The sequence below is a fragment of the Budorcas taxicolor genome, chromosome 15, assembly GCF_023091745.1.
Source record: "Budorcas taxicolor isolate Tak-1 chromosome 15, Takin1.1, whole genome shotgun sequence".
Lineage (NCBI taxonomy): Eukaryota > Metazoa > Chordata > Mammalia > Artiodactyla > Bovidae > Budorcas > Budorcas taxicolor.
The window spans coordinates 61,959,790-62,103,968 of NC_068924.1; the positions used below are offsets into that span (position 1 = coordinate 61,959,790).

The 144,179-nt window shown below is 40.1% G+C and overlaps 1 protein-coding gene across 2 annotated transcripts; it reads left to right on the forward strand.

The window, feature by feature from the left end:
• Positions 1-2,710: 2,710 nt before the first annotated feature.
• On the forward strand, positions 2,711-83,147 carry HIPK3 (homeodomain interacting protein kinase 3). 2 transcript variants are annotated; one of them, XM_052652327.1, is made up of 16 exons: positions 2,711-2,833; positions 27,641-28,739; positions 59,856-59,979; positions 68,022-68,141; positions 68,745-68,831; positions 69,321-69,505; positions 70,258-70,417; positions 70,822-70,945; positions 76,767-76,888; positions 77,124-77,251; positions 77,343-77,504; positions 78,022-78,321; positions 78,782-78,922; positions 80,565-80,800; positions 81,083-81,210; positions 81,563-83,147. In XM_052652327.1, the coding sequence occupies exons 2-16, from the start codon at positions 27,643-27,645 to the stop codon at positions 82,037-82,039; spliced, it is 3,591 nt and encodes a 1,196-aa protein (XP_052508287.1). In that variant the 5' UTR covers positions 2,711-2,833; positions 27,641-27,642; the 3' UTR covers positions 82,040-83,147. The 2 variants fall into 2 exon arrangements, with proteins under 2 accessions (XP_052508287.1, XP_052508288.1); XM_052652328.1 differs by having other exon boundaries at positions 77,127-77,251.
• The last annotated feature ends 61,032 nt before the right edge of the window (positions 83,148-144,179 follow it).

Here is a 144,179-nt window from a genome sequence, read left to right on the forward strand (position 1 = left end):
TTTTCTATTATTGTAACTTTCTCCTTTGAGTCATGCTTTTATCCTTTTTTGGTTCTTTTGACTACTGCTTTTTTAAAAAAATCAAAAGTAACTAAATACTAAGTAAAAAGGAATGGCTAATATGCTGCTATCTGAGAGACGGTCAGTGTTTTGTTTTTCTATTTTGGAAACCTTTGCAACGGGTTATCCTCCCTAACTTGAAAAATGTTTCCAAAACGTTATTTCCTACCGCCTCAGGGCATACTATCCTTTTCTCTTTTAAAGGCATCCTTCAAAATACTCTTCTCCCAGATGGAAAAGCAGCAGGGAGTCAAGGTGTGGAATTAAGTCAGGCTGCAAGTTGCCACTCCCCTTGCCCTGCCTCAGTTACTGCAAGAGCATACATCTGGGGATAAATCCTTATGTGGTAGAGTCAATCCTCCTAGTGATTATGAAGGGAACAAAGAGAGGGCCCTTCCACGCTTCAGAGAAAGGTGTTCTCATAAACACTAATTCAGGATAAAAAGAAACAGAGGAAATGAACATTTAAAAAGATTAACTCTGAATGATACCTATAAGGTCAGTTGTTCAATAAGGAAAAGCAGCGAGGGAGTACAGACCAGGACTCGGCTGGATAATCTTGGGTAGGTCACTTAAACTTCTTTGAATCCCTGCCCTACTTAAAAAGAGTTTGGACCAAGGATCTCTTAAGGTTCTTTCATCTATAAAATTCTATGGTTCTAGGATGGAACCATCCTAGAAGGGCCATTCTGTTGATTTCCTAGTCTCCAAGAGGGAGATAACTAGTTTCTGGGAGAGGAACTGACTGCCTTGATGGAGAATTATCAACGCAGAGGTGGGTGAACTTCTTATTTACGGGGGTTCGGACCGTAGCGATGCTTTTGGAGAATTTCCACGAGGGCCTTTTCCTCGTTGTTTAACCTGATTTTACAATTCTCTTGACGCTTTGGGATGGCGGAGCGGGAAGAACCTATTCAGACTGGGATTGTTCACTTCAAGCATTTCCCCTTTCCTTATTAGATCTTAAAAAAAAAAAAAAAAAAAAACCCGCCAAGAAACAGATCCGAAAGGGGTGGCAGGAGAAACTATGATTACGGGATCTCGAAAGGCCTGTAAAATGCGCTTCCGCATCTTCATCTTTTATTTGGCATTAGGACCTTTTAAAAAATAGATTTTTGGCGGAGTGGGCCCAAGAATGAGGCTCAGAACAGTAGAGGGGGTGCTGGCGTCGGGCAGCTCCGGATCGGGCTCTAACCGGCCGCCAGGCGGGCTAGGAACTACAAGGGCGCGGCTGCGGGCGGGCGGGCCCCGGGGAGGGGCTTTGCGGAGGCGCCGCGGCCCGACCCGAGCAGGGCCGCCGGGGCTCGGCGCGCAGAGCTGCCGGGCGGGCGGTGGCGCTGCGGAGGCGGCGACCGAGGCCGGCGGGCGCGGAGGAGGGGCCCGAGACTGGGGCGGCCGGCGGCAGCCGCCTCGGTGACGACTCCCGGCAGCGCGGCGACCAGAGGAGGCCGAGCCCCGGGCCCCGCCGTCGCCGCCGCCTCGGGCTGTCTTCCTTCTCCTCCAGTCTCGGCGGGGGCGTCAGGAATGGGCCCCAACCGCCGCGGGCCCCGCACGCTGCGCCGTCCGTAGGCCCCCCAGCAATCGGAGGCCGGCCGGCCGGCCTCTCACCAACCCTCACCCCAGCCGAACCGTCCCCACCCCAAATCCCCGGGAAGGAAGATGAGGGAAACGGGCCCGGCGCTCAGCAGCCAGAGCAGCAGCAGCAGCAGCAGTGGTCGGGGGAGGGTGTTTCGCCGTTTCCTCTCAGCCGCCAGGACAAGATGGCAGCGTCCGCGGAGAGGGGCTGAGCCCGGGCTGGGTGGTGCCGCCTGCTGAAGCGCTTGGCTCCCTGTCCCCGGCACGGCCCCGCACCCACCCCGGACATGCTCAGGGCTGCGGCCGCCCGAAGAGGGGAGAGCGCAGGCCTCTAGGAAGGTAAGGGACTAGGGTAAGGGGGCGCCCCCACCCCGGGGCGGGGGTTGGCGGTGGCGGGGGGAACGGCTCCACCAGCCGCGCCTGCGTTCGGAGGGCCAGCGGGCCCCTCCTCCAGACCCTCCCTGGGCCCGACGCCCCCTGAGCGGTCCGCACCCGTCGCGCGTTCCGCACCCGGATCCGCATCTCCTGTGCGCTCGTGCTCCGCGTTTCCGCCAGGCCCCCTTGGGGTGGCGGAGCCAGGCGTCTCCCTCGAGGCCGAGGCGCCCCAGGCCCGAGGCCGCCGGACGCGCGGGGCCGCGCGTGGTTCCTGCGCGCGGTGGCGCAGCCTCCGGGAAGCCGCGCTGGGGCTGGGCCCGGCGGCCCCCGCCGCCCCCTGCCAGGGTTGCGCAACGGCTCTTCCCAGCAACCGAAGTTTTGTTTAGTCCCACTGGTGGCGGGGGTGGGGGGGGCTCTTCCCTCCCCGCAGCCTGGGCCGTCACTACGGAGACCTCTTGTCTTTCATTAAGGGGAACAAACACAAACACACGCACGCACGCAACTTGAGCGCCGCGGCCGATGGCTGCGTCCCTGGCTTTGTGGCCCAGTCCCCAGCGTCGTCGGGCGGCGGGTCCGGAGGGTGTCAACTCGAGGGACGTGAGTGCGTGTGATTGTTGGGGAGGAGAAATGTGATCCGCCGCTCCGCGTCCCCCGCCGCGGCCGGAGGAAGGCGTGGCGGCCGCGCGGCAGGTCTGTTGCCGGCGTCTCTCGTTACGGTGGCGGCCGCCCGCTTCCCTTCGCGGCGCTGGGAGAACTCGCGGAAAGACTTCGGAGGAGAGAATGTCTGTTTTCCTGTCGAGAGGGAGACGGCTGTTTTAACATGGTATGTAGCTCTCGGCGAAGCCTGCTGTTTCCCAATCTTATCTCTGCTTGAGGAATTACGCTGAAGGGTGTGTGCGTAAATTACCTTGGACCTGTTACAGAGCAGTCACAACACGTTCAGTCCTTGAACCGTGTTTTCACAACCTCTTGCTGCCCTGTTAGAATGTATTTTTCCACCTGTCAGTCGCTGCTTCTCATGAAAAGGAGCTTCTGTTAGCAACAGAGAAGTTTTTCAGATTATCGTCCAGTTTACAGGCAAAGCTCATGGTTGATTCCATTGTCAACTTTGATGTCTCTCTGGTCTAGGGCCAGAAAAGTTAGCTGGTAAACCAGCCTGTGCCTCTGTTTAGTAGTTTTGTGATTATTATTATTATTTTCTATTTTAGGTATTTGCTTGTTAGCTGTAGCTTCTGAAGATGAAGGATTTATATTTAAACCGTTTCCGTTTATTTCCAAGTTTTAATTACTGGGCGCTTTAAAATTTTAAGAGGTTCTCTTAATCAAATTTTTGATGAGAACTTTTAAGCAGGATCGGTGAGTTTTGTTACCCAACTAAAAACATTTTAATCCTGCATTCTCAATTTTTCAGAAGATAGGCAAGCCTCACCATATGTTTGATAAGTCTAAATTCTGCTTATGCTTGCAAGTGCGGTGCTAATTTTATACAATGAGCCATGATAAGATTTTGATAGGTCATGATTAAACTTAGGATTTAAGTAAACAAAATAAGACTGACCCTTTTTGTTTTCTTAAAAAAAATGGTTTTTATAGTTTTGTTGGTTACCTCATGCCTTCATGCCACTTAAGAGTAATTGAGATGTACCAACCAGGTAAATTTCCATGCTTTTTAATCAACAAGCTGTTTCTTGGTATAGTTACGGGTGTATTCGTGAAGTATAGGGTACTCTTGTTTGTGAAATACGATGGTTGAGGTTTATTTTTTTTTCATATTTTTGAAACGTTTTTAACTTGTGTAAAGGTAAAGATGTGCTGATACATTTGACATTTTGGATATTTCATTGTGTGCGTTTCTTTTTTGGGAAAAATTGAATAATTTAATTTGTTCCTTAATTTTTTATACTCTAGGGATTATATTTAAAAATTTTTTGTGGAGAGCCTTAGCTTAAAACTATGTTTTAGAAAGATAAAATGAGCTTGAACTCTAGAACAGAGCCAGCCATTAAATGTTTCAGATTTATATTTGGACACTGCTGACTATAGTAGCTAAACATACATTTTAGGCAAGCAGATCATAACCTGGTGAGCCAGTCTTAGTTTATTGTCATAATACCTTTTCCATTGAACTTGTCATTATCTTGCTTATAAACCAGTCATTGGCTTCTGGGCATGCAGTTTTAGAGTCACATAAAAGTGGATGATTTTTATGGAATAATTCTTCTTGTAAACATGCTTGAAAAGAAGCTTCAGATCATACTATTTTAATTTTTTGGATGTTCTGTCATGGGTATCATAAAACAAGGTGCAAATTACAGAGGTGGGTTTCTGTAGCTAGTAAGGCAGGGCACATAAGTATTTGTTGAATGCAGATTATTGAAAGCCCCACCCCCCTTTTTTTTTCTTGCACCTTAAAATAGCAGCAGCTGTCAAGTGAACTTTTTCATTGAGCTTTGTTTTAAATATTTGATATATCAGCATTGAGGGCATCTCTATGGAAGGACAGATGAAGAAAATGTAAATTTCAGAGTGCTAAAATGCTGTTTCCCAATCCTGTTTCACATCCATTGAATGTAATACTTGTTTGAGTGTTTCCATTTGAATGTTAGAATGATTATTCTGGTAACTTTTGACGTTAATTTTCTTAATATGATGATATGGTAGATTAGAATTGCATTATTGGTGGTTAGATAATTCAGAGTCTTTAAAAATATATAGTTTCCATTGTAACTTTACTTATGTTTGAATTTGGAGATGAAAATATCATGGCAATATTTAGATTTAAGGGTGTTTTAAGGACCTTTGAATTTTTCCACATTTAAAGTATCTGTCCAGAATTATTTTTGCTTCTTAACTATTAAAGGACATAAGATGCTTTACTGCATGATTATATTGTTGGTACCAAAAGAAATCTATGTGAAATTTCTGTGTTTGCAGCTGTCCTAGTTTCCTAATGTCTGAAGTTGAGACTCCCAATGTGATATGTTTAACTTGGAAGTTACTTTTGATGACAAACCCTAGAACTTTGTAAAAATCAAGGAACCTATCAGTGTATTTTACTTTAAAAGAGCCCCCCCCTTCTCCTTCGTGTCCGCCCCCCCCACCTCCCCCACTTGCTGAAAGCTTTGTGGTGGGTATAACCTTTTCTGTGTAATTCGAATGTAAGTCTAAATGAGTTATTTGAAATGTCCTTTCTGATTCTGGATTCAGCTGCTTAAAAAGTTTATATATACACACACATGCATATATATATATATATTTGTCTAATACGTTAAAGCATACAATTTAAGTTGAATATAGGGCTATAGATTTGGAATAGAAGTTTTAAATTAGTGGAGGATTTTAGGATTAGCCAAAGTCCACTCCTTTTAGTTGGATTGGTATAATTAAGAGTGATTTGGGGGAAGAACAGTTTAATATTAGTGTGCTGCTTCTGTAGCTTTGTCACAGCTGTCCTTTTTTAAAAATCTTAATCACTGTCAAGACAGAACAGATATTTGGAGGATGTATGTTACACATTTTACCTGAATATTTGTCGAATTAGACCTTGACCAATTTGGCGGATCAGGCTGTTCTCCACAGTTGCTACTTGGGCCATGTGTGACTACACAAAGGCAACATGTTGTCTCGGTTCTGAAGCACACCACTGAGTGCTAGGGCGCTAGAGCTGATCTCACCACTGCTGTGGGAATTAAGAGAACTGGATGAGTATTGGAAATACTGTATTTTTAGGGTGGCATTTATAGTTTGTGGACAGTTACGACACTAAGCTGATTTACTTTGTCTTTCTTATTTAGTAGTTAATGGCAAGAAAGCTGTCTTTTTTTTCTTTGAAAGCTGTCTTTTTCTAATGCAAAAGTCTTGGAATGAAACAAACCAAGATAATATTTTTTTAACTTAAGTGCATTTTATTTTGATCCAAACAATTTATCTAATTTTCTGAGTGAGCATTTTTCACTCCTTAGGGAGACTGAGGGGAAGGGAAGGTAGAGAGAGGGGAGATGCTTCAGAGGAAGCTGGGCTGTGGTGGGGGTGATGGTGAGGCGTGGGTTTCATTGGATTTGAGAGACATAAGAAATCTGTTTTAAATGTTCAAGTTGCTACAAACCAGAGTTCTCTTAGTTGTAAAGGCAATGAAATATTGTGGTAGCTTGGAGGAAAGATTATGAATATGGCATTGGCACCTGCCGAATGATCATTCTTGTGAAATAATATGTTTATCATCCTTGACCAGTTTTTAAATCCTCCCCAGCCCCCAATTTATTTTCCTTAAAGTATAATTTAGGGAAGATAAACTTTGTATACAATTAAAAAAAAAGAACATGTTACAGGCCTATCTTGAAATTAGAGGTGTGACCAGAACAGAACATATTGCCATTATGATGAGTTTGATTTATAAGAATAACATTTTTAGCTTTTGGAGACCCTTAAAAATAAAACTGAAGTGCACTTAATACGCGAATTTAGGTTTTTCGAAACACAGGCTTCTTTGTTACACGGTTCATTTTTACATTCTAAGAGGAACATCTCTTTTAAAGATTAGATTTCCAGATACTTTTTGGTGTTGCATTTTCTTTCTTGCTTTGTCTTTTTTTGTGTGTGTGTTTTTTTAAATGAAAAGGTGGTTACACCTAAAAGAAGTAGAGGTTTGTGGAATAGGGAAAAATAGTACTTGGCTCCTCTGAACTGTACCTTTTCCTTGATATAAGTGCAGTAAAGTTGCTCAGTTGTGTCCGATTCTGCGACCTCATGAACTGTACTCTGCCAGTCTCCTCCATCCATTGGACTTTCCAGGCAAGAATACTGGAGTGGGTTGCCATTTCCTTCTCCAGGGGGAATCGAACCTGGGTCTCCCGCAATGCAGGCAGTCTCTTTACAGTCTGAGCCACTAGGGAAGTGAGGGTCTAAGTTGTGAAAAACTGGTTATTTAGTATAACTCTTTGGTCACATTGAAAATAAGAGGTTGCCAGGGGTGGTCAGATTTAGTTCTTTTTCATGTATTTTAGTTCTTATTAATGCTGGAGTACCTTTTGTAATTGGAAAAAAATTGTTTTAAGTTTGATAGATACTGAAATAATCAAATCAGCAGACTATGAATCACTCTCTCCCTCCTTTAAAATTTTGTAATCATTTATTATAAATTATATTTGATTACACATGGATTACCAAGGAAATTGTCTTTAGGATTTGATAGAAAATATAAAGCTTGGCTAATTAATTGGCTAGTATTTGACTAGCCAATTAATCCATTTTAGAAATTTTAAAAAGTATTTAATTTACTAAAAAAGCATTTATATTAACTTCAAACTCTTCAACTTCTTCCTGCTTTGTTGCATATTGTTCATAAATAAAATGTTACAGTTTTTGAAAAACAGAAGGTAAACTTTGCAGAAAATAACTTGTTTAAAAATGTTTCCTCCCCTATAAAGCAATTATTTTAAAGGCGTAAAAATTTCATTACCGTATATATGGACTGTGTGTTATCTGTTTAATAATACATCAAGAGTCTTGTAGGTCTGGTAAACTATACTACTTTAGATAAATAATGCTCAGTCTTACATAGTTAATAAGTTAGATGGACTGATAACATTGAAAATTGAACCTGACTTTCTAGAGACATTTTTTTTTAGAGTATAATACTTCTGAGGACTTTAAATCTGTAATTTATTGTAACTTTTAATGAGATTAAATAGGGTACAGTGACATAAAACCATAATGAAAATTAGAGGTTATGTGCTGGATAGCCTATAGTTATGATGCTGTGTTTCACTACATTCTCAAAACAAAACATGTTTTGGGCCAGTCTCAGTGGAGACAATACAGGTATCTCTATAGTATATTAATTATAGTTTTGTATTTTAAGTTAGATAAGAATAGTATTGGGTTTAAAAGTATTGGGTTTTTAATCCAGTTAGTATGCTTTAAATATTTTTTTGTAGCTGGATCATTGACTCTGATCACAAATAAATGAAATTTTATTATGATAGGTAAAACAATGATAAATAAGTATATGAAAGTTATCTAGTACATGTTTGAGTGCCCATTAACTGCAAATTACTGTCTATGGATGAAGAGTAAGACATGATAATCTCTGCTTTGAGGAAGTATATGCTATGAATTTTATTTTTGTGATAATCTTTCCATCAAGTCTAGCCAATTTAGTATTGTAATAGCCTTATATTGCCTAATAGAGATGTGTTGTGTTATTTAGTCGCTAAGTCGTGTCCAACTATTTTGTGACCTGTGAACTGTAGCCTACCAGGTTTCTCTCTCCATGGGATTTTCCAGGCAGGAATACAGGAGTGGGTTGTCGTTTCCTTATGCAGGGAATCTTCCCAACCTAAGTATTAAATCTGCATCTCCTGCATTGGCAGGCGGATTGTTTATCATTGAGCCACCAGGGAAGCGGTTGAGTAGTGTAATTGCCTTTATTGCCTTATGGAGACATACATATGTTAATTTAAGTGAAGGAGAGGGTCATTTCTCAAATACGGTTAATTTCATTCTCTTATTCTCTAGTGGTTCCTTCTGGACTTGCCCAATTCTTGTATTGCCTGAGAAAATTATTATAGGATTGCCTCTTCTAATTATATTATTACTTTCTCAGTTTGGAGTATGGCTCTCCATGTTTCATTCTTATGCCATCTGTGGGAAGAAAACAGGTGAAAACTGGGTATAGATAGAACTTCATTTTAAGGTACTTTTAAAAATATTGAAATTTCTGGCTATAACTCATTTTAAAACCACTCTTCAGGAGGGATATTATTTGTGTACTTAATTTGTGTAAATCAAGTCTGTCTTATGTTGAAGTCCTTTTAACAGTCATGCAAAAGGCAAGTGTTGTATTGTGTTTCTGCTGTTACAGTAACGTATGATAAATTCTTAATGAACTTTGACAATTTGGTAACATTTTGATATCTTATACATGTGTATTTAAAATGGAATTCTTTTTCTTTTTGGCCACACTGTACATCTTGCAGGATCTTAGTTCCCCTACCAAGGATTGAACCCAGGCCCCCACAGTGAAAGTTGTGAGTCCTAACCCCTGGACCACCAGGGAATTCTCTAAAATTGTTTTCTGTATGAGAACCTACTCAGAGTGTTAGGGACTATAACATAATTGGTTTCCTAATAGCTTTTGAGTAGAAAATAGTTGGAATGCTTGCCTTGTCAGTTGCCCTAAGCCTAGTGTGACAGTGCTGGAAGTATTTCTAGTGGCTACTTTGAAACTTGCAAAATCACTTTCAAAATATCTCATACCTGAAGTTATATCTAGCTTGAAATTGTTTCCTGTTAATCTGATTGGAAGAAAATAAAATATCTCAATTTCTAACCTATTTTTATAAAATAATATATTCCATTGTAGGGGAAAGGTTACATTAAAAAAATATAAAATCATATCTAAACTGTTCTTTGGTCAGAGACCATGTCTCAAAGGTTTTTATATCTCCTCAACTGCCTGCTTGACATTGGGAAATCAAATATAATTATCATTGATAGTGTGATAGTGAAGTCGCTCAATTGTCTCCGACTTTTGCGACCCTATGGACTGTAGCCTACCAGGCTTCTCTGTCCGTGGGATTTTTCTAGCCTAGAGTACTGGAATGGATTGCCATTTCCTTCTCTAATAAAAGTAGTCATAAATCATAAAAGTAGTCAAATACTGGCATACTTTATTGAGTAGCTTGACTGGTACTTGACCAAGCAATTGTGAATGTATCAAAGACCCATTTGACTTCTCAAAACACTATTTTTCCCGTCACCTCCTCAATTCTAGCAAATGAGTTTGTTTCTTAGGTAGAGGTCAACAGACATCAACTTCTCCAGATTTCCAACCCTTTGCTTCTGAGTATAACTTCTACTGTCACCCATTTTGTTTTTCCACTACTCTCTCAAGAAAAGAAATACCTCTTTTCCTCCAAGACTACTCCCTATTCTCTTTTGTGGATTTCATCCTAAAATGTTTTTCAGCATCTTGAACCTATCCAGTAACTTCAGTTTCCCTCTTTTTCTTGACCCCTTTTCTTCAATCTTAAACAGGCATCTTTTAATTGTGCCTCTGAAGGTCTGCGGACCTATCTTCCCTACTCTATTTCTTCCACATTTCTTAATGTGTACTCTAGCCTCTACTTGCAGTCCATGGGGTTGATAGGAGTCGGACGCGACTGAGCGACTTCACTTTCACTTCTCACTTTCATGCATTGGAGAAGGAACTGGCAACCCACTCCAGTGTTCTTGCCTGGAGAATCCCAAGGATGAGGGAGCCTGGTGGGCTGCCGTCCGTGGGGTTGCACGGAGTCGGACACGACTGAAGCAACTTAGCAGCAGCAGCAGCAGCAGTCTCTACTTGACAATGTAGCTCTCTGTCCATGCCACTCTGGTGAAGTTACTCCCGCTAAGCTCTCCAGTAGTTTTCTTTTATTTGTGGTTTGTGTATTTCTCCAGATGATTGCATCCAGTCACTATTCAGTTCTCAGCTTCTTGTAGCTCATCTTCTGAATTGTCTCCTGAACTCCCTGTTTTTCCTGTACAGGTAGCTCAAACTGAATTAATAATCTTACTTCCAAATTTGTTCCTTTTTCTGTATTTCCTTCTTGGTATTCATATTTATTTTCTGTTGTGGTTTTAATGTTTGAAACTTTAAGTCTTAAACTACTTTTTTTTCTGATGAGTGTATTAAAAAAATAAATACTAAATACTAAAAACAAGACAAACAGCCATAACTGCTTTGCAAAACAACATCTTTCAGTTTTTATCAAGTCTACTTTTTGGAAATCCATATTAAGAAAATAAAGTATGTTTAAAAACTATATGAAAATATTATTTACAACTTTATAAATGTGAAAAAACTGGGAAAAAAGCAGTCTAGCAACTTACGCTATGCATATGTGGTAGAATATTATGCTGCTGTTTAAAATAAGAGTAAAGAGAACAAATTGACATCAGGTTATACATGTATTACGATTATAAGCATGTAATAAAACATACATTAGAATGACTGAAGGAAATGTTTTTATGCAAAATGTTAAATTTCACAGATTAGTCCACTCATTCTAGCCATCTGATTTCGAGTAACGATAAGGCTTAGTGATAATTTTTACTCTGAATTTGCAAGACTTCTATGAATAAATAACATTTAAGTCATAACATTGTGATATGACCATTTTGGCATAGTCATCATGTATAGTTAATATGGAATCATTAGTTTTACATGCCTGAAAAATGGCATGAGGTCAGTTTTGGCCAATAAGAAATTTTTAGTTATTATCTGGAGGATAAATTTCTCATCAGTAAGCTATAACTACTTTGTGGCCATTTTTAAATGATTTAGTGTGTTTTTGTTTTATGCCATGGAATCAGTAGCTAGCCTTAATTTTGAATTAAAAATTAGGGGGCTTTCCTGGTGGCTCAGTGGTAAAGAATCCGTGCACCTATTCAGGAGACTCAAGTTTGATCCCTGATCCAGGAAGATCCCACATGCAGCGGAGCAACTCAGCACCTTGGCCACAGCTATTAAGCCTGTGCTCTAGAGCTTGGGAAATGCAACTTTTGAGCCCACGTGCTGCAACCATGGAAGCCAGCTTTCCTCAAACCTGTACTCTACAACAAAAGCCACTGCAAATAAGAAGCTTGCCCAGTGCAAAGGAGAGTAGCCCCTGCTCACTTCAGCACGGCCAAAAATAAATAAAATAAATTATTTAGGAAAAAATGTGTTAGATATTACAGGCAACTTCAATCTCAATTACTTTCTTTTTTAAAAAATTTATTGAAGTATAGTTGATTAACAGTGTTGTGTTAATTTCTGATGTATAGCAAAATGATTTGTTTATACATATATATACACATATGTATATTGTTTTTCATATTTTCCATTATGATTTATTATAGGATATTGAATATAGATATTGAGTATACTGTATGCCCTGTGGTATATAGTAGGACCTTTCTGTTTACCAGTTCTATGTATAATAGTTTGCACTGCAGTCCCCACTCTCAATTCATTGCCCCTGCCCACTTAACAGTCACAAGTCTGTTATATTTGTGAGTCTGTTTCTTTGAATTAAAATGTTTTTGAGTTAAACTTTCTTAATCATGTTTTTATCTTTTAATGCATTAGTGTTGTTAAGAAAACTCTTTAGCCAGATAAATCTTGAGTTTTTCTTATCATTATAATTCTGATACATATAATTGTATGGTATCCTATATGACAGTGTGGCTTTTTACACTGATACAACAAATTTTTTTCAATGTTTCTGTGAGCTTGTTGTGGAAGAAATAAATGTTTATGTGATCCTTGCTAAATGGATATAAATCTGCAGTTTTAGTTCACAGCTTATTACATGCAACCCAACAATGTGTCACTTTAAGAAGTTAATGGTTAGAGGTAGTCAGAGCCAAACAGAAGCAGTTGTAATAGTTTCTAAGAATTCAGCAGTCCTCTAAGAGTACTTATGAGAGGCTGATTGTTTTTCCTCTGTAGGGCTTTATGAATTGCTTTGTTCTTTAGTTTTTTTTCTGGCTTTCTTAAGGATATCCATTGTAAATTTCTGCCCTGTCCTCTTCCTCAAATTTGTCATGAGAATAAGAGTGAGATCTTTGTTTTTCTTAACATAGTCTCATTTCTGTTCCTTCCATTGTTTCTCGCTTGATACCATAGAGGTTCCAGAAGCGCAGGATTTCCGGATGCCATTGTGAAAGATCATCTTCACAAGAGGTATATGACATTTAAAATTTGAAAGTAAAGTTTCTTTACTTAAGAAAGGTTTTTGAAGGTACTTCACTAAATTTCCTCAAAAAGGACTTTTCTATAAAATGGCTTATCTGGCAACCAGCTATGAAGAGAGAGAACATAATTGAAGGGAGAAAAAAAACTATGAATTTAGCAGTGTAGATCACATCAGGAACGTACAGGGTCTTAACATAATTTGGAAAGAACAAGGAATTGACGTTTTTGTTCCAGTTTATTTTTTCAAGTCCTAAAATGTCTTTCATAAAGATTTTTCAAAACCAAAGTACTAAAATCAAGCTTATGCAACTGTAAGTATTTGTCTCTTCAGCTCTTAGAAATGCAAAACTGTTATTAGTGGTGCATGGTGGTGGGCAGCTACTGTTCTCACTTCACACTAGTTTTTAGACTTTCAACTCTTGTAGTATATATAACTCTTGAGTGATAGTACTCTTAGTTATGTATGAAGAACACTATATAGAAGGAGAATCTTAAAATTGTTTATTTAGCATAGCCCATAATTTAAAAATTTTTTGTAGAACTTGACCTTTAATTCTATAAATGTTCATTTAGAACTTTGAACTCTTATCTCTTTTAAAAATCTTAACTTGTCAGCAGCATTTTTTTTTCCTTATATTGCGTGATCAGCAGTGGATGTTTGATCAAATTATTAATCTATGATTCAGCTTCCTCTGAATTGTTTCAGAGGTGTTTTAGGTTAGGAGATATTCATGCTTTAACAGTTGGTTACATGGATTTTTGTTTTAATAAGAAATAAAAATTTTGTAGTGATTCTTTTGGGACAGACTTTCCTACAAAGTAGAAGACAATTCATTTGGCTTTCTAGAAGGGAGTTATTCGTAACCTAAAGATGTAAGGCTGTTTAATTTTTCTAATAATCCACTGGTAGGTACTGGCATTGGTAGATATTGTGTGATGAATTTAAGGAAATTTTCTTTTGTATTTGTTTTATAAACTAGATTTGAATTATGAATCTTAAAGTTTATTTCAATAAAAAGAGTTCTTCACAGGAACTTTTCATTTTTAGTCAACTTTTCTGTCAATATTTCCATTTCTGAGTTTTGATTTTTACATAGCTTCAAAAAAATCTAGAGAATTACATGCTTTAGAAAATGTAGTTCTTAAATACTGTTTTTCATTAACTCTCTTCTAGCCTTTCTAAAGACTTGTATTGGCAGGGTGAATTCTAGCAGCTTTGAAATGTCCAACGGATCACTTTCTGTTCCAAAAGTTGGAATGTTTTGCTAAGTCAGATGAAGCTTGTTATTTAACATGCTGATTTGTGTTATAGTCAACACATTCCCTAGATGCTTTGTTCACAATACTGCTGGAAAATACCCAAGACTTTAGTGTTTTCAAATAAATGTTTTGTAGGTACCTGAGACAGCAGGTTTATTTTATGAAGCTTTACAGTTTGAAGTGGTTCATGTATATGTGGTTTCTTACATGAAATATTTTAGTATCAGTAAAGTCCTGGATATAATAGATACAGTGACCTGTTTAATAATATAGATATTAAAAATGCCCAGTGAAGAGTTAAACTTACTATTCACACTAAAAACTTATTTTCTGGTATACCCTGTCTTTTATTTCTAAGAAGACTTGCTGTTTTGTTTTTTATAAATATGTACTTTAAACAAAATAATTGAAAAAGGAAAGCGTGACTAGATACTGCTTTTTATCGACTAAATATTGCCAGTCATATAGTTTCATTTTCTAATTCCTGTTGTAGAACCTTGTTTAGGCTAGTACTGTGGTTGTCGGTCTTTCAAGAATAAAAAGACTCTTTTATTGTCAATTTATTGGACCATATAGTGAAATACTAGTTTCAGTCTCTATTGATTGAAGAAATTACATAATGACCCAAAGCTTCAAAAGCAAGTGCGAATTAAGTAATATATTTTAATGAAAAGATTTCCTGTCACTGCTTATGAATATTATTAACGGGGGCACATGATCCCAGGGACTTGCTCTGTGCCTGACATTCTAGGTGATCTAGGCCATACGCTAATAAAGTAATGCCCCAAATTCTCCAAGCCAGGCTTCAGCAATACGTGAACTGTGAACTTGCAGATGTTCAAGCTGATTTTAGAAAAGGCAGAGGAACCAGAGATCAAATAGCCAACATCCGGTGAATCATCAAAAAAGCAAGAGAGTTCCAGAAAAACATCTATTTCTGCTTTATTGACTATGCCAAAGCCTTTGACTGTGTGAATCACAACAAACTGTGGAAAATTCTGAAAGAGATGGGAATATAAGACCACCTAATCTGCCTCTTGAGAAATCTGTATGCAGGTCAGGAAGCAACAGTTAGAACTGGACATGGAACAACAGACTAATTCCAAATAGGAAAAGGAGTACGTCAAGGCTGTATATTGTCACCCTGCTTATTTAACGTCTATGCAGAATACATCATGAAAAATGCTGGGCTGGAAGAAGCACGAGCTGGAATCAAGATTGCCGGGAGAAATATCAATCACCTCAGATATGCAGATGACACCACCCTTATGGCAGAAAGTGAAGAGGAACTAAAAAGCCCCTTGATGAAAGTGAAAGAGGAGAGTGAAAAAGTTGGCTTAAAGCTCAACATTCAGAAAACTAAGACCATGGCGTCCAGTCCTGTCACATCATGGGAAATAGATGGGGAAACCATGGAAACAGTGTCAGACTTTATTTTTTTGGGCTCCAAAATCACTGCAGATGGTGATTGCAGCCATGAAATTAAAAGATGCTTACTCCTTGGAAGGAAAGTTATGAGCAACCCAGATAGTATATTGAAAAGCAGAGACATTACTTTGCCGACTAAGGTCCGTCTAGTCAAGGCTATGGTTTTTCCACTGGTCATGTTTGGCTGTGAGAGTTGGACTGTGAAGAAAGCTGAGCACCGAAGAATGGTTGCTTTTGAACTGTGGTGTTGGAGAAGACTCTTGAGAGTCCCGTGGACTGCAAGGAGATCCAACCAGTCCATCCTAAAGGAGATCAGTCCTGGGTGTTCATTGGAAGGAATGATGCTGAAGCTGAAGCTCCAATACTTTGGCCACCTCATGCGAAGAGTTGACTGATTGGAAAAGACTCTGATGCTGGGAGGGATTAGGGGCAGGAGGAGAAGGGGACGACAGAGGATGAGATGGCTGGATGGCATTACTGACTTGATGGACATGAGTCTGGGTAAACTTGGGGAGTTGGTGATGGACAGGGAGGCCTGGAGTGCTGCGATTCATGGGGTCACAAAGAGTCGGACACGACTGAGCGACTGAACTGAACTGAGGCCATACCTAGGATATTCAGCAGTTCATTTTCAAATGAGTAATGCTTGAAGAGCAGCCTTGTGCAAGAAAAACATTGTCACTTGACAAAAATTCAGACCTACAGAAAATTTGCAAGAGTAGTACAAAGAATTCCTGTGTATTTTTTCAGCTGGATGCTTCAGATGTTAACACTTTTACCCCATTTGCATTTACCTTTTCCTCTCTATATCTGTGTGTTTTTTCCCCTGAACACTTTGAGAGTATGTTGCAGACTTGATGTCCGTATACCCCTAATTTCTCTTCGATAAAAGCAAAGGCTGTTTTGTTTTATGTTTATTTTCTGTAATCTGGAAAGTTTCTCAGGCTTTGTGTTGTTTCCTGATATTGACATTTTGAAGAATACTGGTAGTTATTTTGTAGAATGGCCATCAGCTTGGATGTTCATTCTTGTGCTTAGAAGTAGCACAGTGAAATGTATTCCTCTCAATACATCATACCAGGAGTCATGTGATGGCAATATATCCCATTACTAGAGATTTTAGCATTGATCACCCGGTTAATGTGACATCTGCCTGTTTGTTCTTTTTGATTATTATGCATCTTGTGGGAATGTACTTTTAAAATGTGTGATTGTCAAGAACTATGAAAGGTCTTGCAAACTAACAGATTAGGAATGGCTGCTGCAGAAGACAAACTCTGAAGTAAGAGATAAAGGACTTTCTTATTTCTTACTGAGCAATAGTAGTAGTCAGCGGGTCAGTATTTCCTCTGTTTCCCCAGCTCAGTTCCCACAGGGTGATGCAAACAGGGCCAGGTGACTCAGGCACAGGAGTAGTTGTGCTGCAAGAGTGGCACCCCAGGTTTGGAAAACTCAAATCTTTTGTAAGGGGCAGTGAACCCCCCTGACATGCGCGCAGGAGGGAGTCATCTTGGCATGAAGCAACCTGACCTTTGCTCAGGAAGACACTATCTCTACCTTGCAAGGCTGTTCAGTATACAAATATCCTTGAGAAGAGACTCCAAAACAAAGGCATTCAGTGTCTCTGCTTACAAGACACGGAGAAGCATGAGAGATCCATGGTGAATTGTCTCCCAAGAATAATATCCTGTTATTCTTGAAACTTTCACCATTTTTTTTTAAAATTTTATTGGAGAATAGTTGATTTACAGCATTGTGTTAGTTTAAGGTGTACAGCAAAGTGATTCAGTTATACATATATTCATTCTTTTTCTTACCCACTAGTTTTTGCATAATTGATAATTGATAATTATTGTTTGAATCAATTATTATGGTTGTTGCCAAGTAGTTAATTTTTAATTCCATCATTCCTTTACATTTATTGCTTTCCCTCTTTCCTGACTAATTATCCTGTGTCGCTTACTTGTGCCCCATGGGATAGCTTCCTAAGTAAACTACTCAAATGAATGGAGGCCTTTTTGTAAGAATCTGCATTTAATTGGGCTCAGTGATAAGATACCTCAAACTCAGCAGATCTAAAACTGAATTCAGTTTTTCCTCTCTCATTTCTCCTTTAAAAGAATTTTTTTGCTCACATTTGGTTATCATTTTTTCAAGTCAGAAGCATGATGGTGACACTTCCTTCATTCCTCACCAAGTTCTGTGGCTTTTATCTCCTAGTCACCTATCACTGTTGGTAATCGGTACTCTCTCATTCCATTACTTCTGCCTTTGCTCAGACTCTGATCAGCTATTATCTGGATTATTAGGGTAGTCTTTCAACTGTTATTTCCACTACCGTCTCTTTCCAGTTTATTGTTCACAAATTTTCCTGAGTTATCTTGCTAAAATACAAATAAGATTTTTAAAAATGCAAATATGATTATATTGATTTCCTATTTAAAACATTTCAGAGACACCTCATCACCCATAGCTTCTTAGTATGGAAGATGAAGTTCTTGTGATTTTTCTTTTTAAAGTTGTCTTTCTTCTTCTCAAGAGAATCTTTTTCTCCAGCTGCCCCTGGCAGCAAGTATATTCTAGAGCAGAGGTTGGCAAATTTCTTAAAGGGCTTGATGGGAAATATTTTAGGCTTTGCAAGTGGCATATGATCTCGGTTGTGTGCGTTTTTTCTTTTTTTCTTAAACCTTTAAAAATACAAAAGACATTCTTAGCTTGTGGGCCATACAAAAATAGTCTGGGTTGAATTTGGCTAACTGTAATTTGTGGGCCCCCGTTCTAGCCACACAAAGCCAATGTGTCATATTTTTCATTAGTCTCTTCTCTTATATGTGCTATTGGTTTGTGCTGTGGGAATATCCTTCCTAAGTAGCAGACTTCTTTCCATCATCCTTCAAAACTTAGCTCAGTTAACTTCTTAGGGAATCCTGTGTTCTTTCAGGTGTATGTTAAATCATCCCCCTTTTTTTGCTACCTGTGTGCACCATATATCTTTGTTACTGCCCTCGTTAGTAATATAGTTATATGTATACATGTGTTTGCCTTTTCCTAGAAGGAGCTCATTGATGAAAAAACATGCTTCATTGTTAAATCTTCCTCCTCCTAAATATTTTTACTTGATTTGAATTGAAAGAAAAATTTAAAAATTGAAAGAATAGGATGAAATACTATATGGCTGACTGAATAAGCTAATAAAATATATCTAAAATGGTTATATTTTTCTAGCTCTTAAAGAGGATATCCTCTTGTCTGGTATATTTTTTTCCTTCTATATTTAAAAATTAATGTAAATGTAGGCTATGAAAGTATAGAGAGTAAGAGAACCAGTTCCTTTGCCGCTGCCACCTGGGTACAAAATAGTTCCTGCAGTTGAAGTCTCTCCTTTACCCTTTCTTCTTGGCTTGTTTATAATTTCTGTGCATGATTTTATACTTTTGCCACATACTTAATATATCTAAAAACACAATATAGGTTTGTTTGCTATTGACTTTAAATAAATAATACATATGCTTCTGCAACTTGTTTCTTGTTTTACATTGTTCTGAGATTTATCCATGTTGATATGTGTAATTTATATTAGTTGACTTTGCTGCATGTCTTTAATTCTAACAAGCACAATTTTCCGCACGTTTTAACATCTTTGAAATTGGGATAATATCTTAATTAGTGTCTTAACCTTATACTTGTTTTCTTTTTGCAGTATAGAAATACACGATGATTGTGCTATAAGCCATAGTTGTGTGTTGCATGAAAAAGTCAAAACAACTATATCCATTCCTTTTCTGACAGTTAGGTTGCTTCAAAATTTTGTTCCTGTGCAGCAGAGAACATTATTTTACCTGTTTTTGTTTGTTTCATTAGTGCTTTTACCTTATTGTTTTAAAACACCAAAAATATTTTGTATTGGGGTATAGCCAATTAACAATATTGTGATAGTTTCAGGTGAACAGTGAAGGGTCTCAGCCACACATAGTTGTGTATCCATTCTCCCCCAGACTCCTTCCCATCCAGGCTGGCACATAACATTGAGCAGAGTTCCATGTGCTAAACAATAGGTTTTTGTTGGTTATCTACTTTAAATATAGCAGTGTGTACATGACCTTCCCAGAGTCCCTAACTGTCCCTTCCCCTTGGCAACCATGAGTTAGTTTTCTGTGAGTCTCTTTCTGTTTTGTAAGTAGGTTCATTTGTATCATTTCTTTTTAGATTCCACATATAAGGGATGAGATGTGATGTTTTTCCTTCTCTGTATGATTTACTTGACTCAGTGTGACACTCTCTGGATCCATCTATGTTGCTGCAAACGGCCTTATTTCATTCTTTTTACTGACTGAGTAGTATTCCGTTGTGTGTGTGTGTGTGTGTGTGTGTGATTACTTGACTCAGTATGACACTCTCTGGATCCATCTATGTTGCTGCTAACGGCCTTATTTCATTCTTTTACTGACTGAGTAGTATTCCGTGGTGTGTGTGTGTGTGTGTGTGTGTGTGTGTGTGTGTGTGTGTGTGTGTGATTTACTTGACTCAGTATGACACTCTCTGGATCCATCTATGTTGCTGCAAATGGCCTTATTTCATTCTTTTTACTGACTGAGTAGTATTCTGTTGTGTGTGTGTGTGTGCGCATATGTGTAGTATTCCATTGCTTGCGTGTGTGTGTGTGCATATGTGTATATACGCCACGTCCTCTTTATCCTTTCCTGTAGATGGACATTTAGGTTGTTTCCGTGTCTTGGCCATTGTAAACAGTGCTGCAGTGCACACCGGGGTGCGTGTATCTTTTTGGGCCATGTTTTTCTCTGGATACATGTGAATTAATTAATCTCTGTGAGTTTTTTAGACATTAAAATACTCTCATAGATTATTAACTCATTTATCATTTGAAATATATGTTGACAATTAGGTCAGTTAACAGGAATTCAGACTTCCGCCCAAATAATACAGTGTTTGGAAAGGTTTTCATTTGTGGTATCATCATAATTATTTCAGGGGGTGATGTTTTAGAAAATCTATATAATAAACTAATATTAATTTTAAAGTTATATTTATGAGCTAATCCAAGATAAAATGGTTAAAGTGGCATTACAATAATAAATAGTTGTGCAGTTAATAGCTTTTTTCAGTCACTGTAAGTCAAGTCATGTGATACTTGTTTTTAGCATTCTTCTCTATGTTTGATATCTTGTCCTTCAACTTTAAAGCTCTTAAGAAGAATGTCCTTTTATCCCTCAATAAAATGTTGACAAATTCTCAGTTGAAATGGAAATGAAGTTCTGTTATTGATTACATGGTGTCCAGTTACAAATATCATAAAAATGATTCTGAATGAAACTTTATTGATGTCTTAATATTTTTATGCCCCCAAATATTCATGTACCTGAAAATATTTTAAAAATGGGAAAAAAATGGAAACCTTTTCTAAGTATATTTATGAAAACAAAGCTTTTAAGTCTGTGGATAAACCAAACTGGAACAATTTATTATTTACATGAAACTAGATTAGAGACAGTATTGTTACCTTAAAGCCTTTTGTCTCCTTTGATCTCTTTGTCAGACCTTATGAATCAGACAGTCGTTAGTACAAAAATTAGAGTTGTGATAAAACTAGTGTTTGCAATATCATATAAAAAAATAAGTGAAAATATTTGAAACTGTAGAACACCTTGAGTCTTTATTCGTTTAACTCTGTGCTAGACTTTGTGAAGAATGCAGAAGTAGTATAAGACTTTGATAACAAAGTCGTGCAGAGAAGTTTGTACATTCATGTTCACAGCAGCATTATTCACAGTAGTTGAAAGGTAGAAGCAGCCCATGTATCTTTAGATGACTGAATGGATAAAAATATGACATAGACATTCAGTGGGATATTACTTGGCTTTAAAAAGAAAATTCTGACACATGCTGCAACATGGATGAACCTTGAAGACATTATGCTAAGTGGAATAAACCAGTCATAAAAGGATAAATGTATAACTAAACTCATATGAGGTACTTAGGGTAGTCATAGTTGTAGATGTAGAGAATAGAATGCTGGTTGCCAGGGGCTAGTGAGAGGGGACAATGGACAGTTGTTTAATGGGTAGAATTTTAGTTCGGAAGAGGGAAAAAAGTTCTGGATATGGATGATGGTGATGGTTGCACAATAGTGGGGATAACTTTAATGCCACTGAGCTGTACACTTAAAAATGGTAAATTTTATGCTATATCTGTATTTTACCACAGTTTAAGGGAAAAAAATGAAGTTTGAACAAGTAGAAGAAGAAAGTTGAGTAAGGAGAATGCAAGGCATCGTTATCTTTATTAAATATATTTTTGATAGAATATTTTAAATAAAAACCTGATTACATAGTACCATGTTTAAGTTTGGCAGAAAATGACCCAGAATTTTCATATTGGCTCAGTGGGTAAAGATCCACCTGCAATGCAGGAGACTCGGGAGACGCGGGTTTGATTCCTGGGTCAGGAAGATCCCCTGGAGTAGGACATGGCAACCCACTCTGGTATTCTTGACTGGAGAATCCCATGGTCGGAGGAGCCTAAGGGGTACAGTCTGTTGAGTTGTGAAGAGTCAGACATGACTGAAGTGACATGAGCATGCAAGATAGTCAGAGTATTTCTATCTCTGCTCCCTCCCTCCCTTTTCAGAAGATCTGATATTATATAAGAATATTATTATATTATAATGTATTATTATAAGAAAAACTGTCTCTTTATGGTTAGTGGTGGTTTGGTTATCACCATTGGTTACATTGCTGTTTCGGTAATTGTAAAAGGATGTGAAGAATTTAGATAGATATCAGATGAGTCTTAAAATTTTTTTTAGAGGAGTGGGAAAATAAAGGCCTATTAAAGTACCTGAGGTTATTAAACCTGAGGAATGGAAGCTTAATGGTTGCTCTACCAGGAGGCTTGACTGTCCTTAGGGTGCCTGTACAGGTAGCTTCAGCTTTCAAAAGGGTAGTGTTTAAAAACTTCGATTTCTTAGTCAGATGGTAAGAACAAATGACAGAGTTTATGAAATGCAGCTGCAGAGGTGTAACAGTATGTATCGCAATGAAAAATAATAGGAAATAGTAGTGAACTAAATCAGTGTTTGGAACTTAAGCAGCTTCTGGGAGTAACAACTATACTCAGTAAAATTCATGAACACCAAGGATGAGAGACTCCTTCCTCTCAGGTTATGAGTTAATGTGATGGTGGGTGGGAGAAGGGAAATAATTAATACTTGTGGTCAGTTTGATTAGTCAGTTTGATTAGTAATTTAGAGTTCTTTTCTTGTGGTCTAGTATAAGAACTATCTCCAGCATTGCCCCCTCCCCCCTTTTTCTTATGTGCTGTGTAAATTATGTGACACTTCTACCTTGTGTTTTAGAAAGAATTTCCTAAAATTCTCTTTGAGATTGGTACCCCAGAGCACAGTGGTTGGTGAGAGGTAATTACTTTTTCTAAGCTTCCTTTAGTTGGCCCTTGGATTAAGCTGATTGTTTGCCTTCTGGTTTGGCATGTTGGAAAAGTAAAAGTAGTGACAGCTGGATTTAGAAATTGCATTAGTTTCTTTAATATCTCTAGGTAAATTATCTGGCTTTCAGCTGTTGTCCATGTTCAGTTCAGTTTAGTCACTCAGTTGTGTCCATCTCTTTGCAAGCCCATGGATTGCAGCATGCCAGGCTTCCCTGCTTCCCTGTGCATCACCAGCTCCTGGAGCCTGCTCAAACTCGTGTCCATCGAGTTGGTGATGCCATCCAACCATCTCATCCTCTGTTGTTCCCTTCTCCTCCTGCCTTCAATTTTTCCCAGCATCAGGGTCTTTTCCAACGAGTCAGTTCTTCATATCAGGTGGCCAAAGTATTGGAGTTTTAGCTTCATCATCAGTCCTTCCAGTGAGTATTCAGGACTGATTTCTTTTAGGATTGCCTAGTTTGATCTTCTTGCGGTCCAAGGGACTCTCGAGTCTTCTCCAACACCACAGTTCAAAAGCATCAGTTCCTTGGCGCTCAGCTTTTTTTTATAGTCTACCTCACATCCATACATGACTACTAGAAAAATCACAACTTTGACTAGACGGACCATTGTTGGCAAAGTAATGTCTCTGCTTTTTCATATGCTGTCCAGGTTGGTCAGTAACTTTTCTTCCAAGGAGCAAGCGTCTTTTAATTTCATGGCTGCAGTCACCATCTGCAGTGATTTTGGAGCCCCCCAAAATAAAATCTCTCACTGTTGCCATTGTTTTCCCATCTATTTGCCATGAAGTGATGGGACCGGATGCCATGATCGTAGTTTTCTGAATGTTGAGCTTTAAGCCAACTTTTTCATTCTCTTTCACTTTCATCAAGAGACTCTTTGGTTCTTCTTGGCTTTGCTCATCTCACACGCTAGCAAAGTAATGCTCAAAATTCTCCAAGTCAGGCTTCAACAGTACGTGAACCGTGAACTTCCAGATGTTCAAGCTGGATTTAGAAAAGCCAGAGAAACCAGAGATGAAATTGCCAACATCCGGTTGGATCATAGAAAAAGCAAGAGAGTTCCAGAAAAACATCTACTACTGCTTTATTAACTATGTCAAAGCCTTTGACTGTGTGCTGCTGCTGCTGCTGCTAAGTCGCTTCAGTCGTGTTCGACTCTGTGCGACCCCATAGACGGCAGCCCACCAGGCTCCCCCGTCCCTTGCATTCTCCAGGCAAGACCACTGGAGTGGGCTGCCGTTTCCTTCTCCAATGCATGAAAGTGAAAAGTGAAAGTGAAGTCACTGAGTCATGTCCGACTCTCAGCGACCCCATGGACTGCAGCCCACCAGGCTCCTCCATCCGTGGGATTTTCCAGGCAAGAGTACTGGAGTGGGGTGCCATTGACTGTGTGGATCACAACAAACTGTGGAAAATTCTTGGGAAGATGGGAATACCAGACCACTTGACCTGCATCCTGAGAAATCTGTATGCAGGTCAAGAAGCAACAGTTAGAACCAGACATGGAACAACAGACTGGTTCCAAATTGGGAAAGGAGTACGTTGAGGCTGTATATTGTCATCCTGCTTATTTAACTTATATGCAGAGTACATCATGTGAAATGCTGCGCTGGATGAAGCACAAGCTGGCATCAGGATTGCTGGGAGAAATATCAATAACCTCAGATATGCAGATGATACCATCCTTATGGCATAAAGTTGTCCATGTAACACCTTGGTTTAACATGGCATGGATTGGCCTAGGAGGGTATGTCTTTTATTCTGTAGAACTTCAGCCTGATATTTCAGACTGAGGGCCCTGAATTGGTCAGACTGGAATTTGCCTAGGGTTTTGTACAGACTAGATCATTGATTCTCAGATGTTAGTGTGAATCTAAATGGCCTTGGGAACTTGTACACATATAGATACTTGAACCTCATTGCAAACTTACTGAACCAGAATCTTTCTGGAATTTTAAATCTATTTTTACTGAACTTCATATTAAGGAAAAATGTAAGCATTCAAAAGGAGACAGGATAGTATGATGACCCCTTTTTACTTACAGTCGAGCTCCTATGATAATTTATGGCTAATCTCATTTTATCTATATTCCCATCCACTTTCTCTTCTCTTTTATTTTGAAGCATATCCCAGGTATATTATTTCATGTTGAAATTTTTTATGTGTACGTTTTACTAGGTTTCCAGATGATTAAAAAACTTTTGAACAGTTAATATATGTACAAAGTAAAATATAAGGTGGTTAAAAGAACATATAAAGTAAGTCTTTCTCATTGCCCCCAGTAGTCTTACTATTCTTTAAGGCAAAGCAGCCTATAACTTATTTATGTTTGTATAGATACTAATATATGTGCAAAAATATAGATATATAATTCCCCCTTTAATTAAACATATATGGTAATATCTATTGTATGCATTTTCCTAAATTTTGCCTTTTTCATATTACAGTATTGGGAATCAGGTTGTAGCAGGTTAAATAGGTTGTTTTCATTCTTTTTCAAAAAGATTCTAGTTGGTCTGTGTATCAAAGTGTATCTAACTTATGCCTTTTGCATGGATGTCTAGGTTTCCAGTGTTGTATCCCTTTGCACATGGTGCTCCATGAATACCTTGTACCATATCTGAATTGTATGATTCTTGATCAGAGAACATGCATGCACGTGTGCTAAATCACTTCAGTCATGTCAGAGTCTTTGTGACCCAGTGGACTGTAGCCCACCAGGCTCCTCTATCCATGGGATTATCCAGGCTCACTAGTTCCATTTAAAAAATTATCTTCATGTCTCTCCTGTTTATGTTCATGCTTTTCTCTAAATCTATTAGTATATTTACAATTGCTATTTTAGGAATTTTGTTTATTGACTGTCATTCTGTGTGTTTCTCTGATTGTGGGTTACAGAAGGGATTTGAAATAAGAAGAATGGGCATGTTAAGTTATTGAAGATGAGGGTGGGGAGCTTCGCAGTGTCAAGTGAGCTTGATATATTCAGAAGGAGTTATTGATGTGGCTTTGCATCATTAAAAAGATGATAAATTGGTGGAGTCTCAAAAGCTCGCCTGAGTAACAGCATAGAACAGATGCCAATAAGAATTTAAGAAAATGGATGAAAAGGTTTAGATCCAGGACTTCAATTTACAATTTCTCATATATGTTGAACCACAAATCTTAATTTGCGTAATAAGTTTTTGTAGTTGATTTCTTACTAAAGCCAGGTCAACTTAGGAAAGTGGTAGTTAGCAACAAGAATTGTTTAGGAAGTGGAAAGAGGCATAAATTTATGCCTTTTACCTGAAGGGGCAGTGCATCTTCCTGTTCATTTTACTTCACCTTAGGTATATGACCTTGAACCAGTTAACCACCCTTTGGACTTCCCAGGTGGCGATAGTGGTAAAGAACCTGCCTGCTGATGCAGGAGACATAAGAGATGCAGGTTTGATCCCTATGTTGGAAAGATCTCCTGGAGGAGGGCATGGCAACCCACTCCAGTATTTTTGCCTGGAGAATCCTATGGATAGAGGAGCTTGGTGGGCTGCAGTCTGTAGGGTCGCAGAGAGTTGGGCATGACTGAAGCAACTTAGCATGCATGCATTGAGCTTTAATTTTCTTAACAGCAAACTTGGACTACATAAAATACTGCAAATAAGGCATTTGTCAAACTGTTGCATAGTAGGTGGTAGCTCTTATTATCTTAAGTGTTGCATATATTACATATTGTAATGGCAATCTGTTGGTTATTTTATTTATTTATTTGACTGTTCTGGGTCTTAGTTGCTACATACGGGATTTAGTTTCCCAACCAGGAACCAAACCCACATCCCCTGCATTGGAAGCAAGGAGTCTTAATCACTGGACCACCAGGAAAGTCCCATTTTTTAGAAGAGTGGAAATATTTTGAAATCAATTCCCAAACAACATTTATTAAAAACCAACTTTATATTCTGAGTACTTTGTTTTAGATCTAGTGAGAAAGACTGTTTTATACACTAACAATTATAACATAATGTCCGTCATGTCATATCATGCCTGGAGAGTGAGCGGTGAGTGTATGTGTTCTAGGAAAGGCTTCATCAGGAAGGTATTGTATTAGGAATTCCCTGGTGATCCAGTGGTTAGGACTCAGTGCTTTCACTGCCGAGGACTGGACCAAAAAAAAAAAGGACAACCACTGTATCACTTTGATTTGAATGTCAAGGAATTTACTGTTAATACGTGTTCAGGGATGATGTGAAAAGGACTTTAAAGATAAATCATGAAAATGACTCACATACTTATTTTTACAATTGATTTTTTTTTTCCCCAAGGTAGTTCTTGAGCTTTAAGGAATATGACAACATTTGTGTAATATATATTTTCTGGTTTGATCATTGGTTCATAAATGATATTATTGGTAATAGAATGCTTACTTTTGCTAGATGTATACAGCTTAAGGATCTGTACATTTTCTTTTGGAGGAAAAATAGTTGGTACAGTTTCTTGGGCATATCTTAGCCATTGTAGCTTGTCAATAAATATTGATTGATTGAATGAAGTTTCTCAACTATTTAGTCCCAACCTTTCATGCAATGCACAAAATATCTGAAACACTAATTAACTAAAATGGAGACAGTGAAAATGTTTATTTTCTCCAAGGTGAAGAAAATCTTCATGGAACTTAACTGTTTTTATAAATTATGGACTTGACTCGTTAAAAGTTCATGAGAGTTAAAATATTGAACTTTTGTAGCTAATGTGACCCTTTTTTGTTTGTTTTTGTAGGTATGGCCTCACAAGTCTTGGTCTACCCACCATATATTTATCAAACTCAGTCAAGTGCCTTTTGTAGTGTGAAGAAACTCAAAGTAGAGCCAAGCAGTTGTGTATTCCAGGAAAGAAACTATCCGCGGACCTATGTGAATGGTAGAAACGTTGGAAATTCTCATCCTCCCACGAAGGGTAGTGCTTTTCAGACAAAGATACCATTTAACAGACCTCGGGGACACAACCTTTCATTGCAGACAAGTGCTGTTGTTATAAAAAACACTGCGGGTGCTACAAAGGTTATAGCAGCTCAGGCGCCGCAAACTCAAGTGGAGGCACCTCAGGTTGGGGCGTGGCGGCACAGGTTCAGTTTCCTGGAAGGCCCCCAGCGATGTGGATTGAAGCGCAAGAGTGAGGAGTTGGATAATCATAGCAGCGCAATGCAGATTGTCGATGAGGTGTCCATACTTCCTGCAATGTTGCAAACCAACATGGGGAATCCAGTGACAGTTGTGACAGCTGCCACAGGAACCAAACAGAATTGCACCACTGGAGACGGCGACTATCAGTTAGTACAGCATGAAGTCTTATGCTCCATGAAAAATACTTACGAAGTCCTTGATTTCCTTGGTCGAGGCACTTTTGGCCAGGTAGTCAAATGCTGGAAAAGAGGGACAAATGAAATTGTAGCAATCAAAATTTTGAAGAACCACCCTTCGTATGCACGTCAGGGTCAGATAGAAGTGAGCATATTAGCAAGGCTCAGTACTGAAAATGCTGATGAATATAACTTTGTACGAGCTTACGAATGCTTTCAGCACCGTAACCATACTTGTTTAGTCTTTGAGATGCTGGAACAAAATTTGTATGACTTTCTGAAACAAAATAAGTTCAGTCCCCTGCCACTAAAAGTCATTCGACCCATTCTTCAGCAAGTGGCTACTGCACTGAAAAAACTGAAAAGTCTTGGATTAATTCATGCAGACCTCAAACCAGAGAATATTATGTTGGTGGATCCTGTTCGACAGCCATACAGGGTTAAAGTAATAGACTTTGGGTCAGCCAGTCACGTGTCAAAGACTGTTTGTTCAACATATCTGCAATCTCGGTACTACAGGTAGGTGATAATTATTTTTTGGTTATTTGGTAAGTGTTGAATTTTTGCAGAATGAAATAATTTTGTGTGTGTATGTGGTGAGAAAGACTGCTTTGAATACATAGAGATCAAAATAAGTTCAGTTTAGGTTTGAGGCTTTAAAAATTTAGGCATAAAAATCTGCTCAAGCAGAATAGAAATTTCTACTGCAAATTTCTGTGCTAAAGACATCTGGTTATTTTTATTGTTAATAGAAGACCTGAAGGATTGATAGGTGGTTAATGATGATTGAACAGAAGTCTAAATATTGAGAAAGGCTTTATAGTAAATTTTGTACATTTCTTTGGAGAAGGAAATGGCAACCCACTCCAGTAATCCTGCCCGGAGAATTCCATGGACAGAGGAGCCTGGTAGGCTGCAGTCCATGGGGTTGCAGAGTCAGGCATGACTGAGCAGCAGTCATTTACTTGGGCATTTTTCAGTGCTTAAGAAAACTAGCTTTTTAAAGACACATCTGATATAACTGAACATTTAGAAAAGTTTTAAAAAGACGGAAAGTCACTTTGATTAGTAATTTTAAGATTTAAACTCACTTCCATTGCTACCACAAATGTTCAAGCTGCTCTTTTGTAAGAAGTTTGGTTATGTTCTTTACACATATGTTTTAGGTGATGCTATTTTGATGTTCGTACTATGGGTGGAATTTAAAGAAGAAAATAATTTCCATGTACTGCAATGCCATGATTAATATAATGCTAGCCTGGAGTACAGTAAATGGTCTTGAGGGTAGCTAATCATTACCAAGATTGAGAGTATCTTAAGTTTGTAAATGTTTTTAAATTCATAGTTATATAATTTTGAGAAATTCTTTTCATTTCAGCTTAAATGAGTTTTATGGTCTTGGTGTATTCTGGAGCCCCACAAGACCCAACTCAGCAGGCAAATAAAAGATCTGACAATATTGGCCATTATTAATAAGTTTGTAAATAGAAACATGAAGTTTATTGTTGGAAACTGTTAGAATAGGAGAAAGGAAGCCCACATTTATGTCACTTGGTTGATAATTAAGTTTACTAAAATATATATTAGAAATTAGAAGCATAGCCTAAATTACCCTTTATATACCTAATGTTATAATTTTTAGTCTGCGAGTACTAGGTACTGTTCTTAAAACTTTTTAGATGGTTTAAAAGGTATTGTAGTTGTAACAGTGTTATGAGTCTTAATTGATATTTCCTATAATTGGATTTATTTGACCCTCTGTGCTCCTGACCAAAAACAAAATTTTTCCCCCAATTTAATGCAACACAAGGTTAACTTTTAGTCAATTTTTCTCTGGAAAAATTACTTTAATATCTGATTTAACAGCATGAGAGGAATAGTGTTTCCCCTTTCCCTTGTGTTCTGTGGATTCTTTTTATGAGTTTTGAACAGTCAGCTAGCATATTATATAAACCCCCAGGCTCCAGCTGCTTGGGCTCTATATTTAGTTCACTTGTTAGTAAATGACTTCATTATATTTGGGTCCTGCATTATTCGGCATATCAGATTTAGTTATGTGTAATACCTTGATTCCTTTTCTTTATTTGAAATCTTTTCTTTTGGATGAGAGTAAAAAAAGAGCTTTGTTTTTATACTTGAGATGATCGGTTTATTAAATGTTTCAAGAGAGTAAAAGAAATCCTTTAAAAAGCAGTCTAAAATACTAAATATTTTATGATATTGGTTTTTAACCTTAGGCTTTTGCACAAATAGCTTCTTTTGGGAATGGAAAAATAAGGTATGAATAATTGCTGAGTACAGCTAGTAGTTTCTAATTTGTTTTTATACATAAATTTCTAGTAAATAATTTACCTGAATTTCAGAAGCTATATAGGTGCTGGACTTATAATGTTTAGAGTTTAAACAAAAAAAGTTTCTTAATTATAAAAAGATGTGTTACTTAGCATTTTGGTTGCTGTTGCGTGGATAACAAGAATTTTAAAATGGCGTTTCTGTCAGTTGGATTCAAGGTTAAAAGAGTTCGGAAATATGGTAAATTAGGGAAAATGTAATGTAGTCTTTAATCAGGTACTGTTTTAATGTTTTGTATAATTTTGCATAAAAATAGCAGGTAACCATTATTTTCCAGCATTGGTGTGTACTTTATCAGTTCTACCTTGGTTTGACTGAGTTTACTTACAAACCTGATGAGGCAAGAAGCAAAAGTATCTCATACTTGATTTTTTACTCTTTGTTTAAAATATATTGTACTTAAAAAACGAAAGCAGGAAGTGGCAACTTACCAAATTAAATATTTTTGAACTAATCACAGTGGGAACATGTAGCCCAAGTTCCAAAGTAAACGATTTGTGTTTAAACACAGGTTCATGTGTTACTGTTTCTTTGAACCATGCAGCACAGAAACATAGTAGGGATATCTTAAAATAGACAGAGGATGGTGGCCAGAAATTGTTGACTGCTATAGATGGTGAGGCTGTCTAGCTCTTGTAGTGATATAAGCCAGAAGTACATGCTAAGGGCATTGATTTGCTCAAGGTCAGCATGTTCTAAATTCAGCTGCTTGAGTATGGTTTCTGTCAAGAACACGTAGGGCTCCTCAATGCATAAAAGGTTTTAGCAGCAGAAGGGGCTGTATTTATGAGGTGTGGTGGCAACATTCAGGTCATAAATATCTTTTTCTTCTTTTTTTAAATATAGAATTTTAGCCTGTGGTTCTGAGTCATTTCAGAACATAGAGACAGGAAAGTGGGCTGGAAAGTAACCTGTATAGCGGTTGTATTCTTTGCTACTTGACTGAATAATTTAGTCAACAACCATTAGTGGTTGTTGAAGTAAATGCTGCTCTTTTTTGCATATAATAGTTGACAAAGAGATATGGTAAGGTAAAAAAACAATTCAGGCTTAACAGCTTTTGTTTAGATCATTCCCAACCCCTCATGCCTTTTTTAAACCCTGAGTATCAAAGTTTCTGTAACAAAATTAAGACACACAGGATGACCTATTAATAAAATAACCAGTATTTTATATAGGGAACTTTTCTCAAGTGCTTTTACATAAAATTCCTAGTTTGTTTTTCCTATCTCAATTTCTGTGTTCTTAGATAAAACACTTGGTGGAATTCCTGTTTAAAAAGTAGAAAACACGCTTATTAGACAAGTCAGACAGGTCCAAGTTTACAGTGCAAGTTTATCACAATTTTTGTTGAGCCTTTTCTATATGCTGTGCTAGATGCTAGGGATTCAGAGGTGATAAAAACAGTTTCCTCATTTAATGGAGGAGAAAAATAGTTTGTCTCAAGAAGTTCTAGGGCAGAACCCTGTGTAGGGTGCTTTGCGAACCCAGAGGAGAGCACTGAGCCTAATCAGAGGGTTTAGGGAGGGGTCTGGGGAAAGATGACTCTTGACTTGAATGAGCCTTGAAAGGAGAGAAGGGGTTGTAGTCAATTAGTCTTTTTTTCTTTTTGGCTTGTGGAATTTTAGTAACGTGACCAGGGAATGAACCTGGGCCATAGCAGTGAAAGCGCTGAGTCTTAACCATTGGACCTCCAGGGAATCCCAAGGATGGACTAGTCTTAAGGAGTGTTCTCTGTCCCACAGCCACCCTTACCTAAAAGCTCAATATTGGCTGAAATTGCTGGTAGCTTCTTGTCTGAATCAAAGAACTTGTTTTTGTTTGGGAATCTTTATTAGACAAATATAAAGTTGTCAGTTAGGTTTAGTTTTAACAGACGTTTTAATAGACGATTCCAAAAGTCTATAATGTGATTTTCAATGCCATAGATTGTGGTCATAGACATAAATTACTCCATATATCAGGCCTTCAAATAAAAAATTTGAAAGAATTCTTAAAAGTTTTTTCTTTAACAGCTTTATTGAGCTATAATTCACATACTATGAATTTTATCCTTTTAAAGTGTACATTCATCGTCCTTTAGTATATTCATAGTCGTGCATCATCACCACAATTTTAGAACATTTTCTTTACCCCCTAAGAACCCCCACTCCTGCTCCCTAGCATGCTTTAGGCATCTTTCCCCGATCTTCCCACCCCTCTAGCCCTGCTGCTGCTGCTAAGTCGCTTCAGTCGTGCCCAACTCTGTGTGACCCCAGAGACGGCAGCCCACCAGGCTCCCCTGTCCCTGGGATTCTCCAGGCAAGGATACTGGAGTGTGTTGCCATTGCCTTCTCCTCCTCTAGCCCTAGCAACCGAAAATCTACTTTCTGTCTCTACAGATTTGCATATTCCAAACATCTCATATGAATGTCATCATACATGTTGTTCTTTTTAACTGGCTTTTCCCCCCCCCACTTAGCATAATGTTTTCAAGATTCATCTATATTGTAGCAGGTATCAGCGCTTCATTTTTTTGTTGTTGACAAATAATTCCATTTATAGATATATCACATTTTATATATCCATCAGTTGATGGAGACCTCAGTGAAAAGATAATGTGAATAGAAAACTCTAATCTGGCCCATGTTTTAAGTCTTTCATTCAAAATACTTTGTGCCTATAAAGTGTGAATATTGTGCTGGGTGCTGGTTATTCATTGAGGAGCAAAAATAAAGACCCTACTGTTATGATGCTTACAATCTAATGTGTAGATAACCAGAAAAGTAAATATTCTAACGGGAAAAGAACAGGGAGAGAGACTTAACAAGATAAACTTATTTTTTTGTTTTGTCTTAATTATTTTAGGCAATAAAAAGTTGCAGAAATAGTGAGAAGAATTTTTTTATGCCCTTGACCTAGATTCTCTAAGTTTCAAATTTACCACCCCAGTTTCATCCTCATTCTTTTTCTATGTGCGTCATACACAGATACACATGTACATTTGTTGTTACAGTGTTTAAGAGCAAATTTTAGATGTAAAACCCCTTTATCTCTAAATATTTAACTATATATAAGAGGTTGTGTGTGTGTTCCTAAACTTAAGGAGATCCTCTTGCATAACCCCAGTGCAATAATCAGAATCATTGTTGGTTGACATCAGTATTATTGATTTGATGAACTGAACTGCTCAATACTATTTGATTTAAGGGAATTAAAATCAATTCAGTGCTAGTACCTTTACAGACTTAATTCAGATTTTACCAGTTGTCATTCTTTGCCATATATACACAATAGAATACTACTTAGCCATAAAAAAGAATGAAACTTTGCCATTTGCAATAATATGGATGTACTTGGAGGGTATAATGCTAAGTGAAATAAGTCAGAGAAAAACAAATACTGTATGATAACATATGAAATCTAAAAGCAAACTAGTGAGTGTAACAGGAGAAGGCAGTGGCAACCCACTCTAGTACTCTTGCCTGGCAAACCCCATGGACGGAGGAGCCTGGTAGGCTGCAGTCCATGGGGTCACTAGGAGTCGGACACTACTGAGCAACTTCACTTTCACTTTTAACTTTCCTGCATTGGAGAAGAAAATGGCAACCCACTCCAGTGTTCTTGCCTGGAGAATCCCAGGGACAGGGGAGCCTGGTGGGCTGCCGTCTATGGGGTTGCACAGAGTCGGACATGACTGAAGTGACTTAGTAGCAGCAGCAGCAGCAGTGAGTGTAACAAAAAAGAAACAAGATAGATCTAGAGAACAAACTAGTTCTCATTGGGGAGAGGAAAGGGGGAAGAGGAGAAACAAGATAGGGGTAAGGAGTTAAGAGGCACAAACTATTACATATAAAATAAATAAGATACAAGCATATATTGTAAAACACAGGGAATATAGCTAATATTCTATAACAACTGTAAGTGGAGTATAACCTTTAAAAATTGTGAATCACTGTGTTTGTTGTACTTATATACTAAAACTTACATACTTAAGTATATATGTGCTTATATACTTAAAACATACACTATTGTACTTCAACTATACGGCGCTTTTGAAGAGTACAGACCAGTTATTTTGTACAATGTTTTCAGTTTGAGTTTGTCTGATGTTTTCAGGTTAAGTATTTTCACTTACAGAAGTGATGTTTTGTCCTCATATATTGGGAGGCATATGCTGTCAATTTGTCTTATTACCAGTAATGTTAACTTTGATCACTTGATTGAGAGGGTGACTGCCAGATTTTTCTACCATAAGGTTTATTTTTGTATCTTGTGATACTTTGAGACGATTCACAGATACTGTTTCTTATCTTATTTTCACAGGCCAGTTTTAGCATCCATTGATGAATATGGCCTTTAACAGTTATTAACTTAGGGGTTGCAAAATGATGACTTTCAAGCTCTATCATTCCTCTGTGTAAGGAATTCTCCTATGAGGAAGAGCTTTCTTTTGCTCTGTTTGTTGTTGTATAGACTTACAGGTTCGTATGCAGTGGGTTGTAATTCATTCCTTGTCATTTGCTTTACTGCTCAGTTGTCCTCAATTGTCTAGCAAGAGCCTTTTAATTTTTTTTTAATTGAATTCCTTTATTTTTGGCTGTGCTGGGTCTTCGTTGCTGTGTGAGCTTTCTCTGGTTGGGGTGAGCGGGGGCTGCCCTCTAGCTGTGGTGCACAGGCTTCTCGCTGCAGCGGCTGTTCTTGTCGCAGAGCACGGGCTCGAGCGCAGGTTCCGTACACACGGGCTTAGTTGCTCTGCGGCATGTGGGATCTTCTGGACCAGGGATTGAACCTGTGTCTCCTGCATTGGCAGGGGATTCTTTACTGCTGAGCCACCAGGGAGGCCCTAGGAAGAGCCTTTTGAAGTTTGCTCTCGTCTCCCTTTGATGTGGCCCCATCCTTCCTTGAGAGCTTACTTGCTGGTGTCGGAGGTGTCCAGGTTTACTTTGTGCTTTTCTTGTTCCATACTTTGTATTGGCTACTTTTCTAAAGCACTCTACTTCCTTTTGTTGGAGATTATAGTAAAGCAATGAATTCATACTGATATGTTTAGTTCCCTCACCTCAGAGTTCATTCTATCCTTCTTTATTTATGATCTCTTCTCTTATATCAAGAAACTTGGCTCTCATTATCCACAGCGTTACTTATTTGCTCAATTTCAGAATACACTTCAAGTAGTTTTGGAATTGCTAACCCATACCACTGCTAATTTACTAACAAGAGTACACATTTATTTATGCTTTTTATTCTTAGCCTTAGACTTGGAGAATGTATTAAAAGTACTATATTCTAGAGTTACTTCTTCCTCAACCCCCTTCCCCCAACTTCAATGTGATTGTTTTTTACTTGAAATATAATTAAGTTCATTTCATTATTTTCCATTTTGGGTCCTCTGTGTTCTTATTTATTAGACGATATGAAATATTAAAATAGTTAATGTTACTTAGTGTATACGACTTGTGAGGATGACACTTTATATATTTGCACATTAATAGGTTTTAAAGTAAGTTTTATGATACTCTTGCTATATACATGTGATATTAGTTTATAAGATAACTATATAATACATATGCTACTAAGTAATATAGTCAGGTATAGGACAAAATTTGTAAAAGCTTGGTCACAGAGTGAGTTTGTTAATTCTGTTGATTATAGATGTAAAATATGTAATAAATGTAATGCCGTATAAACAGCTGATCAATATTTTATGTCAGATTGGAATGACTGTATTCTAGAATTGCATACACCTGTTAGTTATTTACAGGTTAAAATGAAAACTTTTGTGATGGTTTATAAAATTTAAGTCGAATGAAAGTCTTCAATTTCTAAGGTTTTATTCGTTTTTCTTGTGCTCTATAGCTTTGTTTCAGAGGTGTGTGTAGTAGTCTCATGAATGTGCTGTAATAGAATGTGATGACATCATGGATTAGATGTCAGTCCTGACCACACACACCTCAGGATGCACGTGCCTATTTGTTCCTGAGTCTTCAGCATTTTGCTGTGAATGGAATTCAGCTCCTGGGATGTTATTAGCAGAGTGCCTGCTGCCACAGAAGAGTACCAGTTCAGTGGCCAGTGAATAATTTAGGCATCAGTTGGTGTGGCGAGATTGTGTTACTTAGGAGAGAATCTAATACATGTGCTAAACTTTGACATTAAAAAGAACAAATGTGTTTATTCTTTTTTGGAGAGAACAGTGAATTACAGAAAGTTTTAGATTTATTTATCTAAAACCAGTATACTAATTAAAAATTTTTTGATTTAATGTTTTTAAAATTATATTAGTTATGGATGCTCTGTGTCAGAAAAAAATTCAATAATAGAGAAGGCCAAGAAGCAAAACAGGAACAATTTCCCCCTTTACTGTGACTCTGCCTTGTAATTTTTATAATATGTTTTATACTTTATAAGCACTTCTCTGTGGTGTATGTTTCATTTGTTTTCTGATATTGCTATAGGGAACTTTCTTGTAAGTCCTTGGACACTTGTAGTAGGTTTATTTCCACAACATTTCTAGAAGGAGACTTGTTGGATCAAAGGATATTAACATTGTGCTATTGGGCACTGCCAAATTTCCTCTCAGAAATGTTGTCTTGTTCCAGTTTACAGTCTTGCCAATAACGTGTGAAAATGTCCTTTTCTTCACATTCTTGTCATCATGAGGGCATTTTTTTTTTTTTTGGATTGGTAGCTGTAGCTGTAAATAGGCAAAAAAGAAAATCATTTAAATTTTACCTTCACTCTTCACTACGTTTTAAAAAGTTTTATGTATTTCTTCCAGAGCAGGCAATGGCACCCCACTCCAGTACTCTTGCCTGGAAAATCCCATGGATGGAGGAGCCTGGTGGGCTGCAGTCCATGAGGTCGCTGAGAGTCGGACATGACTGAGCGACTTCATTTTTTCTTTTCACTTTCATGCATTGGAGAAGGAAATGGCAACCCACTCCAGTGTTCTTGCCTGGAGAATCCCAGGGACGGGGGAGCCTGGTGGGCTGCTGTCTATGGGGTCGCACAGAGTCGGACACGACTGAAGTGACCTAAAAGCAGCAGCAGCATGTATGTCTTCTTTGTCATGTGTTATACTGGTAGATACTCTTTTATATGGAGAATGAGAATGTCCAAATAAACAGAGTTCATATAAAAACAATATTTATTGATGGCTTAGTACCAGCCACTGTGCTGAAAACTTTTACCCTTTACCCTCGTAGCAATCATGGTGAGTGGTAGTGTTGTCTTTATTTGACAGATAGGGGATTTGAGATTCAGATATGTTAAGCACCTTGCCCAGTGGTACACAGTTAACTGCAGAGCTGTGATCTGAGCACAGTTCAGCCTATATCTGTTTACTGTGCTCCTTCTCCAGAGATTTCCCTTCATCTTCCTGAAACTCCTGTGCCAGAGGACACTGATGACTTGTTTGTTAACCACCAAATTTGAGTTTTTTTTTTTTTTAGAAGTCCCCATCTGGCTGGACCTCTCTCTTTCAATGCTGTTAGTGCTTTATTTTATTGAAATGTTTATTGAAATGTTCTCTGCTAGTTTCCTAAACATCATAACCCTCAGATTATTCTTTCACTTTGCTAGCTTTTTTGTTCTTTTTTACACCTCTTAAATGAGTACACCTCCCAGGGTTCAGTCTGGGCCACTTTCTCATTTAATATACTTGCCTTTCGGAGACCTTACTCTCTCCCATGACTTCAATTTGTTTGTTGTGTGGTAAATTTTCAAACACCTTCCTGTAGCCCTGATCTCCCTTTGAACACCTAATTTGTTTCCAGTTACCTCCCTGGACAGTCTCTGGGTGTTACTAACTCATGTTCAAATGATTCCTCTCTATCCCAAGGCTTCTCATCTCCCTTATTGCATATCAGAATTATTGAAAGAACCATTTCCATTGGATGTTTCTGTCTTATGTATCTAATCATTTTATGACCAAATCCTGTTATCTTCATTTGTTAATTTTGCCATGTTCTTCTCACTGCTTTGTTCTGGTCTGGACTTTGGTACTAGATTAGTCATTGATTTTTTTAAACCTGTAGTCTCTGCCTCTTACTCTTCTTATCCTGAATTGTTAGAGATGTGTTGTGGATTGGTTTGAGAGATCACAAGATTGTGTACACACAGATAGGCTAGAAGACTTTTTTTGTTTTTAAAACTACTCTGCTCTTTTTTACTCCTTCAGTTCTGATCAGCAAATGTTACAGAATAGTGACCTTTTGGAAACCTAATTTCAGTGGCATCAAGATTATGGCATGAATTTTCCTGGTGGTACAGTGGATAAGAATCTGCCTGCCAATGCAGGGGACCATGGGTTTGATCCTTGGTCCAGAAAGACCCCATATACTGTGGAGCAGTTAAAGCCGTGCGCCACAACTGCTGGAGCCTGTGCCACAACTACTGAAGCCTGTGCACCCTGGAAGCCACTTGGCTTCTCTTGTTGCAGAGCATGTGCTCTAGGGTGCACACTGCGACCATGGGTGGCCCTTACTCACCACAACTAGAGAAAGCCCATGCGCAGCAATGAAGACCCTGTGCAGTACCCCCGCCAAAAAAAAAGATTATGGCATACGTTTGGCCTTGAAATAGTTGTACACAATTGGACGACACTGATAAAGTACTCAGAAAAGGGATCAGTTCAGTTCAGTTCGGTTCAGTCGCTCAGTCGTGTCCAACTCTTTGCGACCCCATGAATTGCAGCATGCCAGGCCTCCCTGTCCATCACCATCTCCCGGAGTTCACCCAGACTCAGCGTCCTTCGAGTCCGTGATGCCATCCAACCATCTCATCCTGGGTCGTCCCCTTCTCCTCCTGCCCCCAATCCCTCCCAGCATCAGAGTCTTTTCCAGTGAGTCAGCTCTTCGCATGAGGTGGCCAAAGTACTGGAGTTTCAGCTTTAGCATCATTCCTTCCAAAGAAATCCCAGGGCTGATCTCCTTGCAGTCCAAGGGACTCTCAAGAGTCTTCTCCAACACCACAGTTCAAAAGCATCAATTCTTTGGTGCTCAGCCTTCTTCACAGTCCAACTCTCACATCCGTACATGACCACAGGAAAAACCACAGCCTTGACTAGACAGACCTTAGTCAGCAAAGTAATGTCTCTGCTTTTCAATATACTATCTAGGTTGGTCATAACTTTTCTTCCAAGGAGTAAGCGTCTTTTAATTTCATGGCTGCAATCACCATCTGCAGTGATTTTGGAGCCCCCCAAAATAAAGTCTGACACTGTTTCCACGGTTTCCCTATCTATTTCCCATGAAGTGATGGGACTGGATGCCATGATCTTCGTTTTCTGAATGTTGAGCTTTAAGCTAACTTTTTCACTCTCCTCCTTCACTTTCATCAAGAGGCTTTTTAGCTCCTCTTCACTTTCTGCCATAAGGGTGGTGTCATCTGCATATCTGAGGTGATTGATATTTCTCCCGGCAATCTTGATTCCAGCTTGTGTTTCTTCCAGTCCAGCGTTTCTCATGATGTACTCTGCATACAAGTTAAATAAGCAGGGTGATAATATACAGCCTTGACATACTCCTTTACTTTAAAAATGTGTGAATAGAATGTTGTGCTTAGGAAGCATTTGGTAACTTTCAATAGGTTCATAATGCACCCCCTGGTAACATGAGCCCTGTATCTCTGTCACGTCAGGAGTCTCTCTGTGGTAGGCAGCTGTTTCATATTGTAGCAGAATGCTCCCTGGGATTGTAAAGTAAATGTGGATTTTCCCCTTTCCTTCCTCTAAAGCTAAATTAATCATCAGTAGTTCATAAAGAGAAGGCAATGGCACCCCACTCCAGTACTCTTGCCTGGAAAATCCCATGGATGGAGGAGCCTGGTAGGCTGTAGTCCATGGGGTCGCTAAGAGTCGGGCACAACTGAGTGACTTCACTTTCACTTTTCCCTTTCATGCATTGGAGAAGGAAATGGCAACCCACTCCAGTGTTCTTGCCTGGAGAATCCCAGGGACGGGGGAGCCTGGTGAGCTGCTGTCTATGGGGTTGCACAGAGTCGGACACGAGTGATGCTACTTAGCAGCAGTTCATAAAGATAAAAATATTTGTATTAAGATGTTGGATGTATAAGCAAATAGAGATGGAAACAGCTGTATAGACATTTAGTCTATCTTACCTTATAGAAGAGACCAGTGAAATCCAATATACCTAAATGAGAATTGTCATATCAATGTTTATAAATAACTGTATGTAATAGGGTTATATTTGATTTTGAGCAATAACAAAGTAATAGTAAATTATCCTTGTAAACAGTAAAACATAATGGTAGAAGTTGACAATCAGTGACTGCAAAAGCCATCTGAAAACAGGTATCATTTTCAAACAAAATACTCTTCAGTCAGTTCAGTTCAGTCACTCAGTCGTGTCCAACTCTTTGCGACCCCATGAATTGCAGCATGCCAGGCTTCCCTGTCCATCACCAACTCGCGGAGTTCACCCAAATTCACGTCCATCGAGTCAGTGATGCCATCCAGCCATATCATCCTCTGTCGTCCCCTTCTCCTCCTGCCCCCAGTCCCTCCCAGCATCAGAGTCTTTTCCAGTGAGTCAGCTCTTCACATGAGGTGGCCAAAGTACTGGAGTTTCAGCTTTAGCGTCAGTCCTTCCAATGAACACCCAGGACTGATCTCCTTTAGAATGTACTGGTTGGATCTCCTTGCAGTCCAAGGGACCCTCAAGAGTCTTCTCCAACACCACCATTCAAAAGCATCAATTCGTTGGCGCTCAGCTTTCTTCAGAGTCCAACTCTCACATCCATACATGACCGCTGGAAAAACCATAGCCTTGACTAAATGGATGTTTGTTGGCAAAGTAATGTCTCTGCTTTTGAATATGCTATCTAGGTTGGTCATATCCTTCCAAGGAGTAAGCGTCTTTTAATTTCATGGCTGCAGTCATCATCTGCAGTGATATTGGAGCCCAAATAAATAAAGTCTGACACTGTTTCCACTGTTTCCCCATCTATTTCCCATGAAGTGATGGGACCAGATGCCATGATCTTCGTTTTCTGAATGTTGAGCTTTAAGCCAACTTTTTCACTCTCCTCTTTCACTTTCATCAAGAGGCTTTTTAGTTCCTCTTCAGTTTCTGCCATGAGGGTAGTTAGTGTCATCTGCATATTAGAAGTATTTAAAAGGAATAAACTCACTGAATAAACTCATTTGAATAATATGGTGGTGAAACTAATATGACAGAAATGTGTGTTTGAATCTTCTAAAGATTTTATTTGCTCTAACTTGCTTTTCATCAATATAAGTCCTTCAGAGAGAATGCCACTGAATTAGTAACAAGATTCTAAACACGATGTAGTATTTTAGATATGATGGTCTTTCTTTTTAGGGCTTATGAGGAAATACTTTTTAGTGGTTTGTGTGAGGCATTAAAAGAGTGTTGCAAGGAATGACAGGATTTTAGTCAAAAAAACCAAAATGAAACATTATATTTATGTCTGCTAAATAATGCCAGATTATTTATTCATAGGTTCATAACGTCAGCTCTGCTACTTTATTGTATCACTTAGAGCAAGTTGTTTAACCTTTCTGAGCCTAGTTTACCCATATGTAAAATATTAGCTACCTCAAAGAGTTTTATGAAAGTGAAACTCCATAATGCATGTAAAGCAATTAATACAGTCTTAGGACAATTTTATAAGAAGAAGCTACTTTTAAAAACTGTGTATGGTTTAAAGGAAATGTGTAGTGGTGACAAGGTAATAAGGAGTCTCCCTAATTATCCCCTCTGGGCCTGCCTTGGGTATATGTGCTGCTTTATTCTTTGAAGCAGAGCCTGTGAGATCTTAGAGAAAGTAGCTGAATTTGTGTTCATAATGGTTAATTCAGCTGTTCTTTGGGGTAGTGGGAAAATTAATGTCCATTTTTCTCCACATGGCTGTCCCTTAAGTGAGCCACATTTATTATTCCACCACATGGAAGGGGCAGTTTTGCCACAAACCAGGTGACCTTGTGTGAGTGCATCTGTTTTGGACTCATTGTTCTTCTGTCTTTCCTTGGGCCAGTGTCATGGTGTCATTACCACGCTTGACAGTGTGCGTCCTCCTGCTCTTCCTTAAAGGCTTCTACATGACTTGCAGAATGTGTCAGTCCTACAAAAGACGCTTTCATTTTTGAAATACAGACATATTTCCTGGGAATGCTTGGGGAGTTATTTTCTTTCAGAGCTTTAAAAATGTTATAATCTGGTGACCATTATTTCTATAGAGAATTGGCTCCTTTGATGATAGTATGTCCCTCATACCATACATGATGGGTATGTACACAGAAGGGTACACTTATGGGTTTTTCTTTGGTTTAAGCAATTGATGTCTGTGTGTGTGTATAATTCTGCCTAGCCTTATATAAATTCCCTTTCTTCTCTATGTTTTACTGTTAAAACTTTTCAGACTTACAAATAATGTGAAAGGGTTTACAGTGAACATGCATATGCTCACTACTTGGATGCTGCAATTGAGATTTTGCTACATAGCTTTATCACAGATACTCCCTCTGTCCATTTATCATTCCATCCTTTTCTCACGAGACAGTTCAAAGTTATAGATGTCTGCACATGGTACCATTATACACTTATGCATGCTACTCATAAAATAGCTTAGTATTTATTTGTGGTTCTTTTTTTGTAAGGACTTTTTTAATATAGTATAATGCACAAATCTAAGCATTATATCCCATTGAATTTTGACAAATGCATACACATGTGTAACCCAAATTCACGTGTGTCATTCTAGAAAATTCTCTCATGTCTCTTTCCATTCATTCTCTGTCCCTCCATCTTGACTTTTCATTTTTTCACAACACATTAGTTTTTCTCTTCTAGAACTTCACGTCAGTGGAACACACCTTTTGTCTAAAGTTTATTTTACTCAAGGATTTTGTGATTTTTGGTATTTTTTCTTGTATCAGTAGATCATTTCTTTTTATTGATAGGTTTTTCTGGCACAAGAAGTTTTCCAAGCCTCCCTTATACTTTGCCTCTCAGTTTTGGAATCAGCCATTTCTCTAAGGGTCCCTACTTCCTTTTAAGTATGGGAATGGTATTTAGATGTCAAGAATTTGTTGTTTTAACAAGTAGATTCCAGGTTTTTTTTGGTGAAACTGTCTATCATTTAATTCATTCTCTTGAACAGTTTTATCATTAAGGTGCCTGTTATTATTTCAATAACTTGATAATTAGGGCTGCCTCTGTTAATTTTTCCTCTTTTTGTTTCTTTGCATTTGATTATAGTTCCTATTCGGAGAAGGCAATGGCAACCCACTCCAATACTCTTAGGCTGGTAACTTTTTGTTTGTTTGCTTGTTTCTTTAGTACTGGACCTTGTCTAACCTTAAGTGTTAGACAGCATCATTCTTGGAGAAGGCAATGGCACCCCACTCCAGTACTCTTGCCTGGAAAATCCCATGGATGGAGGAGGCTGCAGTCCATGGGGTCACTAAGAGTCGGACATGACTGAGTGACTTCACTTTCATGCATTGGAGAAGGAAATGGCAACCCACTCCAGTATTCTTGCCTGGAGAGTCCCAGGGACGGGGGAGCCTGGTGGGCTGCTGTCTATGGGGTCGCACAGAGTCAGACACCACTGAAGCGACTTAGCAGCAGCAGCAGCAGCAGCAGCAGCATCATTATTTTTGTGCTATTCCTGCTGAAAATAGATAACTTGAACCTCCTTGTGAGGAAACATTCAGTTCAGTTCAGTCGCTCAGTCGTGTCCGACTCTTTGTGACCCCATGAATGGCAGCATGCCAGGCCTCCCTGTCCATCACCAACTCCCAGACTTCACTCAAACTCACGTCCATCGAGTCAGTGATGCCATCCAGCTGTTTCATCCTCTGTCATCCCCTTCTCCTCCTGCCCCCAATCCCTCCCAGCATCAGTCTTTTCCAGTGAGTCAGCTCTTTGCATGAGGTGGCCAAAGTACTGGAGTTTCAGCTTTAGCATCATTCCTTCCAAAGAACACCCAGGACTGATCTGAACACAGATTGTGGGGCAGTCTACAAAATAACTAGTTTGTAGTCTTAAAAAATGACAATCTCATAAGGACCACAGAAATGCTGAGAAACTGTCCCAGGTAAAGGGAACTAAAGAGACATGGGTCTAGGATTTATTTTTAAAAATTGTTTATTGTGAAAGAAGGCATTATTGAGACAGTTGGCAAAATCTGAATAGTAGTATCACATTAATATTAATTTCCTTGTTTTGACAGGAATTACATGCTGTAACTATGTAAGAGACTCCCCTTGTTTTTAGGAGGTAAACACTGAATGAAGCATGTAAGGGTAAAGGGATTCAGTGTTTGCATCTTAACTGTCAAATGATTTATAAAAATCATATTTGTATGTGTATATAAAAGATAATACAAGTGCGATAAAATGCTAATGTTTAGAAATCTGGCTGAGAGTGTATAAGAATTCTTTGTATTGTATGTCAACTTAAAAAGTTATAACTGAAAAAATATGAGAAAAATAGTGATATATTTGCTGAGTTAAGTGAAATTTAAGAATTTCACCTTTAAGAAATGTGTCACTGGATTGAGAGATCGCTCGCTTGGTGAGCAGTATCTAATCTTCTGCCTGCTCATTACTGCACGGTCTTATGATTGAATAATGCATTTGCAGTAGTTCACAAAATACAGTGATCTATCTGATGATGCTGACGAACTTGGATTTTCACTGAGACTGCGTGGTCTCAGTGATGTTTTTAAGCCCTGCTACTTAGAGAACTTGGAAAGTTACTTCTGTGCTTTAGTTTCCTCATGGCTACAATGGGATAATACAGTGCCCACTTTAGAGGATTTTGTTAGAATTTAATGAGATAATGAGCATAAAACATTTAGTACAAAATCTGATTATTCAGTGGAGCTCAGTAAACATATTTTTGTTATTTTCAATATTTTTGAAAAATTGGAAATTAAATAATTTCACTAAATTTTTGTTGTCTGATTTAAACACACCATATAAATTATGAACTTCTGTTGACACCCACTGATGATACATTATAATTTTAACTATATCTCATAGTCAGATAAACTGCGAAGTTCGGGATTGTTTTGTACCCCCTTCTCATCACCTGTAGTATAGCACCAACTCAGCTCCTTGGCTTTTCTCTCTTGAAATTTATTAACAATAGTGTTCTCAGTTTTCTCTTCTGTAAAATGCAATTTTAAGATCTTGCCTACTGTGCTTGATAGGTAAAACACAAAACATGGACTTCCCTGGTGGTCCAGCAGTTAGGACTCCATGTTTCTACTGCAAGGGGCTCGGGTTCAATCCCTGGTCGGGGATTTAAGATCCCGCTGATTCCTCAAGGTGCTGCCAAAGAGTAAAAAAAACAAACAGGGAAAAAAAAAAAACCAACCCATGAAAAATAGTACTGTCTGTAAATGAAATAAATTTCTGACTCTACTTTTATAAAATATTAGCTCTTGGTCAGTCATAGGTTTGCAAATCATTGATGTGTACATCTTTTTGGATGTTGGGGTCTAAGTGATATATTTGGCATATTGGTAATGGCTATTAAATCTTTGCTGTCTGCTATCCTCTACCTCTGAGGTTTTACATTTAATATATTTTGAAGATACTTATTACTGCAGTCCTTTGTACTTGGCGCTTTGATCTGGAGCATTGTGCAGCATACTTAAAAGATTAAGTGCCCTTGCAATAAGGATATTTTTAATTGTGCTATTTTTAGCCTACGACTCAAGCTACATTTGAATGAGTGTCTATTCCAAGAGCTTGTACTTTGATTACATTTCATCATGTTATTGAATAGTTGTAGTTACAATCATGAAAGCAATCTGTGTGAATATCCAATATTCTCTAGCCTTGTTATTGCCTATAGCAACAAGTTTCTTATCATGGTAAACATTCGTGACTTCAAAAAGAAAATATTTCTAGAAGTGATTGATTGGTTCTTTTAAAACTTATTTGCCTTTCTGTCAGTGTTGAGGTTTTGTTGGTGGTTTTTCTTTTTAAAAAGCACCATTCTGCAGAATATTGAATCGAGTGCTGATTAAGCTAGAAACAAGCTACCTAATACATTTTAAGTTTTCTTTCTGTTAAAGGTCTGGTTGTACAAATGTTCTTTCATATTTTCATAAATTTTAGTTGCGTTATGATTTGAAAGATTCTTGGAGATCTTCCAGTTCCCCTGTTGTACTTAGAGGCATCCTCTCCATGGCGTCCCCTGCAGACGGTATAGAGCCTCTCAGGGCCATCTCCAGCGTTCCTCCCTCCCGAGACTGCGTTCCTAGCTTCAGAGAGTCACACTTGGAAGTTATTGCTGATAATAAAAGAAAATAAAAAACTGGCTTAACACTGATTATGTGGTCTACTTTGATGGTAGTAATGTTAGAAGAAGACATGAAATTCCTATAAAATTTAGCTGATTGACAATTTTTAAACATTAGTCTTTTATTGTATAGTGGGAGACGCTTGTTTTAGAAACCAGTGTTGTGGAAATGTGTACTTCGGTCTCGTTTCCAGGTTGATTCGTGAAAGATAACTGCTGTTAAAACTTGGGTATGTATCCTTTGCTAGATTTGTTGTGTTTGTATAAATACATGTTTATTAGTACTGGTATTTTGTAACCACTTTAGGTCTTTGCTGTCTTTTGCTAAGTATAAGACTTTGCCTGTTGAGTGCATGACGCTGTATTTATTAGTAATCACACCTACTGGATGGCCACATCTATAACACTATTGAGCTCATTCCCTAATAGCTTTTGTGAAAGATTGTTGCAGTCATCTTTTGGAACACAGCATCTGCCAAAATAAGAGCCTTATTTTAACTGAGAAGTGTCCTGCAGATATCTGTGTATTTAACATGAAAGATTATTTATGGATAAGATGAGCAAATGCTTAAAGATCAGGAAGAGGACTAAGTAAAATGTCAACTGTAGTTCTTTTCACATAAGTATATATCTCACATTTCCCAGTTAGTCTAAAAATCAAAGGTGACATGTTGAAAGAGAAAAAAGAACACATTAATGATAAGTATAGCATCTGAGTGGGAGGACTTCGAGCACGATAAAAGTCTGATAGTTTTAGTAATCTTGGAGATTGTTTATTTTAACATGCAACACTTATGGATCCTGAAGCCATAAAACCTGGCTTTGAATTCTGGCTATACTTCAAAATAGCTTTATGACCCTTAGGCAAGTTCGTTATGCTTGTGTCCGTTTCTTTGTCTGTTAAAAGGATTGGCATGACCATCAAATGGGCTAATACTTATAAAGTGCTTAGAGCAATGCCCAGTTCTTAGTGCTAAGTACCTGTTTGATGTTCAGTCAGTTCAGTTGCTCAGTCGTGTGCAACTCTTTGTGACCCCATGGACCGCAGCACGCCAGGCTTCCCTGTCCTTCACCAACTCCTGGAGTTTACTCAAACTCATGTCCATTGAGTCAGTGATGCCATCCAACCATCTCATTCTATGTCGTCCCCTTCTCCTCCCACCTTCAATCTTTCCCAGCATCAGGGTCTTTTCCACTGAGTCGGTTCTTCACATCAGGTGGCCAGAGTATTGGAGTTTCAGCTTCAGCATCAGTCCTTCCAATGAATATTCAGGACTGGTTTCCTTTAGCATGGATTTGTTGAATCTCCTTGCTGCTCAAGGGACTCTCAAGGAACTCTGAACACCACAGTTCAAAAGCATCAATTCTTCGGTGCTCAGCTTTCTTTATAATCCAACTCTCACATCCATACATGACTACTGGAAAGACCAAAGCTTTGACTAGACAGACCTTTGTTGGCAAAGTAATGTCTCTGCTTTTTCATATGCTGTCTAGGTTGGTCATAACTTTTCTTCGACGGAGCCAAGTGCCTTTTAATTTCATGGATGCAGTCACCATCTGCAGTGATTTTGGAGCCCCCAGAAATAAAATCTGTCACTGTTTCCATTGTTTCCCCATCTTTTTCCCATGAAGTGATGGGACCAGAGGCCATGATCTTAGTTTTCTGAATGTTGAGTTTTAAGCCAGCTTTTTCACCTTCCTCTTTCACCTTCATCAAGAGGCTGTTTATTTCTTCACTTTCTACCATAAGGGTGGTGTCATCTGCATATCTGAGGTTATTGATATTTCTCCCGGCAGTCTTGATTTCAGCTTGTGCTTCATCCAGCCCAGCGTTTCTCATGATGTCCTCTGCATAGAAGTTAAATAAGCAGGGTGACAATATACAGCCTTGACTTATTCCTTTCCTGATTTGGAACCATTCTGTTGTTCCATGTCCAGTTCTAACTGTTGCTTCTTGACCTGCATACAGATTTCTCAGGAGGCAGATCAGGTGGTCTGGTATTCCCATCTCTTTCAGAATTTTCCACAGTTTGTTGTGATCCACATAGTCAAAGGCGTTGGCATAGTCAGTAAAACAGAAGTAGATGTTTTTCACTTTTTCGGTGATCCAACAGATGTTGCCAATTTGATCTTTGGTTCTTCTGTCTTTTCTAAAAATCCAGCTTGAACATCTGGAAGTTCATGGTTCACGTACTGTTGAAGCCTGGCTTGAAGAATTTTGAGTATTACTTTGCTAGCGTGTGAGATGAGAGCAGTGGTGTGGTAGTCTGAGCATTCTTTGGCATTGCCATTCTTTGGGATTGAAATGATGACTGACCTTTTCCATTCCTGTGGCCACTGCTGAGTATTCCACATTTGCTGGCATATTGAGTGCAGCACTTTCACAGCATCATCTTTTAGGATTTAAAGTAGCTCAACTGGAATTCCAGCACTTCCACTAGCTTTGTTCGTGGTGACGCTTCCTAAGGCTCACTTGACTTCGCATTCCAGGATGTCTGGCTCTAGGTGAGTGATCACACCATCATGATTATCTGAGTCGTGAAGATCTTTTCTGTATAGTTCTTCTGTGTATTCTTGCCACCTCTTCTTAATACCTTCTGCTTCTGTTGCTGCTGCTGCTGCTAAGTCACTTCAGTCATGTCCGACTCTGTTTGACTCCATAGACGGCAGCCCACCAGGCTCCCTCGTCCCTGGGATTCTCCAGGCAAGAACACTGGAGTGGGTTGCCGTTTCCTTCTCCAGTGCATGAAAGTGAAAAGTGAAAGGGAAGTCGCTCAGTCGTGTCTGACTCTTAGTGACCCCATGGACTGCAGCCTACCAGGCTCCTCAGTCCATGTTAAGCCAAATAATTTCTGTCCTTTATTGTGCCCATCTTTGCATGAAATGTTCCCTTGGTATCTCTGATTTTCTTGAAGACATCTCTAGTCTTTCCCATTCTGTTGTTCTCCTCTATTTCTTTGCATTGATCACTGAGGAAGGCTTTCTTATCTCTCCTTGCTATTCTTTGGAACTCTGCATTCAAATGGGAACTTTGCATTCACCTGATGTGAAGAACTGACTCACTGGAAAAGACCCTGATGCTGGGAAAGATTGAAGGTGGGAGGAGAAGTGGACAGCAGAGAATGAGATGGTTGGATGGCATCACTGACTCAATGGACACGAGTTTAAGTAAACTTCAGGAGTTGGTGATGGACAGGGAGGCCTGGCTTGCTGTAGTCCAGGGGGTCACAAAGAGTCGGACATAACGACTGAACTGAACTGAACTGATTCAAATGGGTATATCTTTCCTTTCCTCCTTTGCCTTTCGCTTCTCTTCTTTTCATAGCTTTTTGTAAGGCCTCCTCAGACTTTCATTTGTCTTTTTGCATTTCTCTTCCTTCAGGATGGTGTTGATCACTGCCTCCTGTACAAGATCATGAAGCTCCATCCATAGTTCTTCAGGCACTCTCTATCAGATCTAATCCCTTGAATCTATTTGTCACTTCCACTGTATAATCATAAAGGATTTGATTTCGGTTATACCTGAATGGTCTAGTGGTTTTCCCTACTTTGTTCAATTAATGTCTGAATTAGGCAATAAGGAGTTTATGATCTGAGCCACAGTCAACTTCCAGTCTTGTTTTTGCTGACTGTTTTTGCTTGATGTTATTGCTGTCCTTATATGTATTTTAAAGGATTTACACTGTTTAAAGGATTTATACTGAATGAAAACTGGGTTTAGAAAATGGCAGCATAATACTTATTAAATTTGATTGTCCTAGAAAGCTAAAGACTAATCAAAAAAGGCATAGAACTATTAGAAAACATAGGTCAGTTAGTATATTCTTAGAAAGAAAATGAAGTTGTTCAGTTGTGTCTGACTTTTGCGACCCCATAGACTTAGCCTGCCAGGCTCCTCCATCCATGGGATTTTCCAGGCAAGAATACTGGAGTGGTTTGCCATTTCCATCTCCAGGCGATATTCCTAACCCAGGGATCGAACCCGGGTCTCCTGAATTGCGTGCAGACCTTTTACCTTCTGAGCCACCAGAGAATCCTAGTGTCTTCTAATTCTGTGGAAAATAAAGCTAGAACATAACTTTAGTTGAATTGTTACAAGTAACTTTGGTGTCTGTTTCTAGGTTTCCTGTTTGTTTGACTTTCTGTGTTTCTTTCAGTCACAAAATCTTATCATTGAGATGGTATAGTATAGAGAAAGGTTTTTAGAATAAGGCATTTGAAGTCTCAATTCCATCACTTTCTGGGTAACTTTTGGTACTGTATCAGTTATCTGTTTCTGGGTGACAGCTCCAAAGCTTAATTGCTTCAAAAACGATTTATTATTTCTCATGATTCTGTGGACTGACTGTACTCAGTTGAGGGGTTCTTTTGTTTTACGTGGAACATTTTGTTTACCGCATTTTTGATCTCGAAACAGAGGAACAAGGCAGAAATCTATTTTTAGAACATCTTCTTTAAGTGAGATAAAGTGTTAAAAATGATTTCTGTGATGTTGGCTGCTGTTAAAGCTCAGTAAGTTGTGTTGACTTTTATTTTATAGTCAAAACATTTCAATTGTCCCTAATGTGAAGTGGCTAGCATGTCAAGGTCTTCTTGGTTGATACCTGTTTGGCTCATGTATTTAATAAAGATATTTATAACAGAATGCTAACAGCTTCTACTGTTTGATCAAGTAATTCACTGAACAAACGGATGAGTGAATACCTACTATATGCCGGCAGTATTCTCAGTGCTGGGAATATAGAACTGAAAAGATTAAAGTTCTTTCCCTCATGGTTTTATATTCTAGTAGGGGAGGGGAAAACATAATAAGGAAGCATATCAGTTGGTGGCAGGTGCTATAGACAACAGAAAAGCAAGATAAAGGAGGAGAGGTAAATATATGCGCTGGCAGGGGCTTACCCTTCTGTTTAAGGTGGTAAAGGAAAACCTTACTATCCAGTCTTTGGACAGAAACACAAAGTAAGAATGCAGGGATCACGTCCTGCTTTCCCCTCTGACAGGAACCTTCTCCTAATAAATGTAAAGGTTTTGAGGCAGCAACTATGATTAGAAGCAGTAAGGAGGCCCGTACAGGTGGATCAGAGCAAGCAAATGGGATAATGGTAGGAAATGTTAAATAGATTTCCTGAGGGCAGAATCACGTCTGACCTTGTATAGACCATTGTGAAGAATTTGGCCTTACTGTGAGGCAGGAAGAAGCTGCTAGCAGGTTTGAGGCGAAGAGTGATGTGGTATGACCTGCGTACCAAGTGGATCACTCTGGCTGCTAAGTTGAGAGTAGATGGTAGAGGACAGGGCGGAACCAAGAACAGTTAGGAAGCTTGCAGCAAGAGATGCTGGTGGCTTGGATTGTGGTTTTAGCCATAAAGGTGGGGCAAAATGGTCAAATTCTGAATCTGTTTTGAAGATAAAGTCAATGGGATTTGCTGATAGTTGTGAAAAGTGAGGGTCAGATTTGATTCTCACACCAGTTATATGCCTGAGAAATTAGGAGGATAGAGTTGTCATTTCCTGAGATAGGGAAGGCTGGAGGAAGAGTGGGTCGGAGGGAACTGTGAAGATGTTTTGAACGTGTTCAGTTTGAGATATGTAATAATTGACAGTAAGAGATATTGAGTAGACAGTTGGATAGGGAATTCTAAAGTTGGGGGAGAGAGGTCTGGTTTAGAGAAGCACATTTGGGTTTAAGAATAAAGGTGATATTTAAAACCATGTGATTTATGAGATCACCTAAGGGAAGTGAATGTAGGTAGAGAAGACAGATATCTAAAGACAGCCTTGGGACACCCCAGAATTTAAAGGTGGTGGAAATGAGATGGAACTGGAAAGGAATCTGAGAAGGGAGTGCTGGTGAGGTAAAGAGAGCAGAGTGGTGTCCTGGCAGTCAGCTGCAGACTGTTTAATGCAGGAGAGCACAGTCAACTGTGTCAGATGCTGCAAGCCAAATAAATCAAGGATGTGGCAATGCAGGGGCTGATGGTGACTTTGACAGGACCTATTTTGGTGGAATGATGGGATAATGAAAGCCTGATTAGAGTTGAGTTCAAGACAGGGGCAGAATTGGAGGCAGCTTTTCTTAACAATGCTTTTAAGAAGGCCTGGTTTAAGAGGGAACAGAGAAACGGATGATGGCTGAAGGAGGTTATGTAAACAAGAACGTTTTTTCTTTTCTCTCAAAATGGGAGATATGGAATAGTCATGTCTTTATGTTGGGGGGTGGGGAGAGGGAGGGAGGGAAAAAGGGAGGGAGAAATTGGTGATGAGAGAGACTGGGAAATTGGTGGAATGATGTACTTCAGTGAGTGAGCATGGGTACCTTAGATAAAAGTACTGACAGATGCAAGTGGGCTAGTAGATGTGGTGGTGAGAATGTAGAAGTTTCTTTCAGATATCCCCCCACCCCCGCCAAATAAAGTTGGATGCAAGGACAACAGTCAGGAATGAGGATGGGGAGGAGGTGATGGTTTGAGAAGAGAGGAGGTGTGAATTAGGACAGTGGGAGTATGAATAAATTTGTAAATGTATATGCTGTTTTACATTTTACACAGATTCTTTTACCTAGTCGTTCAGATAATTTTCAGAGTATGCTGCATCAGTAAAACCCATTTCAAAAATGAAAATACTAAGCCTTGGGTAAATTACTTGGCGGGATTGCTAGGTATCTAAAGTGTTTAAAATCTAGCTCTCTCTAGATGATTTTCATTGTTTGGAGTCATGAATCCTTACCAGACGCAAAGATTTGTCTTCCCAGAACTTTCTGCGTAGTAGCACTATAGCAAAACATTCTTAGGAAATTTACCCTTAGATTTACCCATGACCCCATGCTCCTTTTACATTGGGTTCCCAGTAGATGGTCAAGAAGTTGTTGTTATTTTTTAGTGCCCTAGAGGCTTGAAAAAGAGGTGTAGCGCAGGATTAGCTCAATTGTAAAGCCTGCTGCGTTGAAAATCCGCAGTTTCTTTAACACTAGAACCCTTTCCCCCCTTTTGGATATATATTTCGTCAAAGGCATTTTCTTCCTGTACCAATCAGTTCTCTGAGGAAGTGATTGTTTTTGGTGTATAGCTTTTCTGCTCCGACCTTCTTCAGCCCTGGAGTACATTCTTGCTCAATAACCTGGTGAGGTGGCATGGCCTTTCCTGGTTAACTTTTCATTTTTCATATAGCTGGAAAGTGGAAACAACCCAAATGTCCATCATCTGATGAATGGATAAGTAAGTTTGGCATACCCATACAATGGAATATCATTCTGCAGTAAAAAAGAAGTGCTGGTACATGCTGCAACATGGTTGAACCCCAGATGAAAGAAGCTCGCCATAAGAGATCACATGTACCATTCCATTTGTATGATATGTCCAGAACAGGCAGAGCTGAAGAGACAAAGGAGATTTGTGGTGGTCTAAGGATGGAGAAGTTTGGAAAAAATGGGGAGTGACTGGTAATGGATAAAGGACTTCTTTTGATGGTGATGAAAATGTTCTAAAGTTGATTGGGTTAATGGTTGTATAATTCTGTGAATATACTAAAAGCCATTGGATTGTACCATTTGAACAGATAAATCGTATGGTATGTGAATTATGTCTTAATAAAACTGTTTATTTTTAGAAATACCTTCTGTGTCACCTACCTCAAGGAAGACTTTTAATTTTATTATTTTTATCTTTTTTACCATTTATTTACCTTTTCCAAGTTTGTGCTGCTTTTCTCTGGTGTCTTCGTCCTGTCAAAAGTAGAGTGAAGCATGTAGCTGTACATTTGTATATAAAGGAAATGGCAATCCACTCCAGTGTTCTTGGCCTGGAAAATCCCATGGACAGAGGAGCCTGGCAGGCTACAGTCCAGGGGGTCGCAAGAGTCGCACAGGACTTAGTGGCTACACCACCACCACCACCAGAGGTGTATCATCAAGAGAAGGCCTGATAACTGTAGTTCTCATTTTTACTGAGTGACATCCCTGACAGCGTCATCAGAATCTGGGCTTTAGTTTTGTCATTTCAGAAATTATTTGATCAGTGTCCTAGACTTAACCAGACCTGGGTTGTTCCTGTCACTAAACTCTCAAGAGACTGAAATATATCAGCTTTGTGCTAGTTTTATTAACTTTAGTGAGAAACATTAGGCAGGCTAAATAGTCAAGTTGGCCTAACTGTTGTATTTTCTGAATCTTTAAAGATAGATTAGGAGCCATATCATGGTCACCACTTTCTTGATGGCCTTGAAATCATTGCATGATCCTAGCCTAATGGCATTTGCCAGGATAACCCAGGGCATCTTTCTCTTATGCGAATACACAACTGTTCCTCAAACTTGACATACCGAGTTCCTGAACTGAGACATCCTTTTTCCCAACAGGGCTAGGCTTCTCTGCCAGTAATTGAATTTTCAACTTAAATAAAAATGAAATAAAGTAAAATGTTCAATTAATAGTCACCTTTTCTGAGTGACAGTATTTCACCATGTTCTTATTTGAACTATCTACCTGTAACATTCTTTTTGAGTTCTCTAGCAAAGACCCACAGACCATTCAAAAGTTTAGTTTACCCACTTAAAAAAAATTTTTTTTTAGCTTACCCACTTTACCTAGATTTTATATTAGTATTTCAAGGCTTCAGAAAAGTAAAAAGGACTTGGTTTTAATGAATATTGGTAAGTTTTATTAGTCACATAGCAAAAAAGGAAACATGGCATTTATGCGTAGCCTTTCTTACCGTATAACCTAAATTTTTGAATTTGTTTGTGGATTTGACACCTGCCTTCTAATTGTGTTATTATTTATAGAGTGGTAAAGTGGTTTAGTTATACTCTCTATCCAGTGGACGTGTTTAATGTGTGCCTTGCCTGTCTACAGAAGTACACATGTCTGTTCCCTGCCATATCCTTGGCACACCACTCACATTACAGATGCTCAGAAGGGAGTTAAGGTGGATAAGAAAAGAAGTGGAAGAATTTCCTTTAGGTGTAGAACACAAGGTTTATTTTGAGAGTCGTCCATAAATCAGACTTTCTGCTATGGTCATTTATATTCAAAAGTGTATTTAGCCCAGAGAAATAATTTGAGAGCCAGTTAAGATATATTCAGAAAACTAAGCTTTATTCATTACGTTACAGCTGGGTGTATTATTCTTTTGTGCGTAGTTTGATTTTTAAGGTTTACTGTATTGTAAGACTGGCTGGCTGAGCTCTGATATCTCTGGCAGTTTCATCTAGATTGTAAATGCTTGAAGGTGTTTTGACATGTGATGATACATATAGAAAATATAACATTTTGTGGTATGTTGTGGTAAACGGGAGAGAATTTGAGTATGTTTGACTCAGACTTGGTGAAGAAATGTATTGCATTTTCTTTATGATATTTATGTTTTACAAAATAAAATACAAAAGCTTAGGGGAAGATGGCTGTGGCAGCCTTGGAATTGTGCTGTTTGGATCCACTTCAAGAGAACCTGCTGTGAAGAGCGATTAACTGGCAGTCTCCACCTGTTGTGCCTGTTAGATAAGGCAGCAGTGCTGGGCAGAGGCCCATTCTTCTGGGCTGCTCCCAGCTAGTGACCAAACACACTGGGGGCCCTAGAGCTACGCTGTGCTAGTTTGATGGGGACCTACTCTAGCAGATAATTTTTGCTTACAGACTCTCCACTGACCCTGCCAAGACTCTTCTCTTAACAGCACTGCAGTCGCATAGAAGTTCTAATTCTTCCTTTGCCCCTCTTTCACAGCTGTCAGAACTGCTCGAGGTCTGAGGCTCTCTTCGCCTACTCCTGCTTCATCTCCCTCTGTATCCTTCAGAGACATTTTCTCCCCAAGAAATTTTTTGCACATCTCATCTGCTTCTCAGGATTTTAAACTGATGCAATAATACATAATGAATTTGTATAAAATTTGCAATTAAAATTCTTGTTTAAAAATGAGATATTTGAGTTTGCTTCCCTAAATATAACTTTTGAATCTTAGATTTTATGTTTGAAATGGTTTTATACAATTTGTAATCAAGATTTTTAAAAAATAAGTCTATATTCTTATCACGATCAAAGTGGCTCACTCACTAAATGGTAGCAAATGGCAGAAAGAATTCATCACTCTTTGTCCACTTGACAGAACTCTTTTCTTAATTGTTGACCAGATTTCAAGCAGTTTTTGTCTCTTTAAGTTGTATGTCCTAAATACTAATTTTGTTAGTTTTCTTGCATTACCAAATACAATGTTGAAATTTTCTACAGTAGTCCATTTCAAGTCTTGTGAATTTTTTGTATTATTTCAAAATAACCATGAAGCCCTTACACACAGCTATAGCTCTGTAAGTCTTTAGGATTCAATTTAATACATGATTAACTATTACTAGTGAATCTCATTTACTCCATACTTTTTGAAACTAGCTGCCTTTTGCTTTGAACCTTTTGAAGTATAGGTTAGTATATACTTTATAAACTCTTGTGCTCATTTCTCTCTCTTTCTGCCTAGACTTTTATTCTTCCGATGCCTAGTTCAGACCCACATTTCACACTGATGCTTTCTTTCCTTTGTGTGAATCAACCTGTGTTGGCATGGCTTATTTAAATGTTTATTGAGTGCATATTTTCTGCTATGTTCTGTGTATAAAATAGTGAACAAAAGATAAAATCTTGTGAATATGATAATAAATATTATTTAGGGTAAGCCTTTTCTTTCTGTAGTAGTTTAGCATTTGATTACGTCTGAATATAATTTACATGTATACATCTACACAGTTACAGAGTTAAGTAGTCAAAAGAGTGAAGGCTTTTTATAACTATGTTTTAAGGTTCTTTTATTCCTCTTAGTATCTCCCCATGACACTGACTTGTTTTTAACATGTACTACGGATTAAGAATCTACTGAATCTTAAATATTAATTACAGCAGAGATACTCAGGAGTAGAGTCAATAGACAGATCCCAAATCTATGGTAGCAATTTATTATCTTTTGAACTTATTTCGAACAGAACTGTAGGGAGGAGATGGAATTGTCTTTCCCATTGGGTTTAACTATTGAGTCTAGGGCTTTGGTTCTTTTGTCATATATTGGAATCAGCTGGAGAGGTTTAAAACCCACTGATGCCTTTGTCCCATCCTCAGAGTTTCTGATTTAATTGGTATGGGTGTGGCCAGCACAAAAATTGTAATGTGCAGCCAAGATTGAGAACCACTGCATTAGGAGATAATGACAATCAGCACTCTTAAGTTTAAAAAAAATTGGCAGAAGGACTTTTTAAAACTGTATTAATAAGTATACTGAGAGATCCTGGGAACAGTGTCACCCCAGTAGTAATGAGGACGCATGTTGTTCATTGAAGGAGTTCCGACTTAAGAGCATCAGAATAAGTAATTATAGTATTGAATTGTAACCCATTGAATAAAATAGGAATCCGTTATACTTACATAGGTAAATAAATGGATAAATTGAAATTGGATTCCAGCCTCAAAGTGCTTCACAAAAAACTTCATTACAAAGGGGAAAGAAGAAACTTGATAGTGAAGAAATCTATCAGATACCATGTTACCAAGTAATCAAAGTGAGCATTATCAGTAGTGCTGCCAAGGTTTGTACCACCTGATAGCATATAATGAGGAAGGAAAACCATCACTTTTAAAACATTTCTCCCAAAGATTATAACCTGGATCTAATGATAAGAAGATGTCAGACAGACCCGTACTAAGGGATATTCTACAAATAACTGGCCTGTAATATCTTATGCCAGGATCATAGAAATCAAGGAAAGACTTGAGGGATTCTTCCATATTGGAAAAGACTTAAAGAGAGATGACAGCTAAATGCAGTACATGATTCAGAATTGGGTTCTTTTGCCATGAAGGACATTATCTGTGCAATTGGCCCAACTTCAAGTCTAAGGCTTAGCTGGTGAAAATGTATCAGTATTTGTTTCCTGACTTTGATGATTGTGTTGTGATTAATGTAATCTTGTATGTAGGAAATACAAAGCATGCCATTATTTGGCAAATTACTCTCAGTAGTAGAAATGGTTTTATACAATTAGGAAAAAGTATTTATTGTACTGTTTTTATAACTTCTCTGTACCATTGAGATTGTTCAGGATAACCATGATTGTATAACTTTGGAATTAGAGAACTGTATGTGAAACTTCTCTTAGAATGTTAATTTTCTTAAGGGAAAGTCATGGAAGTAGCAACGTAATTTATCTGAGAATTGTATCTTTCATGGAATACATTTTCCAGATAATCAAAGCTCTATAAGTGCTAAAATGCTTTTTAACTGTTTTGATGTACTCTGTAGTTTTCTGCCCTTTAAGGCAGAATATGGTGAACTTGGTCTTGTCTGTTTTGGAGAACAAATAACCCAGTTTTATCATTATCTTCTGGAGTACGGCCTCGGCCTAGATCCGTGGCTGGTCTTCGGGGTTGGTCTGGTCTGGTTTGCGTCTTGCCTCTCAGCGTCTGGCTTTCAGCTCTGCTGATGTCATGGTGTGTGTATCTGATAATCTGTCAGTCTCTTTCTAGTGTGTGACTTCTGCTGTCGTCTCAAAAAACAAGATCTACGCTTTTTCTTTTATTTTTTGCTGTCATGTTAATAAAATTTAGATTAAGTAGAGATATTTTATCATCGCGGTGTTCTCATGTTGTTGTTGTTCAGTAGCTAAGTTGTGTCCAACTCTTTGTGACCCCATGGACTGTAGCCCGCCAGGCTCCTCTGTCTGTGGGATTTTCTAGGCAAGAATACTGGAGTGGGTTGCCATTTCCTTTTCCAGGGGATCTTCCCAACCCAGGGATCAAACCTGGATCTCCTGCAGGTGAATTCTTTACTGCTAAGCCACCAAGGAAGCTCCCCATTGTACTCATAGCATCCCTTTAAGTTTAATTCAGGATTATGGTTAGGTTTGAAAGAGTTCTGAAAAATGATGAATTACTGTGACTAGATGATTTTTCTCTCATTTTATGAGCTTTTCTTTGAATATAAGATGAATTGGATAATTTTACAGTCATTTTTTAAATTTTTTGAATTTCAGAGCTCCAGAGATTATATTGGGGTTGCCATTTTGTGAAGCCATAGACATGTGGTCACTGGGATGCGTGATTGCAGAATTATTCCTTGGATGGCCTCTCTACCCAGGAGCCTTGGAGTACGACCAGGTAACAGAACTGTTATGATAATCCAGTGGAGTTGGTAGAATGTATAGAAAAACAGTAGACTTATAGGAATATTTCCCCAGGCATACAATACATGTGAAGATCTTGTTAGAATAAAATAGCAAAACCAGGGATCTTATGGAATTGAAATTCAAGATCTCAAAACAGAATCTGATTTTTAAAGTGTTTTCATAAACAAAGTTGTAATTTCATAAACAAAGTTGTAATCCACGTGCCTGAAAACCAGTTTTGTAAACCTCTTGGGAGAATTTTTTTTAGTCCTAATTTTTATATTGTAGGTATATATACACAGGGCTGGACTGTGTCCATTTAAATAATAATGCTTTGCCTGGGTGACAGATTTTGGTGATGGATGCAATGTCAGCCTGTCCCAAGAAATAAAAGGCATCATAACTACTGGTCTTGAGCCAGCACCTTTTGTTGGTCTTAAATAACTCAGTTACCTGACCCCTGTTTAGTATTTTTCACTGTTTTTGATGGTGCTAAAAGTCTAGCTTAAGATTATTTGAAATGATTCTCCATAGAATCCAGGGAGTCACCTCATTACACACTTTTCATGGTGGTTTTCAGGTATATTCATTAGTCTTTCTAAGCTACTAGACAATATTGTTTGCTATTCTCTTGGTTTTTATTACCAGGATTGTCGTTTGAAGTACTTGTCTTCTTCACTTTTTGAAAGGGTTTTATAGCATGTCTCCCTTATTAGAAAGAGATATATACTCAACTCATATTTTAGTGAAAAATGTTAGTCAGCATTAACAAGTTACATAAATTTTGTTTGGCTTATATTTCTATTTAAATGATATACTGTTTAACTTTTAGATATGAAAAAATAGGAAGTAGAACATTTTAAAAGCATGCATGACATAACTAGCAAGATAGCTGATTTCTAGGGTTTAGCTTTCTTCATAAAAGGGGATATGAGAGGTAGTTAATTTAGTGACTTAAATGTTGCTGAGACTCTAAAAATCATTTAATATTAATTATTAGGTGTTATTGTTAACTTTAATCTCATCCTCTTCCAAAAACTTTCTACCCATGAAACTTCTTTTAGGCCAGTTTTTTTTTTTTTGGTAATTCTCTAACTTTCCCTCTCCCTGTTCAACATACCTCTTAAAAGACCATTTCTGTAAAAATTTCCATAGATTTTTACCTTCTTTCATCTTTTAACCCAATCATTAACTTTGATTCAGATGCCACGCTAACTAGTTTTGAAAGAATTAATGATCTGGTTGATAAGTCCCATAATGCCTTGGGTGCTGAAGTACTGAGGAACCTGTCAGATGCTGGAAATACACCTTTGGCTTGTGGACCGCCAGTTATTGGCATGAATAGTGCTCTGGAACAGGACACCATCTAGTGGGAGTATAATCGCTATTTTACTCTGAATTTGGACCTTGTAGTTGGTCTTGGACAACTCATCTTGATACTGAAAAGGACTCTATAAATTCAGTTTTTCTAAAATCTATAATAAATTAAAAAAAACCAAAAGTGAGAAAAAATTGTTATCTGATTCAGATTAACAGTATTTTCAGAATGTGTATTATATTAATTCCAAAAGGTCATAATAATTGAAAAAAGTTACTAGCATATAGCATCAATAGTTATACAGTTATCAACCCAGTATTTTAAAAGTTATTTTCCAAAATAAATGTATGCAAACCAATAGGAATGATGATTTTGCTGTTGTTCCAGTCTTAGACTTCATACTCATTTTCAAATATGATGCTTGCTTGGTTTTGATAAATGCCTGTTTTCAGGGCTATCCTGAAATAGAAGGGCTATCCCTTGTCTTCCTAATTTGAAGTTTTATTTTTTATTTTTTATTCTAAATTGGTTTTGGACTCTGAAATGCATTTTTGCATGAAAATGTTCACATGAGTGGAATTTTGTTGTTGTTGTTGTTGTTTTGGTTGTTTTAACTTTATTTATGTGGTTGAATGTCATAAAATTTCCTCAGCTCGCTGGATTATGATCATCTAATCAGGATGTGAAAGGGCATGCCTCTCTCTGTTACCTGTTTCCTGTTCTAGGCATCAGCTCCTGTGATATACTTGGATACCCAGTTGGGGCATTGTTGCTATTTTTTTTTTTTTTTACTTATTTTTTGCCTTTCAGTGGCAGTCCAGTGGGCAGTAGTAGTAACATTACTAATTAATACTTATTGAATTATTTTATGTGCCAGAAACTGTCAACACTTTAACTCATTTAATATTTACAACAACCCTATGAAGTTTTATAGATGAGGAAGCCAAGGTGTGGGGAAGTTTAATAACTTGCAGGTTTAATAACAGCTATGCTGTTAGCAGTTGACTGCCTCTACACTACTTCATTGATAATGATACTTTCAGGGCAGTAAGCGTCCAGCTGAACCCTACTCCAGTCTGCCCTGACTCCCTGGCACTAGCCCTCTTCTGGACTCCACCTCCACCCTGCCACTGCCAATCTGCTCCTCGCTCAAAGAGGGTTTTCACTGTCTTTATATTAGTTTCTCAAATTCATCAACCTCCACTGGTATTCTGTCTCCAGGTTTGAGCTCTAGGGAAGGAGCCAGCAGCCTCTGCTAGTTTATCATTTTCCCCTGTGATAACATTTTGTACAAATATTTCTCTCTCAAATTGTATGTTGTACTAGATATTCTTCTTCTGTTTTGCTTTTAATAATAACATTGCTTTTAACAACAGGAGTGTTCTTATATTACAAATATATCAGTATGATTATAAAGAGCAGAAGCCCAGCGAATTAATTGGGAAATTCAATTCATCACAAACACAGAAATTCTATATTTTATATCCCTTGCAACAGCTTCAAGATATTATAAGTCAAAGTTGATAGAACCAAAAAAAGGGAGCCAAACCCATAATCATAAGTAGAGATTTACAATGCATTTTTTTCTGTAATTGATAGAGAAAGTAGATAGAAAAAAATCGGTAAGAATATGAATGATTTGAACACATGATTAACCAAGTGTACTAACCAAGTGTATTAACTGAACTGCTAATACAGGCATAGAGCACTACGCCCAATACAACATGCAAAAGTGCAGGGTACATTTAAGTGCATGTGAAACATTTACAAAGATAAAGACTTCTATGAAATGTGTTATAATATCTCTTTCTTAACCCTTGTTGATAATGTCTTTCATGTAATCTTTATTTAACATTCTAACCCAAAGTTTTTTTCCAGAGGAGGTGAAAGAGAGTTAACAGTATACCTATAGTTATATACTTCAAGGCCAAATTTGTGTCACTAGGAAAACCTATCCAGATTATTTTAATTCTTTATTATGAGCTTTCTGTTCTGTTCCTTTGATCGTATGTCATCTCTTGAAGTCTTTCCAAGGCAATTACGTCTTTGAATTTTGGATTCTACAACTTGCCACTGACCATTTTTTACATTATATTTTTCTCATATGCATTTATTTCTGTTCGTACACAATTGTATGTACTGTGTCTATTTAGAGATGGCTGCCTCATGAATTGGTACTGTGCTTTGGATCCCTTCCTGTCTTTATTGTAGGTATACTGTCTCACTAGTGCTTTATGTACTGAATTTGACTTATATTTACCGGGAAAATGTCAATATCGTTCAGGAAATTAAATAATATTTTTATGGATGAATGGCAGTATTTACTTGATAAATGTTGATGGGTCTTGCAGAATGTTTGTTAGAGTTTAGATAGAATCATATCCATGATGGCTAAAAGCCTGAATTTATATTCAAATTTTATTACACTTGGTAATATCAAATTATATCTTACATAAGAAAAATAAAGCTCCCTATTTCAATTCTAGAGTGGGGTGAGAATCTTCAAGGAATTCTATGTCATCAAGCTATTCAGGTCTCAAAGAGTCTTTCTCAAGTAGGCATTAATGAGAGTTCATTTATTTATGTGTGGTGGTGGTGGTGGTGGTGTAGTCACTAAGTCGTGTCCGACTCTTGTGACCCCATGGACTGCAGCTGCCAGGCTCCTCTGTCCATGGGATTCTCCAGGCAAGAATACTGGATTGGGTTATTTCCTTCTCCAGGGGATTTCTCGACCCAGGGATTGAACCCTAGTCTCCTGCATTGCAGGCAGATTCTTTACCAGCTGAGCTGTGAGGGAAGTCCCATTTATATGTGGACTATCACATACATCCAAGAATGAGCTTTACTGTGACTGGATTTTTTGGAGTCTGGAGTTGAAGGTGGTTTTGGATTCACAGCAACACTTAGAAGAGTTAGTAGGCATTGGTAGAATCTCACTTGGTGCTAGATCATGAGTATAATTAAGCTGCTCTGTAGGTGCTTTTATCTGTTCTGAGTCTGACTTGCTACTCAGATCTTCTGCTTACTCTGGTTATGTTAGCATAGTCATCAAACTCTAGCTCTGCTTTATGCCCTTCAGCTGTTCCTCCAACAGTGTCTGGAGTTTCTTAGTTTATGTTTCTGACATTGTAAATCTGATTTGCTTAGCTTAATTCTAGTTGAATTCACAAGTCCCTGCCCTTCATCCACTGGGGATGGGAGGGGCAGATAGGTGGAACAAGTTCTCTCTCTTCAAATGACTGGCAGGCATTAGGACCAAAAATAAACTTGCAGGTTCGTTTGCTGTTTCTTCAGCGCTATCTCTACTTCTAAGGTATATTAACTGCTCTGTTGGGTTCTTTTAGCACTTTGTTTTCTTCTTTATAATGGCACTTCCTAGTTTAATTGCGTATTATGGGCTTAAATATTTATCTGTTTTACTGAATTAATGCTGTTGAAGAGTGACACCATATTCTATTAATCTACATGTCTTTGTCATAATAAATGCCCTGTGTATGTTTGTTGAAATTGATGTTGACCACCTTCCCTACTTTGAGAGACTCTGATGCAGCATCTGGGTACTTTTCATTTTCTCGTTCCATAAAACAAGGAACTCAGGCACTTGGGTTGCTGAGTGAGGGAAAGGCACTGCACTTTAATGAAATGAAACTCATTTGTAAGGTGAAGATTTTAATTATCATTTCATGTAAAATTGGGGGTACAACTATACATGAACATAGACTGTTGTCAGGAGGCACATAGTCTAGCAAGGAAAACTGACGTGTAAAATTAGTTGTTTTGTGTTATAAATGCATTAAAATTGCTATATTCTAGGTGTGGTGGTAGCGCAGAAGAAGATGATTGCCTCTGTTTTGGTTAGGGATAGCTTTACAAAGGAGAATTTCTTGAGTTGAGTCTTGAAGAAGGAGCAGTACAAGATTAGCACATTGGCTTAGTGAAGTGGCAAGGAGGGAGAGGGACAGGGGCGTGAGACGCAGGAGTTAGAGAGCAATCTTGGCAAGACAGACTGGCGCATACAAGGTTCAGCAGGTGCGGAATGTGTGAAGAACTGGGAGGAGATAGAGCGGGCCGGGGGGCAGGGGGACTTGTATGCCACAATTAGAGATTTGGAATCCAGCCTGTAGGCAGTAAAGTAATTTTATGCAGACGAGTAACAATCAGATTTGCATTTTACCAAAATAGCTGTTAGCAATTTCTTGTTCTTGGCAATATGAATAATGAATCGGGGATGAGTGGATGGGGTTGGGGACTGCATGGATCCATAGGATTCTCCAGGCAAAAATACTGGAGTGGGTTGCCATTTTCTTCTCCAGGGGATCTTCCTGACCCAGGGATCGAACGCGTGTCTCCTGCATTGGCAGGCAGATTCTCTACCACTGAGCCACCAGAGAAGCCCATTAGGGAGGCATGTAGACTAATTAGGAGGCTGTCTACTGAGACTGTATAACTAGAATTGAAGAAGACCTGGAAGAGGAATGGAGAGGAGGGGTAGTTATGAAAAATACAAATGAGATAAAATTGTTACGAGTTTTGGTTGTTGGGAAGAGGGTGATGTGGGAGAGGTACTTGTCAGGCGTCAATTTCAGGTTTCTGATTCAGGCATTCAGGATAGTGATCACCAAAGGGGAAATACCTGAGGTGTTAACAGGTTTAAGAAAATCAGTTTAGAATGTATTCACTTTGAGGTACCAAAAGGCCTTCCAGATGGAGAGTTTCACTTAAGCAGTTAGATCTCCAGAGCTAGAGATAAATATTTAGACATAGAATTAGAGATAAAGCTATGGAGGAAGGCAATTAAAGAGTGCCAAGAAGTAGGAAGACAACTAGAAAAGAATGATGTGGAAATGAAAGGAACAGTTTTTTAAGTGAAAAGATAATAGCTAATAGTGTTAAAGTAAGATAAGGTTTAATGTTCAACTATTAAATGTTTCAGTTAATGACAGAACATCACTTAATCGTTTTGTGAGCGTAATAGAGTTCTAATTGTTGTGTGTTGAGCTTAGCATGAAAAGGAAACTATAGGTTATTATTTTAAGATTTACTCAGTTAAATGTTTCAAATAGTTAAGGGAGTTTTTTGTTTTTAGGCTCGAAGATATTAAACATTTTTGTAGCTTGAGGGCAAAAATCTCATAGAGAAGAAGAAATAGAAGATGCAGGAGAGGATAGGGTAGTTGTCTTCTAGATTTAAAGAAAGAGCCCTGTGTTTTCAAACACAATTTCAGGGGGTTAAGCCTCTGTTTATTTCCTGTGCTGCCCAGTTGTTGAGTTGGGGAACAGATATTATAGGGGGAACAGTTATTTTAGGGCCAACTATGTATCAGACACTGTCATGGGTGTATATGTAAGGAAACAGGACAAAGTCCTTCCGACTTCTACTGCAGAATGGATAAGGAAATACAAGGTAAATGTGCAGAATGTCAGATGGTAAAAAGCACTGTGGAGAAAAATACCACAGAGAAGGGGAGGTAGGGGTACTGAAGAGGGGAGAGCTTGTCCTTATTTATTGGTGGGTCATGGAAGGCCTCAGAAATAAGGTGACATTTGAGCTGAGAGCTGAAGGAAGCGAAACGTAGCCATACAGGTGCGTGGGGGAAGAGTGTTCAGACAGAATGATATTAACTTCAGAGGCCCAGAGGCTGGACCTTTTCAGTGTCCTTCTGAGAGAGCTCATCTGTGCTTGTGTCTCTTCCCCTACTGACCCAAGCACACATAGGTCATGACATAGATGCATGCATGCCCTCCAGTGTTCCCATAGTCCTGATTTCCCAGTCAGGTTAATGTGTCACTGAGTCAAGTAGCTTGTCAATTTCCTGTGTAGATTTCTTCAGTTTCTCCAGTGGCTTCTGAATATTACCTCTGAGATTAAAACCCAAACTTCTTAACCTATCGCTAAAACCCTTTGCCTACTAGATCAGTTTCGTCTCTTGCCGTTTCGCCCTTAGTGAACCTCAGTCTCTCAATGTGTGGATATATTCTTTTTATTTTCCATATTATAACCTTGAAACTGTTACTTGCTCAGTTGTGTCTGACTCTTTGCGATCCCATGGACTATAGCTGCCAGTCTCCTCTGTCTATGAGATTTCCCAGGCAAGAATACTGGAGTAGGTTGCCATTTCCTTCTCCAGGGTATCGTCCCGACCCAGGAATTGAACCCGCGTCTCCTGCATTAGCAGGTGGATTCTTTGCTGTCTGAGCCACCAGGGAAGCCTTATATCATAATGGGTCATATTTCTCCACTCCTTCAGGGCTAACAAACTATTTGTTCTCTACTGCCTGATTTGAGCAGAACTTTATATGACTACCATTATTTTATGCAACTCTTCTTTGCCTTCTCATGAGGCATGCCTTTATTATACCTGTATTACATATATTACACTGCCTTGTAATTGCTTACTTATATCTTCTCCACTAGAGTAAGAGACAGAGGTTCACTTCCTGGATTGGGAAGATCCCCTGGAAGAGGGCAAGGCAACCTACTCCAGCATTCTTGCCTGGAGAATCCCATGGACAGGGGAGCCTGGCAGGCTACAGTCCATAGTGGCACATGGCTGAAGTGACTTAGCACACACGCAGGCTGATTTCCTAGGGCACACACTCTACATCATTTAATTCTTGACCTAACATCTAGCTTAGTGTCTGATATATTATAGCTATTCAATTAATGTCTTAATGCAATAAAATAATAACTTTCCTCTTCTGTAAATTATCTTTCAGATTCGATACATTTCTCAGACTCAAGGTTTACCAGGAGAACAGCTGTTAAATGTGGGTACAAAATCCACAAGATTTTTTTGCAGAGAAACAGATCTCTCCCATTCTGGTTGGAGATTAAAGGTAACTCACTTAAAATATTTAGAAAAACCGTTTTCTAAGATGCCTTATGTTCATGGATAGTACTCTCTGTGCCTATTTTTATTTTATTACATTTGTTTCTTTTGAGTTTTCCTTTTTGCCATTCCCCAATACCACTTTTAATAAGAAGAGTCTTTTCTGAATAGCTTAGCTCATTCTCTAACCTGGCAACACAATTAGAAATGTTTTTTAAATAGTTTCAAAAATTTTATGTGTATCATTTTGAGTTCTTCCCTACCCAGCTCTACATTTATCAAACTTTATGGGACAGGGTTGAACCTAACCACTTATGCTGTAACCCAAGTATGTAATTTATTCCCAGGATCAATAAATCCTTAATGATTAACTTATTTTGTTAGGGAATTTATCTATGTGTGTGATTTTATCTATATATTTTTTGACCTGAACCTGAATGTCTCATTTTCTGTATGCTTTTAAAAATTATATTTTGATAGTTATTCTTTTGAAACTACTACTTGCCTTAGAATATTCAGTATATTAGACTAAATGTGCCAGAATTGAAGAAATAAAGAATGTACAAATGGTAGTAATAAGATGTTTTCCTTCTCTGATATATTCAATAAGACACTGGAAGAACATGAGGCAGAGACAGGAATGAAGTCTAAAGAAGCCAGAAAGTACATATTCAACAGCCTGGATGATATAGTGCATGTGAGTACCACAGTCACATTTGTCAATTTTTCATGCATATAAACTGGTGGACATGAATGCCAAGAATGCCAAAACACGTTAATCATTTTCTACATGACAGGGTGCTTGCTATTTTTAAGCTCTTCAAATGAAATTGATTCTAAGGTTTCAGAAACTAAATTTCATTCATCTTTATCAAATATTTTGATTTGTATTATCCTGTTCTTCAGTATTTTCTTTAAAAAGGAAAACCCTCACAAACATATTTCTTTTACTTACATCTCTCTAGAATTGAATGTTTGTTTAGTTAAAGCAGTTTTTTCCCCCTGTTTTGAATGCTTTTTGATATCTCAAAATATTTTTGAGATGTGTTCTTTCTTATTTGAAAATAATTATAGTTCTTTGTTCTTTCCTGTGTTGAGGTTTTCTTTTTTTTAATTCTTAGACTTTAACATATACTACGGTGTATGGCTTATTTTTATTTGATGTCTTGAAATTTTGATATTGCAGGTGAACACAGTGATGGACTTGGAAGGAAGTGATCTTTTGGCTGAGAAAGCTGATAGAAGAGAGTTTGTTGGTCTGTTGAAAAAAATGTTGCTGATTGATGCAGATTTAAGAATTACTCCAGCTGAGACTTTGAACCATGCTTTTGTTAATATGAAGCATCTTCTTGATTTCCCTCATAGCAACCAGTATGTTACTTTAAAATCTTTTAAAATGATTCTGAAGAAATGATAATGCTGTCTGTAGTAAACCAGTTTGTTAGAAAAATGATTCAGTTTCTTCATTAAATATAAGTAAACTGAGTCAAAAGAGGTTAAGCTAACTTGAGCAAGCTCACATAGACAGTGAATTGCAGAGCAGAACTAGAATGCAAATCTAAGTCACAGTCCAGTGTTCTTTTTCCAAAATAGCATACTGAAAATGACTGAGTGATATTGCTTTTACATAATATTCTTACCTTAATGACCGGACATATTTATAATTAAAGAAAGTGTTAAGTTTTTCCTCCTTCAATTTTGAGTCCTGCAGACTCCAAATTGAAAAACTCCTTTTTTCAGTTTCCCTTCATACCATTTGCTTTTCTCCTCCATTCCCCAGCCCCCGTTTCCTCTCTTCCTTGTGGAAGGAGGTGTTTTAATGGGTTGGTAGAGAAGAATATATGCCCAGATTGAAATGGGGGTCACAAATTATAGTGTGCTCACCAAAATGTGCTCACTGTTACTTTACTGTCTCAAGAAAATGTTTCAGATAGAAGCATATGCTTCTTCTTGCTTCAAACTTCCATCTTATAGGATTTCCTGGTAGACATAGTATTGGAAATCTGCAGATTAAGTGCAAGCCATAGACTTTTTTTTTTCTTTTAAAAATAATTTTTAATCTTAAACTGTTCTAAACATTTAAAAAATAATATGACCATTACTGTTCACTTTTTCTTTTGCAGTGTAAAGTCCTGTTTTCATATTATGGATATTTGTAAGTCCCATCCAAATTCATGTGATGCAAATAATCACAATAAAACTTCACTTTTACGACCAGTTGCTCCAAGCAGTACTACTAATCTGGCAGCAAATTTTACTAAAATTGGCACATTAAGAAGTCAGGTAAGAACTTACAGTATTTGGTCATTTTTGCTTCTCTTTTCTTTAACAATTAATCATTTTGCTTTTGAAATATACATAAGTTTCCATATCAGCACTTCCAAGTGCTGATGAGGTCTTACTATGGCTGTTCTATTAAATCTCTAATATTTCAGGGTAACAGTTGGAACATATCTACTCAAATTTATTTTTTTCCTTCACCTTTTATTCTTTCGATACAAACTACTGGCTCTTCTATATCTCAAGTCTACAAAAAGTAGACTTCAGTAAGATCAATTTCTGGGTCCATCTTTATCATAGAATTATGGTTTTTTAAAATGCATTTGATTTCTACTTATAAAGCATGTGTACACAGTTATTAGAAGCGTGCTCTGTATAATGAACGCCACGCCCATTGATTGTTCTAGGCTTTAACCACATCTGCTCATTCAGTCGTGCACCATGGGATTCCTCTGCAGGCCGGAACCGCTCATTTTGGTTGTGGTGATGCTTTTCAGCAGACACTGATTATCTGTCCCCCAGCTATTCAAGGTACTCTTTTATTTAAATTACACTTTGAGTTTTGGCATTGATTATTTTAAAATAAGTTTAGGCATCTATTCATTAGATATACTGCATGGGTTTTGTTACATATAATGCTACATTTACATTTAATTTAAGCTGGTCAGTAGCCTTTAAACCACTGATACTCATTAATTGACTGGAGTTCCATTATAGTCATCATTAACAAAATGGATCATATGACAGTTGTATTTTCTGTAGAGTCTAGCATGATAAAATACTTTAGTAGGAATTAATGAATGGGGAAAGCTGTGGATTGTCCTCTGCTGGGTGAAACTGCTCCAGATATTAAGGTTAAATACTTAACATCTGCGTGTCATCTCTAGACATTCTCGTGACCAAAAGCTCAGATCTTTATGTTTTGGCCAAAGGATTTCTTTCCTAAAATATTGTAGTCTTGTTCTTTACCCATAGCTTAGTTTTTTGTTTTTTAAATATTGAGTTTTATCCAGTTGCCCTTATTTAGTTAAATTTATCAAATCCTCAAATGAAATAATGACAGAATACCTTTGAAGAGGCATACATTCTCACACTGAGGAACTTTTTTGTGGTAAGAGAATGATAGCAGTGAACTTTTTGACTGGAATAACTAGAATAAAGTTCTCTTTCCTAGGTCCTTTACTAGCATCTTGTCCCTGCTAGGCTGTGATGTCTAAATCTTAAAATCAAGGGATTGATTTCACATGGGCGTGAGAGGACTGTCTGAAGTGTTGTAATACTGTTAATAATAAGTGAGAGCTCTTGGTGCCAAGTCAGGATGCCTGGGACCTAGTTCTTGTTTTCTCTATTTGCTCTGCCATCCCAGACAAGTTTGCTATCTTGCTGCAGCCTTAGTCAAAGAAAACGGATGAAATGGCTACTCTCTTGATCATTTCCAGCTGTAATATTTCTGGATTCTGAAGGTGATATTTTAAATATTTATTTGATTTAAGGATATGAGCAACTTTTAGAAGTTTTTATTTTAATCTCGTGCACAGTATCTAAAAAGCACCAAGAATATGTTTGTTGACTTGCTTGACTAGTAATGAGAGGTGTGAAAACATGGCAGCTCTTTAGCCGCTTTGGTTCTACCAGGGTGGCTTTGGTCTGTTAGCTGTGACAGTGACCCATGGCTTATCCGGTAATAAAAATATCTATAGCATATTGTCAACACTCTTAAAGATGCTGTTGTGTTTCTTTGTTTTTCTTCAACTGTTGTTATAAAAATTTTGAACATATAGAGAAATTCAAATAATAGTAATACCTTCTACTCTAGATTCAACAAGTATTAACATGTTATATTTATTCTCTCTATTACACATACACACACTGTTAATAGTAAGTCATAGATGTTTTACTTCTAAATACTTGAGCACACAAAACTGAAGCTTTTTTTTTTCAGTCAGTTACTACTTAAGTGGTATCGTGACAAATACATTTTCATATAGATGTGTTTAATCTGTACTAATAGATTGTTGCCTTCTTGGTGACTTAGTGGTAAAGGGTCCACCGGCAGTGCAGCAGACATGGGTTTGATCCCTAGATTGGGAAGGTCCCCTGGAGGAGGGAATGGCAGATCACCCTGGTATTCTTGCCTGGGAAATCCATGGACAGAGGAGCCTAATGGACTACAGTCAGACAGGACTTAGTGACTAAGCAACAAAAAATATATTGTTAGGTTCTATCTCTTTCTTCCATGTACCAAAATTAATTTGGGGATTGCCTTCTGCCTACAGTGTGGTGTATTTCATCCAAATTTGGAGTAGCAGGAAATTCCCTGGGGGTCCATGGTTAGAATTCTGGGCATTTGCTTCTTGGGGGCCCTGGTCTGATCCTTGGTGGGTAAATTAAGATCCTGCAAGCCATAATACATTAACAGCTATGAGTGGTTCATAACAAGGATAACAGAAGGAAAAGGAGATATTCTCAGACTCATTAACTCATCAGATGTCAAGAACAATAGTTTTGGAATTAATAATAAGACAAAGCAAAATATTTGTTCACTTACTGAACTAATAGGTGTGGTTGCAGCAGCATAACAGGCAGGCTTTATGATATGTTGTCTCATTATTTCATATCTTAGTATAGTGGCTGCTTAGAAAGGAAAGTTTTCCCTCTAATCCATTTTGGCATCTCTGTAGAAAATCCCAGTGTTGGTCTTCCTACCTCTTTATCTCATAATGTGCCAGTCTATTTTGAAGATATGAGTGCAATTGTCCAGTAGTTTGAACATTCTTTGGCATTGCCTTTCTTTGGGATTGGAATGAAAACTGACCTTTTCCAGTCCTGTGGCCACTGTTGAGTTTTCCAAATTTTCTTATGTATTGAGTGCAGTACTTTAACAGCATCATCTTTTAGGATTTTAGATAGTTCAGCTGGAATTCCATCACCTCCACTAGCTTTGTTCATATTAATGCTTCCCAGGGTCCACTTGACTTCACTCTCCAAGATGTCTGGCTTTAGGTGAGTGACCACACCACTGTGGTTATCATGGTCATTAAGACCTTTTTTGTATAGTTCTGTGTATTCTTGCCATCTCTCCTTAATATCTTCAGCTTCTGTTAGGTCCTTGCTATTTCTTTCCTTTATTGTGCCCATCTCTGCATGAAATGTTCCCTTGATATCTCCAATTTTCTTTAAGAGATCTCTGGTCTTTGCCATTCTGTTGTTTCCCTCTATTTCTTTGTGCTCATTTCACATGCTAGCAAGGTAAGGCTCAAAATCCTTCAAGCTAGGCTTCAGCAGTATGTGAACGAAGAACTTCCAGGTGGATAAGCTGGATTTTAAAAAGGCAGAGGAACCAAATATCAAATTGCCAATATCGTTTGGATCATAGAGAAAGCAAGGGAATTCCAGAAAAACATCTATCTGTGTGCTTCATTGACTACGTGAAAGCGTTTGACTGTGTGGATCACAACAGACTATGGAAAATTCTTAGAGAGATGGGAATACCAGACCACTTTACCTGTCTCCTGAGAAACTTGTATGCAGGTAAAGAAGCAACAGTTAGAACAGGAGATGGAACAACAGACTGGTTCAAAATTGGGAAAGGCTGTAGCTTATTTAACTTCTTTACAGAGTACATCATGCAAAATGCCAGGCTGGGTGAATCAAAAGCTGGAATCAAGATTACCAAGAGAAATATTGACAACCTCAGATATGCAGATGATACCACGCTATTGGCGGAAAGGGAAGAGGAACTAAAGAGTTTCTTGATGAGGCTGAAAAGGAGAGTTAAAAAGCTAACTTAAAACACAATGTTTAAAAAATTAAGATCATAGTATCTGGTCCCATCACATCATGGCAAGTAGACGGGGAAAATGTGGAACCAGTGACAGATTTAATTTTCTTGGGCTCCAAAATCACTGTGTATGGGGACTGCAGCCATGAAATTAAGAGACACTTGCTCCTTGAAAACTATGACAAACTTAGACACTATATTAAAAAGCAGAGACCTCACTTTGTCAACAAAGGTCCATACAGTCAAAGCTGTGGTTTTTCCAGTAGTCATGTACAGATGTGAGAATTGGACCATTAAGAAAGCTGAATGTTGAAGAACTGATTGATGCTTTTGCATTGTGGTGCTGGGGAACACTTCTGAGAAGTTCCTTGGATAGTAAGGAGATAAAACCAGTCAATGCTAAAGGAAATCAACCCTGAATATTCATCAGAAGGACTGATGCTGAAGCTGAAGCACGAATTCTTTGGCCACCTGATGTGAAGAGCTGGAAAAGATTCTCGATGCTGGGAAAGACTGAAGGCAGGAGGAGAAGGGGATGACAGTGAATGAGATAGTTGGATGGCATGACCAACACAATGGATGGAGTTTGAGCAAACTCTGGAAGATAGTGAAGGACAGGGAAGCCTGGTGTGCTGCAGCCCATGGGGTCGCAAAGAGTTGATGTGACTTTATGACTGAATGACAGCAACATTTCGATGAAACATTTTAAAATGTTTATTGAGTAGCAGTTATGGTACCATTATAGTTATTTATGTTTGTTGTGCTTCACCTTATATTTTTTACCTTGGAGCTACATTGTTTAAGCACGTGCTTCATGTATTTTAGATACTGTAGATATAATATGTAGGTGCAGCTAAATAGGTACTACATCCCTAATGTTGTGCAGTTTTTATGTACAGAAGACTCAGACAAGCTTTTACTTAACATATCTGAGTATAGGTTGTATATAGTGAACAACATTTCACATTACTTCATGATCTGAAAAGCTAGTTAATTCATCCCTTCTGGATGAAAACTGCTATTTCAGAATCAAATACATTCCAGCAAAATTCTCCTCTGTTGTACTAGAATAAGCTTTGAGCTCTTTGTGTCATGCTTTCCAGATATCAAGCAAATCTAATCATTAAAGTTTCAGCTTATAACCATACAGAAAATTGGAATTTTAACCTACTTTTGAATGATTTTTAAAAAAGATTCAACCTCTTGAGAGATTGTAGGAGAATTCTTCTTATCTTAAGGCTTTGATTATGAGGAGAATTTAAGAGCAACCTGATTTTGGGGGGATGGGATTTAAGAATTCGCTCTGTGATTTCATCCATATCAAAGTGAATTCCGCTTTTTTCTCTGATAAGATTCTCTATTGCTACAATATATCTACATAGCCTGGGTGTACTTATATTCCATTTCTTGGAAAATTTGCTGTTCAAGACATGCTTTTTGGAAAGGGTAAGAAGGTCAGTTTTAAAAAATAACTCATAGGTCTAAGGCTCTGAAAAAAATAAACACAATAAAATTAACTTCCTTAGAATTATCAGTTACTGTGTATTCATGCAATAAATAATGTAAGGTTATTTTTCAATGGGAAAGAAAACAATTTTTTTTTTAATGGCTGATCACCCAGGATCACTTTTATCCAAAAACTAATTATCTTTAAATAATCTGCCAGCCCATATTGAAAGTAAATGCTACAATAGACCGGAATTTTGAAATAGTGAATTTATTTTAGTAGCTGAGCTTTCCGATCTTAGGAGATATCCCCACTATCTTGTTAGTTTAAGTTCTTAGTTGAGTAACACTTCTTTACTCTTAAAGTTTGGTACCGTGAGTCTTAATGTTTGCAAGGTGCTCTTGCAATGTATGATAGACATACTAACATTAACAGTATTAGCCTGGGTAGTAATCCTGCCTCTGATTTTCCTAGGGGGTAAGCAAAATGGAATGTGTTTCTCCTGGAGTTCCAATAGCTTTCCACTAGAAATAATAGTTAATTAAATCACAATGATCAAAGCTCAGTTGCGTCATCATATTAGGCAGAAAACTTTACTGTTTGCTTTTCCTTAGGAGATTGAAATGAGTGTGCCATCCTGAATTTTATTGACTCCTGTAAACTGTCATGGCCACTGAAGCTGTGATACAGTCCCCCCTTTGGTGACTTAGGTGTAAGATCCTATTACAGTTTTAAAGAAGAGAATACCAAGTACAGGTTGAAGTTTGTACAAAAAGATGAACGTTTACCTGCTAGAGGATAAGGGTTTTGAGTCAGGTTCATCTTTTTGTGTCTTATCAATGGCAGAACTTTTAAAAAAGGAAAATAAAGTATAATAGCAAACTTTAAAAGGAAATAGAAATTTTAAAAACAATAAATGGTTCAGCTTTATGTATTGTAAAATAGAAAGAGTAGCTTTATAACGATTTTTGGAATGATGTACCACAAGGTATATAGCGTATTATGCAGGGGATTTTTTTAATAATCCTAATAAGAATTTTAGCAATTCATAAATTTAGAAGAGTTTTGTAAGTTAACTCAGAAGTTTTTCTTTTATTTGAAAACTGTTCTTTTCTATTTCACAGGTATTCCTGCAACACATGGTAAACCCACTAGTTATTCAATAAGGGTAGATAATACAGTTCCCCTTGTAACTCAGGCCCCAGCCGTGCAGCCACTACAGATCCGACCAGGAGTTCTTTCTCAGGTTGGTGATAATCATTCATTATTTTTGCATATGCGCTGTCCTTCTCATACTCAAGTAGAGGCCTTAATCCATTGGTAATACATAGGCTTGTGCTACTGGAAATAATGAAAATGACCTAGACAGGAATTCTGTCCTTACAGATTATTGAATTTAACATTTGTGATTATTAGGTGATTGTTACTTTGAGTTACTTGTAACAGACTGGCTTTTCTTTTGCTCTTGTTTTTTGGTGCAGCAGACATGGTCTGGTAGGACACAGCAGATGTTGATACCTGCCTGGCAACAGGTAACACCCCTGGCTCCTGCTACTACTGCATTAGCTTCTGAGGGTGTGGCTGGTTCACAAAGGCTCGGAGACTGGGGGTAAGTTAAAAACAATAATACTTCCTTGTAAGTCTTTTTCAAAATACATATGGTAACGTAGGGATTCAATTTTTCTAAATTTTCTCCATAGGAAAATGATTTCACACAGCAGTCATTATAGCTCAGTGATGCCACAACCTCTTCTAACTAATCAGATCACTTTATCAGCCCCTCAGCCAATTAGTGTGGGCATTGCACATGTTGTTTGGCCTCAGCCAGCCACTACCAAGAAAAATAAACTGTGCCCGAACAGGTTGGTATTGACATTTTAACTTTTCCTTTGCATTTTGAAAATGAATCGTTAAAATAAATTTTGCATGCACACCAAAGGGTCACCCTGTTGTATTCAAAATGACTTCTGATAAATTTGCTGCAAACACTAAGCCAAGCTCCCTTCTCAATTTCTCAGAGGTATTTTGGTAAAACTAATGGAATGGGAGCCAGGAAGAGAGGAAATAAATGCTTTCAGTTGGTAAGATTGTCTTTATTGCTCTTTTGATTTATTATCTACCTATAATGTTAGACAATTCTAGACACTCAGATATCACATTTGCCCAAAAAAGAAAAAAAGACCATTAGAATATAAGTGCAGTCTACACTCATTTCTAGAGGTCTGATATATCACAAACTCATGATCTGTGTGTTAGTGTGTCATATACATAATCTTGAACAAGTGAAGGTTTGTATTGTTACTTATAACATGGTATCTTAGAAAAATGTCATGTATATATTTTGATTATAGAAATGACACATTATTCCTTTGGTTGCAGGAGTAATTCATTGCAGAATACCAATATCCCACAATCAGCATTTATTTCCCCAAAGACAGTAACTGGGAAAGATGTCGAGGAAGTAAGTTGTATAGAAACACAGGACAATCGTAACTCAGAAGGAGAGGCAAGAAATTGTTGCGACACGTCTATCAGGCAAGACTCTGATTCATCAGTTTCAGATAAACAGCGGCAAACCATCATCATTGCTGACTCCCCGAGTCCTGCAGTGAGTGTGATCACCATCAGCAGTGACACCGATGAGGAAGAGACTTCCTCGCAGAGACATTCACTCCGAGAGTAAGTGCTGAAAGCAGATTCCTGCATTTTTGCGACATTCTTAAATAATGATGATGGTATCCTCTGCTGTGATGGAAAAAAACTTTGTGGTTTATTATTGTCTGTTCATGTCCTTCGGAGTAAACTTCCTGAGTAGCATTTAGCATGATTGAAAGTGAAAGTCGCTTAGTTGTGTCCGACTCTTTGCGACCCCATGGACTATACAGTCCATGGAATTCTCCAGGCCAGAATACTGGAGCGGGTAGCCTATCCCTTCTCCAGGGTATCTTCCCAAACCAGGAGTCGAACCGGGGTCTTCTGCATTGCAAGTGGATTCTTTGCCAATTTAGCGTGATTACTATAGCATTTTTCCTGTATTTACGAACTTTAGATTTTTATCCATGTAGGTCTTTCTTAACTGTTTCATATCTGGGGAGTAGGTTCTCATTTTTGACCTGTTTTCCCCTTCCCTCTTCACTAGATGTAAAGGTAATCTGGACTGTGAAGCTTGCCAGAGCACTTTGAACATAGATCGGATGTGTTCATTAAGTAGTCCAGATAGCACTCTGAGCACCAGCTCCTCGGGGCAGTCCAGCCCATCCCCTTGCAAGAGACCGAACAGGTAAAGGAATTTTAACAGCAGTGTGTTATAAACATTAAGTCTACTAAAAAGCCTATGTTTTCTTTTCGTTGTTGAAATTAGTAAGTACCTGCCAGTTTACCACAGTGGCTCTCTCTTGTTCGTAAGTTTTGAACTGGATCACCTTTTTATGAACTCAGGTTTTAAGTAGGAATTTTCTTTATTATTACAGAACAGATCTAAATGAAAAAACTGAGGTTCTAATAAATGGTTTTTAAAAAATCATTTGTTTTTGAAAGTGTAAAAAAGTCACATCCTCAGCTCTAGCTTCACAGACTACCATTGTAACTTTAGAATAAGAACATATACGTTAACAGCACAAAAAGGAATGTTTTACATTATAAAGTAATGACCCACTGTCAGAGTATTTGCTGTGATTTTTTTCTCTCTTAGTGATTGATTTGCCTGGTTTTATCTGTATTTCCTTTTGGCCAGGGATATGCATTGCCACTGAAGTAGTGAATGACTCCTAACCTGCATGATGTACTATCTCATTAAGAGATGAGCTGTAAAAATTTCAGTGAAATATGTTTGATTTCCACTGACATTCTTTTTATAGTGGAAAAAGTTTTCAGTTTTAATTTTATTCTTTTTTTTTCCTTAGGAAATATAGTTTTTAATACTTTTAGCCAAATCTCTGTGGAAAATATAAAATAGTATTAACACATCTTCTTCTTAAAGTTGTTTATAATGTGATTTGCAAGTTGATACTATGCATTTGTTGTTGTTTTGTAGCTAAGTCACGTCCAACTCTTTTTGTGACCCCCATGGACTATATGCCAGGCTTCCCAGGCAAGAATACTGGAGTGGGTGTCCATTTTCTTCTCCAGGGTATATTCCTGACCCAGGGATCGAACACATATCTCCTGCTTTGACAGGCTGATTCTTTACCACTGAGCCATCTGGGAAGCCCCATGCACGCATCACACACACACACACATATAAGATATAAAAATATATATAAGTAAAATATATATATAAAAAGATATGCTTCAAAATTTAAGTATGAAATGAGTGGTTAAAACAGAATAAATGCAATAAAAATCCCAAGGTGAGAGGGGGCCAGGGCCCAAGGATCAGGACGAGAAGAGAAATTTGGGCTCTGGGTGGTTAGACTTTTCAGAGAGCTAGGAAAGGCCTTTTAAATAACTGGTTAGTTAAAAGACCCAAATTATCACTAAATTGTTAGTGATTACTCTAATATTACAGTATTATTAATCTAATTTATTAGAATTTGATCTCAGATATGGACTGCTTATATATTTGCACATTTCATTTCAGTAGTCCAGAACAGTACTACTTTTGTAGTATCTTGATGAAATCTTCTGTGATTTATAATATGGGATTTTATGAACTGCTGCTGAGGATCAAGTGAAAAGAGACAGGAGGGAAAATTAAATGCCAAGAGGGTCTTCCTAAACAGAGAGAATTAGCGTTAGCAGTCCCAATAGAGAACTAATGTGAGAGTCTAGGGAATCTATGAAGAATGTATTTGGGGTAAGAAAGAAGTTATAATTAGGTATGAAATAATTTAATCAGATTTATCAATTTGGAGGAGTTTGGAAATTATTTAACTTTAGATTTTAGGTTGAAAAACATTGTTGGTACGAATATTTCCTTTTAGTATGTCAGACGAAGAACAAGAAAGTGGTTGTGATACTGTGGATGGCTCTCCAACATCAGACTCTTCAGGACATGACAGTCCATTTGCAGAGAGCAGTTTTGTGGAGGACACTCATCAAAACTCAGAATTGGTAACTTCTACTGACACAGAAACCAAACCAGCTGTTTGTACTGTTGTGGTGCCACCAATGGGACTGGAAAATGGATTAAATGCCGATGAGCATATGGCAAACACAGGTAAACTGAGTCCCCTCTTTCCCTGATTGTCCCTTAAAAGGTCCTAATTTGGGAACATCAGAACCAAAAGTCATCTCTGAATTTCTGACTTGCCCCTGCCAAATCTGTTGTACAAAAGAAATACTTTCTAATATTATCCAGTGCTTGGAAACTAGGAGATCTTTACTTTTTATTTAATTTTAAGGTTTTCAAATCACTGTTGTGTAAAACATCTAAAGACCTTTCATAATTTCTATATGAGAAGGAAAGAGTACCTACACTCTAATATTTTGTTGTTGCCAGATTCTATATGCCAGCCATTAATAAAAGGACGATCTGCCCCTGGAAGATTAAACCAGCCTTCCACAGTTGGTAATCGTCAGCAAAAATTGACATCAGCATTCCAGCAGCAGCATTTGAATTTTAGTCAGGTATGTTTGTGAATTTATGAGTCTTTGGGGTTCAAAATCAGCAGTTTTTTAATTGGGAGAAAAAGATTCTCAAACTATATAAAATCTTAATAAACACTTCCATTTTCATTATTCCAAGTGACTGAAAAGTAATTGGCTTAATAATAGGATAATTATCAGATTAGCCATGGAACTTGAATTTTTTAGAAAGATTGGGTTCTTGGGTTTTCTTAAGAGAACCTGAGAGAAAGCTTACATTAAGATCTGAGAGATCCCCTATGGGATTTTAGTTACAGTATCTTTTAATTTCCCTTTTTTTCTTCTTTGTGACTTATAAAATATGTAATTAGTCTTTTGTTTTGTTTTTGAATAGGTTCAGCACTTTGGGTCTGGGCATCAGGAGTGGAATGGAAACTTTGGACATCGAAGGCAGCAAGCTTATATCCCTACTAGCGTTACCAGTAATCCTTTCACTCTTTCTCATGGAAGTCCTAATCACACAGCTGTACACGCCCATCTGGCTGCAAGTACGCACCTCGGAGGACAGCCTACTCTACTTGCATACCCATCATCAGCTCCCCTCAGTAGTGCCGCGCCAGTGGCCCACCTCTTAGCCTCTCCATGTACCTCAAGACCTATGTTACAGCATCCGACTTACAATATCTCCCATCCCAGTGGCATAGTTCACCAAGTCCCAGTGGGCATAAACCCCCGTCTGTTACCATCCCCAACCATTCATCAGACTCAGTACAAACCAATCTTCCCACCACATTCTTACATTGCAGCATCACCTGCATATACTGGATTTCCATTGAGTCCAACCAAACTCAGCCAGTATCCATATATGTGAAAATTCACAAGCGTATATTGAGGAAGCTCAATGATATAAACATTTGATTAAAAATAAAACATGGTATTTAATAAATATTAGCCATGGCACAAGAAAATTATTTTTGAATCATGTAGACTTGGGTGCAATTTAAACAACTTTGAGCTTTAAAAAAGAAACTCACTTTTAATGTGTTTTGCACATTTGGTATAACTTGTCTTTGGTCATGTTATCTTCTTATGTTGTAACTCTAGACAGGTGACTTATGGGAGCAGAAGTCCAGTTTTTGCTCCCGCTATTTTTTATAAAATTGCCTTCTAACTAGTGCAAGACACGTCCATATTTGGGAAGCCATTCTGTGTACAGACTTAGAGCAACAGATGCACATACGTCAAGTCAGAATTACAGCATACAAGTGAATTGTATTATCTGTGTCTTAGTGTATAAATGTTGGGTCACTTACCTAAGAAACTGAGCTATTGTTCTTTACATTTGCATGTGTCTTTGCATGGGCAAAATGTTGCCTAGACTTTGCTCTTAAATGTTGTTCTAATAATCTCAGCTGCATTGTAAACCGTTCCCACACATAGTGCCTTAAATATTTGAGGTTGTTAATGTTATTACTATATATAAATGTTGAGGACTGCAGCACTTAAAAATTCAGACTTACTCTTTAGTTTCCTTTGATAGAGTAATGTTCATTTTTGGTTTTGTGTGGTATGATTTCAGGTTGTAGCTATTTTTCCTTACTAAGAGGGCAGCATGTTTGCAATAGCTGAATTCTGCTGTCTGACTTTTGCAGAATGATCTAGCTTCAAGAAAAGCAAGCAGGTAGTAGTGCTTAAGAAAAATTGATTCAGTATCTAATGAATAGTTGATATCTGTCACAACACAGCATTTTATATACTGTTAAGTGAAACTGCAGTACAATCTAAGTTTATTTGGGGAGTGTTTGCTGTATAATTGGATTTAATGAAATGTTTAGAGATGCAGTAGGCATGACTTTGAGTAGATAATGAAAGAAAATGCAAAATGCTCATTGATTCATGATGTGGTTTCATCCTAGCTTGGGCAAACCATGCAGTATTTAATAAATAGTAGCAGAATATTTACTATTGAAGCTTGAAAAGATGTGAGTTCTTTGTGTGCAATTTTTCATTTATGCATGTGAGAGGGTTTTTTTTTTTTTTTTTAGTATTTTTACATTGTAGTACTTGTTTTGCTTGTTGGTGGTGTTTGCTTATTTAATACATTCCGTCAGGGACAGAAATTACATGCTTTTTTTTCCTAGGAAGTATGTCTTGGGTTTTTCCCTCTTTATTCTTTACTTTTTTTTGGTGGTGGTGGTGGTTATGTTTAAATGAAGTTGCTTTTACAGCACCAAAGACTTAATCATCCATTTCCTATATAAAAGGTAGCTACTTTTTGCATAGACCTCAAGTATATTGTAGTGTAGAGGTGGAATTTAAAGGAAGGTATTAAACAGGCTGTGTTTTAGCTTATGGGCAAGTAATAAATTGTATCATTTATCTTGAATGTATCATAGATAAGCTGCTATATAACGATTGCCACTTCAGATAGCTGTGAAATTAGGTGATTAACTAGTTGTTATTTAGCCTTCTAATTTCTGTATAAGTCTAATTACATGAAATAGAAGTTGGGGTTTTGATTTTTTACTTTGCTTTTCTGTTTGGAGTGTCATTGTAACTACTGTATTGTAAATGATGGAAAATAATTGCGTATGTTATTTTGGGGTGTGTTATTTGCATCAGTATTTTATCTCTATTAATGTTTGTGCTCATCACTGCATATAAAAAACTTGGATGTATCAATGTAACTTAATTTTTTATTTTCATACTGGCATTGTAGACACTTGAGAAAGCTGTATCTTGCAGGCTTGACTTAACTTTTTTTCCTTAAAAATCTGGAATATAATCCTATACCATTTACTGGAAGAAACAGTACAAAGCATTTGAGTGTAAAACTCTCCAAATGTTTTGGATTTACAGCATTTCTTTGATAAATGAACTGCATACCACTAGTACAGATCTAGTACAGCGTTGACAATAAGCTAATAATGGATAAACTTTTCTTTACTCCATTAATACAAGCAGTGTTTTATTTAATAATCATCGATGAAATAAATGTGCCTGATATTAATTTTAAAAATTACAGTATTAGATCATAAAATAAAAACCAGCAGTACATTTTTAGTCACACTGAAAATGAAGGAGTTAATTTTCCCCACAAGTTTCAGTGTTTTTAGTAATCAATTCTATGCATTTTATATAAATAGAAATATATATATATATTACACATAAAAAGGAATAGCCTAAGATTAATTTAAAAGATTATTTACAGATGGCAAATTTATGGAGTCACTATTTAAGTAAACTTGCTGCCCTCCACAGCCTTCTAATTTTATTTATCCGGTCCAGCAGTTTACTGGTATCTGCTCGCTTGTTGGAGAAGAATCAGTGCTGGCAGCTCATGTTTAAGAAACACCAAGGGCAAAAGATTGATGATTGTACCAGGTACAAAACTGGCACAGTTTTCTTTTTGTTCAGGGCCGTGTTTACTACCCTGAAATGTCATATTTTCTGTATTTCAGTTCCAAGACTGTGATGTCTTGTTAAATTGACAGTAAATGATAAACTTCAGTGTTTTCATAATATAACAGTCCTTTTTGATAAAGGCGTACCCGAGTTAAGTACACTGCTCTTAGCTGATTCTAATCATGGGCTTTTTAAAAAGGAAAAAAAAATTCCAAGATCCTGCTAAAGTCTAAATTTAGCATATTGACAAAAGAATCTGGATTTATACCCTCTTTAAAGCCTTTTTTTTTTTTTTACCAGTTTTCTTTTGTGTTAATGCTTTCTTAAATAAAACACTGCATGAATTCCAAGTTGCATATTTGCATACTACTTTAATTTACAATTTGTTTTTTAATCAAATATCCTGGTATTTTGTTTCTTTTTCTTTCAGGGTGTTTAAGTATGTTACTGTAGTAGCAAAACTTTTTCATTTAAAAAAATCTCTACTACTAATTCTAAAGTTGGTTTGTGTTAAGTAAAAGTTAAATCATACACTGCAAGGTGTAGGAAGATTTGTTTTAAAGAACCCAATGATATAGGTTTGATTACTAAGTTTGAGCTATTAACTGTTTAACAATTTTAGACTTGTGGCTTTCTTTCTTTGGTTTGTTTGTTTTTGCTTTTACTTCTATGCTACACTAGTTTGCCATGTAGCAATTGCACTGTGCAATATTACAATAAGGACTGGGAAAATTTTTATGGATGTAATGTCTATTACGGTTTGCGATAGTATTTCTCTCTAGTTCTCAGTGATTTAAATGTGACCAAGCCTTCTGTACTTTGTCACAAAAAGCGGGTTTTCCAGGTGACTATTTTGGTGAGTGTCAAAATAAGAATTTATGGTGTATTACTGTCGATTCACTTTGAATTAAAATATATATATTGCAGCAAACAGCTTGTTGACTTTTTTTCCACCCCAGTACTACTTCCAGACTAGGGAAGGAAGAGGTTAGGAAGATTGAGTTACCCAACTTACACTGTCTCATTTAATTTTCAAGACCACCTGTGAGACAGATATACAGTTGTCTTTATTATGTTAATGAAGAAATAGGCTCCAAATATCTAGGTAAGTTGCCCGAAGCCCAGGCGCTAATGAGTGGTGGATCTGAGATGTGAACAGGCTGCCTAACCCCTAACCGTAACCAAACCACCAAACTACTGTCCGGCAGTTGGTTTAAATTCTGAGGGAGTGTACCAGAGTGCTGTAACCACAGGATAGTGTGTGAGTCACTCAGCCTGTCTGACTCTTTGCAACCCCACGGACTGTAGCCCACCAGGCTCCTCTATCCATAGAATTCTCCAGGCAAGAATACGAGCGGGTGGCCATTACCTTCTCCAGGGAATCTTCCCGATGCAGGAATCGAACTCGGGTCTCCTGCATTGCAGGCAGATTTTTTTCTTTTTTTAACCACTGTCTGAGCCACCAGGGAAGCCCAATTCACAAGATAACCAGGGCCCATTTTCCTTGAATATTTTTTGAGGCAAATATTTCTGTTCATTGTGCGTGAGTGAAGGATATGGAACTCACATGTGTTTTTAAGACATAAAACATGGGACTTCAAAGGGATGTGGTTGTAGTAAGCCAGTTTAGGTTGCCTTCGAATACCCTCTTATACTTAAAAGTTTAGGTTTAGAGAAACATTGGTAGGAAAGTTTGTTGAGGAGCGCCCCGCCAGCACACACCGGTGAGGATACATACTCTCAATCTCAGTGAACTTTACTTGCCATATATAAGATATACATACTTTGTTATATGTTTGTTATATGTTTGGTTTCTGGCTTCCTTTCATTCAACGTTTTATGTCTAAGGTTGATCCATGTTTATGTAGTTATGAATCATTTATCCCCATTACTATGTAGTATTCATCTGTGTGCATATATAATCATTTATCTGTTTTGTTGATAGCCATTTGTGTTGTTTTTACTTTTTGACTATTAGGACTAGTGCTGCTACAAACTTTTTTTTTTTTTCACATCTTTGGCGAACACGAATGCATTTCCTTTGAGCATATATGTAGGTGTGGAATTCCTAGGTCACAGGGTGTACAGATGTTTTCCATTATTAGATACTGCCAACAGTATTTCAAAGCAATTAATTTACACTCCAACAGCAGTATATGAGTTCTAGTTACTTTACATCCTCACACACTGTATATAGTTTTTCTTCCAATTTAGTCATGGCCATGAATTGTTAAAAATTATGTGAACATCCTGATCCTACATGTAGGTAAAATCCAGATTTTGCAATTCACTTGAAGGTAAATTGGCTTCTTGAGAGTTAGGAAATATTCAGCTATTTAAATGGATTCATGTATGGATGTGAGAGATGGATCATAAAGAAAGCTGAGTGCAGAAGAATTGATGCTTTTGAACTGTGGTGCTGGAGAAGACTCTTGAGAGTCCCTTGGACTGCAAGGAGATCCAACCAGTCCATCCTAAAGGAAATCAGTTGTGGGTGTTCATTGGAAGGACTGATGTTGAAGCTGAAACTCCAGTATTTTGGCCACCTGATGCGAAGAGCTGACTCATTGGAAAAGACCCTGATGCTGGGAAAGATTGAAGGTGGGAGGAGAAGGGGATGACAGAGGATGAGATGGTTGGATGGCATCACCGACTCAATGGACATGAGTTCAGGTAGGCTCCGGGAGTTGGTGATGGATAGGGAGGCCTGGCATGCTGCAGTCCATGGGATCGCAAAGAGTCGGACACGACTGAGCAACTGAACTGAATTGAGGATTATAAAATATTTATTCCTAAAAAGATTTAAAAATTCTTTGAGCAACACATGTAAACCATTAAGCCAGTACCTAGCACATAGCAGTGCCTCTCACATGGCAGGTATGTCATGAGTCAGTAATAATCTATGAGTGAAGTCGCTCAGTTGTGTCCTGACTCTGCGACCTCATGGACTGTTTCCTACCAGGCTCCTCTGTCCATGGGATTTTCCAGGCAATAGTACTGGAGTGGATTGCCATTTCCTTCTCCAGGGGATCTTCCCGACCCCGGGATTGAACCTGGGTCTCCCTCATTGTAGACACTTTACCGTCTGAGCCACCAGGGAAGTCCTAATAATCTATGAAGCATTTCCCAGCATTCCATGCTAGGGAGATGTCAGTGGACAAAGCAGAAGATTCTTTTGCTCTTACAGATCTTTCCTTTTTGAGGGAGAGAACGATTTAAAGTAAGTAAGTTTAGTTAGGCTAAGGAGAATGAAGAAAATAGAGTAACCTGGTTAAATGACTAGAGGGTGTGTGTCAGGGAATGCCTCAGTGAGAAGATGACATTTGAATCATGGCAAGAAGAATGCTAGTCAACCATGCGAGGGAAAAGTTTCTGGTGGAGAGACCAGCAAGTACAAAGGTACTAAGTGGGAATGAGACTTACTACGGGCAGAAAAGGAAAATGGCCTGTGAGGTCCAAGTTTAGTGTAAACGGAGCAGGAGCTCGAGGACAGAACCAGAGGCGTGGGAATGCAGGCCTTTTGCCAAAGGTCTGGATTTTATTGTGTATGTTCGCTGAGAGCAGACACCGTGAACTGACCACTGTGGCAAACAGTGGTGCGGTCAGAACACTGAAGACCAGAGAAGAGGTTTTGAAGCAGCCCTTGGCCCCTAAACACTTAGGCAAGTGAGCATCGCTTTCTAGGAATAACATTGTTCAATTAATCACAAAACAGTATAACACCTGGCAAAATTAGGTGTTACATCTAATTTCCAGTCCATATTCAAAATTTCCCAAATGTTTCAAGAATGTCTTTTGTAGCCATCTCCCTATTCCCCCTGTCTAGGTGCCAGTCAAGATTCACTCATCATATTTAGTTACGGTGGCTCAGACGGTAAAGCGTCTGCCTGCAATGCGGGAGACCCGGGTTCGATCCCTGGGTTGGGAAGATCTGGAGAAAGGAAATGGCAACCCACTCCAGTACTCTTGCTTGGAAAATCCCATGGACGGAGGAGCCTAGTAGGCTGTAGTCCATGGAGTTGAAAAGAGTTGGACACGAGTGAGCAACTTCACTTGTCTCTATTTTAGAGACAGTCTTTTTTTTAATGACATCTTTTTTTTTTTTTGAAGCGTTCAGGCTAGAATAGCCTTCATTCTCCCTCTGATTGTTTTCTTCATGCTAATTGTAGCATGAATTTCTGTTAAGTACAAGTTGGGGCTAGTGGGTTGATTAGACTCAGTGCTCTTCTGCAAGAATCGTAGGAGTAGTTGTGCCTTATTGCTTCGCATTAAGGGGTGCACGCATAATCTCAGGTTGCCCAGTATCAGCTATGCCACTAAGATGAGATTCCTAGCATATTTCTCCTTTTGTCATCTGTGGGGTTGGTACTGTGGCAGCATCAGTAATATTTTGCTCAGTGGCTTTAAGGGTCCATTCATGATTGTTGTCAGAATCAATTACTACACTGGGGGTTGCAAGAGGGTGGTTTTTCAATTCCATCAGTCCTTCTTTACCTGGCATCATATTCTTCTATAAAGGCTCTCTGCCTTTCTCCCTGTGCTCCCTCCAGCTGCTTTCTCTGTCTCTGTCTCTTTCACTATTATGGATTCATGTATCAAGGCTGGAATTTGTTGACATTACCACATTAGTGTCTGAATGTTTCCTCACTTTCTGGCCTCCTAAGTTGTCTTAGGCTCACCTTGTATTTTTTCTGCCTTGAATCTGGAATTAGTCATTTATCCCAGGTTTCAGAGGACCCAGTTGAGTAATGTCTTTTGTACTGCTGTCCACTTACATGGTGTCATGGGTGTTGTTGACAGATCTTTTCTCTTAGTTTTAATCCTGCATCCCCATTACTCAAGCTCATTTCTGGTTCTTGTTTTTTTTTTTTTTAATACTTAAAAATTTTAAATAAAAATTTAAAATTAAAATTCATTTTTGGCTGCACTGGGTCTTTGTTGCGGCATGTGGGCTGTCTCTAGTTGCGGTGCATCAGGCTTCGTTGCCCCTGAGTAGGGATCGAACCCAGTCCTCTGCTTTGGAAGGTGGAGTCTTAATCGCTGGACTGCCAGGGAAGTCCCTGACTCCTATTTTTGCAGACAGATGTTTGCCCAGCGACTACTACTCACCTTCCTTAACCATCCTGTGGCTCTCAGTCTCACACACTGATTGCAGTTGACCAGGGAGAAGGATGAGGGCGTGCCTGGGAAAATTCATCTAATAAACGCATGTCTACTGCTGTTTCTTCATTGTTCAGCAGTTACATCCAATGAAGATCGAATAAATGTGGAGCCTAGGGTTTGGGGACATTATTTATTAAATCATAGAAATAATTGTGTTATGATGATGATTAACTTAGAGGAGGTGATGAAGTGAAAACAGGAACTCTGCTCCAGCCTCATTATTGTAGTCCCGCATATTCTTTCATCATTTTTATCATATTTCTTGTAATTATCTTGTCTGCTTTTGCCACTAACTAAAACTCTGCATGCAAAGGACATTTTTATCTTGTACGTACCATTTCTTTGGATCTGTGTGCCTGGCCATAGCAGGCACTAAAACATTGGTTAAATAAATGAATGAGATCAATAAAAATCCGTTGATCAGAATTTAGGAAGCACAGTTTTATTATCTGCTTTGCTACTAATTTAGGTGGTCGTTTTCAAGCAAGTTTGGGCTTCCTTGGTAATAGTTTGGGGTTGCAAATTTTCAAAAGCAGTGAGGGCTGAGCAGACGACAAAGTAAGTAAAGCAGACTGAGTGGGACCTGCAGCCAAGTGGGATGTTAGGTCCAAAGGGAGCAGGACACACGTGGGGTGGCATACCCAATGACTACCAACTTCTAGTTTTCTGAGAAAATGAGTATGGAAGTCAGATATTGGCAGCCAATTAAACTTAATTTTTTTTGTTTTATATTGTGTAAGCCAAACACAAGTCATCTGCAGGCCAGAGTTGGCGTGTGGGTAGCCAGTTTGCTGGAATAATTATTATTTTTTGAGTTCCCTTTCAGTTTTGACATTTGATCATTCCCTTCATTTCATTATTGCTATATTGTAATATGGCCAGCAGGGGGCGTAAGAGTTCTCTAGTAATTTTCTTCCCGGTTTCGTCCCATGACATTAAAGAACATTAGAGATGGGGCAGTGTAGGCTATGTCCCATGAACACTGAAAATATAAAGTGAGATGTTTCTGACTTTTGCAAATAGAATTTGAGAAAGTGAGAAAGGATTTCCAGTCTCGATGAATCCTTGAGTTAGTAGATGGTTTGGTTTATCATGGAATCAAAAGGAGATATCCATTCATCCATCCATTCCTCTGCTGTGTTGTATACCTGCCACGTGGTCAAAAATGTGTGAATTACTTCATTCCCAGCAAAGTAAATCAGCCTTGGAGGATTTGCAACCAGAAGGGGAAGGAAATGATAACAGGACAAAGCAAGAGTCAGTCGCTCAGCATCTAGTTTGTACCAAAGCCTGTTAATGTTCATTGTCTTCCTCATGACCACCCTTTCCTGTGCCCAAATCCCTCTTTATTTTTTATTGTTTTTCAGAAGAAAGAAAAGGCCTGGAGTGGCTCAGTAACTTATATAAAGCAACACAGAAAGAAACAGAAACAATGGTGAAATGCAAGTCCCTGTTTGACTCCAAAGCTGTGGACATTTCACCTCATTACTTTGACTAAACACAATGTTGGTGAATATTTAACAGCTGCCTGTGGTAGGAGGCAGGGTGTAGGGATTGTGTGTATATGTACATACATAAGTTTGTTATAAACTTTATAATATGAAGAATATGCAGCACATAACTGACAAGTAATAAAATATACAATGAAAGTGAAAATGCTAGTCACTCAGTCATGTCCAAACTTGTGACCCCATGGACTCTAGCCCACCAGTCTCCTCTGTCCATGGAATTCTCCAGGCAAGAATACTGGAGTGGGTTGCCATTTCCTGCCCCAGGGGATCTTCCCAACCCAGAGATCAAATCCATGTCCTGCATTTGCAGGTAGATTCTTTATCATCTGAGCGACCAGGGAAGCCCAAATATACAATAATTTTTATTATAAATTTCATTTAGTCTGTTGATTCTTACAGAAGGCTTTCATTGAGTTTCGCCAAACTCTTCTATGGTAATAATTTCAGCTGCAATTTGACAAAATCAGGCTATGAATAACTATATTACTACTATCTGATTTAGCAAAGAATTGCTTATATTATTGATGAACGAGGGCAGTTCTGACCTGAATATTCATTGCTATTTTCTTTTACATTTACCACCAAAGTGAAATAAAAAAGATGTATGTTGGAACTTCACTTCTTCATCAACAACGTGAGTGAATTCTTCGCCCAGTCTGATGATAGTTTTCCAATATTAATACACGGAATGTGCTTCCCCTCAGTTTTTTGGCGCTATTTATAATGCACAGCTACACACATGATATACTTTTAACTGCAGTAACATTTTCTTCATCACTTAAGTCTTGGAAGTCACCAAAACAATAAAAAGTCTAATTTTTAGTGTTTGCAAGTTTCCATGGTATAAATACTCCCATCATAGCATTTCAAGCTACTTACATGAATGCTGTCATAATGTTGGGGAGAGATGTGCACCATTAGCTAGTAGGTCCATCAAATGGTTACGATAGATGTGAATTCAATAGACCTAAATATCTTCAAGAACACAGATAATAGTAAAATGTAGTGAAATAATTAGAGGTAAGTTTTGAAGACAAGCAGTTCTCCTTTTGGACAGTAGTGGTGGACCGTAAAAAGGACCATGCAAGTTGAAACAATGCAAAGTGATCTTAATACTCAATAGGAAGGGTTATGTAATTGTTACCTGAACTTGAGTATCTTTTGTTAAAGTACTAAAAATTCTCTTGCTGTTGGTTATAAATGTACCTAGGGAAAGAAAAAATTAGTAAGGCTAATATTTATAGTACCAAGGGTAATATTTATACTAGTATACTAATTTAAGACATTAGAAGGATTGAGAATTAGAGTTTTAAAGTTTTATTTCTTTGTAAAACACTAAAACGTTTAAATGGTGCTTGTATTCTTCTCATTGTAGAACTTAGGATGTGTCTTCCTATATCTTGGTGAAATGTCATGCTCCTTTCTAATTTTAGATCAGCTTCCACATTTTATCCTTTGTGCTTTGAATGTCATGAAATATCTCTGAGAATTCCTCTAATGTGAATTCTTTCGCTGGCATCACTTCCTCTCTGGGACATCTTCATCTTTTTTGTCACAACCACTTTGCTGTTTGTGTTGATGAGTTTGTTTCCACTAAGTTCCTCTGGCTGTATGTACAGTCTCTCAAACAGCACCATGTCAGCCTTCTCACAATTAGCTTTGTCTTCTGTGACTCCGTTTACATTTGATTCAAATTTGACTTTTAGCCTTGTCATGTTTCATTTCTCTGCTATGCTTTCCTCTTTTTTTGGCCAATTCCCTCTTTCCATTATCCGTTTTTATAAAATGTCACATGGGCTTATTACAGGAAGATAAGAAGCTAACACAATTACATACTCTGCTGTTGGCATGAACTGATGAACAGATGAGCAGTGGTCAATTACCAACAGTCTTTGGAAGGGGCAATGTGATTGGTCACTGATCATGAAGCGCATTCCTTATTAACCTAGTGATTATGGACTGAGCCGCCAGCAGTGAAGTTTGTACTTTACGCAAATCACTCACAGCAAATATACTGCGGTAATTAAAATTCAAACACGTTGACGGACTGGTGTTATTTAACTAAACTGTGGTAACTGAAATTTGTGCGTATTGGAACTGCTTATGTTATTTGTGCGTATGAGAGCTGCTTTTGTTTTTAGTATCATGTAACTATATCAAATTCAATTTTTAGTATAATGAATGTATTTAACAACTGGTTCACAAAATAGTTGCAACTTTCAGAGTTGACTCTTGTACAAACCAGATCTGTAGCACATCACTACAAATCCCATAAAGGGACTTCCCTGGTGGTCCAATGGCTAAGACTCTGGACTCCCAATGCAGGGGGCCCAGGTTCAATCCCTGATCTGGGAACTAGATCCCACACGCCTCAATTAAGACATGCTGCTGCTGCTAAGTCGCTTCAGTCATGTCCGACTCTGTGCGACCCCAGAGACGGCAGCCCACCAGGCTCCCCCGTCCCTGGGATTCTCCAGGCAAGAACGCTGGAGTGGGTTGCCATTTCCTTCTCCAGTGCATGAAAGTAAAAAGTGAAAGTGAAGTCGCTCAGTCGTGTCCCTCTCTTGGCGACCCCATGGACTGTAGCCTTCCAGGCTCCTCCGTCCATGGGATTTTCCAGGCAAGAGTACTGGAGTGGGGTGCCATTGCCTTCTCCCAGTTAAGACATAGTACATTGGTAAAGAATGTAAAGAATCCGCCTGCAATGCAGGAAGGAGACCCTGGTTGATTCCTGGGTCGGGAAGATGTGATGGGGAAGGGATAGGCTAACCACTCCAGTATTCTTGGGCTTCCCTTGTGGCTCAGCTGGTAAAGAATCTGCCTGCAATGTGGGAGACCTGGGTTTGACCCCTGGGTATCCTGGCCTGGAGAATTCCATGGACTGTATAGTCCATGGGGTTGCAAAAAGTTGGACATGACTGAGCGAGTTTCACTTTCACTTTTCATAGCCAAATAAGTAAATAAATGAATATTTATAAAACCCCACAAATCATTTAGTATTTCTGCTTCCCTCATTTGTATGAACAGCAGAGGGGCTGTTACTTGTTCGAGTTTAAAGGCAAAATGACATATCCAAGACTGACTAGTATTCTTTAAACTCTCCTGATAACTTGTATTCATATAATCTCAAGTGTTACTATAAGCCTCCAACCTCATTATATGTCTTCTTGGTATCCATAAAAAAGATATCTAAGAAAGTTTAATAATTAAAAAAGTGGAATATTTATTTTAGCTATTCTATTTCCTTCCTAGCCTTGTATTTTTCATTAATAGCAGAGAGACTATTATTAGTCAACTTTCACTAGGTTATACTGCAGTAACAAATGACCCCCAAAACCTCAGTAGCTAAGAGCAACACAGCCTTATCTCTTGCTCTTATTTTATGTTGGTCCCAGACTGGTGGCAGCTCTGCTCCCAGCCACAGGCTCTGTATAGTCCAGGCATTTTCTTCATTTTTGTACCTGGACTAAAGGAGTAGTGAACATTGGGCATGCTCTTTTAATGGAAGAGGGAAAAGACGCAGAGTTGGACCTTGGAGTTGTTCCTAAAGCTTATGAATGGAACTGGTGCACTCACTACTGCCATATGCCATTAACCAAAGAAGTCATGTGGCCAAGTCTCCTATCAGTGGGGAGGGAAAAGTAATCAGGACAGGATAGAAAGTGAAAGTGTTAGTTGCTCAGTCCTGTTTGTCTCTTTGGCACTCCATGGACTGAAGCCCTCCAGGCTTCTCTGTCCATGGAATTCTTCAGGCAAGAATACTGGAGTGGGTAGCCATTCCCTTCTCTAGGGAATCTTCTGGACCCAGGGATCACACCTGGGTCTCCCTCTCTACAGGCAGATTCTTTACCACCTAAGCCACCAGGGAAGCCCATAAGACTCTGCAAGTCACATAGTAATGGGTGGGGAGGTATAATCTTCTTACATGGAAGTAAAGAACTGAAACAAAGCTGGTTTTTGTTTAACTGATGGGAAGGTGGAATATTTTCTCAAAACTATTTCTCAGGAATTTGTTTTCTAAAAATTCATTTGTTGAGATAGGATAGCTCTGTGTTCAATGACCTAATGTTCTGTTAAGTGGGATTTATTGATTAGGATGAGTATCATTCATTTCTTTGGAATGTTTTAGAAATGCAGGGACTTCCCTGGTGGTCTAGTGGTTAAGACTTTGCTTTCCAAAGCAGGGGGTGTGGGTTCAGTCCCTGATCAGTGAGCTAAGATACCACATGCCTCGTGGCCAAAAAAAAAAAAAAAAAAAATATATATATATATATATATATATATATATATATAAAAACAGAGGCAATATTGTAACAAATTCAATAAAAACTTTAAAAATTATCCACATTAAAAAAAAGAAATTCAGCCTCTTGGGTGGCCTCAGATCTAGTTAATCAAAATCTTCTTTTTAAACAAGATCTATAAATTTATGCACCCATTAAAATGTGTGAAAATTGGGCCTAATGGACATCAATATCTAGATGCCCTTTCTAGCTCTTGTTTTCTGAGCCCCTCCCCCTCCAAACCTCCTTTTCTGATATTCCCAGATCTTGGTTAATGAAATCTCCTTTCACTCCAGTCCCAAAACTGAATGTTTTCTTTGGTTTCTACCGCCCTCCTCCTCCTATCATTAGTTACGCCTGTTAGATCTACTTCAACCTAGTGTTAGACACTTGGTTGTGTGTGACTCTTTTCAAGTCCATGGACTGTAGTCTGCCAGACTCCTCTGTTCATGGAATTCTCCAGGCAAGAATACTGGAGTCAGTTGCCATTTCCTACTCCAGGGGATCTTCCTGACCCAGGGATCGAACTTAGGTCTCTGCATTGGCGGGAGGACTCTACCATCTGAGCCACCAGAGAAGCCCAAGGAACTTGTCTAAGCTAACGCTCTTATCTGACTTCCTTGCCTCCAGCTCACCTTCCTCTCTCAACTCCAGCCAACCTCCTTATTACTTGCTGTGTGGTCTTATTAAAATTCAGTTCTGATTAAGACAGCAGTGGTGGAGATGACAAGGAGATGCTTGGGGCAAGGGAGGCAATGCAAGTAAATACCTGTCTAACAACGCAACGAAAAGGAACTATTCATCAGTCAAAGGGGGCAAAGTTCTGAAATCAGAGTTCTGCCCATCAAATACAGGTCCAGGTCAAGTCCTTGACTATTTCCCCACAAGCTCCTCACGTGGAAACCTTGGATTTGCCTTTGGACGCTAGCCTGCTTTAAAACTGTGATGATCACTTTGAGGATAATGTCCAAGTCTCTTAGGAGGAGATTCTCTGTGATATATCCTTTGTCTGCCTCACCAGTAGAATCCCTCTTGGCTTTCCTTCTCATACTAAGCAGCCATATCAGCAGATTGGTCTTGTGGGAAGGTACCTGTTGGCTTATAATTCCATACTTCGGCATGGCTCAGATGCCCTGTCTCTTACTCCATTCTTGTCTACCAGATGGGTCCCAGCTCGAATGTCACCTCCTCTGTCAGCCTTCCTTGACTCAGGAAGAGATTTCATATGTCCTACTTTATGTCATTTTCACCTATGGCATCAATGTTTTATAATTTCATTCATCCATTGCTGTGTCCTGAGACCCTGAGGGTGAGGGATTTTTACTCATTTTCATAGTCCCAGTGAGCACCATGTTGGACACATGGTAGACCTCAATAAAGGTTTATTGAATGAATAGAGACGTAAAGAAAAAATGGTGGCTTAAATCAGAGACTGTGAAGAATGTTAGATGTGATTTTGTTAACATTCAGAAAGTATCCGCTCTCAGTCCCGTAATAGGTACTCAGGAATGGGAGCTGTTATTATTGTGCATATCGCCTCTATTATTATTATTATTATTTGGCCTCATTGTGCAGCATGTGGGATCTTAGTTCCCCTAACCAGGAATTGAACCCATGCCCTCTGCAATGGAAGCGTAGAGTCCTAACCACTGGATTGCCACGGAATCCCCACATATTGCCTCTAAAGGGATGCTGGTGTCACCTGGTCTGAAGATGCACTTGATTGGAATTTCTAATAAAATAGAAGTGCTTTTGGCAAAAAAAGCACATTGGTTGGTTGGAGGAGCTGGCATTTATTGCTAGCAGGCTAATATCCTTGTTAGAATATGTACTGTTTATATTACACTTCTTCTAGACCTTTCAAAAATGATAGAACTTTAACATGAAATTTGAAATATAAATATTCTTTTCATTATATGCATTGAGAAAGACTTTATATATAAAAATAACATCAAAGATTTATTGAGTACTTTGTGCCAAGCTTAGTCTTTTTTTAAAAACAGCTTTATTGAGATATGACTTACATAACATAAAATTCACTAGTTTTAAGTGTACAAGTTAATGAATTTTGGTATATTTACAGAGATATATCGGAGAAGGCAACGGCAACCCACTCCAGTACTCTTGCCTGGAAAATCCCATGAACGGAGGAGCCTGGTGGGCTGCAGTCCATGGGGTCGCTAAGGGTCGGGCACGACTGAGCGACTTCACTTTCCCTTTTCACTTTCATGCATTGGAGAAGGAAATGGCAACCCACTCCAGTGTTCTTGCCTGGAGAATCCCAGGGATGGAGGAGCCTGGTGGGCTGCCATCTCTGAGGTTGCACAGAGTTGGACACGACTGAAGTGACTTAGTAGCAGTGGCGTCACAGAGTTATATATCCATCACTGTGATCCAATTGTAGAACATCTCTATCATCAAAGAAGGTTTGTGCCCTTTGCACGTTTCGCCCCTCAGCCCCGGGTAACCACTGTGCTACTTTCTGTCTCTTTGAATTTGCCTTTTCTGGACATTACATACATGGAATCACACAATGTGTGGCCCTTTATGACTGACTCCTTTCATTTAGCATCATATTTGCAAGGTTCATGCATGCTGTAGTATATTTCAGAACTTCGTTCCTTTATTTTGCTTTATTTCACTTTATTATTGGGGTATAATTGCTTTACAATGCTGTATTAGTCTCTGGTCTACAACAAAGTGAATCAGCTATAGTGCATGCATGCTCAGTCATGTCCGCCTCTTTGTGACCCTGTGGACTGTAGCCATGTAGCCCACCGGACTTTTCTGTCCATGGAATTTTCCAGGCAAGAATAGTGGAGCTGGTTACCATTTCCTACTCCAGAGGATCCTCCCGACGCAGGGATCAAACCCGTGTTTCTTGTGTCTCCTGCTTGGAGGCAGGTTCTTTACCACTGTGCCACCTGGCTATATGTATACATGTATCCCCTCCCTCTTGAGCCTCCCTTCCACCCAATCCCTCCTTCATCCCTTTTTATTGATGAATAGCAGGTTTGGGGAGCACATTTTGTTTATCCGTTCACCAATTCATAGAGATTTCGGTTGTTTCCTCTTCTTGGCTACTGTGAATAGCGCTGCTATAAATACTGGTATTTGTGTGGACATGGTTTTATTTATGTCGGATAGATACCTTGATATCTTGTGTAGATATCTCCAGTTTTCTGAAAGAGGAATGCTGAGGCACAGAGAGTTTAAAATTTTTCCCCTAGGTCACCAGTTATTAGGTGATAGAGTTAGGACTGAAACCCAGGTTGTGAATCAGTGAGATTATCAATGGCCAATCCCAGTTCCCACCCCACAGGGCTGGAGGAAAGGGCTCAACATAGCTAAGCTGGAACATGAAGGCAAAGTGTGCAGTGAAAATGAGCCGGCCTCCCAGAGCCAATGCCTGGAATGGATCTGTGATTGGATGAGCCCTATAAGCAAGAGGTATATTAACAAGATGAATTAATCTTTGACGGTTAAAAAACTACTTTTCTCTTCCCACTGGAGGACTTGGAGAACCATTAGCCAGAACCTTGGGAATTGAAATGTCATTAATGGGAAACTGGGTCAGATCAACAAACACTGAATCTCCAGGCTGCTGTTAGGGGCCACATCGAGGACCACGATCAGCCTCCCCAACCTGGGCACATGGACTGGTGCTAATGGGTGCTGTCTCCACCTTGTTGGGCCTGTTGTGCTGAGGCTTAGAGTGACCTTTGGGAACTTCTGTTAGAAAAATAGGTTGAGAGATAAGCAACAGGGGAAACTGAGATGATCCATATTTCTGCAACGGCCTCCTTCCCAGTGGCCCTTTCTCTCTTGTCTCATCCCCTTCTAGTCCATTCTACCAGATTATTCCTTTCTTAGCTCCCTTCTATGTGTGCCCACAGCACTGACCCTGTCTGACAGCATTTGCCATGCGAGGCACAATCATGTAAGACTTGACTCCTTCACTCGAGGGCGGGGGCAGGGCCTTGCACAACACAGGGACTCTCGGACTTTGTGTATGTGAAAGAAGGACTTCAGTGCAGACCTGGGCTTTGTACAAGCAGGGAGTGTCAGTAACAGAGATTTGAAGGAGAAGAGAAATATCTGTTTGTTGCAAAAACAATGAACCAGGCCCAGGCATTACCCTCTATAGCAATGGTGGAAATGTCAAGTTGAGGGCCTAAAACCACTACCAGAGATTGATTCTCCACCCCTCCCCACCATCTTGCTTTGTAAATACTTTGCACAAAAGATACTGACTTTATAAAGCCATGTAGCAATAAATATACATATAAGGAAAGTCTCAACGCCCTGTTTAAATAGATGAAAATTAACAAAAGGGTTTATGGTTTAAGAAGGTTGCAGTTGTCATATGCTTTTGAAATGTGGTGTTGGAGAAGACTCTTGAGAGTCCCTTGAGCAGCAAGGAGATCAAACCAGTCAGTCCTAAAGGAAATCAACTCTGAATACTCATCGCCCGAAGGACTGGTGCTGAAGTTTAAGCTCCAATACTTTGGCCACCTGATTCGAAGAGGTGACTCATTAGAAAAGGCCCTAATGCTGGGAAAGATTGAAGACAGGAGGAGAAAGGGACCACAGAGGATGAGGTGGTTGGATGGCATCACTGACTCAATGGACATGAGTTTGAGCAAACTCCAGGAGATAGTGAAGGATAGGGAAGCCTGGTATGCTGTGGTTCATGGGGTTGCAAAGAGTCGGACATGACTTTTCCCAGTAAGAGTGAGTGCTTATTGTGTGTACTCTGATTATTAAGAGTAAATGCTTGGCATGTATCAACTCGATTCTTAAAAGTGGATAGGTACTACCTACCCAAAGAGGTAGGTACTCTTACTATTTCAGTGTTATAATACATGAGATCTACAGAGATTATAATTTTTCTAGTAGTTGTGTATGGATGTGAGAGTTGGACTATACAGAAAGCTGAGTGCCGAAGAATTGATGCTTTTGAATTGTGGTCTTGAGAGTCCCTCCTTGAAGACTGCAAGGAGATCAAACCAGTCCATCTAAAGGAAATCAGTCCTGAATATTCATTAGAAGTACTGATGCTGAAGCCGAAACTTCAGTACTTTGGCCACCTGATGTGAAGAACTGACTCCTTGTAAAAGACCTTGATGCTGGGAAAGATTGAGGGCAGGAGGAGAAGGGGACAACAGAGAATGAGATGGTTGGATTGTGTCACCGACTCAATGGATATGAGTTTGAGCAAGCTCTGGAAGTTGGTGATGGACAGGGAAGCCTGGCGTGCTGCAGTCCATGGGGTCACAAAGAGTCCGGACATGACTGAGCGACTGAACTGACTGACTGACAGAGATTATATGATTTGCCCAAAGTTATACAGCTAGTAAAATGGTACAGCAGATTTTTTTTTTAATTAAAATTTTTTTAAAACTGATTTTTACTATGGCTTCCTAGGGGATCCTTTAAGTTCATGGCTTTATTTATTTATGGTGGCACACTTCGTTGCTTTTCCTGGGCTTTCTTTAGTTGTGGCGAGTGGGGGCTACTCTTGGTTGTGTTGCACGGCCCTCTTACTGCGGTGGCTTCTCTTGTTGGGGAGCACAGGCTTGAGAGTGTGCAGACTCTACACACCTGTGGCTCACAGGCTTGACAGTGCGGGCCCAGGAACTGTGGCACGTGGGCTGACTTGCTCCGTGGCGTGTGGAATCTTCCCAGACCAGGAATCAAACTAGGTCCCCTGCATCGGCAGGTGGATTTGTATCCATTCTGCCACCAAGGAAGTCCTGCTGCTGCTGCTAAGTCGCTTCAGTCATGTCCGACTCTGTGGGACCCCATAGACGGCAGCCCACCAGCTCCTCCATCCCTGGGATTCTCCAGGCAAGAACACTGGTGTGGACTGCCATTTCCTTCTCCAATGCATGAAAGTGAAAAGAGAAAGTGAAGTTGCTCAGTTGTGTCCGACTCTTAGTGACCCCATAGACAGCAGCCCACCAGCTCCTCCGTCCATGGGATTTTCCAGGCAAGAGTAGTGGAGTGGGGTGCCATTGCCTTCTCTGAAGGAAGTCCTAGAGCAGAATTTAAATCTAAGAAGTCAAGGGTCAGTCTGAATCCTCAATCAAGGATAGGGATCTCATCAACCTTCCTGTGCCAGCAGCAAGCTTCTCTGGAGTTCTTCCTACTGGATGAGGGAAAGGTACAAACCCAGCCTCCCTACATCTGCCTCCAGCTTAGGTCTCCTGCCTTGAAGCAGGATCTCCTGAGGTCCCTTCTCTGCCACCCTCAGTAGATGCTTTACCCTCCCTTGCGAAATACTGCAGACCCCCCTGCCTTTCTAGGTTGCCTTTTGCGGTGCTGGCAAATGCCGCCTTTCCCTTTTTCCACCTCTCCTCGCTCTCCTCTTTCTCCAGGCAGAAACAGCCAGCCACCCCCACATGCCCACATCATGGGTGCTGTGCATACATGCCTCTAGCGCACACTTGCTGCATCTCTCTGAATCTAATGCTTTGTGTGTTGCCCTCTCTCACTAGACTCTACATGGTGGGGTTTTGTTTTTTTGTTGTTAATGCTGTTGTTTCTGGTATGCAGGTTCTTAGCTCCCCATCCAGGAATGGAACCTGTGCTCCTTGTAGTGAAAGCTCAGAGTCTTAACCACTGGATTGCCAGGGAAGACCCTTGACTGTGGGCTTCTGGAGGACAGGATTGTGTCTGCTCTCGAAGCCAGCATCATCAGGGAGAAAAATTCAATAAAACACCAGTCTAACCACCAAAACCACTGCCAAGTAATTGGTACCTTGTCCAACTGTGGTAAATACTGTTGAAAGGAAAATTCCATGTACAGCACAGAAGATATACTTTGCTACCTCTCAACCCAGATCTCTGTTCCACAAATCTCCCCACTGTCTCTCAATGCTTGTGGAGAACCAGCTTTGGTTGAGTCTTGCCTCTCTTGTCTCACAGCCTCTCCCCTCCTGGATCTTTTCTGTCTCAGGCCAACAATGTTCTGTACCTTTCCATGCGAATTCAGTCAGCTCCTCAAGCTTCCTCAGTTTACAATAAAGGACTGGGGGTAGAGCAGCTGAGGCTACGACTACTAAAGGGTTTATATTTTCCTCCATGGCTCAATTGGTTAAGAATTCACCTGCAATGCAGGAGACTGCAGTTTGATTCCTGGGTTGGGAAGATCCCTTGGAGAAGGGATAGGCTGCCCACTCTAGTATTCTGGCCTGGAGAATTCCATGGACTACAGTCCATGGGGTCGCAAAGAGTCAGACACAACTAAGCGACTTTTACTTTCACATCACTCTGGCTGTTATGCCCTCAGCTTCTCACTGAGAGCCTGGCACATGGCCTGTGCTTCTGTGAGTGACTTCCCCCTCTGCTCCCCCTCTCTTTGGGGAAAAGCCCAGATGTGTCTGAAGTCTTCCACTAATTGGTCCCCATATTCCTTCCCCCTCTACCTCCCATTTCTCCCTATTAGAGTTCTTTGCGTCAAAAAAGTGGCCCCAGGGCTCCACCTATGCATATTCCTACTTCCCAGCTTTGCTCTCTTTTCCCTCCAGGCTCCCTGCTCCTCAGCACCTCTCTGCTGCTCCAAACCTTGGCATCTTTCCGTCCACCTCTGCCTGGACCGCCTGCACTATCTCCCCCACCTCCTACCCCTGGGATCACCCCTTGTGGCCAGCACCGTGCCTCCTGTCTCGTGTTGTCTGAATCATGGCTTTCTGTTTAGTGGCTCAAATTGATTTTTGGGAGTTGTTTTATTGCCTCGTGGAATGAAATGCTCAGTTACTTAGGTGTGTCTGACCCTTCGTGACCCTATGGACTGTAGCCAGCCAGCTTTCTCTGTCCATGGAATTTCCCAGGCAAGAATATTGGGGTGGGTTGCCATTTCCTACTCCAGTGGATCTTCCTGATCTAGGGATCCAACCTATGTCTTGTGTGTCCTGCACTGACAGGCAGATTCTTTACCACTGCCACCTGGGAAGCCCTTTATTGCCTCAGTTAGATTGCAACTTTAAAAACAACAGTAGAACTGATTTAATTGAACAGCAACCTTAAGTAATAATAATACCAACAGGTATTACTGTGTTTCAGCATATCTTAGGTGGATGATAAGATGTATCTGATTTCTGAAAAGATAATATGTGAAAAAATGTGAGTCTTCGATGAAATATGGTGTGATTTCTAGCCTACAGATGCACAGTAAGTGAGAGTTAACACTTTCCAGGACTTGAGTACCCCCAGCTGGTGCTGCCCCTGGTTTTCACCCTTGTTGTCCTGGATTTTCACCCTTGCCAAAGTCTTTGACTGTGTGGATCACAACAAACTGTGGAAAATTCTTAAAGAGATGGGCATACCAAACTACTTGACCTGCCTCCTGAGAAAGCTGTATGAAGGTCAAAAAGCAACAGAACTGTACATGGAACAACAGACTGGTTCCAAATCAGGAAAGAAGTATGTCAAGGCTGTATATTGTCACCCTGCTTATTTAACTTATATGCAGAGTACATCATGCGAAATGCAGGGCTGGATGAAGCACAAGATGGAATCAAGATTGCTGGGAGAAATATCAACAACCTCAGATGTGCGGATGACACCATCTTTATGGCAGAAAGAGAAGAACTAAAGAGCCTCTTGATGAAAGTCAAAGAGGACAGTGAAAAACTTGGTTTAAAACTCAACATTAAGAAAACTAAGATATGGCATCTGGTCCCATCACTTCATGGCAAATATATGGGAAACAATGGAAACAGTGAGAGACTTTGTTTTCTCGGGCTCCAAAATCACTGCAGATGGTGACTGAAGCCATGAAATTAAGAGATGCTTGCTCCTTGGAAGAAAAACTATGACCAACCTAGACAGCATATTAAAAAGCAGAGACATTACTTTGCCAACAAGTGTCTGTCTAGTCAAAGCTATGGTTTTTCCAGTAGTCATGTATGGATGTGAGTTGGACTATAAAGAAAGCTGAGCACTGAAGAATTGATGCTTTTGAACTGTGGTGCTGGAGAAGACTCTTGAGAGTCCCTTGGACTGCAAGGAGATCCAACCAGTCCATGCTAAAGGAAATCAGTCCTGAATATTCATTAGAAGGACTGATGCTGAAGCCGAAACTTCAGTACTTTGGCCACCTGATGGGAAGAATTGACTTATCTGAAAAGACCCTGATGCTGGGAAAGATTGAAGGCAGGAGGTGAAGGGGATAACAGAGGATGAGATGGTTGGATAGCATCACCAACTCGATGGACATGAGTCTGAGTAAGCTCCGGGAGTTGGTGATGGACCGGGAAGCCTGGCAGTGCTGCATCCATGGGGTCGCAGAGTCGGACACCACTGAGCTACTGAACTGAACTGCCCCCTGTTCCTGTAATGCTCTTCTTGCCAAGCTTATTCCCTCACCTCCTTCAGGTCCTTGCTCAAATGTCAGCGTCTTAGTGAGGCCTCCCTCCCCCTCACCAGCTGACATCTTGTCTACTACCTGTTTGTTTATCGCCAGTGTACTTCCACTAGAATGTCAGCTGTCAGGGGGCAGGGATTTTGCTGGCGGCTGTTGTCCTCAGGGTCTAGGACAGTGCCTGACACTTAGCAGGCAGTCAGGAAGAACCGCTGAATGAAGAGTTGGGACTTCTTCACATCAGGGACTGTGTTTCTGCTGACCACTTAGATCTCCGGTGTCTCGCACAGTAACTGACTATCTAACTGTCCTATTTTCAGGAAGAGACTTTTCCCTGGTCTTTCCAATGCGCACGGCTTTGCACACAGTGTGGCTGCTATAAACATTTGTGATGCGTTTTAACCCAGGGTGTTGCAGCTAGACCACAGGCTCTTCAGTTCCTCGGCGGTAAAACAGGCATACGGATGTCGAGGGCCCCTTGGAGAAGCAGTGAATAGCAAAGCGCGCCTCCCTTCTAAAGGACTTTTCAAAACCCAGGCTGAAGAGCTTTCTGACCTCTTCAGCACGTTGACCACAACTATTTACGCCCCCCACACCCCTTTTCGGGCCGGAGGACCTCTCCTGCGGATCTCCCCTTCTCTGGCCGAAGGATAGCGAAGAAAAGAAGCCCCCTCACCCCCCACCCCAGCGCCCTAGTGCGGACATCCGCGGTGCCTGAACTGCCGCGAGGGGTCCTCCTCCCCAGTCCGGAGCCCGGCGGGGCGCGCGAGTGCGGGGGGCGCGCGGTGGCTCCGCGCGGGGATGCGCGCGCGCGCCTGCCTCGCCTCCCTCGCCGGCTCGGGTGGCTACGTGCTTTCTTTGTCAATGAGACGCCGCTCTGAGCTGCAGTAACACTCTCGGCCGGGGAGCCGGAGCCGGAGCCGCAGCTCGAGCCCGAGCCCCAGCAAGCGAGCGAGGAGAGCCGGGCGGAGAGGCAGCAGCCGGAGGGAGGGTCCCGAGCGCGCCCAGCAGCCGCCGGCCCCCGCGGCTCGCAGCCTCACCCACTCAGTCTGCGGAAGCCCTCCCGGGGGTGGGGGCTCCGGGCGGCGCCCGTTCCACCCTCGCTGCCCGGGGCGCGCCGGCGCGCGGAGACAGGCGCTGTGGGAACCCCGGCCCGCTCCCGCCGCGGCTCCATGCGGCCCCGGTCGCTGCACGGGTGAAGCCGCGGCTCCGCGGAGCCCGCTCCGGGCAAAGCAGCACGAGCCAGCGAGTCGCGCCTCCCGGCGCCCCCGCCCTCCGGCGCCCGGGCCGGAGATGCCCGGTGAGGACCGGGGTGCCAAAGGCTGGGCTCCCCGGAGCGGTGCGGAGCGAGGCAGCGGCCTGGATGTGTGAAGCGTCCCCATGGCTCGGCAGGAGGCAAAGCCCCAGGGCCCGAGGGAAGGTGGGCCGGCGGCGCTGGGGCGCAGGGGCCGGCTCCGAGCGCGCGGGCTCAATCGGGCCGCCGGGAGAGCTGCGCGCTTCCCGGGCGTGAGGGGCTCGTGTGCCGCGTCCCAGGATGCGCCGCCTCTGCTGCTAGGACTCCTGCTGCTGGCGGCCCTCCCCGAGCACTGCCTGGCCGACCGGGGTAAGCACTTGGCGGCTGCTTTGCGCCCGCGGAGGTTTCTGGAGGAGCGGGACGGCCCATCCAGGCCGGTACCTGATCGGGTGGCGGTGGATGGGGAGATCTTTGCAGCACCGGCGCTAGGATTTTCCCCGCCCTTTGCTGCTGCAACAGCAGGCGAACTGTCAGAAATCTGTCTCCCGGGAAGGCAGGCACTGTTGGGCGGGGAAGTAAAAAGAAGTGCATTCGCGTGTTCCTTCTGGACAAGTTGCAGATCCTTCCTAGTGGTCCCACAGGCATGCTTCATTTAGATAAAGACACGCTGTGCTTGGGACACCTGAAAAGGGATGTGTTTTAGTAGGACACACTTCAGGGTGGGGACCTCCACTATGACTTGGGCTCTCTGGTGGGTGGCCACTGTGTTTTGACTGCATGGAATGGCCCAGAGAGTTTTAGGCAATTAATTCCCATGTCGGCGTTTTCCTCTCTATTTTGACAGGAGACTCCTTTACTTTGGCGATAGAGGTACCTAAAATAATTTCATCTTGCAAAGGGTTCGAGTATATAATTCACTGTTTGCAGGAACGTTAGTTAAAAGTAACCACACTTGACTCTTTGACTCCCAAGAATCCTCCGGAAGTAGATTTCTGTAATTTCTTGGACTGTTTTGAAAAATCTGTTCTAACTGTTAAGGGGAGATTATTCTGCTAATGTTCTTCAAAACTTAGTCTGCTGTCAGCAATTGCCTTTGAAATAAGAATGATTACTGTGGCACTTGTAAAGGGCAGGCTTTTGTGGTAAACTTCTGGGCTCTTCGTACATTTCATTTATTAAGGAATTTAGTCTTCGTTTCAGCCAATATGACCCTGTAGTTCTGTGGTTTTTAGAAGCGATTAATGAGGACTGTTTTTTATCCCTCATTGTGCCCCATCCCCCAAGTTAAATTAAATCTCCTTATTATAAAGGAGCTCACACTGTTTTAGGTTAAAAATATTTCCTGTCTACAAAGCTTAATTCAAAGCCCATTTTCCTTTGATTCACTTAAAGGGTCACTGACATGAGGTGTCTCTGTGTGCAAGTTGCTGTCCAGGAATTGTCTGTTGTGATTATAGTGGTTAGAAAGTTCAGTAATCTTTGGCTGTGTGCCCAAGACCTGGGAAAAGCTTCTGAAGAACTTCAGCCCCCAGTTTTTATGCCTCTCTCAGTTTTCAATGATGTGTATTTGGTATAATGATTAAAAGGTAAGTTCTGAGTCAGACACATGTAAATACCTTAGTATTCATTGGATCAGAAACATGCTTTGAGTTTCATTTTAAGTGAATCAAAGTTTTAATAGTTTTGTGAACAGTTTATGATATGCCAACTTGTGGATGTTCTTCATTTGAATGCATATATCAAAAACTGTTCAACCATTTGTAATATTTGAAATTTAGACTTTTGTGTATTGATCCTATTTGCCCTGATATGTCAGATGATTTCCTTTGATCAGTTTGGAATTTCTCATCTCTATTCTGACCTTTGTACATTGCCCCTTCTGACTGCCAGAGCCTGACTTAGGGAACTTCGAATCTGTATCTTTCGGCTTTAGCCTGGGAATCCTTTTCCTTTATTCTCATAGTAGGGTGATTCTGGGGATCACTAGGAAAGATGCTTTGATTTAAATGATGGTAAAAATCAGTAAAGGCTTCCTAAGTGGTTCAGTGGTAAAGAATCCTCCTGCTAGTGCAGGAGACATGAGTTGGATCCTGGGATTGAGAAGATCCCCTGGAGAAGGAAATGGCAACTCACTCCAGTATTCTTGCCTGGGAAATCCCATGGACAGAGAAGCCTGGTGGGCTACAGTCCATGGGGTCCCAAAGAGAGTCAGACACGACTTAGTGACTAAACAACAACAACAAAAATCAGTAAAGTTGGTGTTGTTCCCCATAGTTCTCTGTCTTTTCTCACTGGAGTGACTCGTTGCTTCATCTGTGTTTTCTGGGTGTCCTTTCTTCTGTCATCCTTGATGACCAGTTCCCCGTGGTCCAGCTTACCTGTGGATCCAAAGTCTACTGCCAGGCTTGAGGGTTTTCTGTGTGTTTGCCGCTCATTCAACGTCAGGACTTGTTTCTCTCTCAGTGGAGGAGTTAAGCACTGGGCTCCCTGTTTTTCCTCCTGCTTGCTTTCGTTTGTTTTCTGATTTCTACCTGAGGAGCTTTACTGCAGGGTGAGTGAGTCTTGGACCCAAGGCAGGGAGTCCTGTGGGATTTGTGGAGGAAGTAGTGTCAGGAGGGAGGCAGGAGAACCAATGACAGTTTCCTGAGACCTTCCGCTTTCACCAGACTCCCTGGTTTTGAACTTTTTCTCAGGTGGAGCTGTGGCTTGGTACTGTCACTGACTGCAGAGTGGGTCTGAGACCGAGTTGCCTGAGAGGCCAAACCCATGATGCTTGGGTCCTCCTGAGGCTGCTGGCTTGCTACAGTCATGCTATTTGCACGGTTGCTGCACCTTGTTTCTAAGCAAGGCTAGCCAGACCTTTGTCTTGGCTGACAAGTGGGTAAAAGTAGATCTGTTTCTGGACAGTGCTACAGGCCCTTTGTGTCCTGGAGCCCCTGTGTGTTCCAGCCCATCTCCACCCACTCAGCCCCAAAGTCTTTTGCCTTAATATCCCTGAGGAATTGGGGTACCGTCTCCAGACTGTGGTCTGGAGTTTCTTCCGACTTTCTCTCCTAACTTCTGTCCCCAGGGAACCCTTGTTCTTAGGCAGTGACTTCTGTTTCGCCTGTGGGAGGCTGGTGTGGGAAAGATGGTTCTTTATAGCAGCGACCTCTGACACCTCCCCATTCTCTTTTGCCCTCCAATGCTCTAGGAAGATTGGTAACGTTCAACTTTGACTCCCCGATCTTCTTAACTGCTGATCTTCCATTGAACTGATGTTAGTAAACATTTCCTGTGTGTCTTTTAGGTGCAGGTACTGTGGTCATTCCTTTACCTGGCTTCTCTGGGCTCAGCTCTCTTGTCTATAAAATGGGGGTAATAATAGCTCCAATCTCACTGGGTTGTTGTGAAGATTCAATGAGTTAATAGAGCTGAAGTATTTAAAATAGTGCTTGGTACACAGCAAATGCTCAGTGAATGCCAACTATTCTTATAAAACAACAGAAACCGACTGAATATTCACTCTGTCCAGGTGCTACACTGGGGCAGGGGATACAGACATGAATAAGGGTAATATAGTTTATAGAAGTCCCTCTTGAACAGGGTGCTCTGAGTCCTTGAAATGTGATACGGTGTGGTCAGAGCTGATGAAATGAAGGTACAGTTAATTTTGAAAGGCTGGGAGCTTTGGAGAATGAGTAGATGTTGACAGAGTTGATGATGGTATTTCAGGCAGAGGAGAAGGGTTCTTTGTGACCAGAGCAGAGGATGCTATAGGGAGGAATACCCTGGACTCTCTCCCTGCCCTAGAGCCTTCCCAAGTCCCCCTCACAGGCATTCCACCCTCCTGCCCCTCCTCTGAAGGGTCCTCTGCTTCTCCCACCAGCTTATAAGTTCCTGATTTATCTCTGTTTCCCTCTGGCCTGTTACAATGTGTAGCACAGACTAGGCACTTGTGGAAGTTTCAGCATTCTTTCACTCCTATTCCCTCAGTTTGGCTGATTCTGTTAAATGTTAGAATAATTATCTTATTTAAGTAATCCACAGCGAGTTGTGAATGACTGCTTTATTCAGGGAATGTATTTGGATTTTGAAAGAAGGGTTTGCTGATACCAGGGAATCTCTAATTGAGTGCAATACATGGGGGATAATTTTGACCTAGGAGGTCTTTTTTGCCCCTCTGCAGCCTTTTGCACATCATCAGCTTGGGGTCCCATTTGAAACAAGTGCAACAGTTCATTCGTTCATTCAGTGTATCTCGAGTGCCTCAGCTTTCTGAGGTTACAATAATGAATGAAATCAAACTCCCATTCTCATTGGCAATTAGGAAGTAGCCCAGTGCTTTCCAGATTTTACTGTGCATTTGAATCACTTGAACATCCTGTTGCAGCTTCTGACACAGTAGGTCTGGGATAAGGCTTATGTGCTGTGCTTCGTCCCTCAGTCGTATCTGACTTTTTGTGACACCATGGACTGTAGCCTGCCAGGCTCCTCCGTCCAGGGGAGTTTTCAGGCAAGAATACTGGAGTGGGTTGCCATTTCATTCTCCAGGGGGTCTTCCCAATTCAGGGATTGAACCTGTGTCTCCTGTGTCTTCTGCATTGCAGGAGGATTCTTTACCTTCTGAGCCATCAGGGAAGCCTGGTTCTACATTTCTAACAAGCACCAAGGTGATATTGATGCTGATGGTTTGTTGACCCCACCGAGGGCAGCAAATGAATATAAACAAATAAATGTAGGTTGGATGGTGGTAAGAAAAATAAACCAGGGTAAGAGGATAATAAGAGCTTAATGCCCACATGCATGCGTGCCCTCAGGCATGTGCTCAGTTACCCAGAGTGATGGGGGAAGGCTCCGTGATGAGGTGACGTTTGAGTAAATACCTAAATGTGAATATCTGGGAAAAGATATTTAGGTGACTGCAAAGGCCTTGAGCAGAGATTCTCCTCAAGGCAGGGAACAGCAGGGAGGCCCCCTGGAATTGAGTGAATAGGGGGAGGGTGGTAAGAAATGGTGTTGAAGGGGAAATGTTTTACATGCCAGATCACGTAAAACATTTTGGCAAAGTAAAGACTTCGTGTTTTACTTTGGATGAGATTAAGCAAGGGATGAGATAATCTGACTCAAGTTTTAGAAAAAAATCCCTGGCTATTTTGGAGACAAAAGATTTTAAGGTCAAGGGTGGAAATGGGGAGACCAGGTAGGAAGGCTTAGACAGTGGGGAGAAGTGGTTAGATTTTGGACAGATTAAAAAACAAATATTTTGATCATCCTGAATGGCATGTGAGATCTTAGTTCCTCACCTAGGGATTGAACCTGCGCCCCTTGCAGGGGAAGCTTGGAGTCTTAACCACTAGACTGCCAGTGAAGTCCTGACATCTTTTGAAGATGAAGCTAATAAAATTTTCTCATGGATTAGAGGTGGAGTGGGAAAGAAAGAGAGGAACCAATATGGCTCCAGGGTTTTTGGCTCAAGCAACTCAGAGGGTGAAGTTGCCATTGAGATCGGGAAGGTTACAGGAGGCTTAGGTTTGGGATAGTAAAGAAAGAGTTGGGTTTGAGTATGTTAAGCTTGAAATGTTTATTAAACATCCAAGGGAGATGACAAATAGCTCATTGAACAAAGTAGTCTGGAATTCCAGGCAGATATTGGGTCCAGAGATATATATTCAGGAGTCATCAGTATGGAACTAAGTAAGAAAGTATAGGGAAGGGGGGAGATGTCAGCAATGAGCCCTAGGATACTTCAGCATTTAGGGGTCCAGGGAGGAGGGGGGACCAACCAGAGAGACTGAAGGTGGCTAAATAGGGACAGCGATGGATGTTGGGCTTGGAGATGTGGAGCTGTTTGTTGGCCCTGAGAGCGGAGGGGAGAAAAGTCTTACTGCAACAGGTTCAAGAAAGAAAGGAAGAATTGGAGTACAGTTGGTTTACAACGTTGTGTTAGTTTCTGCTCGACAACAGTGTGAATCCACTCTATGTATACATATATCTCCTCCCTCTTGAACCTCCCTCCCTCCTCGCATCCCACGCCTCGAGGTCATCGCAGATCACTGAACTTAGCTCCCTGTGTGATACAGGATACAGTGGCTTCCGACTAGCTCGCTCTTTCACACATGGCAGTCTATGTGTGTCAATGCTACTCTCTCAATTCATCCCACCCTATCCTTCTCCCCACTGTGTCCGCAAGGCAGTTCTCAAAAATAAAAAGTCATTCAGTATACACTTCATATCTTTGGTTTTGCTGAACTTCAAATTTCGGTAAGTATCGTTTCATTAAGTGCACATAATTGTTGAGCACTGATGATTGCAAAGATGCATTAGTATACAGACATTCTCCCAATAATTAAACAATAACAAAATGTAAAGAAAAGGAAATGAAGAAGGGAAATCAGACAGTGAAAAAGAACTCTTTTAGTCTTTTCTATAAAGAAAGGCAGAGTCATAAGGGAGGTGGGTCAAAAGAGGGTTTAGTTAGGATATAATTACATTATACTTGTACTTTTTTCACTTTTTAGATAATCCAATAAAATATATTTGGACTTTTTCACTCTCAGTATTAATTATTAGTGCTTCAAGGATACTTGTAAAGTATCCCAAACTTGCCTCCCCTTTCTCCCCCATCTCGAAAATGTAAAGAAGAGTTGAGAACCAATGAGTCTGTGCTTTTAATATTGACATCAAACGGAAGTCAAGTGTCCCTTCCCTGCTCCATACTCTTCCTAAAGATGAACATCACTTTAGAAACTGAGATACTGAAATCCTTCCAAGAGAACCTCTCAGAAGCCTACTTATCGCAAGTCTTAAATTACTAGAATGTGATCTGAGAATATTCACAATGAATGTGCATGCTTCCTTTTTCATTTTCATCAGCCTTCCAGCCTGCATTGTGGTTTTCTTTCTTTTCTTCCTCCTCTTCTCTTTTTTTTAAACAAACAACAACTCCACTCTTCTCCAGACAAAAATGAATAGTTGGAATGACCCTAAAACATTTTCGTTGCTTGACAACACATTACAGGGGATTTCTAAACACACAGAGGGACACATTATTCTAGATCACGGGATGGCTGCTTTGGATGATGGCTCCCTGTGGGGATTCCAGGACCAAAGGAACAGCTAGCAACCAGGGTATTAGAAATGTCAGTTATTGTCACTGATGGGATGGTGGCATGTGAGTCACATTGATTTGGTGATATTTATCAAGCACCAGGCATATGCCATGTCAAACTCCTCCCTAAATACTGGAGGTCGAGTGGAGACCAAGCCAGACCTGGCCCCAACCCTGTAGCCCAGGACAAGAAACCCTTACTTAGTGGGTGGAGTGGCAGATGGGTAAAGTACCTCTATGAGTGGATCAGGAGAAAGGGTATGGCAAGACAGAAAGTACCCGCCTTGTTCAAAGAGGTTGTCTTTGACCAGCTGCAATGAGGCTCAGGGTGCCAGAGTTCTGACTTCTGGAGAAAAGCTGGATCTTTATTTCAACTCTTGTTTTCAAATGTCACCAACAAGTTCAGAGTTTTGAAATGTCATGCTGTACAGAAAGCACGCCCATGAGCCACCACTCTTCGTTTTTAAAGTCAAGTTTAACTAAGGTGTAATTTACATACAGTAAAATTCACCCTTTTCAGACATTCTGCATGGTGGGGTTTGGCAGAAACATACCCTCATGGATCTACAACCACAGTCCAGTTATAGGCCATTTCTGTATTCTCCAAAAATTCCCTCCTGTCCCTTGGCAATTTTCTCCCCACCCCACACACCCCATTCCTGTTAGGCAGATCTATTCTCTGTATGTATGGTTTTTTCTTTAACTGAGAGTCATATTAATGGAATCATACAGTATGTAGTGCTTTGTGTCTGGCTTCTTTCATTGAATATAATACTCCTGAGAATCATATGTCATTGCACCTCTAGTCCTATCCTTTTTATTGTCATGTAGTATTTCACTGTACCACAGTTGGCTATCCATTCACCAGTTGATAGACATTTGAGTTGTTTCCAGTTTGGGGCATAAAAGGCTTTGTGTGGGCAGTTTTCACTCTTTTGGTTAAATACCTAGGAGTGAGGTTTCTGGCCATGTGTGAGGTATGCATTTACCCTTATAAGAAACTGCCAAATCTTTTCCCACAATGACTGTATAATTTTGTATTCCTGTCTCTGTGAGTTTTAGTTGAGCCTCTGCATCTTTACTAGCACTCAATTTTAACTTTTTAAAAATGTAAATTTCAGCTATTCCAATAGTTTTTTTAGTGGCACCTCATGATAATTTTGGAGAAGGCAATGGCACCCCATTCCAGTACTCTTGCCTGGAAAATCCCATAGACAGAGGAGCCTGGTAGGCTGCAGTCCATGGGGTCGTGAAGAGTCGGACACAATTGAGCGACTTAACTTTCACTTTTCATTTTCATGCATTGGGGAAGGAAATGGCAACCCACTCCAGTGTTCTTGCCTGGAGAATCCCAGGGACAGGGGAGCCTAGTGGGCTGCCGTCTATGGGGTCGCACAGAGTCGGACACAACTGAAGTGAGTTAGCAGCAGCAGCAGCAGCAGCAGCATGATAATTTTAGTTTGAACTTCTTTAATTACTAATGATGTTATTGTTGCATATCTTAACATCTTTTACATGCCGTTTATATATCTACTTTGAAGCACCTGGTGAAGTCTTTTGCCTATTTTAAAAAATCAACTGTGTGTTTTAAGTCCTTTATCAGATATGGGTTTTTGCAAATACTTTCTTCCAGTCTGTGTGGTTTTTCTTTTCATTTTATCAACAGTGTTTTCCAAAGAACAGAAGTTTTAAATTTTGAATAGTTCCAGTTTATCAACTTTTAAATTTAAGGTTTGTGTTTTTTGTGTGTGCTAGGAGAGAAGTATTTGCCTTACCCAAGTTTACAAACTGTCATGATTTCTTCTAGAAGTTTTATAGTTTTCAATCTATGGTCTGTTTCATATCAATTTTTGTATATGGTACAAGGAACGAGTTGAGGTTAATCTTTTATTCATATGGATATTTTATTGTTCCAACACCATTTATTGAAAAGATTATCCTTGCTCCATTGAATTGCCTTGGTACCATATGTTGTGGGTTTATTTCTGGATTCTAGTTTGTTCCACTGATCTGTACTTGTCTGTTTATTCCAATACAACACTGTCTTGCTTTCTGTAGCTCAGAGTTTCTTAACCTTGGCACTATTGACATTTTGGATTGGATAATTCTTTGCTGTGGGACTGTCCTGTGCAGTGTAGGATATTTGCAGCATTTCTGGTCTCTGATAACTACCCCCACCCTCCACCTCAGTGTGACAGCCAAAATGTCTTCAGTTCAGTTCAGTTGCTTAGTCGTGTCTGATTCTTTGCAACCCCATGAACCGCAACACGCCAGGCCTCCCTGTCCATCACCAACTCCTGGAGTCTCCCCAAACTCATGTCCATGAGTCGGTGATGCCATCCAACCATCTCATCCTCTGTCATCCCCTTCTCGTCCTGCCCTCAATCTTTCCCAGCATCAGGGTCTTTTCAAATGAGTCAGCTCTTCACATCAGGTGGCCAAAGTATTGGAGTTTCAGCTTCAACATCAGTCCTTCTAATGAACACCTAGGACTGATCTCCTTTAGGATGGACTGGTTGGATCTCCTTGCAGTCCCAAGGGACTCTCAAGAGTCTTCTCCAACACCACAGTTCAAAGGCATCAATTCTTTGTCGCTCAGCTTTCTTTATAGTCCAACTCTCACATCCATACATGACTGCTGGAAAAACCATAGCCTTGACTAGACTGACATTTGTTGAGAAAGTAATGTCTTTGCTTTTTAATATGCTGTCTAGGTTGGTCATAACTTTCCTTCTAAGGAGTAAAAGTCTTTTAATTTCATGGCTGCAGTCACCATCTGCAGTGATTTTGGAGCCCCTCAAAATAAAGTCTGTCACTGTTTCTACTGTTTCCCCATCTATCTGCCATGAAGTGATGGCACTGGATGCCATGATCTTAGTTTTCTAAATATTGAGGTTTAAGCCAACTTTTTCACTCTCCTCTTTCACTTTCATCAAGAGGCTCTTTAGTTCTTCTTTGCTTTCTGCCATAAAGGTGGTGTTATCTGCATATCTGAGGTTATTGATATTTCTTCCGGCAATTTTGATTCCAGCTTGTACTTCCTCCAGCCCAACATTTCTCATGATGTACTCTGCATAGAAGTTAAATAAGCAGGGTGACAATATACAGCCTTGACGTACTCCTTTTCCTATTTGGAACCAGTCTGTTGTACCATGTCCAGTTCTAACTGTTGCTTCCTGAGCTGCATACAGATTTCTCAAGAGGCAGGTCAGGTGGTCTGGTATTCCCATCTCTTTCAGAATTTTCCACAGTTTATTGTGATCCACACAGTGAAAGGCTTTGGCTTAGTCAATAGCACAGAAATAGATATTTTTCTAGAACTCTCTTGCTTTTTCCATGATCCAGCAGATGTTGGCAATTTGATCTCTGGTTCCTCTCCCTTTTCTAAAACCAGCTTGAACACCTGGAAGTTCATGGTTCACATATTGCTGAAGCCTGGCTTGGAGAATTTTGAACATTTCAGACATTGCTAAATGTCCCCTTCAGGGTAAAATTTCCCCTCATTGAGTTCTACGGCTCAAGCTTTGTGATAAATCTTGAAATCAGGTAGTATGGATTGTCTAACTTTCTTCATTTTCAAAATCTTCTTGGATGTTCTAGGGTTTATGCTTTTCCATATAGATTTTAGTATCTTCTTGTCAATCTCCATAAAAAAGAGTTTGTGTGAATTTTGATTGGGATTTCATTGAATCTAGATCAACTGGAGAAGATTGGTATCTCAACAATATTGAATTTTTTGATCCATGAATGTCTCCCTCTTTTTATTTAGGTATTCTTTCTTTCATCAGTGTTTTATAGCTTTCAGCATATGCATTTTGTATAGGTATTTCATGTTTTTCAATGCTTTGGTAAATAGTATTTTAAAATTTCTTTGTTAGTATATAGAAATATGATTTTAAAATATTAATCTTGTGGGAATTCCTTGGCCAGTGATTAGGACTCTGCACTCTCACTACCAAGAGCCTAGGTTCTGTTCCTGGTCAGGGAACTGAGATCCCACAAACCGTGGAGCATGGCCAAAAAGAAAAAAAATAATCTATATCACGTGACCCTTCTAAACTCACTTTAGTTCTAGTAGCTTTTTACAGACTCTTTGTGATTTTTCTAAATACAAAATCATGTTATCTATGAATAGATAGTCTTATTTCCTTCTATCACATCTATGTGCCTTTTATTTCTTTTTCTTGCTTTATTACACTTGCTAGAATGTCAAGTATATTGTTGAATTGGAATGGGGAGAGTGGACATCCTTGCACTGATCTCAGTCTTGGAGGGAAAACATTCAGTCTTTCACTACAATGGTATTAACTGTAGTTTGGTTTTGTTTTTTTGTAGAGGCCCTTTATCAGGTTGAGGAAGCTTACTTCTATTCCTAGTTTGCTATGAAATTTTTTTTTATCATGGATGAATATTAAATTTTCTCAAATTTTTTCTCTCTTATAATCACCACAAAGTTTTTATTTTTTAGCCTGTTTTTCTTTTTAGTCTGATTTTAAGATATCGAACCAATCTTGCATTCCTGGGATAAACTCCAGCTTAGTCATGATGTTTGTTCCAGTTGGGTCTAATTTGCTAATCTTTTCATTAAGAATTGTTAAAGCGTTATGTTCTTGAAGGATATTGGTCTGTAGCTTTGTTTTCCTGAAATGTTTGTCTGGTTTTGGAATAAGGATAATGCTGTTCTATAAAATAGTAGGAAAGTATTTTCTGTTCTCTTTTATCAAAGTGTTTGTGTAGAATTAGTATAATTTTTCTCTTTAGGCCTATGGTCTTAAAAATGAGAAGATCCCTCAAGGATTTCTGTAGTAAAATAAAAAGGATCAGGTATCTCTAGTATATTTGCTCATTTTCAGGGCTGCCAGTGGACCCTTAGACATTAGGACAGGGTTTGGTTTCAGGTCTAGAATGATCTGAGTGGGGGGAAATTGTGTTGAATGAGTTCAGTAAATGGGTCACCTTTAGCTGATTGTTTGCTGTTTATCAAGTCACTTTTGGGGGCCTTAGTTATCCCACCTGTGAACAAAAGCCTCAGGATCTTCACTTCTTCCTTCATTGCCCTTGCTGTGTGTTTATGAGCCCTAAGCAGATGTTTTTGTGGGTTAGACCAATTCATTTCTTACCTCTTCCTCTTACCTTCTTGCCACATTAGTGGCAAGCCCAGTCTAGGACTCTCATTCTAAACAGGGAAGGGATTTCCCATGGTTTTCTGTCATGGTTCCAACCTGAAGCCCAGACAAATGTTGGCTTATCTTTAATCTTCATTGGCTTCTAAAAATTGTTAAAGTAATACATACAGTACTTTATTACATTCAAGTAATGCACAGTATATGCAGCAAAATGAGAAAGGCCCGAGTGGCTCAGTTGCTATTTGCTAGAGTTCTGTTGTTAAGCAAGTATAATAGGTCCTTCCAATCTTTTTTTCATACAAAAATTTATATACGTATTCTCGTGTAATTTTTCTAAGATATAAAGGGGGTAATATTTACCTTTTTTCATTTACCATTGTATTGTTGCCCTCTTTCCATATGAAAAAGTAAATTGTGTCATAAGAGAATTTGAACTTCTCCCTGAAATATAGAAAAGCCTTTATTATAAAAGGTAACACATTTAAAACCATTGAATTCAAACCTACAGAGTTAAAATATCATCCTTAGACCATTCTTCCTCTTTTCTCTATTCTTTGACTTCTTCCCTGGAAAATATTTCCACACATGTTTGAGAAAAATCATGGGCCCTTTTAAACACCAAATAGAACAGGGACAAATGTTGTTTATAAACCAACTAATGCAGATGTAAATAGGCCAAGGAGCTGCCTCAAGCTTTAGCCCAAGGTCATTGCTGTACCTGCCATCTGTCTACTCAGACGAGACTTTGCCTAATGCATCCTAACCACGAGAGGGGAATTTAATTTTGATTTATATATGTTAAATCTATTCTTAGCTTGAAAGAAAACCTCCTGACGTCAGAAACACAGAATGACTTTGGTATTTATGCAGTGCCGGTAAATAGGAAGGCCTAGGATATTTCTCACTTTACTCTTTCAACGCGAAATATGGAATTAAGTGCTAGAATGGAACCAGGGCTCCCAGACCGACCCCTCTACTTCTGTCCGTGGTAATGAATGCTGCTCCTCTGTCACTTGTCTTTTATTTACCAAATGTCAAGAGTGAACCAAGGGAGCCTGAAGAAAAATGTGCCTGAGAAGAAAACGTGTTGAAATGAATAGTACAGCTTCTAAGTCCTTATTGAAAAGAGCTGAGCCAAAATATCTCTACACCTACAGATGGCATTATCAATTATGAGTCTTTGTTTTGAAAAGAATAGGAGGACCAGGGTTATGAGCATTTTTGGAATATAATTAAACTGGATGGAAGTATATTAAAAAATCACTGCCATAGAGCAATCTTTGGCAGTTTCCTCTTATTATCTTATTAATACTGGAGGTGAATACATGAATCAACCTGATGAATACCAGGGAAACTAAAGCTTTTTTTTCGAGTGGTATGGAGTATGAGTTCTTGCTCTAGTCCAGCAATATAATGACATTTGAAATGAGGGTTTTCCCACTGTTATGGTTAATGTGATATATTTACTTTTCCCTGTGGGGATACTTGTCCTCAGAGTTTGGTAGAGCAGTTCATAATTGTAGAAGTTTTCATGGTCTTGTTTGGATCTCATATCACTCCTAGGAGGGGGTTGAGAAAGTAATTGGCTAAAAGTCACACAGTGGTCCTGGGAGTTTTACATTATTCTGTGATTCAAGGAACAGATTACCTACTACTCAACTAAAACTAGCTCAAGCAGAGGGCCCCAAGCCACAGGGAAATCTCATGTGACAGATTTGGAATGGCAATGAAATATAATGGGGCCACGTAGACAGTATAACTAATTGATAGAAATCATAGCTACCATTTCTGAGCATTTACTCCTGTATCAACTCATTTGATTTTCACAACAGCCCTGTGACACAGGTTCTGTTATGACCCCCAGGTTTCAGGTGTGGGAACCAAGGCAAAGAGCAGTTTAACAGTAATGTATTCAGTTGTCACACAGGTAAGTGTCAAGGCTGGGATTTGAACCCAGGCAGTTCGATTCTGTAGCTCTCAGTTGACTTTTTATGGTGCCTTTCTTGACACTGAAAGGCTGAGGTTACTGGATTTGTGTCTCACGGACCAGGGGGCCTCCTGTCTGTCTTTTCCTGCAGGCTGGGTCTGTCCGTCTGCCTCTTTCTGCAGACTGGCTTTCTCTGCTTACCTGTAGCTTCTGGGTTCTCCTCTAACAAGGGGACCTTGCTTGCTGTGGTGCTCACTGCAGCCAGAGTTGGCAGGACTTTTCCATTTATGTGTCCGCCCTCCAGTCTCAGTCCTAGTCCTATATTTCCCAAGAGGGAGCATCAGGCTGTCATAGTCTGGCCAAAAAAGTAAGGATTTGACCCCTCATCTGATCAGCAGAGGCCAGAGGTGAAGGGGCATGTGGTTTAAAAATGCCTTCCTAGGCTGACCCCTCCTTCGGCTATAGCCACGGGGAGAGTGCAGTTTTAAATGAGGTGGTATGGATCAGGCAGACTTCCCCAAATGTGTCTCCTCCCTCATCACAGTAAAAACAAGCTCATGTGCTCATTTTGTGAAAAATGATGACAACCAATAGCCTGATTTATAGACTTGGCCAATTTCCATGGTATAAATACTGTCACCGTGGCTGATTTGAAGCTACCGATGTGACAGTGGAATTGGGAAGAGATGCACACATTTGGCTGAGCACCAAGATGATCCTATCCATCTTCCGACTGGATGCAGGGCCACTTACACGCTTAGTGCAGGATGTCTCCAAGGAGTTTGAAGTCTAGCCTAACCAAGTAGGTGGGCTTGTAATTATGTAAAAGGGAAGAAGAGTTCAAGGAAGAGAGGGTGGAAGTTAGATTTGGCTCACGCAGCCTAAAATAGCTTGTCCTAACTGTGCCATCCTACGGGCAGGTGGAAATGCTTTCTAAAAAAAAAAAATAAAATGCAACTTCCTTTGCCTGTAGTACCTCACTTGTGACACATAATTAACCCTTTCACTGATTTTAAGATGCCAGACCTCATTTTCTTGGAGGGGCATTGGCCTAGTTTTTTTTTTTTTTTTTTTTTTTTTTAATGTGTTTTACTTTCGGGCTGTGCTGGGTCTTTGTTGCTGTGCCTGCGCTTTCTCTAGTTCAGCGAGTGGGATTTCTCCCTAGTTGCTGTGCTTGGGCTTCACGGTGGTGGCTTCTCGCTCTGGAGTGTGGGCTCTAGAGCACAGGCTTAGTTGCCCCACACCATGTGGGATTCTCCTGAACCAGGGATTGAACCCGTGTCCCCTGCATTGGCAGGCAGATTCCCAACCGCTGGACCACCAAGGAAGTCTCAAGGGGATAGTTTTTCCTTGCTTCTCACAGTCAGCACTTCCCCCTCCTTTGCTGCTGTCATTAAGGAACTCCTTTCTTCCACCTTCCTAACCCAGAGATGCTGGGTCCATGCAGTGGCCTCTTAGACATCTTTCTGCTGCACACACACTATTAGTTTTGATTGGAGGCTTTTATTTATGACCAAAAGGCCATTTCTCAGGTCATGTAATTATGCTAAAAGCCAAGACCGTCTGGTGACTACAACCTCTGAGAGCATGTCAAACGCCATCATGATTTCAGGGCCCGCCCTTGCACATCTGGAGAGGGGGTTGGGAGCCTTGGCTTCGGTGCCTTACTTACAATTCCTCCATCCTTCTGCCTGATGCGGCTTTGTTGTTAACCCTTTCACAAAGGATGGTGGTGACCCTTGGGAAACTAGTGATGGGGTGTGGACAGCGTAGATCTCTCCTCAGACATGGAGTTCTAAATGTCCTACTGATTGATGGAAGGTCAGCATCTTTACCTATAAAAATAGTACAATTAATTTATTTTAATTTCCCTGGGGATGTAGCAAGGGAGAAATTTTACAAATCTCACTTCTTTTATGTCTCATTGGAGGTTTGTCCTAGTTTGTGGGTATGTTGACTTCTGAATAAGAGGACAAACATTTATGAAACAGCTACTACTTGTTAGTTGCTAGATCAAAAGAGTTTTGTAGAATTGAACCCTACAGTGACACTAAGAGATAGTTCCTGTCCATTTTGCTTTCAGGAAACTAAAGACTGAGAAGACATTTATGAACCTGACTTGCCTAAGGGCACTGTTGCTTGGAAGTTTTGGGAATGGGATTTAAAACCAGATTTGACTACAATGTCAATATATTTTTAGCTTTACTCTGCAGGCTTCCCCCCCCACCTCCTGCCCTGCCCCATTTTATTAAATTTGCAAGCATACAAAAGAGTTGAAAGAACTGTACAGTGAACAGCCATGTACCTACCACTTAGACGGTACTATGAACATTTTGCTATATATGCTTTATCATATATATGTGTTTATTCTATCAATCCCTCTATCAATTCATCTTATTTCTTGATGTGTTCAAAGTAAGTTGCAGACATTAGTACAGTTCAGCCCTAAATGTTTCAGCGTGCATACCAGATTAGAGTTCATGTTTATGGGTTTTTTTTTTTTTTGAGGTAAACTTTACCTACAGAGAAATACAGAAATCCCAAGTCTTGACACATGCACACATATGTGTAACCTAAATCCTTGTCAAGACATGGAACATGATCATCACCTTAGGAAGCATATCCCCTCTTGCCCCTCTCCAGACATACCTCTCCAGGCATCATGATTTGATTTTTTGCTTCCCCGGTGGCTTGGCTGGTAAAGAATCCACCTGCAGTATGGGAGACCTGGGTTTGATCCCTGAGTTGGGAAGATCCCCTGGAGAAGGGAAAGGCTACCCACCCCAGTATTCTGGCCTGGAGAATTCCATGGACTGTATAGTCTACAGGGTCACAAAGAGTTGGACAGGACTGAGTGACTTTCACTTTGACTTTAGTTTCTATATCATGCAGTCTTAAATAATGTTGCCTATCCAACCAACCATTCTGAAGGAGATCAGCCCTGGGATTTCTTTGGACGAACTGATGCTAAGCTGAAACTCCAGTACTTTGGCCACCTCATGCGAAGAGTTGACTCATTGGAAAAGACTCTGATTCTGGGAGGGATTGGGGGCAGGAGGAGAAGGGGACAACCGAGGATGAGATGGCTGGATGGCATCACTGACTTGATGGACGTGAGTCTGAGTGAAGTCTGGGAGTTGGTGATGGACAGGGAGGCCTGGCGTGCTGCAATTCATGGGGTCACAAAGAGTCGGACACGACTGAGCTACTGAACTGAGCTGAACTGATTGTTTTCAGATTGACTTTTCCTTGTGTTATTAATTCAAGGCAGTATTTATTGAGGTATGTGGTAGGCACAGTGCTGGGTGCGGGGAGAACAGGAGGGGAGGAGAAAGACATTGGCTCACGTGGAGAGAGAGACGTTAATTAGCTCATCACAGGAACGAGTATGCCCACCAGCAGAGGTGAGAGCTGAAGGGGGAGCGCAGGGTGCTGGGGGAGGCTTGGTGAGTGAGGACGACAATGATCAGGGAAGACCGGTCCAGTATTCTCGTGTGGCAACAACTGGCTAAGGTTGAGCAGTGGCAGCTCCTTTAGGCAGGGAGGGGCCATCTGTCACAACCCCTACCCGTCCCACTTCAGTCACGTCTTGGCTGAGATGGATTTACTGTGGTGACAACCTAACCTCCAAGTCTATAATGGCTTAAAGCCCTGGAATTTTATTTCTCACTCACATAGAGACCAACCAGTGCTCCTAACTGCCCGGGAGCTCGCTACCATGTGGTGATTTCAAGGACCCAGGGTCCTGTCTTTGTAGTCTCTCCACAGTCAATCTGTGGCTTCCAAAGCAGCTGTGCTTATCTGCGTTCAGCAGATAGAAGCGGAAAGAGAGCGGGGAACAGATCTGGAAGGGCTATGCACCATCCTGCCCACTTTCCATGGATTAGGGCTCAGTAGCTTGGCTGTGTCTGCCTGCAGAAAGAAGCCGGGAAACATGGGCTGAACCCAGAAGAAAAGAGAACAGGGTTGATGAACAGCCAGTCAGTAATCTGATCCAACACATTCATTTTACCTGCATGGCCTCTTTAGGCATTTGAGTGTGCTTAAAACTGATTTAACAGCTATGGGATTTGGAGATGAGGAAACCTGGGTTCAAATCACTGTAACATCAGTTCCAGCAGGACGGGGGCTTAATCTGTTTTGGTCACTGCTGTGTACTCGGTGCCTGGTATACAGTAGGTGTTCAATAAGCTTTTGTTGAGCTTATGTACAGAATTCTCAAAATTCAATAATAAGGAAATCAATAAACATAAAATGGGTAAAAGACCTGAATGTGCGTGCGTGCTGAGTTGCTCAGTCGTGTCCAACTCTGTGCAACCCCATGGATTGTAGCCTGCCAGGCTCCTCTGTTGATGGGATTTTCCAGGCAAGAATACTGGAGTGGGTTGCCATTTCCTTCTTCAGAGAGTCTTCCTGACCCAGGGATCGAACCCGTGTCTCCTGAGTCTCCTGAATTGGCAGGCAAATTCCTTACTGCCAAGCTACCTGGGAAGGCTTGAATATTCTTCACCAAAGAATAAATTAAAAGTAAGTACATGAAAAGATGCTCAACATCATTAGTCATTAGGGAAATGTAAATTATTACCACAAGATACCACTTCATACTAAAATAATGAGTAATATTTTGTAAAAATTTAAAATTACCAGTGCCAATTGCTGTTGAGGATTTGGAGCAGTCGAACTCATATATTGCTGATCAGAATGAGATGTGTATAGCCATCTAAGAAATGATTTCTTTTCAAGTTAAATATACATTTACTCTGTTACTCAGCAATTCCACTCCCAGGCATTTATCCTAATAATAATGAAATAAATGAAAACTTATGTTCATGTAAAAATATTAATATTTATAACAGCGTTATTCATAATCACTCGAAGTTAGCAACCCAGATGTCCTTCATCATGTAAATTGATAAACAGACTATGATATATCCTTATAGATTAATGGTATATAAGTTTTTTGATAATAAAAAATATACCCCTTTGCAAACAAAACAAACAAAAAACAAATCTTTTTTGATTAGATGAATGAATTCCCCTTCTGTCCTGGGCAATGATAATAGCCACTGTTTACTTAGTGTTTATCATGTACTTCTGGTGGTAGGCTGGGAATTGTCTCAGAAAAAAGGTGCTAAGATTTGGACATGGATGGTGGCCACAGGATTAGAAAGAAGAGTAAATGTCTAAATTTCTTTTTCTCTTGTCTCCCACTTTCCGTATTTTTCTGAAAATATTGGAGCTCCCTTTCATCTATATATTGATGAAGAAATTTAATGTATTTTCTTATTGGCTCACTGCTAGGGTAAAAAAAAAATCAGCTATTTTCAACCTCTGTAGTTTTGGAAGACAGATGGTTGCTCCTTAAAGTGAGATTTTTCCTTCCTGTGTGTAAAACAACTTCTGATTATATTGTACTCATTTGTACTTCAGATGGAGGGTGATCAACTGTCTTTTGTTTGTCAAAAAAGTTTGCGTGGTTTTCAAAGTCATCCTGATGTCTTTTAGCAGAATACAGCATGGAGGCCAGAAGCTGTGATAGTTTTCCTATGGTTTGAGTTTTTGATTGTGGCACCTTTAAAGTAATTTTTTGTTGTTATTGTTGTGACTCATTTCTTTGAGGGTAGGTAGCCTATGAGAAGGACTAACCTAATCTGTCAGATCATAGACTTTCAAGGGACTAGTGATCTATGCTGTTACTGTGTACTATGACTTAGGTCCCAAACTTGGATTGGTAGTCAGGAAGCTCCTAGCCTCGCTAGGAATCGAAAGTTTGGAAGCTAGATGGAGCTCCAGCTACAAGAGCATCTCTGAGGTTAAAGGTTACTCGGATTGGAACTGCAATGGGGTTTTTTTCCTTTGGTAGCGCTGGCTCTTAGTGGACCAGAGTAGACTCATTCTGGTGTGGTGATGCTTAGAAGAAACATCTCAGTTTTATGTTCGTATCGGTCTGGTTGTGGTCAGGAATACACTCAGGGTCATGCACAGGCACTCAGGTGACGAATGTTTAGTCGTGCACAGGTACTCAGGTGACGAACGTTTAGTTGTGCACAGGTACTCAGGTGATGAATGTTTAGTTGTGCACAGGCACTCAGGTGACGAACGTTTAGTTGTGCACAGGTACTCAGGTGATGAATGTTTAGTCGTGCACAGGCACTCAGGTGACGAACGTTTAGTTGTGCACAGGTACTCAGGTGATGAATGTTTAGTCGTGCACAGGCACTCAGGTGACGAATGTTTCCCCCAGCGGTTTAGCCTGGGAGGCATTCTGGAAGGTTACTTTGATTGCACCCTGGGTGGCATCAGAGGTAATGGTGAAGAGCTGGACATCAGTCAGGGATGCCATCAGGTCTACCCCTGGTGCATCCCCACCCCGTCTCGGTGGTAGAACCGGGAGGGACGAGTAGGTCACCTGCATCGGTAAGGGACAGACTAAGTCTGACCAGGGAAGGAAAGCTTTGGTGTAAAGTCTGTCCACACCCCCATCTAGAGCAAGAAGGGATGCCTCCGGTAGAAAGATGGCTCTGGTCGCTATTTCCTCTCTTACAGATGGGAGCTAACAATTCCAGCCTCACTCCTTTGCACTGTATCCTGAAAAACTGGGATAGATTTGATCCCCAGGGCTTAAAGAAGACATACCTGGTCTTCCTATGTGATACTGCATGGCCACAGTATCCATTGGAGATGGTGAACAGTGGCCAGTTGGAGGGTCTCTTAAGTATAATTCTGTTTTACAATTAGGCTGGTTCTGTAGAAAACAAGGGAAATGAGTAGAAGTAGCATATGTGTGTTCGGAGAAGGCAGTGGCACCCCACTCCAGTACTTTGCCTGGAAAATCCCATGGATGGAGGAGCCTGGTAGGCTGCAGTCCATGGGGTCGCTAAGAGTCGGACAAGACTAAGCAACTTCACTTTCACTTTTCACTTTCATGCACTGGAGAAGGAAATGGCAACCCACTCAGTGTTCTTGCCTGGAGAATCCCAGGGATGGGGGAGCCTGGTGGGCTGCCGTCTATGGGGTCACACAGAGTCGGACTTAGCAGCAGCAGCAGGTTTGAGGCTAACTGGAAGGAATTGATTGTATTTTTTTCTTTTTCCATAGGAATACAATACTTTTTCTATATCTTATTACCCCTGGCACTGCATGTTTGCTAGTTACTATGGGACTATACAGGCTGAAGACCTCAGCTAGAGCAATTGAAGGTGGTAACCCAGCATTCTGGGCAGCAGGAGGTGTAACTACCCTTGTGTGAAGAATACCCTATCCTGTGACCATCAGGGCATTAGAAACCCACCATTCCACTCATTGAAGGGAGCTGCCAATGGTCCAGCAGCTTAGCTTCAAGTCTCTGTTCCCCCAGACTCTAGTCTTTTGTTGGAAAACTATCCATAAGAAGATGGAAGGATGAAATAAACAGAGATGTGTAAGTGAGGTCACTCAGTCGTGTCCCACTCTTTGTGACCCCATGAACTGTAGCCTACCAGGCTCCTCCGTCCATGGGATTTTCCAGGCAAAAGTACTGGAGTGGGTTGCCATTTCCTTCTCCAGAGGATCTTCCCAACCCAGGAATCGAACCTGGGTCTCCCGCATTGTAGGCAGACGCTTTACCATCTGAGGCACCAGGGAAGTCGAGAGGATGGAAGGATGAAATAAACAGAGATGTATAAACACGTAACCAAAAGAAATAGATTGTCAAGATACTGTGTTTACAGTAGGTCCTTGTTGGTTATCCATTTCAAATATAGCAGTGTGTAGCACAGGGAACCCTGCTCAATATTCTATAACAACCTATTGTGAAAAGAATTGGAAAAAAGTAGACGCATGTATATGTATAACCGAATCAGTTTGTTGTACAACTGAAGCTGACACAACATGGTTAATCAACCGTACTCCAATATATTAGGTTGGTGCAAAAGTAATTGCAGTTTTGCATTGTTGAGCTTTGCTGTTTGATATTGGAATACACTCTTAAATAAATGTGTTTATGTTAAACATCATTTTAATGTACATTTCTTGCTTTATGATTTTTTTCTAATGACATTACTTGCTGTTTATTTTATATTTATTTTAGACTATAGAAATGATGTTAGACAAAAAGCAAATTCAAGCAATTTTTTTTTTTAATTCAAATTCAAAATGGGTTGTAAAGCAGTGGAGACAACTTGCAACATCAACAACGCATTTGGCCCAGGAACTGCTAATGAACATACAGTGCAGTGGTGGTTCAAGAAGTTTTGCAAAGGAGATGAAAGTCTTGAAGATGAGGATTGCAGTGGCTGGCCATTGGAAGTTGACATTGACTAATTGAGAGCAATCACTGAAGCTGATCCTTTTACAACTACATGAGAAGTTGCTGAAGAACTCAATGTTGATCATTCAATATGGTCATTTGGCATCTGAAGCGAATTGGAAAGGTGAAAAACCTTAATAAGTGGGTGCCTTATGAGCTGACTGAAAATCAAAAAATTGTTATTCAGGAGTGTCATCTGTTCTTATTCTATGCAACAATGAAATATTTCTTGATTGGATGTGATGTGTGAAGAAAGGTAGATTTTATATGACAACCGGTGGCAACCAGCTCAGTGGCTGGACTGAGAAGAAGCTCCAAAGCACCTCCCAAAGCCAAACTTGCACCAAAAAAGAGGTCATGGTCACTGCTTGGTGGTCTGCTGCCTGTCTAATCCACTACAGCTTTCTGACTCCCAGAAACACCGTTACATCTGAGAAGTATGCTCAGCAAATTGGTGTAGTGCACTGAAAGGTGCAATGCCTTGCAGCTGGCACTGGTCAACAGAAAGGGCCCAATTCTCCATGGCAACACCCAGCTGCATGCCACACAAACCCAACGCTTCAAAAGCTGAATGAATTGGGCTAAAAAGTTTTGCCTCATCCGCCACATTCACCTGACCTCTCGCTAACCAACTACCGCTTCTTCAAGCATTTCAACAGCTTTTTGCAGGGAAAATGCTTCCACAACCATCAGAAGGCAGAAGATGCTTTCCAAGAGTTCATCAAATCCAGAAGCATGGATTTTTCCACTACAGGAATAAACAAGCTTATTTCTCATTGGCAAAAAAGTGTTGATTGTAATGTTCCTATTTTGATTAATAAAGATGTATTTGAGCCAAGTTATAATGATTTAAAATTCACAGTCTGAAATTGCAATTATGTTTGCACCAACCTAATAAAAAGTTGAAGAAAAGATACTACATTTACAGAAGTGCTGTGAGAAGAGAAGATTAATGTGAGAGAGTTAATGTGGTGGAGTATCTGAGATGGGTTAATCTTATGGAGGACCTTGAATGAATGTTGCAAGGAGGAGTTTTGCTGATTCATCGTCCCACTGGGCCCCTCAGGTGCGTGAGAGTGGACGAAGGTGACTCAGTTAAATGCACCCATTCTTTTGCTCTCTTTAACATATCAGTATTACGCACTTTCTTTTTTCTTTAGGAAACTTCAAATAATGAATTAACATTTGTTTTAGGTCTTCTCCCTTTCCCTAAATTTCATCATGATTTCTTTAAGAGTTAAAAAACATTTCCCTCCTATTTAAAAAAATATATTGAAAGGCAATCTTAAAACAAGAAAGGAAAATTTGGAAAGGAGGAGAAATCACTCACAAAGTCTCTCTGTTAATGCCTCAGCCATATAGATTTTTATCTGGTTGGAACATTCAAAGTTCCAATAGGGTGGTGTGTTATTCATTAGTAACTGCCAGGCCTGCATCCTCTCTGCACCTGTGTTATTGGTCCACATTGCTTTTCACCAGTCTGTGGCAAGATATGTACAGGCACTAAAAGTATAGAGACTTTTATAGCAATTAGACACCGTTGGGACATCCAGGGGACTTGTGCCATAAAACAGGAAGTAGGCCAGTTTGAGTGAAATTGAACCAATATGGTGAGACCCAGATGGCTTAAGCTGGAGAACCACAAATTGGTAGGGGTTGGATTGGAAGGTCAAAACAAAGAAACAAAGAGCTAGTCCGTGGCTGTGGATAACACTCTGCACTGCTTGCGGTTATCATTCATTCTTCTTCCAATCATAGCCAAGGGAGACGAAGAAGAAAAAGTCACCCATAATCACAACAATCTGACACAACTCTTCTTAGGATTAGCGTTTTTCCTTTCACCCTTTGTGTTTGTGTGTGCGTGCCTTTTACAAATATAATTGTAACTGTAATCCATCATGGTTTCTACATCTTTAGAATCAGGCTCCTAGTTGCCTTATTATGGGCAATTTTTGTTTATCTATAGTCTGAATTAAACATTTATTAATCAGTTTTGTCTCCTGTCACATTTTTAAAAGAAATTTTCAGCTCCTTTAGCTCCGGTTAGTGTTTATAATATCCTAAGAGGTTTTTTGGTTTTTTTTGTGTGTGTGTGTGTGAGAGAAGGCAGGGAGGGGGGATTTTCTTCTAAATATTATTGATTTCTTGTCATGCAAAGAACTGCTAGAAAATAATTCAAATGTCTTTACCTTTCTACTATTCTATTCTCATCCATCCCAAGGGTATAGAAGATGCACTTTTTAACCTCTGATGGTTTTCTCTGTTCAGGTGAGGCAAAATTCTCTCAAGTCACCAAGCTTACTTGGTGGTTGAGACTCCAGGTGGTGAGCTGGCCATCTGGTGAAATGGACATCACCTCCTACAAATAGGCATCTCCCATGGAGGAATGCCATCCAGAGGGCCATCGTTCCGAATCCCCCTGGCTCCATCCACTGCCCACCGGCCATCTGTTCTCCCCCACCCCAGGGTTTATTTTGGCTTTGCATGCTGTCATATGAGATCTCTTCTGAGTCACCTGTGCCCATCTTGGTCTTATTATGATTTTTTAAAATCTCTTCCTAAACCCTGGAAATGGTTCCAGGTTGTATTCACCTGGTTTTGTGAATTCAGAATGACAAAGATAAAGAAGCAAGGAGGATGTGGCTGTGTTTTGGCCATGGGCTGTGGTATCTTAGCTCCTCTTATGACTTATGCGCCTGTGGACTCACTTTTTGGCTCACAGCATCATAAAGCTGGCGCTGCTAAAAGAGCCAGCCCCACTCACACTGATTGGAAACTGACACCTGACTCCTCTCTCAAGCCGTCTTGAAGAAGGATGCTTAATAATCTATTCTGAATTTGATATTAATAGGAAATTAACTTCTGTGACTTAGACATGATACCATACATTTTAACAATAATTCTGACAGTCTTATTGCTGGCCTTTATGAGCCAAAGCTATTTTCAAATATGAAATATTTACAAATAGAAATCAACCAATCAGGTATTATCAAGTGCTTGGGGAGGTTTCCAAAGTGGTACTGAGAGTGATTTTAAGGAATATTCACAAGGACACAATTTCATGAAAATAGGTAATTGAATATGGAAGGTAAAGTATCTGGGTGTGAAATAAGTAGTGCAAGGAATAAATGTTAAAAGAATGTAACCATTTTCATTCCTCAAGGACTGTGCTGTTGATCTCAGCACCTACTTTGCAGCAGTGGTTGCTCAGTGCCTGTGGTCTGGGATGGTGCTGGAGGGCCTCTGGGAACTTCCAAAGTGTTGATTTTTACCAGAGCAAATCTTAGAGAATCACACAGAGTAACAGAACCTTTAAAAGAGAAGCTGGCGCTTTGCTTCTGAAATATATTCTTACCATAGACAGTGGGAATTGTGGAATAAAATTGTCTCTATAATGTTCACACTTGAATTACCTTTAAATGGAGACTATCTTAACTGAACAACCCTGTGATGTGTAAGTTACAGTGAAAGTCATAGTTTTCACTTATACTGTTAGCACTTACTGTGTTCCTGACGCTGTGCTGGGTACCCGACATGCTTATTGTGGCATTTAATCTTCACGGTCATTTTATGAGATGTAAACTGTAATTATTCCCATTTTACAGATGGGGAAGCTGAGGCTGAGAAAGATGAGGTAACTTGCCCAGGACCACAGAGCATGATGATGTTGGATCTATCCCTCCGAACCCATGTCTGTGCTTTGGTACTTTGCTCAGTATTCTCTGTGACCATATTAGTATTTGTTCCTCCTCTGCCCAGTGAGCTATACCCCAATCCTGAGGATGAGATAAAGCAGTTTTAGTTGATAGGCACATTCTGTATGCTTTCAGAGGCCTTTCACATCTGCCATCTCTGCCACAAAGAGGGTTTGTGGCCCGTCCTTTCCAATTTCAGATACACACTAAATGATATTTATCTCCAGGCTCTTATTATTGGAGATAATGAGCATTGACTAGATTGTGTTCTGACCCCCACAGTGCTTGAAATTCAAGTATGCTGGCAAGAATTCTAAAGAACTTTATAGAAATCTTAAAAACTCACACAGGTAGATTAAATCCATTGTGATTTTGGTCTTGTTTGAACCCTTAAAAAATGCACAAGTCTGAGTAACACTGTGGTTACATCTAAATAAAATTTAGATGCCATGGCACATGGTTCTGCATTTGCCCTTTGAGTTTGGTGAATTGTGGATTTATCTTGGAGACTTACCATTTTCTCTGCCCTCGGTGCTGCTGCATTTCTCCTGCCAGCAATATTGAAAAGAATGTTTATATTTCCAGCTACTTTTTGTGGAATTCACATACATTTGTCCGAGACAACTGGATCTGAAATGGATATTGAGAATTTCCTGCATCTGTATACTCAGTTAAAAATATTCAAATGGTAGTGGTGGCTTAGTCATATTTGACTCTTTGCAGCCCCGTGAGCTATAGCCCGCAGGTCTCTGTCCATGACCTTTCCCGAGCAAGAATACTGGAGTGGGCTGCAATTTCCTTCTCCAAGGGATTTTCTTGACCCAGGGACCGAACCCACGTCTCCAGCACTGCAGGTGGTCTCCTGAATTGCAGGCGGATTCTTTACTCACTGAGCCACCAGGGAAACCCCCTCGCCAAAAATGTTCCAATAGTTTTCTTGTATCATTCATCTATTCAACAGTAACTATTGAGTGCCTGCTGCTGCTAAGTCGCTTCAGTCGTGTCCGACTCTGTGCGACCTCATGGACGGCAGCCCATCAGCCTCCACCGTCCCTGGGATTCTCCAGGCAAGAACACTGGAGTGGGTTGCCATTGCCTTCTCCAATGCATGAAAGGGAAAAGTGAAAGTGAAGTTGCTTAGTCGTGTCCGACTCTTAGCGACCCCATGGACTGCAGCCTACCAGGCTCCTCCATCCATGGGATTTTCCAGGCAAGAGTACTGGAGTGGGGTGCCATACTGCATGCCATATTCTGTGCTCTCCTTGACCTTGAAGTCTCACCATTGTCCTTGTTCAGCTCATCGCATCTCTCACAGTAGCTGCTAACTACATCTGAGTGACCTTCAGCACTCACCTGTTCACCAAACATTTGTTGAAAACCAGTTAGCTGTAGAGATTGTTGGGTATGACCATAAATGCCTGTGATATAGTAGGCTGATGCTGAGGGAATCTCAGTTAAAGAAATGCCATTAGGAACTGGAGCACAGGTGAAATCTTTGGAAATACATAAAATAAATAAATGCTAGGTAGACAGGTAACAATCGTTTCATCCATCTCTCTCACTTTATAGATAGATATTGAGCCCAGAGAAGAGTCATTTGGTCAAATTAAGTAACCAGTAATATTGCAGTTTCATTTTAGGATTTGCAATCTCCTTAGCTTTAAACTCCCCAAGTAGGATTAAGGAATAGAATTGTCCTTTAAAACATTTTCCAGGGACTTCCCTGGTGGTCCAGTGGCTAAGACTCTGTGCTCCCAGTGCAGGGTACCCAAGTTTAATCCTTGGTCAGAGAAATAGATCCTACATGCCGAAACAAAGATCAAAGGTGCCTCAACTAAGTGCCTCAACTAAGTGCCTCAACTAAGACCTGGTACAGCCAAATAAATGAATATTAAACACCATATTCCTGCTTTGACTCTCATGTTTTCTAAAAAGCCAGCCAGGGTGAAGGGAACGATTGTCATGATGAATACCCGTTTTTTAGATGAGTAATGTCAGGCATGGGCTTCCCAGGTGGCTCAGTGATAAAGAATCTGCCTCCAAGTAGAAGACATTGGTTTGATCCCTTGAAGAAGGAAATAGCAACCCACTCCAGTATTCTTGCCTGGGAAATCCGATGGACAGAGGAGCCTGGTGGGCTACAATCCATGGGGTCACAAAGAGTCAGACACGACTTGGCAACTGAACATCAACAAAACGTCAGGCATACAGAGACTAAGTGACCTGCTGTGGTCACTCAGCTGGTTAATGCAGAGTCAGACCCAGAGCCCGGGGGCCCTGGCTGGAAAGGCCTGTGCACTGGGAGGTCTACTGCATAGGTGGAAGGGAAGCGAAAGGGGCAGAATAGAGTGAGTGAATGGGAGGAAGATCCAGGGTGGGCAAGCTAGGTATTTTCTGTTCTACAAAGAAGTTGCTTGTTCTCTGGCACTACCTGCATCTGTGGGTGGGAGGCTGTCTTGAATTGCTATGCGTTTTTCTTTTACCCTTATTTTTTTTCACCCTCATACAAAGCTTCCTCTTGTGTTGAGATTCCTGCCTTCCTCCTCCTTGTTGCTGTCACCTTCTGACTTTATGGGCACCTGGCTCCTCATTTATTGAGGATTTCAAGCTTCTCAGAGCCTTAGCATTCTAAGTCCTGCCATCAGTGCCCACAACATCAGGATCCATAAGAATAACCCACGTTATGGATGTCTCAACTGGAACCATTTTTATTTTCATTTTGGTTCAGCCACCCTCCCCTACAAACACACCCTGGCCCGCCCACAGGAGCTTGTGCCTCAGACTCTAGTTTTCACCTGTCTACCACCTCTTAATGTTCTGGTGCGCAGTCTCTTGTTCTCATTCTCTCTGAGATTTCAGCCCCTGCCGCCTCTGACTTTTATCTTAGTCCACCTCCCTCATCATGCTTCTTTTTCTTATCCATCCCCCGCCAAGCCCCATGCATGTCTCAGCCCCCTTGTCGTTCTGCCTTCTTCAACTTGCATGCCCTCTGCCTTGGGATAGTTCAGGCATTCACTGCCTCTGCTTCAACTCACAGGCTGCTGGATTTGTTTCCCGTATCCCTGTAGTCAGCTGGTCCAACACGGCTCATCTCAGCAAGGTCTTCCACCCCATTTGCAGTCCCTTCTTGGATTCCTCATCAATTCCATTTCTCATTCCCCACAATTCTCCTGGAACCTTGTAACCTGCTTCCAGCCTCAATCCACCTTCTCCATAGATGACTTTTGTGGTACCTTCTACATTTGTTCATCCCTTAAACGTAGGTTGCCCAAGGTTCTGCTCTAGCCTCCCTATCTTCCAGCTTTGCCAACGTCTAGGTGGAGACCACTCACGTGACACACCTCCAGCATGTTTTTTGCAGCACACCAGCCCTCTTCTCACCCATGGGTACTTCTGGTTAGATGCTCTCCAGACACCTTGCACTCAGCTGTCTCCCAGCCTGATCTGCTAAGCTGGTCCTTCTGCTGTGTTGCCAGTCCTGCTGAATGGAGCCTCTGCTTAGCCACACAAGCTGGAAGCCAGTCACCCTAGACTCTTTTCTCTCAGCTTGGACATCTTAGGTTCCTGTTACTTCTGTCTCCTTAATATTTCCTGTGTCCACCCTCTTCTCCTACAACCTTTACTCAAGCCCCTATGACCTCCCATCTGGATGATTTCTGCAGCCTCCTATCTGGTGTCCCTCCCCTCTCCCACCTCAATCCATCTTCCATAGATCTTTTAAATCATAGAACAAATCATATCTCCTTCCTCAGCCTGAGGCTGAAAACAGCCCACAGATCTGTTTTATTTGACTGAAAGTGTAAGCCTGCACTATATTTAAAAACAATTTTCTTTTGGCTTCTCCTATCTATATGAAATATCAGAAAATTTCCCCAGAGATCTCCAGGTTTCTGGCTTATCTTTGAAAACCAAAAGCCCTGGCATTCTGGTTCCTACATTTCCCAAGGGCCCGATGGCTGGACAGCAGGACAACCATGCCTCTTAGATGGGGGTGTGCCCTCATCCATTAATCACAGACTCACCTTTCCAGGTGTGTTTCACTCACTCATGTCGCCCACCTGGCTTTTGCATCCCTGAGCTGGTGGTCTTCGGTTTGTGGAACGAAGCAGGGTCTCCTCTAGCTGTAAGAGCCCCATTGCAGTCCTTGTCATCTGCACCCATGGAGCTTTATTTCTTGGAGTACCTTCAGTTCAGTTCAGTTCAGTTGCTCAGTCGTGTCCGACTCTTTGTGACCCCATGAATTGCAGCACGCCAGGCCTCCCTGTCCATCACCTTAAACTTGGAATTTTGTTTCATACCTCTGTCTTTGCATGCATTGCTCTTCTGGTTAAAAAATCACATGAGAGGTAAAAATCTTTTCCGAGGTTCTTGGCAACCAAGTAAGATGACAGTTTCACCCTTGATCATTTGGACAGCGGTCCATGAATCTATAAACCCCTAGAGTGTTTTCTAAATTCACACACACACACACACACACACACACACACTACACTAAAAGAACAGTTCCAGGAAATACCTCCCATTATCTTTCTTCTTCCTTTCCCTTTTCCTTTTCTTTCTGTCATTTCCCTTCCTTCTCTTTTTCTTCCTTTTCCTTCCAAGCTGGTCATGTCCCACTAAGCTGATTTTATATTCCACTAATGGTTCACAACCTATACGTTGAAAAACACTGCCTTGTGGAGGGTGATGTCTATAAATCCTTAAAATTATATGTTTAAAATTACCTTTGTTTTTCTGGAAGAGAGGGGAACTGCCTTAGCACTCAGCTTTCCAAGGGGCCTGAGGAAACATTTCATAACTGCTGATTTAGATATTTTATTTTCAATGGGACTAGACATTGCCACTTTCATATACCCAAGCATAGAAGTTAGTGATCTGTATTCTGAATGTGGGCCCTTCGTGTTAGCTTTCTGACATGTCCTGTATTGTTCCTTGTTAAATGAAGCTATTTGCAGACTCTCAGGGAGGGCAGAATGGGTCCTTTAAATCTCTTATACACATGGGAAGGTGAAAAGCTGGGCAAGGCACCATAAAATTCCTTGATGAAGGAAGTTTAATAAAACCATAGTTTAAAGTCAGCTAAAATACTTAATAACAACCCAGAAATTTTTGGGGGGAGGCTGATATCCAATCAACAGCTGCCCTTGGTAATGAAAATGAAGAAAACAGTAGTGAACAGAGTAAATATTCTTGCTCTCATGGATCTTTCAATCCAGAAAACATGAATGAGAAATAAAAATGGGATATCAATAAAGCATACGTAGAATAAATATCATAAATGCATTGATGCCAAAATAAATAATAGAAAAACCTAAGTTTGTGGAAGGGGTTTTGTAGCGAGCTAACAGAAAAGACATTACAAGATGACCAAAATTATTTTGAGCTACAAAATTAATATTTAAACAGTGGTTCTGAGTAGTAATTTAAATGAAACTGCCATAATAAGTTAAAAAAAATTCCAGATTAAATTTCCTCTAGTAATGTCTTTTCTGTTATCTCTCTATATGTTTTTGTTTTCAAAAGAACCAAAATCAGCATTGGGAGTAGCATCTTATCTGTGTCCTAGGTGTCATTGGCCCGGTTTTTAGACGAGAAAGGCTATTTGTCAGTAGGTTATGGACCTGACTTGCTATAGGGAAGCTTAATGTTTCTGAAGTCGGGTTATTTTTTATGACCCGTGTGTACCACTTCTCTGAGTCATTCCGACAGTTGCAACGAAACTAACTCATTACTGCAACAGTCAAAGAATGAAAAATGACCACTGTGATAAGTGTTCCTTTTTTTTTTTTTAACTTTAGAAACACAATTACGGTCTTATTGTAATTTTTGGTGTGAATATAACAAAACCATGTTGCTCCCCTCACCCAAGTTGCCTGCGGAGAAGAGGGAGGAACAGAATCCAAAACCCCATGGACCCCCGGCACACCCCGCTGCTGGCGTTTCTGTTGGTCACTGAGTGCTGCCTTAATGCACTTGGCTCGCTTTTAGCATGGCTGGGAGGGCAGGGGGCCCCCGCGGGTCCCGCTTAGGCTTCACCCGTGCACAGGCCATATGGCGACGAGACTGTGCGTGTGCAGGGAGGGGGCGGCTGCCGGGACACCCTGGCTTTCCATTTGGTGTCTCTGTTTTTCAAATGATCTTTGGTCCAAATCCTGTGACCTCGTGTGTCTCTCAGACAGGTGGATGTAGTAGGGGGGCGGTGGCGGGGGGCGCTGGAAGCCACACGTACCCTGGCTGACGCTGTGTTGTCATCTGGCAGGGAAATCGCAGCAGAGCTCCCAGAACCTAGAAATTCCAGGAGCCCTGACATTTGCCCTCTGCCCTGCACGCTTGCTTCTTTCTGAAGATCCTCTCCTTCGTGCACCGGCAGTTAGCTCCCACTTTTTTCACAAGTCTAATTGAAAAGCATCGGGCACTTTTCAGGGAGCAGTTCCCTTGCTGGGGCTGCCTCTTTTTCTTCTTCTCCTTTTCCCTCTTGCCTCCGCTTCCACCTCCTCCTCCGCATCCTCCTTTCCTCCACCTTTTCTTCCTCCCCTTCTCTCCCCCTTCTATTCATCTTGGGGTAACCTTCGCTTTCTGGTACCCAGTTATCAGAAGAGGTCTTCTTGCTCTTTAAGCCCTACTTGGGTGAACTCTAGCACCCCCTGTGGCCGCTGGTGGAAGTACAGTGCTCTAAGGGTCCTCCAGGTTCCTAAGGGGTGATGTTCTTACCCTTACTTTTGCCTCTCGGCTTCTGCTTCTAGTAAATGTGCTCAGATTGCTGCTGCTGCTAAGTCACTTCAGTCGTGTTCGACTCTGTGCGACCCCATAGACGGCAGCCCACCAGGCTCCCCCGTCCCTGGGATTCTCCAGGCAAGAACACTGGAGTGGGTTGCCATTTCCTTCTCCAATGCATGAAAGTGAAAATGAAAGTGAAGTCGCTCAGTCGTGTCCGACTCTTAGTGACCTCATGGACTGCAGCCCACCACGCTCCTCCGTCCATGGGATTTTCCAGGCGAAAGTACTGGAGTGGGATGTCATTGCCTTTCCCGAAATGTGCTCAGATTAGGGGCTCCGTATCCTTGTTCTTTACACGTGCATCCTTAGTTTCTCCAAACAGTACGCAGAAGACTTTATTTAAAAGTTTTAAAACATAACATGCTCAGAATTTATCTTACAACTGCCAGTTTGTACCTTTGGACTGCCTTCACCTACTTCAACCCTGAATAGTCATTGGAAGGACTGATGCTGAAGCTGGAGCTTCAATACTTTGACCACCTGATGCCAAGAGCTGACTTATTGGAAAGGACCCTGATGCTGGGAAAGATTGAAGGCAAGAGGAGAAGGGGACGACAGAGGATGAGATGGTTGGATGGTGTCACTGGCTCAATGGACATGAGTTTGAGCAAACTCCGGAAGATGGTGACGGCCAAGGAAGCCTGGTGTGCTGCAGTCCATGGGGTCATGAATAGTTGGACACGACTGAGTCCTAGGAACACCACCTATTAGTTCCTCTACCCTCCATTCCCTGCCCACTACCCAATCTCTTACTTTGACAACTACCAATGTCTTCTCTGTTTCTGTGAGTTCAGCTTATTAAAATTCCACATATAAGTGAGATCCTATGGTATTTGTTTCTCTGACTTATTTTACTTAGCAAATGCCCTCAGAATTCACCCTGACACTCACTCATCTACTTTCTAGTGGGAAAAATAATTTCAAAGAATTCTATTCTTCTGAAATAAGGGATAGATATTTGTTGTATATAAAAAGTAAAGATTGCAAAGTGTCTCTTGTAGCACCTTCTTTTCTGAAACAGACAATGACTGTACTGATATGTTCTGGAGCTAGAAGGGAAGCTTTCTACACACAGATGCCTTGTGTGAGCAAGTTCTTAGGCGTCTCTGTGTCCCAGCTCTTCACATCCATGTGACACAGATTTCCCTTTGTTCGAGGGTTGGTTGCCTCACCTCTCTCCTTGAGATTAGATGTCCTGCTCTTAAACTAGACTCTTCAAAAAGGCCAGAAATTGCTTGTGTGGGAAACATTTTCCCCTTTAAAACAGCACAACAATCAAAGGTTAAATGAAGTGTGACTGATGCTGGGAGATTGAGGGGTCAGATGTTGTAGTATCTGTGTTTGTTTCTTCCGGGTGGGGGGAGGTATTTGTGAACATTGGAAAGAGCCTCTGAACTATGCCTCCAACACTGAAACTAAATCATGTCAACGCCAACATTTGTGAAACCCCAGACTTTCTTAGGTCATGGGGTACTAAAGCATTGGTTTGATGGTTTTGCAAAAGCCTTTATCTGAGGTGAAGGTGGTGATTTATAATTGATTGTTCTCTAAAGGTCTTTTTGTAGGAAAGGAAAATGGATGACATTTCCCATTCTGAAAACTTCCATTCTCTTTTTTTCTTGCTGGTTTTCCTGGTGATAAAGTAGCATTTTTTCCCCCAAGATATTTCCCTTCTCCTTTGTGCTTCACTGACATTTTTGTTAATCCATTAATTTCATTAAGGATAGATTCTAATATTACACATTTTGCATTGCGACTTTTCCCAGAATCAAGTAAGAAGGTGAAAGAAAATCAATAAAGATCAGTTGCTAAGTCAAGGTCATTCTACTTGCTCTTTCCTCTCTGTTCTCCTTACTCACTTATTCTCTTTCTTTGGAAAACACCCCTTTTGAATGACTTCATTTGATCATTATCATAATCCTCTTAATTTAAAATGAAAACCCAAAAGCTTGCTTTTTTAGTGCGTTCTCACCTCTTTTTTTATTTTTCCTTCCCTGTACTTTTATTTCCATGGTGGTTTTCTGTAAGCCCTCAGGGTATTTTGGGATAAGATTTGGGAGAAAAACTCAATACAGTATAAAGTTACCTTACACCCATCTCAGAGTAGGTAAGAGACTTAAAACAGCCCGGAAAAAACCCAAGGGAGCCTGGGGTGGAAGGGCCACGAAGGCCATTTTGTCTTTTTCACGTGCCTCTGTTATCACTACCTTTCTGTCTTTTATTTCTCTTTGTTCGTGACCCTCTGCTGCATCTGCTTCTGTCTCCCTCTCCTTTTTCACAGAACTGTGGGATATTAGATTTGAAATGTGGATCACCGGAATCACTAAGAGCAACCTCCTCGTTTTTTGGAAAAGGAAGCTAAGGCTTAGAGGAGTTACCAATAAAGGAGGCAGTGGGTTGTAACGGAGAGATTTCTTAAAAGCTTTGGAATTGTTAAAGGGTAGGTTCAGTCGCTGGCTCAGTCATCACTGCTGAGTGCTCTGGGGCAAGTGTTTTAACTGCATTGCTGATACCGCATTTGCAAAATGGGGACAGTAATAGGCTCCTTATAGAGTTAGGAGGGTTAGATGAGATAATGAATGTAGTGTTCCTAGGCAATGCCTAGGAAATCATCTCCAATATATTAATTATTATCACAAACTCGTTAGAGTGAGTACCTGGATTTGTTCTTTTTTTAAAAAAATTATTTTTTAAAGGTAAACTTTATTTATTTATTTTTTGCTGCTCAGGGTCTTTGTTGCTGTGTGTGGACTGTCTTTAGCTGTGTTGAGTGGGGAGTACTTTCTAGCTGCAGTGCTTGGGCTTCTCACTGTGGCGGCTTCTGTTGCAGAGCCTGAGTACTAGGGCGTGTGGGCTTCAGTAGCTGAGGCACGAGGGCTTAGTAGTCGTGGCGCACAGGCTTAGTTGCCCTGCAGCATGTGGGATCTTCCTGGACCAGGGATCGAACCCGTGTCCCCTGCATTGGAAAGCAGATTCTTAATCACTGGACCACCGGGGAAGTCCCTGGATTTATTCTTGTTTCAGGTCTCTTACTGTCATGGACATTGTTAATGTCTTGGTTCTGAACCAAGACATGTCTCAGTCCATCTTGCACTCCGCTTTTCTAGGTATTCAGTCTTCTTGGCTTTTGACTTTGAGGTTGGCTTTTCTGTTTGTGACCTCATCTCACTCCTTGAAATGAATACTGCAGTTTAAACTCTACTAGGTTTCTTGCCCAGCTGACCCACGCATGGAACATGGATGGGCATAGGGCGTGGGTAGCAATTGACTACGTCCTTGATTTAGGATTGATGTGGAATTTGGGTCTTGAACAGAGCTAGAAGCAAGGAACTGCAAGACATATTTGGGAAATAGTGAATTGTTTGGCAGGCCAGGAGGAAGAGTTCCAAGAAGAGGGGACCAGCCCATTCTGTGAAATGCTGCAAAGATGTGGAGGAAGGAGAAATGAGGAAACGTGATTGGATTTGGCTATGCAGGATTCCTTTGTGAGCTATGAAAGGGCTACTTGAGTGGAGAAGATGCAAGCCAGAGTGTAAGAGATTACAGAGTGAGGGATGGAGAAGTCCAGCGTGTTAGTGTGGACAGGATATCCCTGAATGCTGGTCCATTAAGCTTTTCAGTGTAGGTTGTTAGAAGTGAAACGAAAAAATACAGAGTTAACGTAGTGTGTTTTTCATAAGCCTAGTTTTTCTTACTTTTAATTGCCATCCTATAATCCAATATTATAGCCTCACTCTTTTGGCTTTAAAATGCCCCTTTTTTAATGGAATGATGGTGGTTCTCAACCCTGGCAACACTTTAGAACCACTTGGGGAGATTTTAGAAATGATGGAGTTCTAGCTTCACCTAAGACAATTGGATCAGAATGCTGTAGGATAGGCCTGGTGCCCGTGTGGGTTCGAAGCTTCCCAGGTGATTCTGTTGTGCAGTCAGGATTGTGAATCTGCTAGTGGATGGTAGGATTTTTGTTGGTGTTTTGCCTTGACTTTTAAATGTTCTTATTAGGCAAAATAAAAAATTGGAAGCCTTTTGTTCTGTCAGCTGTTTAAAACAAAAAGGTAGGCGGTTTAGCCAGCAAAATTAAGTTTATTTGGGAATAGCAGGAGAATTACAATAGGGGACATGCAAACTATGGTGGACAACAGGCAAGTCTGGAGAACAAAGGAAGAGTGTCCTTTTGTAGAGGAAAGGGAGGAGTTGGGAGGGAATGGTTTTGAACAAAAGTCCATTGGAGGGAATGAGAGTTCAGGGTTTTGGTGGCTCCTTATTGGTGGAGTTGTCATGACTTCTTATTGGCTGGACTGTTGCTGGGCAAGGAGAAAACCTCCTGCCAGGTGTGTAAAGTAAGTGTCTTCCTGTTGGGAAAATATATGGTGTGGTGGTGAGTGGTAGTGCTTGTGAGCTCCCCTTTCAGGATGTCCTGACTCCATTTTGTATTTACTTTATTTCTAAAAATTGACCTTGTTCATCTGTTAGAATCTTGTTTATTTATTTTAAAATTTATTTTGGCCATACAGGCTGGCATGTGGTATCTTAGTGCCCTGACCGGGGATTGAATCCCCTCGCCCTGCATTGGGAGTGCAGAGTCTTAACCACTGACTCACCAGGGAAGTACTTGACTCCATTGTAAATGAGGTTTCCTTTATTCATTTTCACAGTGCATTGCCCAACCTTGTTTGTTTTGTTTTCATTTGTACTTAGATTTAATAGTTTTGCTGACTTGTGAAGTTAAAATGGCAGGGACCCAAATGACAAGGGAGAGCTATAGCTGTCCTTTTAAAGAGTTATCTCTCCTAGTGCTTTTGATGGTCCTTCAGTGTATTCGCATGTTCAAGATCATTGCATTTGTATGAAGTAAGGCTCACTTTTATTCTCAAGCACAGACTGAGTATCACTGAAGATTATGGAGAAAGCACGACAGAGACTTAGGTTTGATGGATGCAAGGCAGGCAGGACATTCTCCACTTGAGTCTTCTCTTGCCTCTCTTACTGGGGGGAGGGTTCTTCTTGTGTTTCAGCTGCACCTTCTATTCTAGCTGCATGTAGGACATTATGTCCTTTCTGACCTTGAAGGTGAAATGTCTTTTTATGTAAAACTGCAGCCCTGCAATGTAGTAGCAGATAAGTGAAACATTCTCATTGCTGC

Bases quoted from the DNA above. Each gene is read 5' to 3' on its own strand.
- HIPK3 (XM_052652327.1), top strand. From the start codon at position 27,643: ATGGCCTCACAAGTCTTGGTCTACCCACCATATATTTATCAAACTCAG. The intron at 59,980-68,021 runs GTAACAGAACTG...ATTATCTTTCAG, and splicing joins GAGCCTTGGAGTACGACCAG to ATTCGATACATTTCTCAGAC. The intron at 78,322-78,781 runs GTAAGTGCTGAA...CCTCTTCACTAG, and splicing joins CAGAGACATTCACTCCGAGA to ATGTAAAGGTAATCTGGACT.